Genomic DNA, 144,179 nt, shown 5'->3' with positions numbered 1-144,179 from the left:
TAGTCGTGTTGGTCGGTGGCACGGACGACGGCGTTGATCGTCGGCAGCACGTGGATACAGCTTCGACTGCTTTACCCGTAGCAACATACGGACGTGGCACGGACGACGGTTTCTTGTCGCGGCAGCACGTGTCGCGGCACGGACGACTGTTTTACCCGCGGCAACACGTGGACACGGCAAGCACGGCGGTTTTACCCGTGGCAACACGTGGACACGGCAAGCACGGCCGTTTTACCCGTGGCAACACGTGGACACGGCAAGCACGGCCGTTTTACCCGTGGCAACACGTGGACACGGCAAGCACGGCCGTTTTACCCGTGGCAACACGTGGACACGGCAAGCACGGCCGTTTTACCCGTGGCAACACGTGGACACGGCAAGCACGGCGGTTTTACCCGTGGCAACACGTGGACACGGCAAGCACGGCGGTTTTACCCGTGGCAACACGTGGACACGGCAAGCACGGCGGTTTTACCCGTGGCAACACGTGGACACGGCAAGCACGGCGGTTTTACCCGTGGCAACACGTGGACACGGCAAGCACGGCGGTTTTACCCGTGGCAACACGTGGACACGGCAAGCACGGCGGTTTTACCCGTGGCAACACGTGGACACGGCAAGCACGGCGGTTTTACCCGTGGCAACACGTGGACACGGCAAGCACGGCCGTTTTACCCGTGGCAACACGTGGACACGGCAAGCACGGCGGTTTTACCCGTGGCAACACGTGGACACGGCAAGCACGGCGGTTTTACCCGTGGCAACACGTGGACACGGCAAGCACGGCGGTTTTACCCGTGGCAACACGTGGACACGGCAAGCACGGCGGTTTTACCCGTGGCAACACGTGGACACGGCAAGCACGGCGGTTTTACCCGTGGCAACACGTGGACACGGCAAGCACGGCGGTTTTACCCGTGGCAACACGTGGACACGGCAAGCACGGCGGTTTTACCCGTGGCAACACGTGGACACGGCAAGCACGGCGGTTTTACCCGTGGCAACACGTGGACACGGCAAGCACGGCCGTTTTACCCGTGGCAACACGTGGACACGGCAAGCACGGCGGTTTTAACCGTGGCAACACGTGGACACGGCAAGCACGGCGGTTTTACCCGTGGCAACACGTGGACACGGCAAGCACGGCGGTTTTACCCGTGGCAACACGTGGACACGGCAAGCACGGCGGTTTTACCCGTGGCAACACGTGGACACGGCAAGCACGGCGGTTTTACCCGTGGCAACACGTGGACACGGCAAGCACGGCGGTTTTTACCCGTGGCAACACGTGGACACGGCAAGCACGGCGGTTTTACCCGTGGCAACACGTGGACACGGCAAGCACGGCGGTTTTACCCGTGGCAACACGTGGACACGGCAAGCACGGCGGTTTTACCCGTGGCAACACGTGGACACGGCAAGCACGGCGGTTTTACCCGTGGCAACACGTGGACACGGCAAGCACGGCGGTTTTACCCGTGGCAACACGTGGACACGGCAAGCACGGCGGTTTTACCCGTGGCAACACGTGGACACGGCAAGCACGGCGGTTTTTACCCGTGGCAACACGTGGACACGGCAAGCACGGCGGTTTTACCCGTGGCAACACGTGGACACGGCAAGCACGGCGGTTTTACCCGTGGCAACACGTGGACACGGCAAGCACGGCGGTTTTACCCGTGGCAACACGTGGACACGGCAAGCACGGCGGTTTTACCCGTGGCAACACGTGGACACGGCAAGCACGGCGGTTTTACCCGTGGCAACACGTGGACACGGCAAGCACGGCCGTTTTACCCGTGGCAACACGTGGACACGGCAAGCACGGCCGTTTTACCCGTGGCAACACGTGGACACGGCAAGCACGGCCGTTTTACCCGTGGCAACACGTGGACACGGCAAGCACGGCGGTTTTACCCGTGGCAACACGTGGACACGGCAAGCACGGCGGTTTTACCCGTGGCAACACGTGGACACGGCAAGCACGGCGGTTTTACCCGTGGCAACACGTGGACACGGCAAGCACGGCGGTTTTACCCGTGGCAACACGTGGACACGGCAAGCACGGCGGTTTTACCCGTGGCAACACGTGGACACGGCAAGCACGGCGGTTTTACCCGTGGCAACACGTGGACACGGCAAGCACGGCGGTTTTACCCGTGGCAACACGTGGACACGGCAAGCACGGCGGTTTTACCCATGGCAACACGTGGACACGGCAAGCACGGCGGTTTTACCCGTGGCAACACGTGGACACGGCAAGCACGGCGGTTTTACCCGTGGCAACACGTGGACACGGCAAGCACGGCGGTTTTACCCGTGGCAACACGTGGACACGGCAAGCACGGCCGTTTTACCCGTGGCAACACGTGGACACGGCAAGCACGGCCGTTTTACCCGTGGCAACACGTGGACACGGCAAGCACGGCGGTTTTACCCGTGGCAACACGTGGACACGGCAAGCACGGCGGTTTTACCCGTGGCAACACGTGGACACGGCAAGCACGGCGGTTTTACCCGTGGCAACACGTGGACACGGCAAGCACGGCGGTTTCACCCGTGGCAACACGTGGACACGGCAAGCACGGCGGTTTCACCCGTGGCAACACGTGGACACGGCAAGCACGGCCGTTTTACCCGTGGCAACACGTGGACACGGCAAGCACGGCCGTTTTACCCGTGGCAACACGTGGACACGGCAAGCACGGCGGTTTTACCCGTGGCAACACGTGGACACGGCAAGCACGGCGGTTTTACCCGTGGCAACACGTGGACACGGCAAGCACGGCCGTTTTACCCGTGGCAACACGTGGACACGGCAAGCACGGCGGTTTCACCCGTGGCAACACGTGGACACGGCAAGCACGGCGGTTTCACCCGTGGCAACACGTGGACACGGCAAGCACGGCCGTTTTACCCGTGGCAACACGTGGACACGGCAAGCACGGCCGTTTTACCCGTGGCAACACGTGGACACGGCAAGCACGGCGGTTTTACCCGTGGCAACACGTGGACACGGCAAGCACGGCGGTTTTACCCGTGGCAACACGTGGACACGGCAAGCACGGCCGTTTTACCCGTGGCAACACGTGGACACGGCAAGCACGGCCGTTTTACCCGTGGCAACACGTGGACACGGCAAGCACGGCGGTTTTACCCGTGGCAACACGTGGACACGGCAAGCACGGCCGTTTTACCCGTGGCAACACGTGGACACACGGCCGTTTTACCCGTGGCAACACGTGGACACGGCAAGCACGGCGGTTTTACCCGTGGCAACACGTGGACACGGCAAGCACGGCGGTTTTACCCGTGGCAACACGTCTACACGGCAAGCACGGCGGTTTTACCCGTGGCAACACGTGGACACGGCAAGCACGGCGGTTTTACCCGTGGCAACACGTGGACACGGCAAGCACGGCGGTTTTACCCGTGGCAACACGTGGACACGGCAAGCACGGCGGTTTTACCCGTGGCATCACGTGGATACGGCAAGCACGGCGGTTTTACCCGTGGCAACACGTGGACACGGCAAGCACGGCCGTTTTACCCGTGGCAACACGTGGACACGGCAAGCACGGCGGTTTTACCCGTGGCAACACGTGGACACGGCAAGCACGGCGGTTTTACCCGTGGCAACACGTGGACACGGCAAGCACGGCGGTTTTACCCGTGGCAACACGTGGACACGGCAAGCACGGCGGTTTTACCCGTGGCAACACGTGGACACGGCAAGCACGGCGGTTTTACCCGTGGCAACACGTGGACACGGCAAGCACGGCGGTTTTACCCGTGGCAACACGTGGACACGGCAAGCACGGCGGTTTTACCCGTGGCAACACGTGGTCGACTCATCAGACTGTGTAACTGACTGCTTCACAATCGTGGTGGCCTTATATCGGCGTAACCACGGGGCAGCGCGTATCTTGTCCAGCACAAACACTCTGGTACTGCGAATGCACCGATTTAGCTCAGAGGCCCCTCACTGACTGTTCAAAAGCCTAACATCAGACGGACATCCGATTCCGAAATACTATAGAATATGGAAGAAAGTCCTATCCCGGACGAGCCCCCAATTGCAACTAAAAAATGGCTCTGAGCACTATGGGACTCAACTGCTGTGGTCATAAGTCCCCTAGAACTTAGAACTACTTAAACCTAACTAACCTAAGGACAGCACACAACACCCAGCCATCACGAGGTAGAGAAAATCCCTGACCCCGCCGGGAATCGAACCCGGGAACCCGGGCGTGGGAAGCGAGAACGCTACCGCACGACCACGAGATGCGGGCCCAATTGCAACTGAACTCGGGCTCGTTTACTACCTATTTTTCACGTGGCTCATCTGTAAACGGGGTTGGTAGTAAACGGTTGCATTGGCGCCCCTATTATTGAGTCTGATATTGGCTGGCTTTTGAAGAGCAGTGAATTGAACTATACTCGTTCAGATTGAAACTTATTTATTCAAAAGAAACACTTTAACGTTGTGGCCATGCATTTTTAAGTTCACAAATAATAATCGGTGCAATTCGTACACTGTTTGTCTCACACCCACACACTTTCACTTTGTTCCTTCGCATACCCTGGCGTCCATGCTTGCACTCGCGGCACTTTGCCGCTCCCAACTCGCCACCACAACGGCCAACGACTAAAGACCACGATTTTCCCGCTCATATCCACAGTCCTGAGTCGGGTCACATGACACCACAGTAGTCAAAATAATCGCTAAACATGGCCACAATTCGTTTACAATATTTTATAATATTTAAATACTTAAATCTAAATACATTACGTAATTTTACAAATTATCACCACACTTATATAATTCGTTGCAATTAAAAGAAAACCAAAACACTATCCAACGGAACTACAACGTCCATCAAAACACAAAACAACTATTTTCCGGTCTATTTTGCCCAGCATATTATCTCTGCTGCTGTGCTTTAAATTTTAAATTACTTGAAAGGGTGCCATATTATCCCCTGTTACCTTACATACTTGAAAGAGTTCCATATTATCCCCTGTTACCTTACAACCGCTGGTAAATATTCTCAGCTTGCTCAATAATTTGAAACACGACAATCTTGGACTTCATCTACTTATGACTCCGATCATTGTACTAAGCAATGAAAATATTTTGAGCAAGAGAGAAACTCCCCCAGAAGATAATTGCGTGTGACAGTGAGTACCCAGAAGCCAAAAAAGCAGCCTTTGTGACTGTTTCGTATGTAATACGAAAGGGCATTCTGGATCCGAAAGCTGCTGAGCCAAATCTGTTTCCAGACTGGGACGTTCCCAGTGTAGTTTTCAGTCTGTGAATGCCTAGGAATATCGTGCTCGTTATTGTCACTGAGAATTTTTTTGGCTCTGTGACGTGACCTAAATTGCGTTACATTACTTTCTTAAGCGCGCAGGGTGGGAGGTACCAGCAAACCAATTAATAACCTTTCGATAAAATGTTGTTACTGACTGTTAACGGGTGACACCAGTATTACAACAGAACATCTGTCAGACAAGGCAAATTTTCACTCTGCCCCCTTTCACTACTGCTGGTAGATAGGCATAAATCAAAGACGTTGAAAGATACAGCACAGAAAGTACATAAATATTACTACAATATTAACTCGGTACACGACATGCATTTTTCCTGTATAATGGCTTCTAGGAGCAACAAAATTTTAGACTCACTTTCAAGAAAATACTAATTTTGGAAACCATATGACTCATAATCTGCTCATTAAGAGGGAGAATCTTAGTATATGGTCTACAATACTTGTTTTACTGTATGAAACCTGCGACCCATGTGTGTTTCTCCAGGATGCATAGCTCACGACGCGCAAATTAGCCAGACATACTCAGTGTTACGTAGTGAGGATATTCAATGTTGGGCGTCGCTAAGCATGATTACAAAAACGCTTTAAAACTGTTTTACTTGCTTATATTCCTAAAGTCAGATATTTAACACACTGGAACAGCAAAAACTTCAAATTGCTTTAGAAATGAGTTCAAAACATGGGAGTTTGATTGCATAAAGGATCAGAGGTTAACTATTAGATTTCTCGTTGAAATCAATGCTTCTGATGACTGAGGTTTTTCATGTTCTATATTTGGTCTCATATATTATTTTCAACATATGCTTGATGCGAGACTTCTTCTCGCATGAGAACTACATTAAGTGAAACAAAACAGTATACGGTATTTGTTCACATCGTTATCCCGCGTAGAGCAACGACACTTACTCATTACGGTTCTACTGATTGTCACGAACAGGTTTGTATTCAGTTTTGTTGTGCTAATGTGACGGCGCTACTAAATATGTACATCTTTGTTACTACTTACGCCATTCAGTGTTTCTAGCTACTTTAGCGCTTATGTACCCTGCTTCACTTTTAACAGGCAGAGAACTTTGCTGTTAGTTGTACCAATAGGTCGGCAGTTCATATTCATTCATTCAGTGCTGCAGTAGCTTCATGCACTGCTTGGCGCAAATAGGAAGTTATTTACCACTTTCAGTTTTAAACAGGCAGTGTACTATACCGTTTCCTTTCGTGCTAACAATTCAAAACTAAATATTTAATTCCTTGCAACCACTTAGGCTGAAGAATGCATTTAGCTATTACAGCGCCAATATACGCAATTCGTAATTAAGAACTGGTAGACTGTTTCATTGTACATATGTCGGCACAAAGTGTGTAACGTCGAACTACGTTTTGCGCTTTAATTTCAAAACCAAGCTTATTTTAATCGTGACCGCTGTCAGCTTGCTTCATGCCATATTAGCACAATCCATCAATTAAAACTGTCGCTGTGTAGCGTCATACTTGCATGTGCAACGTCATCTGGCGTCAAACACTTGTACAGTCAACAATATTAATAATACTGTGTTTTACTAATTTTTAACACTTTAGTTGTATAAACATTTATTACTATTCTTGCACATTGCGTTGTATTTCCCTTGGTTTAATGCTTTTTCTAAGTCGTACGTAATTTCATACTATGGTGCTGCAGGCGCAACACCCACTCTTATAACGCAATCTGGTATTAAAAATTTGTATCATCTAATGATCAGCAATTTTATGTCTTCTTATGTCCGTTACCTTGAAAACATGTAAATATTACGTCCAGTTGTGCTTGTAACTGCTATGTCTACTAGTTGCATGCAGTAACCTGGCATATGTCCTCTTCAGCTTTGTAATGCGTTAATTGTATGCCGATATTGGTTCTGTAACTCATTGTTATGTCATGAGTAATAGATTTAAACAGATGTCGGATGACGAACGCCTCATTGGGTTCAGTCAGTGACTTTCCTTCTGTGAGCGACTCAGCAATGAGTAGATATTAGCAGCACTCTTTCCTACCATATCGCTCGTCTTTCAGTTCTATCATAGGGATATGAAATTATAAGGGGCAACTCAACAAATTTACTATAACCATGCTTCATCGTTTTTATGCCCTTCAATTATCTGTCGATTTTATTGTGTACTGTATAAATCTTGTGTTTTAAGCAATCCTCTCATCTCAGAACTGTCATAGTGTGTAATTGTTTTAAAGTACATCAGGTAGAGTGAGCAGTTCGCTATTAATAACGGCAATTATGTTCTAGGTGTAATCTGAACTCCATGTGTAGATAAACAAGCACGTTACTAGTCATGTGCATTTGAACTCTCCCCATTTCTCACTCTGTTTCAGAATTTTAATCAAAAATTTATTGGCTTTGTATACGCTGAAGCGCCAAAGAAAGTTGTACGTATTCAAATAGAGATGTGAACAGGCAGAATACGGCACTCCGGTCGGCAACGCCTACATAACAAAGTTTCTGGCGCGGCTGTTAGATCGGTCAGTGCTGCTACAATTGAAGGTTATCAAGATTTGAGTTTGAACGTGGTGTTACAGTCGCCACACGAGCGATGGGACACAGCATCTCTGAGGTAGCGATGAAGTACGGATATTCATGTATGACTATTTCAAGAGTGTACCTTGAACACCAGCAATCCGGTAAAACATAAAATCTTTGACATAATGCGGCCGGAAAAAGATCTTAAAGGAACGGGACCAATGGCAAGAGAAAGGTTCAACGTGACAGAAATGCAACCCTTCAGCAAACTGCTGCAGATATCAATGCTGGGCCATATAGTGTCAGCGTGTGAACCAGTCAACGCACTAACAGACACTGGACGGTTGACTGGAAACACGTTGTCTGGTCGGACGAGTCTCGTTTCAAATTGCATCGAGCGGATAGACGTGTGGAGACAACCTCATGAATCCATGGACCCTGCACGACAGCAGGGGACTTACTGTTCAAGCTGCTTGCAGGTTCCGTGATGGAATGGGGCATGTGCAGCTGTAGTGATATGGGACCTCTGATACGTCTAGATACGATTGAAAAGTGGCACATTTGTAGCCATCCTGATCAATCGCCTGCATCCATTCACGTCCTTCTCCATTCCGACGGACTTCAGCAATTCCACCAGGAAAATACAACGACCCACACGCCCAGAATGGCAACAGTGGCTCCAGGGAGACTTCAGAGTTCATACTCCCGCTGGCCGCCAGACTTCCCAGACATGAACATTATTGAGAATATCTGGGATGCATTGCAACGTGCTTTTCAGAAGAGATCCCCGCCCTTTCGTACTAACACGGATTCATGGACAGCCCTGCAGGGCTCATGGTGTCAGTTCCCTCCAGCACGTGGAGTCCACGCCACGCCCTGCTGCCGCACTTCGTCGTGCTGGCAGGGGCCTTATTCGATAGTAGGAAAGTGTACCAGTTTCTTTGGCCTTCAGTGTATGTCGTTCTGTTTTGGTTAAATTGCGGATAGGTTCGTTTAGTCACTGTGCATAAGGAATAATCACATGCGGTCCCAGCATTACCTTGAGTGCTGGTTGCCTACTGCTATTGACCTCCCATCCCTCCCTCCCTCCCCCCTATTTTCTAAAGTGGAATAGTACTCTCATAGGTCTAAGATTACATCTGGAAGCTCTCACGTTACTTTAATCAGTTGTTTTGCATTTAGTTCTCGTACATATACTTAAGATTCTTCAGTTTCTTGATAATCGTTTATTGAAATACCTTAGCAATATTAGATACTTCAGAATATTGGATACATAATATATTACTATATTCCTCAACATGACTTCATTGTATTGTCTTTTAGCATGTTCAGTTTAATGATCAAGCCCATTACAACATTCGATTTTCGTGCCTTTATTTACCTCTGTGTTTTGGGCATGTTATCATTTTCAATTTAAGTTTTTTATCTCAATTGTTCTTTTTCTGCTCTTTTAGTAATATTAGGTTTAAATGAGAAAAAGTTTATTTGATTAAATAGGATTAATGTAGCTGAAAATATAATGAATAGGGAGAATCATATGAGAGGAGATATTTGAGGGATTTAGATTTAATTTCCCCATCAGAAGTAGTCGTTAATTTACTATTGTTTGGTTTAAGAGACCATTACTTACTTTCAGTCATCTGATGTTTCAAATTGTACTAATTGTTTAGTTATTTTAGATTGACACTCTAATGTTATTTATTTAACTAACTCCTTAGATTATCTTAGATAATCACTTGATAAATAAATTTACTGAAGTTCTTTCAATTACAATTGGTATAAATCTGTTCATAAAGAATGTGCACTCTATACACACAGTTCACTTTGGGAGTAAAGTGAAATTTAATTTCATAATCCATTTATTGAACGTAATCAATTTACTTTCATACATTAATACGATCTTACTACATAATACTTGGCAGCAATTGTTCCATATTGCTATCCACATGTATACTCTCCGTTTGACCTGACAGTCAATGTATAACTTAAGAACTGCAAACTTATGTTCACTTTTATATACATTTTTATCGTGACAGTATATGTAGAAATGTAAGATATCTGAAGATATGTGAAGATGAAAATGTAATCCCATTGGATCTTTAATTCTTTCTACTGTTACATTGGGTTTCCTTCTCTTACGGTGTTTGTATAGTGAATCAAACTAATCGTAATAAATGATTAGAAGACAGCGTTGTAATGGACTTTTCGAAGCCAATAATTGATTTCGTACTGATAGCCAGTATATGCAAATGTCGGTGTTTGAAGATAAAACGTTACTGCTTATAGGTGGCTATAAAAGTAATTTTGTCTAACCTTTGATCTTTATGTAACCTCACCAGTACCACATGGGGCTCCACTTGATGTAGTCTCTCACTTCCTCTTCCTTTATAACCTCTTCCTTTTTAACCTCTTCCAGCCTACCTCTTCTACTAGAGGAACGAACTGCTAGTTACAGAATGCATGGTTTTCTTAATTGTAATTAATGGTACCTATGTTACCATTATCTTTATACGAATTTTTGTGTGTTCGTGTTGTCGTGTGTCAAGATATATATTAAACAGTTAGTGTAACACTCGGTAATTTTTCATGTTCACATTTTAATAGCCTGCAAAAGGGTTGATTTAGATTTTCCAGAGCAGTTCTTAAAAACTGAGTTTGTGGTGTGCTTGAAGCATTGCACTTCATCTGGGAAAAAATTGTTCCTCAGTACAGAGAACTCTCTGAAGTAGTTGCAGTCAACGAGTTCATCGTAACTGAAATTTGTATTACAAATAGAAGATTGAAATCACTGTCTCTGAAAGGAAACTGTAATATTACGTGAAAAGTTGCTGAGATTTTTAAATTAGTGTTATTTCTCACTAGCACTGTAATCAAGCCTGTTACAAAAATTCTCCACTTACTAGAATTGGTAAATGGTAGACACAGAAACTGTTTTACAATTGAACTGTTCCGAATACTTAACTTTGTATGACCAGATCAAACAACTTGCATAGTTATTTCAACAATAACTGAGATTAAGAAAAAATTTTAACTCTAGAATTTACTTTTAAGTAAGGTGTAACCTGAATTTAGCTCTCGTTGTGTAACAATCACAAACTTTCAATGTCAAATAGTTCAGCAGCATTGTTAAATAAGTAACTTCTACAACATACAGTGTCAGATACATCTTTTAAGTTATCTTCTATTAATCACCATTCCTTTGTAAGCAGTATTACAGATGCGCAGTTAGACTAGAATTACTACTTTAAAAAGATTGACAACCTTAGTACAGCAACGGTACTTTTATGCACAGTCTTGCTAATAACTGTTAACGAAGTCTGACTTTACTTCCACTTACTTCCACTTGTAACGTGCGCATGAGGCACACAATACTCATTAAAGCCTGTACTATGGTAAGTGAGCGGGGTTCACCTTACGAGACAGGATTTTCGTATAGTTATTGACCGCGTGTACCAGAATGGTGGCAAATCAGACTTACACCCATTCTGCAATAACAATGATACGTCAAGTAAGTTCAAAATGCAGTTACACGTCTGTATGCACCAAAAGCAACACTTAAGATGCTACCAATTTGATAATAATACGGTCGCCAGCCTAATTAGGCATTAACTGAGTTTCTTCCCTGTACAAGTTGATGTATATTCATGCAAAACAACACGTAGTAACACTGCATAATATAGTAAAATTTTAGAACCAGAAAATCTATTGAACTGATAGTTTCACGTTCTGTACTGATATGGAAAAACCATGAATACATAACACTACACTATAATATATACTACAAAGCTCCGTACTGTCTATTGATCTGATTAAAATCGGGCATAGGTTACCCTAGAAATAGCACTTTCGAGCCACACACAAATTGTCAATTCTGATAAAGATAAAATACTGATAAATTTTGACTTATATATTGAATTTAACCTTTGCTGGTCAAACCAATGTGGAACACTTCAGAATTCAAATGAATAAAAGGGGGTGGGGGGACCCTGAAACTGTTATTATCACTATATTAAAAAACTTGATTACTGAAACTATCATGCATTCAAGATTTCCAGTATATCAGTTACTACTCTTTTTATATTATTTACTTCTCATATAAATACCTTTATATCTGTCTCGAAATAATTAAACTTCATTATTATATCGATATTAAAGTTATCTTTCAACTTCGTTAGACCTTCGTTATTCATTTACTGGTTCATTAACAAAACAGTTCTTTAAACACCATTATAACATAGCTAGGTCTGCAAGTAATTATTATTAACACAAAATCTAATTTTTCATTTCGGGACATTCGGATTACACAACATTTGAAAAGGATCCTTTCTAGGTTAGTTGTGAGGATAATTAAATGAGGGGAAAGTTCTGGTAAAATTTACGTTATTATTGAACAGTTCACTCTAAGGTCCATACGAATACAGTAGTAAAAGTTTCAACCTGCTTTTATCGATGCAGCGGTTGGCGGGCGGCGAGATGGCAAGGCACAGAGCACACATACAACCACAGCTATGGCTCTTGACGTATCGGCACTTTAATTCTTCTTAGCGTCGCAATACTTTTCCATTTAGTGCCTATGGAATATTGCCATGCTGTGTGGGCGTTGGAACAGCATACCCGAGGCTCAGTGAAACTACGTCTTCCAGGAGAGCCTCCTCACTGCAGAAGGTGTTGCTCAGACCAATGCCAAACTCCAACTACAACTGCTGAGCCCGTTGTGCCGTGCAGTGCCCGCGTGCATTTTCCCGCGCTCACCTGCCATCCACCTTTTACCGCTCCCTGACAGGCCGGGTATTCATCCGAGGTTTTGCATTCTACATATCCTAACACATTGCCTACGTATGGACCAGAGGCACAATTACAATTTTCAACATCTTACAATAGTTTCAACATGTGTTACATTTCAATTCTATCACAATATTACTTGACATTTGACATAAACATTAATCTTCACATTGAAACTTGTTTACAGTTTTCTTAACACAATGACATGAAACAAAAACAAACGAAATCAGGACATCAATTACACTATTTTATCGAAAAATCTGATGGAAAAAAAAATTTACTTATATGTTGTTCTTGTTACACACTTACTTCATGATCTTCTCTTCCCTTTTCTATCGGCCTTCCTTTGTCAACTCTTGTTCTTTTCGACCCCAATGGTATTAGGTTTCGAGGCCAGAGGGTGTCTTTCGTTCTCATTTTCGCCTTCGATTGGTGAAAGGGGGGGAGGGGGGGGGGCGGCGGCCTCAGACACGGTGAGAGGGAAGCCAACGTTCCTGGGGAGCAAACCCATCACAGAAAGCCTGGCCCGCCGGGCTGGGTGTTAAGCGATCAAGTTGGTAAACGATCCATGTAAAAGTCTTCAGTCCCACGCCTGAAAATCTTCGGATATCAAGACCAAGCAAGAGATAGAACAAGCCATACCAGATGTGTAAACAGCAGTGTCGGCATGATCACTCACAATATCCCTAGTTCGTGAACAAAATGTGAATCGCAGTTGGAGACTTTGCTCTGCATCAGTAGTGAAGTAAATGGGATCGAAAAAGAAGCCTTACACATCTCGAAGGATGCTTCTCACGATGTAAACCATGTCAAATGTTAACTGTTGCTGGTCATGGAGGTGTGATCACCAGTAGAAATATTGGAGCATTTTGGAATCATATAATCCCAAGTTCCTGCAATTACTACAGGGACAATCCTGGAAAGGTCCACAGCGCTGAAGTGACCTTGATGGCTGGTGAACAGATGAAAGTGAGACAGAGAAGGCTGATGTTTCAAAACTCCAATGATCTTATGTACCATGCTGTAGACTGCTCACAAGCAAAGTAATTTTGTGGTTGCCAGTTGCGAAGAGAAGACAATGCGAAGACAGGGATAGAACGCTGTGGTAAAGCATTGCTGTATCATATACTGGTGTACTTCCACCCGTAACAGTATGTCTGCAGTACACAGCCTGCCAGATGATACCATATTCCAAGTTCTGTGTCTCAGACCTCACGGATGTCTGCACTGTTTCTCATCATTTGTATGTTGGTGACTATAACTGGAAGAATTGCGATCATTTGTCATTGAAGAAGCTCGTTCCGCGTATCAGTCAGCGAGAATACGAGAAGAGGTCCAGCCAGAACTTCACCTGCTGCCTTTCACTTCGCGAAGAAGATCGTGGCGTCCGCTGAATGCAGTCCTTACAGCCATTTCACTATCACTACTGCCTGACCTGAAAGCACCCAGCTTACAAGACGCACAGTGGAAGATGCAAGTTGTTGGCCAGCACCTCAAGTGGAAATCCGTTCCCGACGATTTACAAGCCTTTCAGCGAGACATTCCAGAGTTGGCTGTGGAAGGAGACTGACAGTTTAAAGGCCAGTGGCTCCGAAGTTGGGGACATCCACCCCCCCCCCCCCTCTCCACCTTCCCTATCATACGTACTTCATACTGTTGTTTACTGCTTCTGTATGTAAATTAATTATATAAAATAGCAAGTAAAATTTCATGTTGAAAATATATGTAAACTGAAATTAGCTGTCTGATCTCCTAGTAATCACATGACTATAATATGGTTAAATATGCAAATTATGAGTAATATAATACTGTCATTAACACGTCAAATAGTTTCAATTCATAAGTGCAAATGTTTCTCACCATTGCAGAAGACGAAAGTTGCCTTCAGACGCAGGTAATAAGTTAAAATGGTAGAAAGAGGACAGAAGTGGTGTACTGTAAGGATCCCGTTAGAGGATGTAGTTTATAGAGAAATGTGTCGTTAGGCTAAAAAAAACTGAAGCAGATGCAACGCCCGTTGTATCCATACAGTCGTTGAGATGGAGTTATAGCACATTGGGCAGATAGTAGAAAATAAAACTTGAGTGACTAAGGATTTTTCCCATCATTACTGCAAGGTGAGATCCACTAATGTTATGTGATTTCCATGAAACTGTCTTGACAACAATAAAGAAGTTCGTTGTAAATTAATATTATGCATGCATTGTTATCACGTCGATATTTTGAATAGTCATGTTAGTGCATTGGTATTTCCGTATATCTCTAATTTATTTGAGAAAATGCTGTGCCTGAACATGGAAGCGTTCTAAATGTACCAGTAAACCCCTGAGCCTTGAAGACTCGAACTATCATGTATAAAACAGCTTCAGTCGTCTGATTACTTATAAATTAGCTACTGCGTTAAAACTTGCATGTCAAATTTAAATTCAAATCTTTCATAAACTTTCCAAAAGGAACTGCATGTACATAAGCGAGAAAACCACTCGATGTTCGCATCCTCATACACTGGATGAATTCTCAAGATAGTTCCGTGTTGTGAGTTACGCTACCTAAGTTCACACAATTTGTAACTGTAATACTTACTTAGTTTTGTTGTTAAACTTCAAACATGAGATTATGCCTCGTAATGTGCAGATCATGACAGCATTGTATACAGGGTGTTACAAAAAGGTACGGCCGAGCTTTCAGGGAACATTCCTCACACACAAATAAAGAGAAGCTGTTATGCGGACATGTGTCTGGAAACGCTTAATCTCCATGTTAGAGCTCATTTTAGTTTCTTCCACCTACGCTCAATGGAGCACGTTATCGTGATTTCATACGGGATACTCTACCTGTGCTGCTAGAACATGTGCCTTTACAAGTACGACACATGTGATTCATACACGATGGACCTCCTGCACATTTCAGTCGAAGTGTTCGTACGCTTCTCAACAACAGATTCGGTGACCGATGGATTGGTAGAGGCGGACCAATTCCATGGCCTCCACGCTCTCCTGACCTCAACCCTCTTGACTTTCATATATGGGGGCATTTGAAAGCTCTTGTCTACGCAACCCCGGCACCAAATGTAGAGACTCTTGGTGCTCGTATTGTGGACGGCTGTGATACAATACGCCATTCTCCAGGGCTGCATCAGCGCATCAGGGATTCCATGCGACGGAGGGTGGATGCATGTATCCTCGCTAACGGAGGACATTTTGAACATTTCCTGTAACAAAGTGTTTGAAGTCACGCTGGTACGTTCTGTTGCTGTGATTCCATTCCATGATTAATGTGATTTGAAGAGAAGTAATAAAACGAGCTCTAACATGGAAAGTAAACGTTTCCGGACACATGTCCGCATAACATATTTTCTTTCTTTGTGTGTGAGGAATGTTTCCTGATAGTTTGTTCGTACCTTTTTGTAACACCATGTATATTAAGTCAATAACTACGTGAAGTAATGGAACTCAAATTTGTTGCTCCTGGAAGCAGCTTGATTGTTTATACACAATCGACCAGGTCATCGGACTGTAGTAATATTTATATTGAATGGAAAGTCTGTCAGTAGTTGAATAATCCTCTCATTTACCACTCTCCACTAGTAAACAACTCCAGCTGTGTAGTTGAGCACAAATGTTATTAACGTAGCTAAGCAGCAACCTCTTGTAGCAAGAGGAGATTGTAAAACCACTTTCTACAGTGGGGTGTATCCGACTACAAGACCACAGTGCCATCTTGTTTAATCAACACACGTCAAATAATGTTCTTAAACTTCCTGCTGTGGGTTCGTCATGTGAGCACCCCATCTCAGATGTTTTCCGATTTCCAGTATTTCCTTACTTTCAATGTTTCTCCATATTTAGCTTCCAAATCATTCTGTACGAAAGGTCAAATTCTCCTTTCCCTGATGTGTATCATCACTAAAATACGCGGAAGTCTACCTGAGGTCAATGATAAATCAGCTTTTGTGCAAAGTTCGTAATGTTGATCAAACTGACATTTCCTTAGTGCAAGAAACTCACCGTTACCATTATCAGTAAATAATAAATGTGCATCATCCTTAGCAGTTGATGAGGCTGTGGCAATGTAGTGAGCATTCCATCGAAATTATTGGTAATCGGTTTGAGGTCTAGTTCAGGGTTGGTCCGTAACTTTAGTTCTGCCTGCACATCTTGCAGCTCCTGATTAACTGAATTCCGAGCTTCTGTGCTGGTGTCCCATTCTAGCTGCTGTATCGAGCTCGGAGGGATGTTGTTACTGTACAAAGTTGTTGGGCGTTGTGATGTATAACTTTGCTACTCGTGGTCTGTTACGGGGACTATGAAAGTACAGTGATGTAGCTGGAAAGCGATTACCCTGCGCATTTAGGGTTAAAGATTTTTAAACCCATTCATTCGTGAGGTCACTTTTGTCCTATAGCTTACGGACACATTTTGAAAATCCGTAAACTCAATTTCTTACAACTTCTAATCGAAACGCAAAGGGATTAAAACGTGGTACAATGTATCAGAAACATGTCGCACACGTTAACGATTACTTCGTGAAGGACCAGGCCGTTAGTAACTGTCGATGTAACAATACACAGTCCAGCAGAACGCACTAGCCGCTGTCCAGGAAAGACGTGGGCAGGCCACACTCCACGTCCAAAGCTTAGCTGCGGCGATACGGCCCTCTTAGAACACCACTCCGGCTCTCGTTGTTATACAGTGCAGACTTCGTAGTAGGGAAGAGATATCGGTGGCGGTGGTGATCGATCAGTCTCTTGAATGGGTTGATGCAGCCCGCCACGATTTCTAGTCTTGTGCTAACCTATTCATCTAGAGTAGCACTTGCAACCCACGTCCTCTATTGTTTGCTGGCTGTAGTACAATCTCTGTCTTCCTCTACAGTTTTTGCCATCTACAGCTCCCTCTAGTACCACGGAAGTCATTGCATCTTAACAGATGTCCTATCATCCTGTCCCTTCTCCTTATCATTGTTTTCCACATATTCCTTTCCTCTCCGATTCTGCGTAGAGCCTCCTCATACCTTACCTTATCAGTCCACCTAATTTTCAACATTCGTCTGTAGCACATCTCAAATGCTTCTATTCTATTCTGTTTCGGTTTCCCCACAGTCCATGTTTCACTACCATACAATGCTGTACTCCAGACGTACATTCTCAGAAATTTTTTCCTCAAATTAAGGTCGATATTTAATATTAGTAGATTTATCTTGGCCAGGAATGCCCTTTTTGCCAGTGCTAGTCTGCTTTTGATGTCCTCCTTGCTCCGTCCGTCAGTTGTCATTGTGCTGCCTAGGTAGCATAATTCCTTAACTTCATCTACTTCGTGACCATCGATCCTGATATTAAGTTTTTCGCTATTCTCGTTACTATTACTTCTGATTACCTTCGTCTTCTTCGATTTACGCTCAATCCATACTCTTCTCTTAGCAGCACAGCAGTCGCACCCGAATGAGTTGCGTTGGTCTGCACAATGAAAGATTTCTGGAAATCACACTGCAAGAAATGGGGTTAGCCAAAGCGGTCTTCACAGCATCATAGGCAGACAGCTGCGGATCTCCCCACCTGAACTCCGCATCTGTCTTACGTAGGTGATTCAAGGGAACAGCTGATTGAGCAAAATGGGGCACGAACTTCCTCAAGAAAAATTGGGCCTGCCTATAAACCAAGCAATTACCTTCTTGTTCTGAGACGAAGAAAACCCATACAAATATCTAGACTGTCCTTGATCGAATCTGCACTTTCCAGCTGACAGTAAATGCCCTAGGAAAGAGATTACATTATGTGCTAGACTTACTTTAGATAGCTTATTTATGAGGCCGCCAGCACGAAAACGAAGTAAGACCTGCTCCAGATATTGGTGTTCGGAGAGGCCGCTGTAGACGCCATCGTCCAGATAATCGTAAATAGACTTAATTTCAGATCCCGCGAGGTATTATTCAATGATCGGGAAGCGACGGCTCCACTTGTGTGCAGTCCAAATAGAACTCTATTGAACCTAAAAAAGTTCGTCAGTGCAAGTGACCATCACTGGCTTGGATTTTTCACTGAGATGAATCTGATAAAGTGCCTGGTTCAGATTGAAGAGCGTAAAAATCTTTCTCCATAAACCTGTTAATTCAGTGGCGTAAGTCGCTAACGGAACAGGTTGCAAAATAACCTTCATTCAACCGCATATAAAAAACGAGCAGGCGGTACCCAGACCACCCTTTCTGGACCAGAAAAATTGACGAGGCAGAAAGAGATGCAGATGGCCTAAGCACTCATTCCTCAAACACATTCTCCACTCTGTCGTGAGGCTTGTCTAGCACAGTGAAAGCAGATACGGGGATTGCCAAACTGGAACATCATTAGTCAGCCGTTTCTTGTAAAGGATCCTATTGGTGACGCACGATTTATTGGCAAAAGAGTCAGGAAACTGAGTGAGAACTTTAAACAGGCCCTCACACTCCCCTCTGGATAAATGGCTCATGCCGAACTCTGACCTCTCCACAGCTACATTCTAAGTTCGTCACAACTTGACATGAACATGATCTGAATTTCAGTACAAAACCTAAAGAAAAATGCTTTATCAGCTTTATCTACAACTAAGCGCGCTTGCTGGATCCAGAGACAGCCAATTACAAACTGCCTGAAAGATATTGCCCATCTAATACTTGAACTAGCAACCAAAAATCTTGCGTACACACATCACTTTCCAGTAACCCATCAGGGATAACACCTGTCCGTTGACAGCAGGATGTCCTTGTAACGTGAGCTCCAAGGGAGAACACGTATGTGAAAGATGACTACAATACGACTGGTAGTTCTAATCTCATCCTCCCGCACATCGCCATTAAATTTTTCGTTCTTTGCACAAATTTTGGAAAACTGAGTAAGATTACAGAAGAGTAATTTTTTACTTACCTTGATTATCTCGTTGTAGATGGCTCAGTCTTGTCTAAAACTACTTACTTGCAGCTGAAAATTTAAATTTGTTAGGTTCGTGAAAAGGAAATAACGGTTGAACAGTTTCCTTTTGCTATGAACATCCTTCTATTTACTCCCATTCTTCTAAATCACACATACTTCCACGTTCAAAAAACCAGTAATTACATTGTTGTTGACAAGGTCAACAAAATGCATGCGTTTCCGTCAGACATGCCCACCACTCCTTACGTTCTCTGCTGTACTCAAAATATTACAAAGACATTACATAGTAGAAGAGTTGGCAAAACAAAAGATGAATCATCGCTAAAATATCATTACTTCATAAATTAATCCAGACATAAATAATTGGTGTTCGATTGTGCCATAAATGCGAAATTTAAGTATGCCACAAATTATGTAATTTCAAATAGTTTCCAAAAGAGCAATTTTAACTGTTACTACCAATCGATTGTCACACAATATCTTTTTTATACATTTTAGCCTGACATACGTCATATACAAAATAATATGAATTCTTGTAATGAAACAACTGATACAATTTTAACCTATGTGAGATCAGAGATCATACATGGTATCGGTTATGTCTATATAAAAAAAAGGTAATCTCAGAGGAGGAAGAAGATTAATTATATGAGGTATTACTGCCGGATTCGAGTAAGATGTAGACTCTACAACCAACCAAAACACTTCAATAACATGTGGCAACTCATCCAAGGTTAGCACATCCAATCCCTGCACCAAGGTAAATATAGGATGGGGAGCTTAGCAAAAAGTCATCAAATAGTGATTACTACAGCTCCAGTAGTTACTGCGTTGCCGTACATATCACCTTGATTTTCTACATTAGTCAAAAAACGTATGGAAGAATCTGCAGAAGGCTTCCTTACCAACATTGACCATCTGTAGATATAGCTACTGGGTAGCTGTAGATATTGCCTTGATTTTCTACCCTAGGCGAAAAACTTAAGAAAGAAACCACCAGAGCTTCCTTTCCAACATTTTGGAAGCCCTTCTTTCCACACAGACGTAGACAGCAGCCAGCCTGCATCCCAAATTTGAAAATACACTACTGGCCATTAAAATTGCTACGCCAAGAAGAAATGCAGATGATAAACGGGTATTCATTGGACTAATATATTATACTAGAACTGACATGTGATTACATTTTCACGCATTTTGGGTGCATAGATCCTGAGAAATCAGTACCCAGAACAACCACCTCTGGCCGTAATAACGGCCTTGATACGCCTGGGCGTTGAGTCAAACAGAGCTTGGATAGCGTGCACAGGTACAGCTGCCCATGCAGCTTCAACACGATACCACAGTTCATCAAGAGTAGTGACTGGCGTATTGTGACGCGCCAGCTGCTCGGCCACCATTGACCAGACGTTTTCAATTGGTGAGAGATCTGGAGAACGTGCTGGCCAGGTCAGCAGTCGAACATTTTCTGTATCCAGAAAGACCCGTACAGGACCTACAACATGCGGTCGTGCATTATCCTGTAGGGATCGAATGAAGGGTAGAGCCACGGGTCGTAACACATCTGAAATGTAACGTACACTGTTCAAAGCGCCGCCAATGCGAACAAGAGGTGACAGAGAAGTGTAACCAATGGCACCCCGTACCATCACGCCAGGTGATACGCCAGTATGGCGATGTCGAATACACGCTTCCAATGTGCGTTCACGGCGATGTCACCATCGCAGGTGCTCCTGTCTGTGATGCAGCGTCAAGGGTAACCGCAGCCATGGCCTCAGAGCTGATAGTCCATGCTGCTGCAAACGTCGTCGAACTGTTCATGCAGGTGGTTGTTGTCTTGCAAACGTCCCCATCTGCTGACTCAGGGATCGAGACGTGGCTGCACGATCCGTTACAGCCATGCGGATAAGATGCCTGTCACCTCGGCTGCTAGTGACACGAGGCCGTTAGGATCCAGCACGGCTTTCCGTATTCCTCTCCTGAACCCACCGATTCCATATTCTGCTAACAGTCATTGGATCTCGACCAACGCGAGCATCGATGTCGCGATAATATAAAACGCAATCGCGATAGGCTACAATCCGACTTTGATAAAAGTCGGAAACGTGATGGTACGCATTTCTCCCCCTTACACGAGGCATAACAACAACGTTTCACCAGGCAACGCCGGTCAACTGCTCTTTGTGTAAGAGAAATCGCTTGGAAACTTTCCTCGTGTCAGCACGTTGTAGGCGTCACCACCGGCGCCAACCTTGTGTGAATGCTCTGAAAAGCTAATCATTTGCGATTCTCACCATCTTCTTCCTGTTGGTTAAATTTCTCGTCTGTAGCACGTCATCATGGTGTAGCAATTTCAATGGGCAGTAGTCTATCATAATAGTTGTACCAACCCCACAGTCGCAGCAGTAGCAAACGTTGTTTCGGGTGCAGAAGAACTGTCGCAACATCATTAGGGTATCGATGAAAGGCCACTCTTGGATACCCGGAATTAAATAAGTAGACGGCCGTGCAAAGCAAGTATCTGCACATGCAGCTAATGGAGCTAGTATATATATGATAAGCTCCCTCTAATATGTGATACCAACGCTCACGAAGCGGTTGTCTTTGGACTAGTAAGAGGAATAGTCGCAGACATCCAAAATCAAAGGCGTTCACTAAACGTTAGTTCATCCAACAGTTTGGAGAGTTCCAGGGTATCATAAGAAACAAACATCAGTGAGCTTCACAACAATTATAGTACGGCTGAAAATTAACCATTGAAAGTTCAACAAACACTTGTGTCGAGTCGAGAGAAGTGTCATCCAACGGATTTCTACGATGTCCTCGGGGCACGTATCACATCAACGTCCTTACAGGTAATCTTCGGACTCATTGTCATGTATCCCCAAGCATCCTCCGAAGTTTAACATCGAACGCTGTAGCGACGTACAACCTTCCGTACGAATTCGACAACAGTGCCAACATCAGGATACAGCTCCCAGTTGCTAATTAATGTTTAATGTACTTACAATGCCAGAGGAAGACCAAAGCTCAGTTGACTACTATTCTGCAGGATACGGAATGCTGAGTCTCCAAATTTATGTCGCTGTGTACTTTCTATGCTTTTGAAACAATTGTCAGAGAAAATACAAGGAACATTTCATTGTTAATTTAGATATAATCATTAATGTGGACTCACCTGGCAATACCCCAAATGTGTACCAACGGCGAGTTATTTCTTGTTCTGTTACCAGTAGAATTTTTATAGCATACTAGCACTGAGTATCTTGCGTTCTATTTTCGTCCTGTTCACTCGTTTTCGTGTACTCTGATTGTAGATCTTGTTTTATGTCTAATCCGATATTTGTTAATCCTGTGTTACATCGTACCAGGACACGAATTCAAATAATGTCTTGCATGTACTTTCGAAACCAACTGTAATACCATTTTCTGTGTTTGGTTGGCTGTATGTGCACGTTCCAAGAGTCAACAAATTAAAAAAGAAATGAAGTGATGCCTCTTATACTTCGTGCTCTATTCACACACTTGCTGCATCGACATGCACGGACCAGGCAATGTGCTATCGTTTGGCAGTACACTTTCACACGCCTAACACTTCCACTACTCTGCTGGTCATTCCTGAACGAAGGGCAGCTCATGCCAAATCCAACTTTAGGAATTCTATCGGACTCCTAAGGATATCATTTGTCAGCTGCGTACAACATGAACTTTACAAAAGATATTGGGCAAATTTATGGTGTAATGCAGGTACAAGGTTGTCATACAATGCGAGAGTAGCCTGACCACAGTGTGTCAGGAAACCCAAGAGCGACCAGCTGAGACCCACCTATCAATCTCTATCCAGTTACGTCAAACGCACTACCGGCTGATACACATTCTTTTAAATGAAGACTGTACCTTCCAGAAAACAGTCACTGAGGACCCCTTTCAGATTTGACGAAACGACTGTAGAACACGAATGTTGTACTTCAGGAACAGGAAAGGGGTTTCAAATTACGACACTTGAATATAGCGTAAAAGCAGCTGGTACAAGGACTGGCGATACCAGTACTAAGACATGACTGTACCAGCTTACAACTGGGTTACTGATCATCCGTAGAGTCTTGGCTACAGACGATTCATACAGGCGTTGGACACACCTCCAGTCAACGATAAATTATACCTCTAGGTGCGTAATGTTTGCAACACTTGTGCATGGGCTCGTGCAATTCATTAATATAATTTGAAATACCAATTAAATCTTCATGTAAGTACTTAATTGCGGTTCACAAGTACAGTGAGCGAACTATAACTTCATAAATTCGATTCGTCTACAAGATTTGTGGGACATGGAATGTAATTTATCAAAACCCTGGAATAAGAGAACAATTGGAAAGCTGGTGCATATGAAAAAGGAAACATGTGAAGAAGCTTCAGGAAATTTGAGAAATCTAAAGAACCTATGCAAAATACATTTATGACTCACTGCTGTAAATCAGCAGCAATTGTATAAGCGGGACTGCTCTTTCTTTAGGCATAATACTTTATGTATCTGGCTGCAGATGTACCTGTCGCTGCAAAATTCTCAAACTTCGCTTACAACTTTCGATAGCTTATTTTTGTACACTTACGGTTCAAAGTCCGCCCACAGTGTTGCCTTTGCTTTCGTCGTCAGGGCTGTTAAGTTTCACTACTGGCTTCTCGACCAGTGCACAATTTTTACAGCAGAGATTTTTGTCCTCTATCAGGCTGTTCACTACGTCTGTAGGACCTTCCGAGTCTGGATGATCCAAATCCAGTCCATCCCATCGTTCGACGGATGCAGGAATGCATCCATTTGTTCCCGGATGGGAGAGCCCAAGTGATGTTTGTGTGGGTTCCTGGCCATGTTGGTGTGCAATGTTGGTGTGCCTGGGAATGACGCTGCTGATGCTGCAGCCAAGGCCACAGTCCATCTCGCTCGGCCCGCCTCTTACTCTGTTCCCTTGCAAGATATTCGTACTTTTCTCTATTGGCTTTTCTCTTCCTGGCCGTCTCGCCGTGAAGAAGTAATGTTAGCTCGGTTGCCAATAGGGCACTGCCGCTTCAGTCACCGCCACTTAGTGAGTGGCGACCCTGCACCCGGCTGTCATATCTGTAGCCAGCCATTAACAGCCAGATGGTTCCTGATCATCTGCCCCTATTTTGACCACTTACATCTCAGGGTCGGGCTGCCGCCCACTTTGCCGGGCATTTTAGCGGATGACACGCGAGCTGTGGCTCCCGTTTTAAGATTTATAAAAAGCAGTAATATGACGAAAGAGATCTCGTTTTCACCTGGTGACTCCGGTGTCTTGTCGACGTCTTTCAGATACTCTTCTGTAACGTCTTCAAGTTTTAGATTTTTTCTTCCTTCCTGTATTGGACCTCGCACTGGTTTTTTTACACTCTCGGACCCAGCATTCTATGGTCCTCTACTGGGCGCTTATGACTTTGTGTTTTGCGTCCTAAACCCCCCAAAAATATATTCATCACATTTATGAAATTCGTCGGAGAGTTTGCCCTCTTCTACGTTCCTGTACGTAAACAAATAGAGTGGGTCTAGAACACGAGCCATTTTTTCTACCTGACGCGAAATAATACTTGTGTCAGCGCGCCAATTACCTGGCTTGGCATAGCAGGGCTGTCTCCGTGTGTCCGGCCACAACACGTATTCTCCACCGTTGTTGGGTGACAGCGGTAACACCTTGGAAACGGCCTTCTTCATCGCTCTCAGGCATCAATGTTGCGGAGCCATAGCGCAAAACTGCCGCCCGTTGAATCCACACTGCTGCATTCTTTAAGGAAACTCGATTTCTGACACACTGCCGTGAAATATGGCCCATGTAAACGTCCTTTGAATACCACACGCTGCCCAGGGACTATCCTGATACAACGTATCACGACAGTCACACGTACGCAACTTCGCGCTCATTCGCAGAAATAGGCAAATATTACAAGAAACTGGATGTAAGTGGGATTAAACGGCAAGTATAAAATGAACAACGACGCTACGAAAGTGTTATATGCGCACAAGAGAAATACACACATCAGAGAAAGTTCTGCATCACGTCGGTTCCGTGAGTTCCGGAACCTGTACAGAAAATTTGAATAGAGATAAGCATAAACATCTTTTCCGCCCTCTTTTGCTCATGAAAACCACAAATTGCATATTTTACCACCATACAGCGAGACCTTAAAAGATGGTGGTCCAAATTTCTGTACACACCGGTACCTCTAACACCCAGTTGCACGACCTCTTGCATTGATGGATGCTTGTATTCATCGTGGCATACTAGCCACTAGTTCACAAAGGCACTGTTGGTCCAGATGGTTCTCAACGGCGATTCGGCGTAGATCCCTCAGTGGTTGGTGGGCCACGTGGTCCATAAACAGCCCTTTTCAATGTATCCCAGGCATGTTCGATAGGGTTCATGTCTGGAGAACATGGTGGCTACTCCAGATGTTATCCTAAAGGAAGCCATGGGGGCGCGAATAGTCTTCCATGCTGCCGATATGGTTGCACTATCGGTCGGAGAATGGTGATCACTTATCGTACACCCGTTACGGCGAATTCCTTTACCACCAGCGGTATACTTCTGCCCCCACATAATGCAACCTCAAACCAGCAGGGAACCTCCACCTTGCTGCACTCCCTGGACAGTGTGTCTAAGGCGTTCAGCCTGAGCGGGTTGCCTCCAAACACGTCTCCAACGATTGTCTGGTTAAAGGCAATTACGACACTCATCGGTGAAGAGAACGTGATACCAATCCTGAGCGGTCCATTCGGCATCATGTTGGGCCCATCTGCACCGCGCTGCTAACTCCTGTGGCAGCACGAAAAGCATTATTCAACATAGTGGCGTTGCTGTCAGGGTTCCTTCGAGCCATAATCCGTAGGTAGCGGTCATCCACTGCAGTAGTAGCCCTTGGGGTGCGTGAGCGAGGCATGCCATCGGCAGTTCCTGTCTCTCGTGCCCCCTGCGGGTCCGGGGGCTAGAATAGGCCCGAGGTAGTCCTGCCTGTCCCCCTCAAGGGAGTAGTTTGCGCCTGCGTCCGGAGATGGACGGTTCCACGACTTGTATTTGTGGTCATTTCGGTTTTTCTCTTATTCTGGTTTCTTCCTTCCTTTGTTTGGTTCCTTTCTTTGTCCTTCTCCCTCTGTCTTCGTTACTTTTTACCTTGCCTCCTTCTCCTTGCCTCCTTCTCCTTGCCTCCTTCTCCTAGCCTCCTTCTCCTTGCCTCCTTCTCCTTGCCTCCTTCTCCTTGCCTCTGTCTCCTTGCCTCCGTCTTCTTGCCTCCTTCTCCTTGCCTCCTTCTCCTTGCCTCCGTCTCCTTGCCTCCATCTCCTTGCCTCCATCTCCTTGCCTCCATCTTCTTGCCTCCGTCTCCTTGCCTCCGTCTCCTTGCCTCCATCTCCTTGCCTCCATCTCCTTGCCTCCGTCTCCTTGCCTCCGTCTCCTTGCCTCCGTCTCCTTGCCTCCGTCTCCTTGCCTTCTTGTCTCTGCCTCAGCGTTTGAGACAGTCTGTCCTTTCTCTCCCTCTCTCCCTTTATTTCCTCCTCCTCCTCCCCTTCTTCTTCTTCTTCTTCTCTCCTCCTCTTCTTCTTTCCTCCTTGTGTGTGCCTCAAGGCCGACCCACGCGTTCCCACACGTAGGCGGTGACGGGGTAAACCAGTAAGGCATGCACGTACCCCCTGGTAAAGGCCAGGCCCAGTGAGGGGTGACAGCTTGAGCTGACACCTTCCGACCATGCCGATTGGTCCCTCCGTCCGTTTCTCGGGAGGTGTGACTTGAAGTGTGTACATTCACCTAAGGCGGGAGTGCCCTCTGAGAGGGTCCCCACAAGGAAGGAGCGCGCCATCGGAGACGCTGGCAATCATGGGGAATTACTCCGCAATGTATTTCTCTTCTTCTCTCTCGACTTCTGCCCAAAAACGGAAACTTGACCAGCCACCAGTGGCAAAAGTACTATCGCCTGCCCCACAGTTCCTCGTAGTTTCTCGATCTGAGGACGGAAAGGATTTTTCCTCTATCAACCCTTTCGTTATTCAGAAGGGCGTAAATGCCATAGCCGGATCTGTCAAGTCTTGTACCAGGATGCGTAACGGTACCTTGTTGTTAGAAACTGAGAGCGCCTTTCAGGCACAAAAACTGCTTCGGGCCACACTCCTGTACATGTTCCCTTTCCAGGTGTAGGCTCACCACACTTTGAATTCGTTGCGTGGTGTGGTATATACTAGATGACTCGACGGATTGACTGACGAGGAGATTCAGTCTTTCCTCGCTGAGCAGGGCGTGATGGCTGTCGATATGGTCATGAAAAAGGTCAACAATGACCTTGTACCGACCCAGAAACTTTTCTTCACCTTTGATAGTGTTCAGCTGCCGTCTCGCATCAAAGCGGGCTATGAGGCTATTTCTGTTTGCCCCTGTGTCCCGACACCTACGCGCTGCTACCAGTGTCAGCGTTTTAATCACACTCGCCAGTCTTGTTCCAATGCTGCTAAATGTGTCACTTGTGGCAGGAATGCCCATGAGGGTGACTGTCCACCTCCGTCTCCTCGTTGTGAGAACTGTCAGGGTGACCATGCAGCGTCCTCCCGCGACTGTCCCATCTACAATGAAGAACGCTGTATACAGGAAATTCGGGTCAAAGAGAAAGGGTCCACCTCGGCTGCTTGCAAGCTCTTTGCTAGTAGGAAACCCACGCTGCTCCCAGCGGGTAGATACAGTACTGTCCTCGCCTCTCCTCGGACTACCAGGGAGGTGTCGACACAGACATGTGATCTGACCTTTAGCACTACGGTCGTCCGTTCGGCCAGTGCTAAGATCGCCAGGCCGACGTCTCCTCTTCCTCCCGTCACCCCTCAGACACAAACACCTTCATCAGCTTCTGCCAAGACGAAGACCCAGAAGTCAGATGCACGGGCCTTCAAGGAGGAACCATCCCGTGCAGACTTCCTACGTACCTCGCACTCCCAGCCTTCAACAAGTATTTCCACTAAAAGACCTTCCAAGAAGGCTCATAGGCAGCAAAGTTCTCCTTCTCCTCCAGGGCGCGTTTCTTCTCCTGCGCCACCCAGCGGTTGCCGCCCAAGGCCGTCATCCGTTTCGCCTGGCCGCACCGCTGATAGTCGAACATCTGGCCTTTCAGCGGCGGAGGAAGCTCCCCCTCCCGGCCATCTTAACAAGATGGCCGACGAACCTAATGAACCAATGGACGAAGACTCTACGCCTATTGATAGCGGCGGCAGTGCTTGCTCGAAGCCAGGCCCTCAGCGGCCTTCGAGGAGACCCCATCTTGCTTCTTTTTTCTTTTTCTTCTCACGATGGTACTTCATTGGAATATTCGCGGCATTCGCTCCAACCGAGAGGACTTAACGTTGCCGGTACGCTTGCACTGTCCGCTCGTTGTAGCTCTCCAGGACACGAAGCTACGCACATGCGATCAAATTGACGTGGCACACTATGTCTCTCTGTGTTTTGACCTACCCCCTGTGGCTGATATTCCGGCTCATGGAGGGGTTATGTTGATGGTCCGGGATGATATTTACTACGATCCCATCACATTGCACACCGACCTGCAGGCGGTTGCCGTCAGAATTACTCTCCCCACTTTTCCATTTCCGAGAGTCTCGCTGTTAGCAGACCTTTCCAACCACCTCAATCTTGTCTGCCTCAATACTGGCGCCCCCTACTTTTCTTTCGGACACAACTCACACCTATTCCCATTTAGACCTCTCTATATGTACTACACAACTTGCACGCCGGTTTGAGTGGTACGCACTTTCTGATACGTATTCGAGCGACCACTTCCATTGTGTTATCCATCTCCCGCATCATACACCCTCTCCGTGCTCAACTAGTAGGAACATCTCCAAAGCAGACGGGGAGCTCTTCTCTTCCAGGGCGACATTTCAGGATCAATACTTCGCAATCTGCGATAGTCAGTTCGCACACCTCATGGAAGTCATTCTCACTGCTGCTGAATATTCCATCCCTCACACTACTCCTTCTCCACGTCGAGTACCGGTCCCCTGGTGGACCGCAGCATGTAGAGACGCTTTGCGTGCTTGTCGACGTGCTTTACGCATCCTTAACGGCCACCCTACGATGGCGAATTGTATCAATTATAATCGATTACGTGCGCAGTGTCGTCGTCTTACTAAAGAAAGGAAGAACTTAAGCTGGGCTGCTTTCACAAGCACCTTCAACAGTTTTACTCCTTCTGTTGTCTGGGGTAGCCTGCTCTGGCTATCTGGCACTAAGGTCCACTCACCAGTTTCTGGCTTGACGGTCGCGAATGACGTCCTTGTGGCCCCTGAGGATGTCTCCAATGCCTTCGACCGCTTTTTCGCAGAGGTTTCGAGATCCGCTCATTACCACCCTGCCTTCTTCCCCCGAAAACAGGCGGAGGAGGCAAGGCCACCTAACTTCCGCTCTTCGAATCGTGAAAGTTATAATGTCCCATTCACCATGCAGGAACTCGAAAATGCACTTGCCCGGTCACGGTCCTCCGCTCCAGGGCCTGATTCTATTTATATTCAGATGCTGAAGAGCCTTTCTCCTGCGGGTAAGGGTTTTCTTATTCGTACTTATAATCGCATCTGGATTGAGGGTCATGTTCCCACAAGCTGGCGCGAGCCTATTGTTGTCCAGATTCCTAAGCTGGGGAAGGACAAGCACTTGCCTTCCAGCTATCGACCAATCTCCCTTAGCAACTGTCTGTAAGGTGATGGAGCGAATGGTTAACTCTCGTTTGGTTTGGCTGCTCGAATCTCGATGCCTACTTCCCAATGTACAATGTGGATTTCGTAGGCGCCGCTCTGCTGTTGACCATCTGGTTACCTTGCCGACCTTCATTATGAATAACTTCTAACGGAAGCGCCCGACTGTGGCTGCCTTCTTTGATTTGGAGAAGGCTTACGACACCTGTTGAAGGGTGGGCATTCTCCGCACCATGCATACTTGGGGCCTTCGCGCTCGCCTCCCTCTTTTTATTCGTGCCTTTTTAATAGATCGACAGTTCAGGGTACGTGTGGGTTCTGTCCTGTCCAACGCCTTTCGCCAGGAGGATGGGGTGCCACAGGGCTCAGTTTTGCGCGTCGCTCTCTTCGCCATAGCGATCGATCCAATAATGGATTGCCTCTCAGCTGATGTATCAGGCTCCCTTTTCGTGGACGATTTTACCATCTATTGCAGCGCGCAGCGTACATGTTTCCTGGAGTGCTGTCTTCAGGGTTGTCTTGACCGTCTTTACTCCTGGAGTGTCGCCAATGGCTTCCGTTTTTATGCCGAGAAGACGGTCTCTATTACCTTCTGGCGCTACAACGAGTTTCTCCCACCGTCCTTACGACTCGGTCCCGTTGCTCTCCCATTCGTGGAGACAACAAAATTTTTAGGTCTTACATTTGACAGGAAACTTACCTGGTCTCCACATGTCATATTTGGCTGCCCGTTGTACCCATTCTATAAATATCCTCCGTGTTCTCTGCGGTATGTCGTGGGGAGCAGATCGCATTGTCCTACTTCGCCTATATTGGTCGATCGTTCGCTCAAAAATGGATTATCTTACGCCGCCTCAACTCCATACGACATCGGGGTTTACGTCTTGCGATCGGAGCGTTCTATACTAGTCCCGTCGGGGGTCTTCATACTGAAGCCGCTGAATAGCCACTAACCTACCAGCGTGATATACTGCATTGTCGGTATGCCTGTCGGCTACTGTCAATGCCTGACCACCCATCTTATCGTTCCTTTTTTGACGACTCTCTCGATCGTCAATACGGGTTGTATGTCTCTGCCCTGCTACCCCCTGGAGTTTGCTTTCGTCGCCTCCTTCAGCACCTTAATTTTTCGCTCCCTACAACCTTTCGAGTGGGCGAGAGCCACACGCCACCTTGGCTCCAGGCTCAGGTTCACATTCACTTTGACCTCAGCTCGCTCCCAAAGGCGGTTACCACCGGTTCGGTATACCCTTCCTGTTTTGTCGAACTTCGTTCAAAGTTCATTAATATGACCTTCATTTATACAGATGGCTCTAAGACCAATGACGGTGTCGGGTGTTCTTTTATTGTCGGGCCACAAAGTTTCAAATACCGGCTCCATAGGCATTGTTCGGTCTTCACAGCTGAGCTCTTTGCCCTCTACCAGGCTGTTCTTCACATCTGCCGCCACCGGCATTCTGCTTATGTCATCTGCTCCGATTCCCTGAGCACCATCCGGAGCCTCAGTGATCCATATCCGGTTCACCCTTTCGTGCACCGGATCCAACGCTCTCTTCATCAGCTGGTGGACGACGGTTCTCCGGTTAGCTTTATGTTGGTTCCTGGCCATGTCAGTATCCCTGGGAACAAAGCTGCAGATGCCGCAGCCAAGGCTGCGGTTCTCCAGCCTCGCACAGCTTCTTGTTGTGTCCTTTCATCTGATTGTAGCATGGCCATTTGTCAGCGCATTTTATCGCTGTGGCATGCCGATTGGGCTACACTTACGGACAACAAGCGTTGGGCCTTGAAACCTCTTCCCATGGCTTGGACTACCTCTTCACGGCCTTGTTGGCGGGAGGAGGTCGTTTTGGTCTGGTTACGGATTGGACACTGCCGGCTCAGCCACCGCCATATGCTGATGGTTGCGCCGGCGCCGTTCTGCCCATGTGAGCAATTGCTGACGGTACACCACATTTTAACGACCTGTCTGAATTTTAATACACTGTGCGTTGATCTTGGCGTGCCATGTACTTTGGGTGCCACTTTAGCGGATGACCCAGGAGCAGCTGCTCACGTTCTTCGCTTTATCCACTTGACAAACCTGTCTAAGGACATTTGATTATGTTGTCTTTTTAATCCTATGCCAGTTAATGTCTTCTATAGTGTTATCCCTTTTGGTTCCTGTTTTAACCTTGTGCCTCACAGTGCATTCCTAACTTAATCTGGGCGCTGATAACCATTGTAGTTGGGCACCCTAAAACCACATAAAAAAAACTGGGGAAATGTTGTTCAATAAGGTCGCCAGGGGGGAGTAAAGCCTCCAGGTGACCTTAGTACAATGGGATTTGGGTGTGCACGCGCATGCGGTAAGAGTCGGGAAGTGATTAGCACACATGAAACAGGCACTCCAGTATGTACCTGAGAGAACAGACCACTTCAGATGACTGGTAAGCTGGGCAGTGCAGAATCATAGGTCGAAATGCGAATAGGTGTGTGATGAGTCTGAAAAGCATGTGGCTGATCCTGTGTTAAGTCAGAGGAGGTTATATTGATTGAGGAGGACAGCCAAGAGGACTCGTCTTTGACAGGTTCTGGGAGATCCGCAAAGAGGATGGTGTGTATTAAAGGCACTAAGCAGCAGAAAGGGATGAGTTAGCTGCTCAATAAGCTGGAGGAAGTCTGCCAGGGGAATATAGACGGTACAAAGGCAAAAGGTCAAGTGAGAAAGGAAAAGGAGAAATGCAACAGCTTGAAGGTGGGTAATCAGGGAGGTGGATTGCCTAGGAACATCATCCTATATAAGCAGCAAGACTCTCCCATGGGATGAATGACGACGTCTGGAGGGGGGTCGAAACAGACTGGGGAGCAATGCAAGAGCTCAAAGCAGTCATGAGGATGCAATTTTGTTTCCTGAAGGCGGAGAACAAGTGGACACTGATTCTAGGAGCAGCAATAAATCCTCAAGAAATTGAAGCCTTCAAGCGTTCTGTTGGAGGAGAGTCAGGACAAGGAAGGGTGTCACCTCGTCGGGTGCCAAGTGCCTGACTTTGATGACTCGCAGCTACAGGGCACAAGGATCCTCCTCCCTGAGATCTACAGATGTGTTGGCAGTTTCCTGTTGTCAGCCTGTGGAGTCGAGGGTGGGGAAGCCATTGGTGTTGCATTCTGGTGGCAGAGAGATCACCCAGGCAAGGGTATCACGTAGTGACACACTCTAAGACGATATTCAAACTGGAAAAGGAAAAAGACGTTTTGCCTCTGTTTGACTTCTTTGGGCTTTATGGTTGTAATAGTACTGCCTCCCAAAATTTGACATCAGCATTATGATACTGTCTGTATAGTTAAGTCTGTATCATATACACTCCTGGAAATAAAATAAGAAAACCGTGAATTCATTGTCCCAGGAAGGGGAAACTTTATTGGCACATTCCTGGGGTCAGATACATCACATGATCACACTGACAGAACCACAGGCATATAGACACAGGCAACAGACCATGCACAATGTAGGCACTAGTACAGTGTATATCCACCTTTCGCAGCAATGCAGGCTGCTATTCTCCCATGGAGACGATCGTAGAGATGCTGGATGTAGTCCTGTGGAACGGCTTGCCATGCAATTTCCACCTGGCGCCTCAGTTGGACCAGTGTTCGTGCTGGACGTGCAGACCGCGTGAGACGACGCTTCATCCAGTCCCAAACATGCTCAATGGGGGACAGATCCGGAGATCTTGCTGGCCAGGGTAGTTGACTTACACCTTCTAGAGCACGTTGGGTGGCACGGGATACATGCGGACGTGCATTGTCCTGTTGGACCAGCAAGTTCCCTTGCCGGTCTAGGAATGGTAGAACGATGGGTTCGATGACGGTTTGGATGTACCGTGCACTATTCAGTGTCCCCTCGACGATCACCAGTGGTGTACGGCCAGTGTAGGAGATTGCTCCCCACACCATGATGCCGGGTGTTGGCCCTGTGTGCCTCGGTCGTATGCAGTCCTGACTGCGGCGCTCACCTGCACGGCGCCAAACTCGCATACGACCATCATTGGCACCAAGGCAGAAGCGACTCTCATCGCTGAAGACGACACGTCTCCATTCGTCCCTCCATTCACGCCTGTCGCGACACCACTGGAGGCGGGCTGCACGATGTTGGGGCGTGAGCGGAAGACGGCCTAACGGTGTGCGGGACCGTAGCCCAGCTTCATGGAGACGGTTGCGAATGGTCCTCGCCGATACCCCAGGAGCAACAGTGTCCCTAATTTGCTGGGAAGTGGCGGTGCGGTCCCCTACGGCACTGCGTAGGATCCTACGGTCTTGGCGTGCATCCGTGCGTCGCTGCGGTGCGGTCCCAGGTCGACGGGCACGTGCACCTTCCGCCGACCACTGGCGACAATATCGATGTACTGTGGAGACCTCACGCCCCACGTGTTGAGCAATTCGGCGGTACGTCCACCCGGCCTCCCGCATGCCCACTATACGCCCTCGCTCAAAGTCCGTCAACTGCACATACGGTTCACGTCCACGCTGTCGCGGCATGCTACCAGTGTTAAAGACTGCGATGGAGCTCCGTATGCCACGGCAAACTGGCTGACACTGACGGCGGCGGTGCACAAATGCTGCGCAGCTAGCGCCATTCGACGGCCAACACCGCGGTTCCTGGTGTGTCCGCTGTGCCGCGCGTGTGATCATTGCTTGTACAGCCCTCTCGCAGTGTCCGGAGCAAGTATGGTGGGTCTGACACACCGGTGTCAATGTGTTCTATTTTCCATTTCCAGGAGTGTAGTTCTACATGTCCTAAAGTCTAAACTACAACAAAATTGGAAGTACTCCTGAACCTTTCATTTACATACTTTCCACATGCAAATCCAGATACAGGCATATTTCGAAAGAAGAATTCGACAAGGGGAAGCAGCAACAAAAACTACAGGTTATGTATTAATTCAGTGCTGCTGCCACTCACCTCCTGTATCATTTTGACGCTTGGATATTTATTATTGTAGAGAAGGTGGTAGAGTTACATGTGGTGGAGGACAGTAGGGCAGTAGGGATCGAGTTTTGTGTGTGTGTGTGTGTGTGTGTGTGTGTGTGTGTGTGTGTGTGTAACTATGTTTAAGAGGTACAAGTGACTGTTTCAGGTGAATGTAATATGACTGCCAAACATAATTTGTTTGGAAAATTTATACTATGAACACACAGAACAAATGGATGTTTCCACATGGAGTTGATAAACTGTAGACTATAATCTGGTGTGGTTAAAAAGGACCAAATTCTCAGACAGCACTGTTGACAATCAGATGAGTACCAGTTTATTTGTTTAGTGTCTTGTGACAGTGACAGAACATCTGTGTGGAAGTTTTTCTATTTTGCAGTTTACCATGGTTGATAACGAGAATGTAAAAACGAGTGAGCAAAACCTTTTAGGCAGTGAGCAAATAGAAAGTGCTGCAAACCTTGGATATAGTATCAGTGAACAATCTTCAAAGGTAAGCACTACCAGTAATCCAGAAGTAGGTCAAGGCTTCAGTGGGAGGACTCCCAGTGAAAATGTTGTTACTAGTACCCCAGTTGCACAGGAAAAAGTGGAGATAACTTATTAATTTTATTGGTTCAGCATAGGAAAGAAGCAAAACTGCAGTTGGGACAAATAAGGAAGGATATTGGTCAGCAAAATCAGCAGTTAACTCGGGTGAAAAATTATATTGGTCAGCAGAGTCAGCAATTAACTCAGGTGAAAAATTATATTGCTCAGCAAATTTCAGAATTGAGAGCAACAGTTACCAAAAATACTGAGCAATTCAGAGTAGTTCAAGGGAGACTGGCAGCAGTAAAAATTACTGGCAAGACAGGGCAGAGTGAACTCAATACTCTTGCGGGAGCAGTACAAGAAAGAGTAGAAACTTTTGAAGCTAATTTCACACAAGAGTTGTCCGAAAACAGTGAGGTGCAGAAAATTACAGAAATATGTGGATGTAGAAAACTCTAAACTTAGGGTACAAATTGTTGAAACTAGAAGATTTGTGGCAGAAAAGGTAGAGTTTTACAAAAGTAATTCTGAATCAGAAATTCCTGAAACTGACAGTAAAATGATTAATGTAGAATTGAAATGTAAGAACACAGCTTTGTGTAAAAACAATGTTGTAGATTTAAGTCAGAAATTTGTAGAAGTTCAAGAGGGTGTGGCATACCTTTGAAATGCTTTCCAGGAGATGGGAAATTGCATCCTACAGACTTTTTGCAGTACTGCAAGGATAATTTTAGTAATGTCATTACAAGTTCTGTAAAATTAAATTTGTTAAGCAATTTTTGGACAGAAAAGCAGTTTTGTGGGCCAATCTTAAAATGACTTTCAATGACTGAAAGGCAGTATCTAAATAAGTTCTGGTGAAAATCTGAGAAAGCTAGGATGAAGAGTGATTTTTTAAATGGATGAATTTATACAGAAAGTGATGGCACCATGAATTTTTTTGTGGGAAACAATTAAGGAACTTCTTTCATTTAGACAAACTGTTCAATAAATTAACACAGATGGATGCCTTGAAAAGAAAGTAACTGAAGAGAGTACAGTGGGAAGTGATATGCAGACCAGACGAATCTGTAGATCAGTTTTTGAGATACATAAACAAGTTACATAGAGAATCTGAAAGAACTGAGAGACATGTTGGCAACAAGGCAGCTGGGATGAGGAGGTATTCAGGCAGTTATACTTTGCATATATGCAATCTGATGAACTGTCAGATTTGAGCAGAGAGGAGCCTCCTGTAGCTGTAGATGTAGGGAAAATGCAGCAGTCCACAGCAGTTAGGCAGCGTAGGTTAGTTGCAAAGTCTAACAGAAAGAAGAATGTTCTGCTGCTAGGCAGTTTACATGGTAGAGGTGTGGGCAGGCAGTTGCAGGAAGTGCTGGGGAGTGAGTGCCACGTCACCAGCATTGTGAAGTCCAGTGCCGGGTTGGCTCAGGTGACTGACAGAATAGGGGAGTTATGTAGGAATTTTACAGAGGAGGATCAGGTAGTGATAGTGGGTGAAGAAGGGAACGGTCTTGACAGGGATGGGGGATATGGTGTAGATGGTGACCGGGTTAAGATGGCTAATTAAACTGGTGGCACCAATGTGCATTTCATTAAACTGTTTCAGCATCATGATTGACCTCATCTTAATGCAACTGCTAGGTGCATTAACAAGGGGCTGGTGAAGGTTCTGATGGCGAAAGGCATGGGTTGCATTCCAATGATGTCAGTTGGGTATATCAGGAGGTCAGGTTTAGCTAGGCATGGCCTACACCTCAATAGGCATGGGATGGGGAGGCTGCCAAACCTTATAGATGACAGTGTAGTGGGTGATGGTGGTGGGATCACTCATGGCGAAATGGTGTTAGAGCCGCACCTTTTTTAGACTGAAGTCAGCTGACACGCCTACCTGCTTGAAGCAAGTCCCTCGAAGGGCGCACCTTCAGAGGATGTCATGTTTCCAAGTAGAGAAGGAATTAGCATATTTCATCAGGATATGAGGTATTAGAGGTAGTTAGTTCTTATAGATGTTAAGCAGTTCCTTGTGGGATGGGGGAGTGGCTATGTACATAAAAAAACAGTATTCAATTTGAGTCCATAGACTTGTCACAGCAGTACGCTGAACAAACATTTGAATGTTGTGCAGTGGCAGCTGAAGTTAGTGAAACTAAACTTCTAATTGTTCTTGTTTATAGGTCCCCGAACTCTGACTTCCGAGCATTTCTGCTGAAGCTAGAGAGGGCTCTTGATTCACTTTGTAGGAAGTACCAGAAATTAGTTATATGTGGTGACATCAACAAAAATTTTGTATATGATGGCGCAAGAGAAAGTATGTTGGTAGATATCCTAAATTCATATGTGCATTTTGTATTTTTTCCAACTAGGGTGGAGGAGAATAGTAGCAATGTCATAGACAATATTTTTATTCATTCTTCATTACTAGATGGGCATTCTGTTAGTAAAAGAACGAATGGCCTTCCAGGTCATGATGCATAAATTTTAACACTAAAAGGCTTTTGCACTCAAACAAATGTCACATGTAATTACAAACTATGTACTAAAGTTAATCCAACAGCCATAGAGAGTGTTTTAAACTTTCTCAAGTAGCAAGAGTGGCAGGATGTTTAGTGCTGATAAAATAAATGATAAATACAATGCTTTCCTTAACACATTTCTCATGCTCTTTGAGAGTTGCTTTCCATTATAATGTTCAAAGCAGGGTACTAGCAGTAATAGTCAACCCAGGTGGCTGACTAGTGGAATAAGGATATCATGTAGAACAAAGCGAGAATTATATCAATATGTTAGAAGTAGTCACAATCAAACTGCATCAGCCCATGTTATTAGGAAGGCAAAGAGTATGTGGTATGCAAACAGAATAGCTAATTCACAGGATAATATTAAAAGCATATGGTCAGTTGTGAAGGAAGTGCGTGTTCAGCAGCACAAGATCGGCGATATGAAGTCAGTTCGTAGTAAAAATATTTCTCTTACTGATAAATCAGATATATGTAAAGCATTTAACTATCATTTTCTGAGCATTGCTGGTGAACTAAATTAAAATTTAGTTTCTACGAAGAATCAAATAACTTTCCTGGCAAATGCCTTTCTGAGATTAATGTTTGATGTACTCCTCTGTGATACAGACAAGGGGGAGATAGTCAGTACTTAAATCACTGCAGACTAAGGACTCATGGTTATGATGGAGTGCCGAGGGGGATATTAAAGTACTGTGCTGCATATGTTATATTTGTATTTAGCCATTTTGTAATTTTTCCTTTCAGAATTGTCAGTTTCCTGAATGATTAAAGTACTTAGTAGTAAAGCTAAGCTGTAAAAATTAGAAAGGGGTAATGTAGATAATTTTAGATCTGTTTGTATGCCATCAGTGTGTGCTGAAGTTATTGAAAAGGCTGCATATGTAAGGATAATTGATCATTTTATATCACACGATTTGCTATCAAATGTACAGTTCAGCTTTGGAAGTCTCTTGACAACTGAAAATGCTATATTCTCTTCTCTCTGTGAGGTACTGGATGGGATAAACAAAAGTTTTTCAATGCTAAGCATATTTTTTGATTTAACTAAGATATTTCTCCAGAAGTTGGGCCATTAAGGAATATGGGGAGTAGCTCACAATTGGTTCACCTCTTACTTCGGCAACAGACAGCAAAAGGTCATTATTCACAACGTTAAGAATGGCTGTGATGTGGGGTCCTAGTGGCTCACAGTCAAGTAGCGGGTGCCCTGGGGATCAGTGCTGGGGCCACTCCCATTCCTTATTTATATAAATACATGCCCTGTAGTATTATGGGTTAACTCTACAATATTGCTGTTTGCTGATGACACTAGCTTCGTAGTAAAGCATGTTGTGTGCAACATTGGCTTGGTTTCAAATAGTGCAGTTCATGACCTAAGTTCATGGCTTGCAGAAACTTTTTATGTTTATCTTTTATTACTTTTATGTACTAATTTCATGTACTGACACGTTTCATGACATTGGAGATTTGCTCCTCAGTTTTGTCTGTGGAGAATTTATGAAAGAAGGTAGCCCATACTGCATTTTTCATTTCCTCAAGGTCATTTTAATTTTGCCTTATGGCGTGTCCATAATAATACTGCAACCATATATTTCTTTGCCTGTAAGCCAACCACTTCCACTAATGGCCTTATCATCAGCTAATTTCTTTCCCATCACATTCCTCAGTCTTGTACCTAATCTTTCCTGAACATATCCAGCACATTCCATTTTTTTCTATCTGTGTGTCAGCATAACTTTGTGGTACCCTTTTGAGTCTCAATCTCCTATGTAAGATGTATACATCACACCATATTTCTTCACTGTCCTCTGAAATATTTGCATAGCACATTCAGATTCCATCCCTCCACTACAAACACTAAAATTAATCAAACTTTTATTATTTTCAGTCCCACAAGCACAGCCATGACAGTACTTGATAATACATTCCACATCAATGACTTTCCCGATGTCCAAGGAGGTAGCTGTTACTACACCATTTAGGGAACTATGGCCTCACCATTGCCAGGATGCATCCAGGGCTGTAGACAAACAAGTACTGCAGTCATTCACATCTACACTTACCTGAACAGCATTTTTCATACTATCACTTGCTACGTCTTCTACAGCCTGTAGAAAAACTTTATTGTACTTGTCAAACCCTGTAGGGGTAGGTAAGTCCATAAGAACACAGAACATTTGTGCACTTCTGTACTCTTTGTCTATATACTTCATGCATAAGCAAGTTTAATATTTGTGTTATGCACACTGTGTTTAGTCAGCCAAAAGTGTAACCACATTCACTTAAATTACAAATATTACCAACAATTCTTAATCTTTATGCACAAGCTCTTCTAACACATCAACTACCTTCACACCACCATTACCACATTCCTTATACTGCAAAGCTTTATTAGTTCAGATAGAGCAGAGTGTTCAACAATGACGCTATCTGAATCAATAGTTGACATATCTATATTACCAGCATTAATATTGTAAAGTCCATTGTCCAAATATTTCAGTTTTAGCTTTGAAGCACTTTGAGAAGTTGAAGTTGATTCAAATGTTTAATCACTTTGTATTTCAGTATTAGCAGAGTAAATATGTTTGGTGAACCACTTTCTATAAAATTTACATTGTTCAACACCGAATTTCTTAATTCTTCCCACTGCTTTCAAGTGGAATAGGAAATTCATGCACACATTTATTCACTGTAAACAAAATAATCACGCCAAAAACAGGTAACAATGACTAAACTGTCTGTATAAACAAAAGATAAGCAACTGTAAAGCTCTCTTAGGTTAGCAAACTTCAGTGACTAAAAAGTCATCAAAACGAAACAAATGAGAGCAAAAGTTTTTTTTAATGGAGCTGACTGTGTGCAATTAGGATGTCATGGTGTTTGCAGCCACTTCTAAATTCCTCCAAGTTTGGTACTTTTTGTGGTCCACTTTCCTGGATGTTAACTTTTCCTTGTTCAGAAAACTACAGAGAGTTTTTCAAGACAATAACTAAAAAAATCAATTTTTTGACTGTTATTCTGATACAAATCCCCTTTGACTGCATACAGCATGATATATGACAATTTAAAGAGAATGCTGCATGACAGTATAGAAATGTATGAATTTTGTCACTTGATACAAAAAATGAGTTAGAAAAAGGGTTCAGAAAAAACTTTGTCAACTTACAGGAAATTTTTGTGCATTTCTATAGTACAGTATTTTTTTATTTTGTCTTGAAAGGTTGTTATATCAAATCTGAAGCTGTAAATGGATATCCAGGAATTGCCTGAGGATTGAAAGGAAAAATCCCTGGCCCTTAGAAACCAGGAGTCCAGTTAGTTGACGACATTGCTCCCAGCTCCACGTAATAGTGTGTTCCTGCTCTAACTTTTCCAGCAGTTATGTCAGCAACATCACAAAGAATTCAAACAATTTGGCAACACCCCAGGTGGCTGAAGTTAGTGCTTACAGTTTCTCCACAGGCAGAACAGTATTTCTCCATTTTATTTGGCAGCAACAAAATTAGCCTCCAGATGTGATTTAACTGTGGTGATCATGAGGAGGGTTTTTCCACAGCTGTCACAGCAGGTAGTCCCAACTGATTAAGTTTTGTGCAGGAAATCCAAATAACCACACCTAGTGCAGTGCTAGAGTTGTCGAGTGGCTGTATCTGCTACAGTACATAATAACCCAACCATCCACCCTCCAAATACCAACAGAATGTGTTATACAAAGTGATAGGTGGCTGGCACTAATGTTAATGCAGCCCTAAGCCAATGGAGTAAGTTCTAACTGCTAAAAATGTCCCACGAACACAGCTTTCATTTCTATAAAACTTGGAGAATGGTCGAGATTGGTTATTTGAAGAAATTAACAGGTAGTGTGACCAGAAGTAACATTTCTGCAGAGGGACATTGAGTTCTACAAAAATCAGTTGCCAGACATAGGGATAGTGGCACATGAGTACTACAAAGGCTGGTGACCTGTGTGCACATAACATGGGGTATGGGGGAGGGTGGGGAGAAAACATTGTTCAAATAATAAAACTTTTCGGATGGCACAAAATAATAAATCTGTGGCTACTGCTTCACTGCCATAACCACCAAGTAAACTTACTTGAGGAGAATCACTCTGCCTCCTGCCGCTGAATGTGGGGCTCCTGCCGCTGAACGTGGGGCTCCTGCCGCTGAACGTGGGGCTCCTGCCGCTGAACGTGGGGCTCCTGCCACTGAACGTGGGGCTCCTGCCGCTGAACGTGGGGCTCCTGCCGCGGAACGTGGGGCTCCTGCCGCTGGAAGTGGGGCTCCTGCTGCTGAACGTGGTATTCGCTCAAAGAACAAGTCGATATGTTTCTCATTTGTGGAGAATGGCAGCGACATTCAGTGAGAGCTAGAGACTTGGACACTGAAAGATATCCTCAACATACTCACCCTACACATCATACATTTAAATGTACATATGATACATTGAGAACAACTGAATCTTTAATGTACTAGAAACATATCCGGCAAAGGAAAGTTACTAACGTGGAAACAGAAAGTGGCACTCTTGCCACTGTCGTTCGGTGTCCTTGTGTTAGTTTGTGTCAAATTTCAAGGGAATCTGGCATGAGCCAGAGTAGTGTTGGTCATGTTCTGTATCATCATAAATATAATTCTTACCATATCAGTCTCCACCAAGAATTAACTGGTACAGATTGTATGCATAACATTGGATTCTGCTGATGGGCTCAACTTTACATTCAGAGGGACGGCACATTTATTAATTTGACTTTATTTACTGATGAGGCTACATTTATTATCCATGGAAGTGTTAATCTTAATAACATGTATTATTGGGCAGCTGCAGCAAGTTGCACGCCAAAAAGTGTGTTTGGTGAATGTATGGTGTGGGATTCTGGAGGACAGGATTATACGCCCTTATTCTATCAAACGTAATCTTAATGGTAGGATGTAAACCGCATTTCTGCAAGAAACATTAGGTCTGTTATAGGAAGAAATCTCTACATGAACTAGGAACAGAATGTGTTATCAACACGATGGGTGTCCAGCACATTTTTCGCTGATGGCTATAAATTAGTTGCAGAGACAATTTCCAAATCATTGGATTGGACACAGAGGAGATGTGTCATGGCGGGCTCATTTGCCAGATTTAATGTTTCTTGAGAATCCCCACAAGAAAAAATCCAGAGGTGTTATTTATAAACATGTTCCAACTACTCCTGAAGATATGCAAGAGAGAATTGTCAGAGCATGTGCTTTGATGAGTGCAGATGTGATAAGGAATACAACTCAATCTATGATAAGATCGCAGTGCTGCATTGACACCAATGTTCATCACTTCGAACACCTTCTGTAAATGGACGTTTGTGCCATATTTGTGACCTTCATTGACCTTCAAAGACCGTACTATTACACATTAGTGGATTTGTCTCTATAGCCGCTATCAGAAAATAAGTACCAAACTACAGCAATCCATTAAAAAAAAAAAAAGTTGACCTTCATATCTCTGACGCGACCCCAAAAACCAACATCATATTATGGCCCCCTTTGTCCCATGCAACTTTTGTCCCACAAACTTCTCAGCTCCTGTCATACTTTAAGAGTTATTTTTGGTGGCAATAGTTAGTGACTCACCCTGTATATATAGAAAGTAATGTAGAAAAGGGAAATGTGTCCACTGACCACAACCCACTAACACTGAAACAATATACTGCAAGCTGCCACAACACGTTGTACTCTACACCACTGTACCAACAAAGCAAAGCCCACTTTTCTAGCACCATTTACAGTACTGTAGGATTCAAATAGTATGCAAACTAGGCAACGGGTTACAGTGCCTCCACATAAATGGGACCATTCTGGTAGCTGTGGGGACTCAAATATGTTTTTGAAATCTGTACATCTGGATGGTCAGAAAACCGTTAAGTGAGCCTTTGCCAAAGTAAGTGTTTGTTTCTAAAGTTTTACAAATTTGAATTTGTCAGTAACTGGTAATTATATAGATGCTCTCATATGAATATTTCTCTTCAGTTGCTTCCTTAATGTGTTGCAGCTGAATGCTGAATTTTGCAGTTAAGATCTTTCTGAATACTAACATCATCAGAAATTAGAGTTCCACTGCTGGGTGAAGTTTCCATCCAGACTTCTCCAGCCATTACAGTCACAAGCTACTAACATCCCTACATCTGCTGCCCATCTGCTGAAGTCACCTCTCCACCTCCCATTGTCAGCCTCAGTGCTTCCCTGTTTCACCTCTCTGTAGAGACTCCAGCAGAGAACTCCCTCAGCCCATCTTACACACATTCTCTGGGTCTCATGACCCACCCACACACCTCCACTTAATTTCCATTTATCTCCCACTCCAGTTTCCTCACTGAGTCGTTTACATATTTCCCTATCTCTCTTGGCAATTTCCAGTACACATTTGTGATACTACTGAAGTGTCCCTCAGCCTTTTTAACGGCTTATGCATTGAAAATTTGTATCTATCTGCCACGAGACTAAATTCATATTATGAGAGAATATATAATAAAATATATTACAATTTGTGGGTCCCAGTTTGTTTGAGTCGGGCAGAATGAATATGGGATCACAGTAATTGTATAAGCACAAATTGTAAATATCTTAGAAAAGAGTCTGGACACCCCTAAGTAAGATGGAATTGACCACAAGACTTCCAGAGAGGTGGGCCCACCAGCATACCTACATAGAAGGAAATGGGTTGTATTGTGTTGTCAGGAAAGAAGCAATAACAGCAGAATGGGTCAATCAGTGGACCCCATGACAGTGAGTGTGTAATAGTCATTAATTTGGAAGGAGTGGAGGCTACTCAAGTCACATCCAATAACGTAAGTTTAGACCAGGTGCAAAAGTCAGAGAAATAGTATTGACATCAAAGATTTATACCAAATAAATTAATAGGAGATGCCACAGACCCTCCATTGTACACAAAACAGGTCAGAACACTGTTGCAGAAGCTGTGAGAAGACACTAAAAAATTTAAAGGAGCACCATATCCAAAATAATGGTGAAGTTTTACAGAATCTCAAAATTTAGCACAGATTTCAGTCAGAGATGCTTTTAATATTTTCCACAATAAAACTGTCTGCAAATCTGGCAGAGAATCATGAAACTTAAATTACACATTTGCGATGCTACTTCAGTGACCCCCAGCCTTTTCAAAGGTTAACACATTAAAGCACCAGCCATAAACAATATTATCACAGGAAGTTCTTCGACATAGTCAGCTACTGTAAAATTTCTAAACTGAGAAGTGTTTAAGATCTCACGGTAGCCTCTGTTTAAGTACCTACTAAGTGATGTACTCAACTGGAATGAACTGCATGTCCCAACAAGTAAGAAATAAGTATACTGTGATTACTATTGTTTGTGAATACGGAAGGAGACGGAAACACAAAGCACTAAAGGTAGTCATAGTCGTAGCGTGTGGCTAGTAATGTTTGTGAAGAACCATAAGACACTGTACAGTTCGAAAGTGCGAATGAAGAAGACTGTGTTGAGGTATTCAGCACGTATCAGCCAGTAGGAGACGGGCGAACATCTGCCTGCAATCCAAAATGTCGTGGCGCAGGCCGATTCACACTTATATTGGACAGGTGAAAGCAGCTCGTTACACGAGACCTAACCACCCGCCGGAGCGTCCAGCAGGCCAGTTGCGAATACGGCGTGAGCTGTGTAGCTGACCTAGGCTTACGGCAAGAGGCGGCTGTGGCTGCGGTGTTGGTGCGGCCAGCGCCTGCCATCATCCGGGACGGTGCTGCACCTCACGGCAGCTGTGGTGGTTAAATAAATTCCCTAGTGAGTGCCTGTCCTGTTGCTTTCCCTCCACTACACACTACAGCGGCGTGTGTTTGGCAACCATATAGACCCAATGAGTGCGTTATTCACGGCTCCGACATCCGCTGGAGTTCCGTCAAGTACTGCTCCATAATAATCCGAGAGCTTCCCATGTCTCTGAACTTAGAACGAGAAGATTCTGATTTTCATGTCTCCTTTAAACCTGCGTTAAGAGAATTTTGTGAATTTTGAAACTGAAGGTTGCTAGTGAGCGGAGTGTTGAATCGTTTAACCTGTAATGTCATTGTGGGGAGCCAGAAGGGTGGGTTCTTTGAAGTTTAATGACAGAGGGGTATTGACTACACATAAGCCACTGGTACGCTGTAACAACGTTGGAACTTCTCGTAGGTGATTGAGGCTGAGAGTGTCGGTTGAGTTTACAATTTTTCCTGCACATGGCGCCACACAGCGTCGGTTTGCAAGGCTTTCCTGGGTTGTCGTATTGGTTATTGCAAAATCATATTTGGTTGTGTCTTCTGTGAATAGTGAATATGTAGTACAGTCGAAACCCCTACAACGATTACCGATACCCTGACGAACCCGGGTGCAGCGATAATTGTGTAGAGTCCCAGCTGCTTCCCTATATGTACTATTCTGTATACAGCTCATTATAAGGACGGGGTAGTTTTAGCAATACCCTGTAATAACGAAGACAAACTTTCGTGGACGTATCTATTTTCAGCTTCTAAGAATTTACCATAAGGGTACGTATGGTTTCTAAAACCTCAGGACGTTCAGCGTTATATTTTCGGAAGCTTCGCTTCGTACAGCGGTAAGCAAGTACCGAAATCCTTATAGCCGCGGGCGACCCCTTCTCAGCGTCAGTTACAGAGTCATAGACCTCCTGCCTTTGAACCATTGTTATGTGTTTGAATATGTACATTGTCGAAGTTGAGTTGCATTCTTCAATGTTGTGTGGGGCTCAAACGAAGTTTATTTCCGTGACTTAAGCGATTTTTGAATGTTTCTATCTTGTTGCAAATACGGCATGGCCTTGACTAATAATATTTGGACAATGGCTGCAACTCGGAAACAGATAAGGCTAGAGATTGAAAAGGAGATTTTCAAAGAGATCGATAACGGAACGAAACAGCTAGATGTCGCGACGAAGTATAGACCTGCTCAGTCAACGTTATCTGCATTCCTCGATAATCAAAAAGAAATTGAAGAAAGTTCTCTATGTGGCAAGTTTAACATTTCAAGAAAAAGAATGAAAGCGAAACGGTGGACGATGTGGACAGTGCTTCACTGCTATTTAATAATGAATTGCGAGCACAAAAGCAATAAATGGCCCATTGAAACGTCAAAAATGCTTAGATTCCTATGATTTGCTTGGCGATTACAATTTTAAGGCTGTTTACGGATGATTGCAGAGATTTGGAGAAAGACATGAGATCATTTTTAAAGTGATTTCAGGAGAAGAAAAATTAGCTGCTTTATGTGATGCAGAATGTTGGCACGTGTAGACTGGTGGAATAATACAGTCCCAAAAAGAAATACAGTGCATATGAGAGCGGGCTGTTCTACCAGCTGATGCCAGAGAAATCGATGGTCTTTAAAGGAGAAAGGTGTAGAAGAGGGAAGCAATTTAAAGTACTCCTTAGGGTCCTTCTCTGGAAACAACGAGTCGCTGAGACGGAAGTTGACACCTCTCGCGATCGGACGATCAATTAATACCTGATGATTAAAAAATATTAGAAACCCAGCACGCAGGACTACATATATTTTATCTTATTTTCCTTTAATTTTAAAATTGATTCGGGACCTTCATCTGTGATGTTACGCGTGTGCATGAAGACTACATATAGTACAGTACTATACTAGAGTAATTTTATGTATTTCCCTTATTATAAATGTCATTTATTTTAATCCATTCAATTACAAGGCATATTGAAAAGCATGGAAGACGTCTGCTTTCTTTAGTGGGTGACTGCTTTTTCTTGACAAAGAGATAAAAGGAGAAATAAGTATGCTGCATTTCTGGTGGATAATTGTAGTGCACGTAACAAAGTGCCAGCGTTGAAAAATGTAGAATAATGCTACTTCTCCCCGAAATGTACTCCGATCCTTCAGTCACTAGACATGGGAATAATTAAGAGCTTCATGACGAAATACCGTTCACCTCTAGTTCAAGACGTGATTTCAGATATTGAAAGAAAGGTGGACAGTCCCTAGTGTAGCAAATGCAAAGCAAGCTTGTGACATGATTCTAAAATCTGTCATCTAAGAGTTAAAGGGTAATTTTACCTGCTGAATATACTGATGATGACAGTGATGTAACAAGTGAGAATCCTTTTCGTCTGATGTAACTAATAGGTCAATTGGAAAATGTTCAGCAAGTATGATATTCAGTCGCCAGTGTTTCAGCTGAACAATTGATTCCGGGAGAGGAGATAAAGACAATATTTACAACAAAATCTTTAAGGAAAAAGGAGCAAAGAAAAATAAGGGAATTCTTCTGTACACGAGCGTAAGGTACTCTAATGATAAGTGGAGTGAACAAATTGTGTTTTGTTATTTGTTTTTAATGTTATTTCTCTTCGAAAAAGTGCTACAGTTACTGCATATGCCGCCTTTTAAGTTGCAGTACTGTAGCAGTCATTATTAAGAAATCATCATCTCAAAAATGACACTCCTCTAACAATATCATTTTCTTGGTGCCATGAATATTGTTCTATAAAAGTTTCACCATATACGATATACTGAACTTACCATGTTTGAAGTCTTCCCTAAAACTGCAGTCACCTTTAAACGTAGGTATGCAATAGAGAAAGCATATATTTGAAAATACTGTCGTAGTGTTTCCAATCGTACTACAGTGATGTAGTGTTGATACTATTGAATATTTGTCGTGTATAAATGTCTGACATACACTCATTATTCGTTACATATGCCTTACTGCTGTGATCGTTCTGTAAGGAAGAAAGCGGAAAAACGAATGTAATAAGTTACCACGTATTTCTGGTTGATAATGATCTAATAAATAGGCGGTTACGAGAGACTTTTCTACAAAACTTCACGACAAATACGTTAGCTAATTCATTAGTAAATTGTTGTTAACATTTTACCGAGCCAGACAATAATCGTGGCTCGAAAAGGAACAATCTGAGAAAAGGTATCACTCCCAGCTAAATTATCCTCTCCACAAAAAGCAGTAGTAGCAATATCTGGTGCGTTTCAGACATAAGTGCGTGCCCTCTAAAAGAAAGCTGCATACTGAAAAGAATTATCAAAAGTGGTTAACTTTCGGTCCTTCAGGTATCAATACAGATACGGGCAAAAGAGCAGTTTCAGTATAGAAAATTTCGTTTACGTAACCATCACCACTTCACATTGACGGGGAAAACAATGAGAAAGTGCTACTCAACAACGATATAATTGCACTTGGCCGTTATCGAAAACACGCGGTGATGTTAAACAAATACAGTGTCTACAGAGCAAAATGCATCACATTTTCAGGTCGGTTGTGCATATACTATCAACCCCCTACACCGTAGCGTCGTCAACACAAAGTGCAACAATATTGTGGTCGACCAATACAGCTATCTGCTCACATTGTCAACATCCTAACTGCCATGCGCGAAATGCAATATAATAATTGACTTATGCTCCTACCAGTATTAAAATAATTTAATACTACTGTCTCATAAAAGTAGATTAATATAATTTTCTCCAAATTATTCACTTTTAATAACAACTGAGAACAAACAACTCTACCTAAGCCGCCCCAAGTCCCGTTGAAAAAAGAGGAGTGAGAAGAGTAACGCCTCGTTAAAAAACCTTGGTTCACTTGACCTGGGTGATAGTACCTTGTAAGGGTTCCTTGCCAGGATAACGGCGAACACCTCAACAGCAGTTCAAGCGGAGCAGCAGATCATCGAAACAGTGGAAATGGCAGAAGAGGCAAGTTTTGTAAAGAAGATAAAGCATATCTAAAAGTCCAGACACGTCTGTGTGGCAAACACCGATACCCTGGCCAGCGTCTGTTCACCATGTGAGGTGCGGCTCAACACTGAGCCTCAGGAACTAACAGTTCCTGGTTCCGTCCAACCAGCATTAGCTGGAACCCGACTACAAGCACAATAATTCGTACAAGTAACACTGAAGTTACTCCTGTGGCGACAATCAAGCTATCGGATTGTGGGTAGCTTGGGCTAGTACGCGGAAGAAAGTCGGAGTTCTCTGGTAAACTTCCACGAAAGTCTTACGCATATATTGATACTTTAACTTCGGAACATTTATTCAGACGAGCAAACTACAGACTCTTACTACAGAACTCAACAGAGAGAAAATCCAAGTCCTTGCACTTCAAGAGACTAGATTCACTGATTCGAAACGAGACTATAACGACAACCGTATCTTTAAAAGCAAAACAGACATAATTTGTTATGGCCTTTATTGTGAATAAGGACAACCTTGAACCTAGTACATAAATAAATCCAATTAGCAACAGACTAATGATCATGCGAATTAAGCGCACAAGCAAGACATATACAATTATTAATGTTCTTCGCGCCGACTAGCATTGACAGCAAAAAATAACGAGGCAAGACAGAACATTTTTGGGACGAAGTTGAAACTCAGATGACCAAAATTGGAAAGGAGTACATAATAATTCTTCTCCGTGATTTCAACGCACAAAATGGTAAAGAGAGGAAGTATAAAAAAAATAGTTGCAATTACGCAGCACACAAATTCACGAACAAGAATGGCGTCAGGCTCATAGAGTTGTGCCAACAAAACAATCTAAAAATAATGTCAACATCACTTCGAAAGTACTCTAAGAAGCAAAAAACTTGGCGATCCCTTATCTTTAAGCAAGGTGAATTTGATGTAGACCATGTTGCGGTCTACTAGGGTTTCCGAAAAGAAATGCACGACATTGAAATCCGAAGAGAAGCAAATATAGATTCTAACCACTATCTTACCAGAATCAAAATTAAATTCAAATCCAAAAGGAAATACCAAAGGAAAACACCACTAACTCCTAAATTTGATTAAAAAAAAAAAAAAAAAAGAAATCAAAAGTTACAGAGGAATGGAAAAACAACCTACAAACAACTGAAAAGATTTCCAAACAAAAATTATAGAGGAAGCAAGAGAACTGATCCCATTAACGAGAAAGTCCAAGCACCCATGGTGGAATTCAGATTTTGATAATGCAATGGAAGGGAGATAACGAGCCTCCTAAACTATAACTGTGCGAAATAGGAAATCACACAAGAAAATTTTTTTGAAGTGAGAAAACAAACAGCTAAAATACTTAGACGAGCTAGAAGAAATCTTTTAATGAACAACTAAACTCAATTGAAGAAGACTTTAGGAACCACAAACCAGACGACTTTTACAGAACGCTTGCAAATCAGATCAAAAGATACACTCCACTAAACTTCTGTTTCAAGAAACAAAACGGAAAATTGGCTCTAGCTAACAAAGAAAATTGTCAATAATTAGCCAAATATTTCTCACGACTTCAAAACTGCTCACAACGATGTACGAGATTCCCCAGATTACAAGCAGCACATACGAAAGAAGCTTCAGTACCGCCAACTGAAAAAGCAATTTGTAGTCACATTAAAAAGCTCAATAATAATAAGTCATTGAGAGAAGGTGGAACTGTAGATGAACTACTGAAGAACAGTGGTCCAAATTCCTGAAAAAGGGATTAATCAAGTCATCCAAGAAATTTGGCAGACAGAAAAAATTCCAGAGAATTGTAAATGTGCTTTAATTCATCTATTGCACAAAAAGGGTGACTGATCAGATGCAAACCAGCACAGAGACATTTTACTTCTGCGGTCACTCACAAAATTTTATCCTCGTGTCTTCTAAAGTGAGCACAAAAACAGCTAGAACATACAGATTAAATTTAATTAGGCTTTAGACCTAATAGGTCGTTCCCGGAACAGATCTTTAATCTTAAAACTATTTTAAAAATTAAATCAATAAATACGAAACCATTGCTCTGCACATTTGTTGATGTTTTAAAAAAAGCTTACGATTCTATAGACAGACCATCTCTATGCAATATTCTAGAAAAACGCGGACTAGATACGAAAACTCGAAAACTGTTCGAACAAACACTGTGAGAAACCAAATCAAAAATTAAATTGATATATGAAATGTCGTAACCAGTCTTAGATAAAACAGGGGTAAGACAAGGAGATGGGATCCCGCCACTATTATTCAACATAGTTTTAGACAAAGTAATGAGAGAATGGGAAATGGAACTAAGAAAACAAAACTTTTGGAATCCAATCGAACTAGGAAGAGGGCAAGGAAAACTGAACTTCCCATGCTTCGCGATTGCAGAAGACTTGGCGATTGTAACCAACAAAACAGCAATAAAACAAATCGAGACCCTCGAAGAATGTGCAGAGAAGGTTGGCTTGGAAACCTACTTTTACAAGACTGAATTCATGTGTTCCAAGTTAGATATTCCGAAACTTTAAAAAAATGAGGTGAGATCAACAGAGTCAAACACTTTAACTACCTCGGTGGAATTATTAAACCAATAGGGTTTTAAAAATAGCAGAAAAATCAGATTGCAGGAAATCAAGTAAGTGGCCAGACACTACAACACAGTAATCAAACCGACAGTCGCATATGCAAGTGAAACACACTCATTGAATCGAAAACTAGATTTACAAGAAATTCAGATAGTAGAGAGAAAGTTTATTAGAAAAATTTTGACACCATGATACACACAAGATGGATACAGACTGCAAACCATCGAGACAACAGAAAAAGTTTCAAACATCGAAATTGACGTCAGAAAGAGACGAATAAGGTTCTATGGACACCTACACAGTTTACCTGGAAACAGACTAACCACAAGTCTATTGAACTATGTGACATCCCTTAAAGGATCAACTAAAGTTAAGAAGGATTTGATAAAAGCAAAAATAGAGGTAACAAACACATCAACCAGGGATACATTCAGAAGCAAAATTGACTAGTGGAAGTTTATTCCAGAAATGGAACCAAGACGATACCGAGCAAAGTGGGCTGAAGAACGAAAGAAAGTCTTCAGGGAGAAAATGAAGAAATATTGGGAAAATAAGAACCCTAAGAAATATCGAAAATCACCCGATTATCGTTCTCCAATTGGAACATTCGCTAATAACAATCGTAATATTGACAAGAAACTCGAAATTTTAAAATTGTGAAGTAAGTATGCTCATAAACATTTTTGCACTTTTTTCCCTTAAACACATCTCATTGCTGCCAATCTCTCATCATTGACCAATGAAAGGTCTAAGCGAAATACCCCTTTCAGTTGTCAAGTTATCATTTCAATAGTGCACTTAAATATTCATTAATGGACTTGACGTTCTCCTGTAACAGTACTGGAGGCAGCGGGTACTATCCATCAGTGTCATTCGTGAAGTTCCTAAATGCAGTGTCGGACTTTATGGGAAGGTTTCTTTCGTACTTGTAAGCCTTTGGTGTGAGAGTTGGAAATGTATATAGTGTCAGAAATAGAAATCCGGCACATTTTTGTTATAACAGTGGGGAAAACAATTCAACACTGATAATTGAACTTAGGCATGAATATTTATCCCCAGCTGTGCTTAAGCATATAGCTTCCTATGCTCCATAAGCATAAGAAAAACAGAAGATTTTCAAGTCCGCTGAATCAGAAGATGCTGCTTGTTTAACATGAGGCTCTCCACTCAGTAGCAGTTCGAAACAATCGGCTGTCAGCGCCTCGCCGCAACAGGTTGAACTTCACAACCTGACAAGCTCCTGTAAGAAGTGTCGAGGCTAGCAGAGCTTACTAGCGGGCTGTGGCTGAATTTTCGCGGGTGATGTGGAATTCCACCCTTAGAACAATTGGCCAGCCGCGTTAGCTCCCTCTGTCCTAGCATCGTGGATTCTGACGCCATAGAGATTGCAGATAGAAAAGACAGGCCGCGGCGCGTACGTCACGATTGTAGGTCTGAACTCTATCGATCGTTCAACTCAGCAGACAAAATGCGTTTCCAAATCCGTTAATTCATAACTAGGGGTGTATGTACTAGGGAGAATTGCATCTTCTACTGGAATCTGCTGTTATGAAGTCTGACTGATTACTAGCCCTGAAATAAAATTTACGATCAATTCTTGACATAAATGGTATAACGGCTTTTTTATAGCAGTTAGTCTTTTCTGCGTAACAGTCCTCATTTCATACAAGATGTGGTACCTTATGCAACTGGTAGTCATTTGGCATGATTTTTATTTCATTGTACCCCAGTACAGCGGTAGCAAATTATTAATAGGTCTATGGACTTATCGTTATAAGACTACTAAACAATAAAACTACGTGATAGTGGATTCCAGTAGAAGGTGCAATTCTCGTTTGTAGATGCACACCCAGTTACGAGTTAACAGGTGTAGAAACGTAGTTTGTTCCTGAGCTGAGCGAGTTGGCAAGCGAGCTCGGCCTCCCTTCGTGGCGTATGTGCAGCGGCCTGTCTTTCTCGCAGGTCTCGATTACATCAGTCTTCTAGAGGATTATCTACTTAGGACGAAAGCCCTTATTCCGCAGTGACATGAGGGGAAAACAAAGTGGCATCGTGAATTCTGTATTTAGTTAAAGTGGCCTATTTCTGTCACTATGACAAAGTGACATGCCAGATTTTTGAATTTCCTGCCACTTCATGCTTGGATGACTTCTCTGCTTCCACCATGACGTCAGCGGGGTGAGGCAGTTCATCCATTTTCCTGATTTTCTTCCTAATTTCAGCTTTTTTATAAAAATTTATCTGTAAATAAACTCTCTTCCCTTGTGGGATGTGCAAGCACATATTGTATTCAACTACTGAGGAATACTGACTGTTGATTGGCCCTGCGATGCGCATGTGAAAAGTGTTATGTAACAAAACTTTAGAATCTCTGGAATACTGAATCTGAAATAATTAAAACTAATCTAATTAAATGCCAAACGTAACATACTGTGCTTTCAGAGCGTAATATTTAACTGAAACTCAATACTGAACTACATTATGATAGTTGCATGACATCAGGTGCAATTTCTGATTTGAAATACCCAAAAAAATAAAATGTTGTTCTACTCAGAAAAAAAATTCTGAAAATTAATCTCCTTGCTTGGCTCAACACTTGAGAAATCTGACTATGAACTGTGCGAAGTGAGATCTGTCCTGAAAAAAATTAACCTACCTCTTGCTCACCATGCTTTTGTATGTCTGATGTAATGGCGTTCTGGAAAGCAAACTGAAATCAGCAGAAGCAACAGCTAAAGAAAAAATAAGCCAATAATTACAAAATTGATTTTTGCTCGTCAAAAATAATCTGTATCTTCATGTGGAGTAAGGTGCAATGCACACTGGACACAACATTCAAAACTTCACTAAGAATAATGGACATGACTTATACTTTAAAGAAAATCGTTCTTCAAAAATTAACCATTGATTATTGACAAAAAGGGACTATATAACATAAGATGACTAAAAATTACGAAATCCTCCAATTACAAAAATTACAGACATACAGTTAATAGTGTTATTTGAGGTACAATAAAAACAAAAAGATCAAATTAACGGTACTCATGAATCTTATTCGTCGTTTAAGTGACAAAAATATCCTCAGTTAACAGTTCTGCCAAACAAACATTTCCTTCCTACAGTGCACTGACAGTCTTGAAATATTCCACCAAAGATCTTCTTTATGAGCAGGGTCAATGACATGTTTACAAACAACTTTTATCTTCATAAAAAATATTTCAGATAATTGCTTTCAGATTCACAATTACCAAATAACCTTCTCTACAAAACTCAACTGCTCACTATTATACTTCAAGTAAGAACGCCCTAGCGCTGCTCAACTGACAGGCGAGCAAGCGAACCACAGATAAACACAGTCAAGGATATTATTCACTGCTCATGCAGTGCGCTTATTCAGCGTCATCACAGAATAACAAAGGTGAATTATTTTCAATGGCACAAAACATACGAAAACCTTACAATTCTAGAATATCCAGCCATTTTATACAAAAGGCAGCTAGACTTTGTCACATGGGTGGGTGGAGGGAGAGGGGGGAGGATATCCGATGGTGCCATCGGTGACGCTACGACTGAGGTACTTCGTTCAAGTATATTGACGTTGATGATTTCAGGCTGAAATGAAGTCATTTGAAAAGAGATTCAAAGACAATTATCTGTAGCCTATGATTGTGGCAGCGTGTGTTTCCTTGTTTCTCCTAAGTAAAACATTGTTTAATGCCAAAACGGTATGAGTGACAAGGTAGGTTTACCACTTTGACATGTTCTATAAGTCAACTCAAGTGTCGCTGACAACGTCGACAGTCAGTGCCTGAGAACACTGCACATCTCCGCAATTTACAAAACGTGTGTCACTGTTGTCTAATGTAGCCCCAAGCTCATTTAACTTCGCACAACAGATTTCCTGTTTCCAGTCAAAAAGGAGTTACACTTTATGAGAGGACTGCATCTAAGACACCTTGAGGTCAGACTAGACTAACTTGATATGCGCAGTTACGATAATTTCATGCAAAATGAGTTTTTAATTGTTGTATTTATGTGTAAGTTTGGTTATTATATTCCTTCTGCAGCGCATAAAAGTCGTTGTTTAAGCATTACGAATAATTAGGCGAACAGCATTGATAAGCATCCAACTCTGAACTGGATTGATAGCAACAGTCCTGTGCAAGAAACATACAGAAACAATTTTGAGAATATTTCTGTATTTCTCAGGGTAATAACAGATCAGTAACTCTAACTGTATTGCTCGTAGTAGTTGGGATAGTTAGTTTATGAGCTTGTGATACTTCTGTAAGTGTGTTACGATATTTATAACTAGGTCCTGGCAAAGAAGAGCTGCATTGAGGCAACTCGCTGCCAATTTTGATTTAGGAAGGGCAGTGAAATGTTTGTGGAGTGGAACAATGAAAAACGGAGGTATTTTTCGATAGCTCCGGCAACCTGAAGAACAATATTTTCGGCCACACTCTTCTTGTTGTCAGGGATAAAAACTTTAAATGAAACTTAAGCGTGTATAAATTTTTTATTCCCCATCTGATCTCTTAAACAGCTTCCACCACGTATTTGTAAATACACTAATATTAATGTTTTACCTACATTGATAAAATACGCAGGATAACGGATGCAACTATAGGTTTGTTAGATATTACTTATTCCTTCCATACTGGTAAGTTACATTTAGTTTGAACATGAACCATCACATGAAAGGTTTTCTTCTTTCTTTGCAAGGAAGTGTCAAAATTTAATTCATGAAAAAGTCCCTCGGTATCGACTTCTGCTTGGACCTGCCGTGGTCTTTCCTCTTTTGAAAACAGTGACAGTTTCCCATTCTGCTGTGTCAGAGTAAAAATTTTTAATAGCTGTTTGATATGTGTGAGGATCATACACCTTGAAGAGAGGGCATTTGGAGATCTTACCGCCTGCACTGACAATGTTTCAGCAGCGTCTTTAAGTTCACAGTAGTCAGTTGTATGCATCTGATTCGCTGGACGAGTTCATAATTTCAGCTGATGGAACTGCTGAGATATGCACTGCTTCTCACAAAGACCATGTAGCTTCTGGTAATGATGTTGCAAAGATTTATTCCGTGATTTGACATTGGAACAAGTCCAATGCCATGAAACGAAGTACTAAAATCACAAGAGCTCTGAAAACGCATTTTGAAAACAAAATATGTTTAGAACGTTGACATTTTCCCCTCTTCATATATTTCTTGTCATGATTTCTCTAGTCTTGAATACCTCTGAAATTGGGAATCACATCCATTTATGTGACTTGTTTCGTAAGTAATCAGTCACTCACATTTGATGGCACTGACGTTTCATACATATTTTAATGTTTAATCTTCCACTGTAACAGAAGAACCTTACGATCATAGACACATACCAAAAGACTGATGTTAATGAAGTTTGTTAATATACGAGTTATTAACCCATGATCTTCAGAAAATTGACAGGGCTGCTTCACATGCATAGATTGATTCAGTTTGTCTCTGTTGTAGCGTGTGTCACGTTTATTTTCCACTGTGTATTTTTTTACTGTATTACTGATGATGCCACAGATGTAATCTTCCGGTCGGAGGCTCTCTGAGCTGTTTCCAATTTGAACATCGCTATTCATGAAAGCTGAAGGTTTAACAGCAAGCTATATTCTGAAGAATTTCGTTGCCAAATACTGTACAGAGAAACTGTTTCCTTGGTTGTTTACACTTATATTATGCATTCAGAGTTTCTATTGCATTTTGCGTCGTATACTCGAGTACTGCTGCTGTAATAGGATACGCAGCGTCTTTGGCGAATTTTATGAAGCACTTTAATATTTCGTCAGCAATATAAATCTCCTGTTGGACGAATGATAATATCGTAGACCTGCAACAGAAAAAGGAAAATTATTCTCTGTTATACAAGCACACAGAAGAGAAGATACACACGTAAACAATTGAGAAATCTAAATGCACCAAAGCAAAGACATAACACATTTTGTTAAAGTCATTTTACAGTATGATATTCACCAACTATAGTAGCAGTGTGTATATTAGACTCATTGAGTCCAGTTGCAAAGATATACATCTAAATTCGTGACAGGTATTTTATTAAGTCGCATTGCGTTTCGGATACGGTGAGTCCATCATCAGTAGATAATGTTGCTTCGTCTTTAGCCTATGATTCAGTATTTCGTCACTCTACCTTGTTGTCTGTCAGTTACGGGTTTTGTATATTTTGTGTTTGGGAAAGTTAAACTCTTAGAATGAGATTACTCCTAATAAGGCCTTGGCCTGAATCAGTTATAACATGGCAGGTCATGTCATGTCACGCCCGATGTTAATATCGATGACGTTAATATCGTTGTAGCAGTATATTATGTAATAATTTTTTTAATATATGAGAGTAATAAAATCTGTTTCTGGCGTTGATTGCTACAACTGTACACAGCACGAAAAATCTGCAGACAGTATTAGAAAGATTACTGTCATTTATAAATTTTAATTCTGTGGAAGTCTGTGGAGTGTACACATATTAAGCAAGTTAGTAAATACATAAATATAGTATATACTGTAATTGTCAAATATGTCTGTCACAGGCAGTAAGAAAACAAGAAACAGAGCTTTAAAATGCTGCATTAGTAGCAAATATGTATTATCGTACGAACACAAATTCCCAAAAGCACTTCCAGTTTTGCGAACAACTGCTTTAAGGTGCTATCTGTTATGTCAACTGACAAACAATTTTTCAGGCTTCCGAGCACTCATAGTCGTTGATTGTCATTAGATGACTAAACCCGATGCGTTCGCAGGGGAAGGTCGCAGAAACCTTGGCTGAAACATCAGTTTTGCCTTCCAGCGGCAGTTATAACACATTGGACAAGAAAATAATTGGACGCCCCCAGAAGACATGGTGAAGTTTATACCGAGTAACGCTTCCTACGGCCTCAATAACAGCCTCACTTTCCTAGACATGGATGCATGCGCAGATTAGGTTAGGAAGTGTGCCATAAGGACGTTGTGTCCTCTCCTGAGGCATGCTGGCCCTCAGTAGCGGCTCCTTGATACCCTGGAAACTCTTACTGAACGGAGTTTACGACCGAGCTGCGCATGCGCATTCTTTTACCAGGAGAGATCTAGTGGATTTTCTGGCCACAGGAGTAACTCAACATACCCCAGACATTTCACAGAATCGCCGGCCCTAGTGGCCGAGCGGTTCTAGGCGCTTCATTCTGGAACCGCGCGACCGCTACGGTCGCAGGTGCGAATCCTGCCTCGGGCATGGATGTGTGTGATGTCCTTAGGTTAGTTAGGTTTATGTAGTTCTAAGTTCTAGGGGACTGTTGACCTCAGATTTTAATTCCCATAGTGCTCAGAGCCACTTTTTAGTTCACAGAATCACTACCATGTGTGGAAGTACAGTGTCCCGTTAAAAAAATGACAACAAGATTTTGTTGCATAAGTGATAACACTTGAGGACCCACGATGTCTGCTCTGTACCGCTCTGCTGTTAGAGTTTCTCCAACTCCCAGCCTTGACTGAACTCACAGCTGATGGATCCTCACACGAAGACTTAGCAGTAAAACCACTATATATGCCTCTTCGAAACACTGGAGGAAAGGGACCTCTTCCCAGTTCGCCGCCATATTCACCGGCGATTATCATCAGGGCGCGTCCAGAACTGTTTTCTAGTCACGGCACCACTCCAAACGCATCCACCTGTGTGGTGTTGGTAACTTTACTCTACGCAGGGGACGGTAATTCCCTAGTCTGCCTGCTGCTGGTCTCTGACCACGGTGCGAGATTAGACGGAATGTTCAGTACCCTCTCTCGGATGACAGGTGCGGATGTGTGCACGAATCGGCGATTCTCCCATTCCGTGGTCTGTTGTAGAGGCCCGGAACCTTGATAACAAGAATGCGTGGCCTCATTTCCCACGCCGTCCAATGAAAGGCAACATCGCAAATCTGGACGCTGCACTATTCGCTCTAGCGGCCTAATGGAGGCATTTCGTATTTTTGTCATGCGCTGATACCGCTGTGTCATTCGAGTACGTGGTATCTATGTGGCTTTCACAGTGATCACTGAACACTTGGCGTTCTTCACGCCCCTCGTAAATCCTATGAGGACTGGTAACAGCGCTCGACATGAACGACACTGACGCACCGCGGTCCCCGTTCTACCAGTCACAAATTTGGAAGTCGGATCATTTACATACCCACCGATTGCGAAGTTATAGTGATATCCGGTCATGTGTTCTGAGTGCTTCACATACTTTCTCAGGAAGTACAAATGATTATAAAAAAAGGAAGAAACTAAAAATGCTCGCGAAATAGCGATCGGTAGAGTTGAGTGGTTTGGTCGTGAAACTGATTCCTGTTTATGTTCTCCAATAGCATGTGAACAGTGCAGGTCTGTGAAGAAACGGCTTTCAGAATAGAGATCATATTACCAGAACTGTGTCACCGTAACTGACGTAGTAGTAACCAATCTAAAAATGGCTCTGAGCATTATAGGACTTAACTTCTGAGGTCATCAGTCCCCTAGAACTTAGAACTACTTAAACCTAACTAACCTAAGGACATCACACACATCCATGCCCGCGGCAGGAATCGAACCTGCGACCGTAGCGGTCGTGCGGTTCCAGACTGTAGCGGCTAGAACCGCTCGGCCACTCTGGCCGGCCAGTAACCAATCTCTCTGTGTCCAATGTTTGCATTGTTATGAGGCATTCTAGCATTTCTGCAAACGACAATGCCACGGAGTAAGCAACAGATCTTACTGAAGCTTCAGGTAGGTGAAATAGGTTGCGGTCGTTAAAAAACTTGTCTGAGGGCTATCAAAGCTGTATTGACAGTCGAGTAGGGAACAGACTATGAAATAGTACCAGCAGCAAAGGTGTTTGCTTTCATTATTCCAGCCATGGACGCTTGCAAAGTTAGCCTTACCTCCTCTCTACTCGAAGTGAGAAGACTTCACAGGAAGAACAACTCTCAAAAGAATAAAGACTGTTGTAACATGAACGTGTGAAAGATATTCGTTCTACAAGACTTTGCTTTTCCATAGTACAGCTGTGAGGAAGTTATTTACTGTTCATTCAACAGAACTGACTTGACGTAGGAAGCATTTTAACTGAAAGAACAATAGTAACCACCACCTGCCGGTCCACATTCGGGAATATCATTTAACGTTGTTACTATCACTTTCCTTCAAGATTGTTTATTTAGCAACAAGAGTCCACCAGCGTGTATATGAAAAGATATTTTAGACAGCCATCCTCCTAGGCTGCGTACCTTTGATATTATTTTACAGTATTAGTTAGTGTTAAAATCCTGTTTTCTTATTTCAGTCAGCCCCATACTCAAGCTACAATTTCTCATTTTAATTAAAATTGTTGCTGTCTGACTAAGTGTCCGTGCTGATTTTCTGGGGCAGTATATGGCCCACACTCGCGGTTAGTCATCTAGAGAGCAACGCTGGGTGTCCCTGCTGCTCACTGATGCCCATTCGCTCCCACATTCTGGCCACCCGCCCGGCAGCTGCTGAGAATATGTGCGATGTCTTTGATGTGAAACAAGTACGGCTCGGACGTAACTTCAACCCTGCCTTGCTCAGAGTCAACTCAATGTCCAGAATCCAAATCACAATAACTTTATTTTTAGCAAATATAACAGTTGTAATAAAGCTGGGGCAAGTAATGCATTTCAATGTCACAGCACTTTCCTTTATTGAGAGTGAGACAGAACTGTATCTCCATCTGTTCTCTTCACGCTCTTCTAAGTCTTGGCAGGTGAGATGAAAGGAGAACGGGGATAATCGAGCGTGGACTGAGAACGGCTCAATCATTTATGTAATTCCCGTAAATCCCCAACAGCGTTCATAGAAACACCTACACTGATGAGACGTAATATTAGGACCAGCTGCTTAGCTGCGTATTGGTCCACCTTTGAAGCGCAATGCAGAAGCCATTCAGCGTTCCATGGAATTTTGAAGTTCTTGGTAGGTTTCTGCAGGTATGTGGCGCTAGATAGCAACGCACAGGTCAGGCAATTGCCACAAATTACAAACCTACTGTTTCTGGGAACGAATCTTGGCCCAATGTCCTATATGTTTCAGATCAGTTGAAACTGATGATCAAGACAGGAGAGTCATGTGAATGCACTGTAACACCCCTCAGACAACTTTAGCACGGTTCTGGATTTGTGACACGGACAGCTATCCTACTGCCCTGCCAGATGTCACCGCCGTCGAGGAGGGATGTAGGTGATCCACAAAAACGTTCACGCAGTTCACAGCTGTGAAGGTGCCTTCAATAACTTCCACAGTCCCATGGAAGCCGAGATAAATGTCCCTCACAGAACAATACTACCCCAACCGGCCTCTATCCATAGCGAAGAGGTCGTCACGACCAATAACCTGGTGACGCAAAAAATTTTGATTCATCCGACTAGGCTACACTTCTCCATTGATCCAAGGTCCAGTCACGACGATCCAGTGCCCGCTGCAATCGTGATTGCTTCGGTTAATGAGGGAACGCCTGGGAGTTGCCTGCTGTTGAGGCTCTTGTTGAGGGATGCAAACAATTGTGGGTGCACCAGCATTGTGCTCTGTCGTCGCATCTGCCACAAATCGCGCCTAGCCTGCTTCACGAAGTGGGCAAGCCTCGGGCTTCACCATTCTGTGATGAGGCGTGAGGTCCACCACGTTGCGGCCCATTCGTGGTTCACCGTCGTTCTACCACATTCTGCATGTATGTATGTTCTCAGAAAACTACCGTAATATACATTTCCTATCCTACTCATTTCCTCTCTCCTTCCACTCGCATAAAGGGTGAGGGAACAACAACTGCCTATAAGCCTCGTTACGGCCCCGCATTTCTCTCATTTTATCTTCGTGGCCCTTAAGCAAAATGTACGTTGGTGACAGTAGACTTGATCTGCAGTAGACGAAAACAGGGTCGTCGTCCCTCCAGGTATTCCCATTTCAGTTCCGTAATAGCTGCGTGCTGATCGAACCTAAGGGTCCCAAATCTAGCAGCACGCTCCGAACAGATACCATGTCTTATTTTAATCCGGCCTGTCGGGCATCCCAAACACTTGAGCAGTAGTCAAGAATGGATCACACTAGCATTCTGTACGCCGTCTGCTTTACAGATGAACAACTTTTCTCAGAATTCTCCAAATGAAATGAAGTCGATTATTCGTCTTTCCTACTACCTGTCTGAGCTACTGAATCCATTTCAGCTCCAACTGCACTGTTACGCCAAGATATTTTATTGATGTGACTGTGTTAAGCAACACATTACTAATGCCGTATTCGCATTTACAGGATTATCCCTGCTATGCATCAGCATTCTCCGTATAGTATTGTTTCTTCTCAATAGCTGGGTTGCTTAAGTAGTTTATATATGCACCCTGTTTTTCTTTGACAGCTTTAATTATATCCTCATTCCAAATTGTTAGGCCTTTTCTTACTACAGGCTTTCTCCTGTTTGGGTCTGGGATGTCTTCAAAATCATGAATGAAAAAGTTCTACATTGATTCACACTGTCGGTTAAGGATTCATTGAGGTGATTTTAGCTTGTGAATGTAAATCCCTCCTGTAACCCTTTGTTTATAATATGTGGGCCACAAATTGTTATTGATATTACCAAAAGAGTATTCATGATGAGCAATATACGATGCAAATATGGTCTTGTTTAAGTTTTTGCGTCCTGTACAGAAGCAAGAAGAGGACATGTTAATTTGCATCTGCCAGGCTTTCAATGCCACTCTTCACTGGATTAATGTGAAAAAATTTTATTCTGTAGTTTAATGTCTATGTGGAACGGTATTTCATATAGTTCAACAGTTGTCACCATGTATTATATCCCGACTAACTGTCAACTAAGCAGAGTGAGTGTGGCTACAAGTACATCGGGCAAAAGAAAGACTGTATCAAGTGGGATACATAGTCAGTTTACGCTTTGATCGGATGGACAAGTCGACAGCGAAAACATCAGAGGCGGGCACATGTTCTCCTTTAATCAATGAGTTTTCGATTTTTTTTGGATATAAATATGCAGTCAGTTGCTTTTTTGGAGTTTTGATACGACTTATTGTACTATCAACTAGTTTTCGAGCCACTGCAGGTTCATAACGTAATGTACATATTACATCAACATTATGTCGTACACCAAGTGTATATAGACGACGTGGTGATAGTGCTGGCAGAGATAAGGAAAATTTTGTAATTAGTAACAAAACGGAAAGGTTGTTATTTTATGGGTACTTACAGGGCACTGCATGGTGATATCCAGAGTAAACACGTTCCCACAATGCTCATTATCGATTATACACAATAGTTAACTACGGCTGGTTTGATACTTATTCACAGAAGGGAAACACTGGATGTAATTACAAACAATATGAAATCGGTAGATGTCTGTCTTTCCTACTCATGATCTTCGGCGCAAAGGGCTCTTCATGAGAGAATACAAGCACAGATAGCATATTTAAGGCAGTTTTCCTAGCTGCAGGTATGTTCTTATATTGGCAATGTACATCTAATATGGATTAAAAAGTCACACAAGAGACAAACAAACAAAGTGAAATATTAAGTATGTAATTAAAGGGCAAATGGGTTACAGTACGCCATATTTGTTATGTGACTATGAGAATATAATTTATGCAAGAGGATGAATATTTCTTATCACCTTCATTTCTCTTTCTGTATTAGGCAGGAATTGCCTGTTATGGCACCCATCTCTGTCGAGGTATTCTTTGCTCTCTTCTCCCATGGCACTTATAATTTCTTGTCTTTTAGGGAAGTCTCTCACTCTCCATTCTTTGTTGATGTTCGTTAAATTTTCTTCTGTAACCTCGAATTTTAGCATTGAGTCTAAAGATTTGCAGTTCTTCTCTAATAACTTAATTTCTTAGCCTGCCTTCTCTTGTTCAAACTTTAACACCTCTAAGGAATTTCATTTCTTGTGCCTCAACCCGGCTTTCTTGCTTCTTGGTAATCATCCAGGTCTCACTTCTATAGAGCAGTGTGGAAACTGCAACAGTTTTGTAAAATTTAATTTGAGTGTCTTTCCTGGTTTTGTTTTTTAGGTACCTCTTAACTGTTCCACATACCCAATTGAATTTATTTAGCTTCATTTCAATATCTCTGCTGTAGCCATGTGTCATTTTACATCCAAGGCAACAGAAATGGTTCACTTGTGGTAAAATCTTCTGATCTATCAGTATTTTGGTCCCGATTGGTTCTTTCCCCATGAAGGCCATTGTCTTAGTTTTTTTTTTTTTAAAGTTCCATGGTAAATTTTTCACTTATTTGTTTTAGCGAGTAGATTCCTTTCTGACGGTCATCTTCCTTATCTTCTAGGATCACTGCCTCATCAGCACATAGTAAATTATTTAAAAGAATGTTTCTGTCTAGGTAGAATCCTTTATGAAATATTGATTTCCATATATGTATTATTTCATTAATGTTGGTGTTGGACAAAGTTTGAAAGATGCAGAACTTTGTTGTACCCCTTTGTTAGTTGGTATCTCCTTAGTTGTTTCACCATTGAGATCTAGGCTGATATTTGTGTCTTGATATAAACTTTTTATCACATTTACAAGATGCTTTGGATATCTGCGATTCATCATTATTTCCCAAAGTTTCTGTCGATTGATATTGACAAAAAATTTTTTAAAGTCAATAAAAGCAATGTATTTTGACTTATTACACTCTCTTCGTTTTTCTGTTATTTGTTGTAGAATAAAAGCCGCATCTATTGAGGAGTGTCCTTTTCTAAAACCCATTTGTTCCTCATGCAGTCAGTACTGATTCTGCTATGTTTTTACATCTTGTATTTAAAATCTTAGCATACATCTTGTATGCTGAGTCCTGTAAACGTATTCGTCTGTAATTATCACATAGGCTTTTATCTCCTTTTTTAAAAATTGATATCACTGTAGCTGTTGTCCAGTCGTTGGGAATACTCTTCTTCTTCCAACATTGGTTGAAGAGATGTAGCAGTCGTTGGTAGCATCATTCCTCCATATTGTAATAATTCAGCTTTAATGCCGTCCTTTCCTGTTGCTTTTCTGTTCTTAAGTGATGTTAGTGCAGATGTTAATTCGTCAGACTGATTTCATCTAATCCTTTCTATTCTAGTTGTTCAATTTCTGTTTCTTGTGCTTTATGATCAAACCACAATTCGCTGTACAGATTTATCCACTCTTCTTCTTCAACACAATTTATTTGTATTTTATTTCTTTCTGGTGTGTTTCATGCTTTTAAAACCTTATTTGGCATTTGTGGTCTTCCATGGATATCATGTTCGATATTAGAAATAAAGCTATCCCACTGTTCCTGATGTACTTTCTTTACTACACGTTTAGCATTATTTCGTTTCTCCGTATAGTATTATTTCTTCTCAATAGTGGGGTTGCTTAAGTATTTTATATATGCATCCTGTTTTTCTTTGACAGCTTTCATTATATCCTCATTCCAAATTTTAAGCCTTTTCTCATTCTAGTCCTTTTCTGTTTTGGTCTGGGATGTCTTCAAAATACTGAAAGAAAAAGTTCTACATTAATTCACATTGTTCGTTAAGGATTCTTTGAGATGATTTTAGCTTGTGAATGTAAATCTCTCCTATAACCCTTTGTTTATAATATGTGGGGCACAAATTGTTATTGATACTACCAACAGAGTGTTCATGATGAGCAATATGCGATGCAAATCGGGGCTTACTTAAGTTTTTGCATCCAAAGGCCTCTTTATATTCTTTGTAGCACGTTGCAAAAATTTTCCCGTTTGTCCTGTACAGAAGCAAGAACAGGAGCATGTCACGCTTTCGATGCCACTCTCCATTGTATTAATGTGAACAACTCTTATTCTGTAGTTTAATGACTGTGTGGAACGGTATTTGTTATAATATGTGGTCTGAAAAGATTTGTAAGTTTGTATGACACTTTGTCAAGAAATGTAAGGCGGGCAAATTTTGGCGTTTATTTCTTGGCTTCTGATGGTGGTGGTAGTTGCCTAAGTTAACTTTCGATTTTTCAACTAGGTTGTTTATGAGGGAACTGTTATATATTTTTGGCTATAGATTTAAGTATGTTCATTGATTTACATTCATCTGCTTCACTGATGGTGTTGCATAGCGTGCACTTACAAGATGACCCGAATAGATTTTGTGTTGGTCAGGATGGTATACGTTATTGGTAATTGTAACATCAGCAGTGGTGGATTTTCTATATGTTTGGGAGGTATGCTTGTTCTTGTGACTACAAAGACTGAAAATAGTCATATGAATCGAATTAATTCCTTCATGTCCCTGATCTTCAACTATGATACTGATATTTAAGTACATTTCATTCATGTCATCAACTAAATTATTTACTTCTTCTTTTGGACCAGTGAAATGTGCCATTGTGTAACTCACGTATCTTTTATACCACATAATTTTGGCGGGATATTGTGGATGAGTTAATAGTTTTTGTTGTAGGTTATGTACAAATAAGCCTGCAAGCAAACACACCAGGTTACTATACATTGCCAGACTAGTATCTCGTGTATAATACTTACCATTGAATAAAAATATATGTTACAACATTAATTCAAGCGATATCCTGAGTTCAGAAATTTCTCCATTGATTAGCTTTTCTGTACCTGATAAAAATCTTTTGTATTACTGACAGGTTGTATTTGAAGAATATATTTCTCTAGACGTTTACTATGCCAATGGAGGCAAATACTGCAGTGTCTAGCGTTATTAGATACTTAATGTTGCTAATTAACACAAAAATATTTTTAATTGAAAAGATGTTTTCGATAGTTTAATATTTCTTCAGTGTATTATTAAGATTTGTGGTATTTTGTGTCATAGCTTGTTTATAACATTTACAATTGGACATATAGGATAACCACTTTTGTGAATCCTAGGTTGAGACCTTAGCCTCATGGACTGTTTATTCATTACAACACGGTACTGGGCTTCATTAATGGTTAGTAAAAAACTTAAAATTTAATAATTTTTTCAGCTGACCGTTATAATTTAGGGGTGTGGTCTCTTTTTAGTTCAGTGATAATGTTAGATACAAAAAATTCGATTGGGTTGGAATTGTAGTCACTTCGATACACAATAACTGCTGTGTTGCTGTTATCCGCTTTTTTTAGAATGGCACCATACCCAGAAAAGTTTCTGTTGATGTCTGTATTATCTCTTTAATTTGGATTGATGTTGAAAATTTGTTTACCTTAAGATTTCCTTTTATGATTATTTGCTTTATGATCTATGGTTAAATTTAGCTATGGCACAGGCTATTTTGTTGATAATAATTAAAATGTTCACATTATTGAGTAAATTGTATGGTTCTTTAGAATCAGGTGTAGTCTAGTGTGGAATTTATTACTTTAGTCTTTGTTCAATGGCTGTACTTGGGAAAACCCCTAAACACTGTGTTTTTGGGCACCAAAAGTATGCTACTAGTTGTGCTGCTGGCCGCTTCTGTAATGGTAAATCGCTGAAAATTTTACCGTATGTCCTTAACATGATGTTCTCTGGGAATTTCTAAACCTTTCTTCGATTTTAACATGTCTTACAGGGATCCAGAGGTTTAAATTCACCGTACATAAGTAAAACATCTGAACTGAGGCGTAAATGTAGTTTTAACTGACGTAGAGACCGCATGGCAAGGGTTCTGACGTCACTATCTTGAGCTGGAAAGTATTCGTTGGTGCTTCTTAACTCCGTAAGCACCTTACAAAAAATTGTATGAATTTTTTTGTACTTTCAAACACCGCATGATTTGGTATACTGTAGGCGTAGCCTAAAAATATTGAGCTCTTCTGTGTAAAGGACTGTAAAGTGAACGTATATTGGACGGAAAACGATTCTGTTTTAACGTTACAATATATGTATTTATTTTTCGTTTATATGTGTGGTAGTATGTAAATACGTCGAAGTATATAAGTAAAATGTCAAGACTTTACTGAGATACAGACTTCATCTTATACAAGCAGCACACCCTGCTGTAACAGGGCAAAGAAGGGAATTAGTTGAACAATTCTTCTGTCGGAGCACAGAAAAGACAAATACGCTTACTCTGTAAAAGGTTCAGAGAGAAGTGGGGAACCAGCTGCCTCAGTCCATTTTCCGCCTTCGCCACCAAAAGTTTTCGGCATGAGAACATATTCATCCTTTCTTGTGCTGCAAGACAGTAGCAGAGAGACACTGACATTAGAAAAGAGATAGAGAGAGGGAGAGGATTTGGGGGATGTGGCAGCGAAAGAGGAAGAGATGGATGAATGTTATAATAGTGGGAACTAAAGAGAAAGGAGACAATGGAAAACAGAAAGAGAGATAAGTGGAACCACACATAGGCTTAGAGGTCTGGAACGTTCCCATCCTCCCTCCCAATCAATAAAGTTAACAAAAAAAGACTGCCCACTTTCTCCCACATCACCCATGCTTTTAAGTTTCCTAGTCTAGAGACCAAAGCCTCAGGGAAACCTCCCCCAAGGACACAAGTGGAGAGGAGACAATAGAGGCTGAAAAAAAGATAACAATGGCAGTGTGACACAGAGAGACAATGAAAGTGAAAGGAGGAGACAGTCGTAAGGAAGAGCGAGAGAAGAGTATGATGACAATGACAATCGGAGAGAGACAGACAGGAGAATGTCCAATGAGAGAAGAAGTAGACATGGGAAGGGGACGTAGCAGTGAGAGGGAGATGATGAATACAATGACATCGGTACTAAGAGGGACTCAGCGCGACTGCTACGGTCGCAGGTTCGAATCCTGCCTCGGGCATGGATGTGTGTGATGTCCTTAGGTTAGTTAGGTTTAAGTAGTTCTAAGTTCTAGGGGACTGATGACCACAGTAGTTAAGTCCCATAGTGCTCAGAGCCATTTGAACCATAAGAGGGACTGGGTAAAAGGAAATAGAATGTTGTGTATTAAAACAGTGCGAATATTTCACATGCCAAAATCATTGGTGAGGTCGTCGAAATGAGGACTGACACAGTTGGTTACCCACTTTTCAGTTAAAGTCTTTTATAGAGCAGTCCATTTGCATTCTTTGTGCTCAAATTGTGGTATTTTACTGCTGGTATATACTGCTACATTTAACAATAACTCGCAGGGTTCCCTAAGTGATCGTAGTAATGTTGCCGACCAAAGTTTCTTTTCATTTTGACTGGTAAACAGAAGAAAATTCTGTCCTATTGTTCTCATCCTTTTCATACACTCCTTTATTTCCTTTTGAATCAGCAGAACTAAATATGCTACTTTGTTTCTTACCCAATAACTTGTTTCCACTTACGTCAGTTTCATCTGTGTCACATAAATTCCTCATAAGCGCTATTACACTGTCAACATTCTACATCCTGTTATCGTATCTCGAGGTGGATCTTCAATTATTATTATTATTATTATTTTTATTATTATTATTATTGGCCCTTGATGTAAATTTAATATTTATCTGTAATGGGCTGTGTGCGTTTGTAGCAACCAATGTTTTACACTCCTGGAAATGGAAAAAAGAACACATTGACACCGGTGTGTCAGACCCACCATACTTGCTCCGGACACTGCGAGAGGGCTGTACAAGCAATGATCACACGCACGGCACAGCGGACACACCAGGAACCGCGGTGTTGGCCGTCGAATGGCGCTAGCTGCGCAGCATTTGTGCACCGCCGCCGTCAGTGTCAGCCAGTTTGCCGTGGCATACGGAGCTCCATCGCAGTCTTTAACACTGGTAGCATGCCGCGACAGCGTGGACGTGAACCGTATGTGCAGTTGACGGACTTTGAGCGAGGGCGTATAGTGGGCATGCGGGAGGCCGGGTGGATGTACCGCCGAATTGCTCAACACGTGGGGCGTGAGGTCTCCACAGTACATCGATGTTGTCGCCAGTGGTCGGCGGAAGGTGCACGTGCCCGTCGACCTGGGACCGGACCGCAGCGACGCACGGATGCACGCCAAGACCGTAGGATCCTACGCAGTGCAGTAGGGGACCGCACCGCCACTTCCCAGCAAATTAGGGACACTGTTGCTCCTGGGGTATCGGCGAGGACCATTCGCAACCATCTCCATGAAGCTGGGCTGCGGTCCCGCACACCGTTAGGCCGTCTTCCGCTCACGCCCCAACATCGCGCAGCCCGCCTCCAGTGGTGTCGCGACAGGCGTGAATGGAGGGACGAATGGAGACGTGTCGTCTTCAGCGATGAGAGTCGCTTCTGCCTTGGTGCCAATGATGGTCGTATGCGTGTTTGGCGCCGTGCAGGTGAGCGCCACAATCAGGACTGCATACGACCGAGGCACACAGGGCCAACACCCGGCATCATGGTGTGGGGAGCGATCTCCTACACTGGCCGTACACCACTGGTGATCGTCGAGGGGACACTGAATAGTGCACGGTACATCCAAACTGTCGTCGAACCCATCGTTCTACCATTCCTAGACCGGCAAGGGAACTTGCTGTTCCAACAGGACAATGCACGTCCGCATGTATCCCGTGCCACCCAACGTGCTCTAGAAGGTGTAAGTCAACTACCCTGGCCAGCAATATCTCCGGATCTGTCCCCCATTGAGCATGTTTGGGACTGGATGAAGCGTCGTCTCACGCGGTCTGCACGTCCAGCACGAACGCTGGTCCAACTGAGGCGCCAGGTGGAAATGGCATGGCAAGCCGTTCCACAGGACTACATCCACCATCTCTACGATCGTCTCCATGGGAGAATAGCAGCCTGCATTGCTGCGAAAGGTGGATATACACTGTACTAGTGCCGACATTGTGCATGCTCTGTTGCCTGTGTCTATGTGCCTGTGGTTCTGTCAGTGTGATCATGTGATCTGACCCCAGGAATGTGTCAATAAAGTTTCCCCTTCCTGGGACAATGAATTCACGGTGTTCTTATTTCAATTTCCAGGAGTGTATTTATTAACATTATAAAACTTAATGTAACTTTTATCAAACTTCGAATACCTATCTTTTTAGTGTAAGAAACCTGTGCAAGATGTTGGATTACCTATGATAGTCTGTAATTTTCGTAGGAAGAAGAAATGCCTAATTAAATAAATATTTTATACACAGAAAAGGTTATCTGCATCTTTTATGACCATTGTCAGTACGTACTTGAACGTGTGGAGGTTGCGATAACATATAGATAACTGCATCCGCTATGTCTTCAGGTTCCATCATAGGCGTATGCATATTTTCTAGTGCTTCAAGCGAATACTTTTTTAAGTTATTATATATAGCTGTTTTCACAATTCCTGGCGATATTTCCTAAAACAAATATCAAAGGTTAACAAACAGAAGACATTACTTAGTTTTAAAAAACTGTTTTATTTGCCCTTGAAATTTATTATTTATTTAAGGATCATTTATATATTTCTCAAACTTATTATCCTAGTTCAAGTATATTAAACGTACGACGGTTATTGGGCAAGTAAGAAACAATCGGTCACAAAGTGGAAACCGCAGTGAAAATCAAAAATGTTTGTTTTGGAACAGTTAGTTACAACTTCCACCTCCTTCTGTACATAGTCGCCGCTCCGACTTAGACGTCCGTTCTAGCATTGTACCAACTTTAGAATACACTCATCAAGAAGGCAGCTTACTGTGTTTTCCGACAATTTTCTACTCCGGTCTGCAGCTCGTTGTCTGTGTCAAAATGTTGTCTTCATAGCCGGCAGTTCATCTGAGCAGGGACGAAAATCTTTGGGAGCAAATTGCGGGCTGTATGGTGGGTGATCAAACACTTCCCATGGAAAACGCTGCAGGAGCGTCCTCACTGTCCTTGAAGTGAAGTGTGCGGTCGGAAACTTTCATAAACAAGATAATGCATGACAGTTACGTCACGTGGAGTTGCATGAAACGAAGCCAAAAACTCCCGGCACGCCTCATATTTTGTGGAAGTCACCATTCTCTGGGCATCGTTATGCACTCATTGTGCGCTCAGAACTAGAAAGAGCAACTTTACACTATCTACCGGCATACTAGAGACACTGTCCAACATATTTGTGGGAAGTCTGATCGGATTTTCACTGTGGTTTCCATTTCGCGACCAATCATTCCTTACTGTCCAAATTAGCCCTCATACATTGTGAAATAAAGGTTTTACAACAGGTTTCACCAATAAATTACATGACTTGTTCAGTCTAGAAAACGTAAAGAAGGGTTGTTAGGTCAGATTCACTTTTCACGACGTGTTAAACTCATAAACAGAGAATAATTTCAATTACATAATTTAATTAGTGTGATGCGTATGTTTGGCTTATGTACACTAAAGTTCAAGCCTGATCTTACTCAGTCTGATTAACGAGCTACTATTTTTCCAATCGTATATAAGTATTGTGAGACAGATGCTTTCGAGTAAGTGTTTAGTGCATCCACAGAATGGTGTGTGTTCTTAGCTAATGAAAGAACTTATACATGCATTACTCGGTCAAATGTCTTGAGAAATCCATGGCTGTTAGTAAGTTATGTTACGTAAGTAAAATTGTATAAAGACTCGTTGCACTACTTTTAGGCACTCTTTCTGAAACATGGGTAAAATTATTTTTATGTGCGTCTTTAGGTAGCTGATCTGGCGAGAGAGTGAAACGGAAGTATAGGGCCAGAGCTTTATGCTCGTGGGTACACACACACACACACACACACACACACACACACACACACACAGTATCCCAGGAATACTGCAACCAACTTTCGTGGGCGGGGGTTGTTGAATGTGTCTGGAGGAACAATTCTAGAATAGCAACCCGCGCTCAGAAAGATCAATAGTAGAAGAATGCGGTAGTTTAGACACTAAGTCAGTATTTTCCAAAATCCTAATGTGGAATACAAGAGGCAGGACAAACTCAAATGTCTCCATCCATTAACAAATTAAAAGTTACTTCTATCTCTTCTTTCGTTGCTCCACGAAATTGTACTGGATAGGCATTGAAAAATGTGTATGAAATTCTGTTTAGCAGGAATGAATCAAATTTGGAAGTCCATCTAGTTGGGCACAGTTTCATCAGAGCCTAACACGTCTGTTAGTTCATCAGTTTCTTTTATTTGTCATCTCTGAAACACGTAATCACTGAAGAACACATACATTCATGGCCCTTTGTCGTAAAACTGTTGCAGTTCCTACATATTCATGACGGAATCATTTCGTAGCAAATTTTGTTGCGTAATGAACAACATGTAAACTCAGTATCTAGGTAAAATGCTTTACTTCCTGATTGCAAACCTGTGTATTTGCCATTCATAGATACAGCATAATTATATTATTGACCACTGTATTTATCCAGCTGTATTTTCATCTCGTCTAAATAATTTTATTATTTACTTTTCAAAATTCTCAGTATCATAGCCACTTACACCACTGCTTTCCTCATTTCAATCTCATTTCCATTTGAGTTAGTAAAATTTAAGTGCAAATATCTTATAACACAAAGTTGGTCCATTCTAGAAGTAGTAGGGCAAGGAGAGAAAGAGACAACCTTGAGCCCAACCTAGAAGTCATTCTGGGAAATATCACGCAGTTGAGCTTTTCATATTTTACTGATGTCAACATCAGTATTTCCTTATCTCCAGTCACTCGAGGAAGCATCTCACGCTGCTCGTCCCAAGGTCAAGGAGGAGAGGGCCTGTGCACACCTACTGCCACTGTGGAAATTTTGCATTAAGCACCCCCCGTCCCCGCATACACACACACACACACACACACACACACACACACACACACACACGCGTTGAGCACCCCCTGCATTCGTGGGAGCGAGATTCGACTGCTGTTCACATGCATTACTAACTTCCAAAAATTCGTTTAAGGACTGCCTATGCCTGTCCTCACGTTGGTACCTAAGTATCATTCGCTGTGGAATACTGGAACGAGTAAATTGCATTCTTCTTAATTCACAAATAAAAACCGACATTTGATCTAAAATATAAGTAATAAATTAGGAATTCTTATTCATTGAAAATGAGATTTTTACCTTAAATACTATCCCACAACGTCTGAAAACATAAATAAGAGCAAGTCCATTTTCACATCTTGCTCCTGTTACTTACCAGATGGTTGCATGAAAAATCGATATTTCTCTGTAAATAATTAAAAATCAGCATTTGCTTCGAAAATGTAAATAAAAAATTAAAAATTCGTATTTGTTGAAAGTGATCTGTAGCTTAAATGCGACTCCACAAACCCAGAAAACGCGAAATAATTGCAAATCCCAATTCCTCCTATCACCAGCAGAATACTGCACTGTAACGTCGAGTCCATAGTTAGATCTTTGTACCACGACAATAGATGGCTCCAGTGTCAATTAAAAAACAGCAGCAGCACGAAAAATGCATAATTTACATTTCTATTAGAGGTTAAAACGCTGTCTGATGTTGCAACATTGCAACACTGCAGTGTAAAAGAAAGTGTGAGTTAATTTCCACATATATACAGACGTTAAATTAGTGACCAAAGTCTGAAATATGCACCCCAAGGCAAAGGTCAACAGTCGTCATTTTAGAAATTAGGCCTGAAAATTCTATGTCGTAAAACTACCCTATCCAGGCCTATAGCTGCAGAAAAATATGTCTACGTTGGCATTCAAATAGAGACACTGGATCTAATTATTCACAACACACCTTCAAAGTATGTATTTCAAAGTGTTTAAATAGTGTGAAGCACCAATTTAGGAGGGACATCGATGATACGTCGTGTTGTTCAATATAAAAAACATAAACGAAGCTTTCCAGTGGCAATTATTACTATTATTACAAATAGCACAGCACGTAAATAACTGCAGCTTGCAGTCAGAAGGCCCTGTAAAAGCTTTATAGACTGTATTTGACCGATATTAACCCTCTCAATACCAAAGGGTTGGGGGGATACGTTACTTTATGCCTTCCTTTTGGAAATATTGAAATCTAGTCAGGTGTTTTATTTCTTAAAATTTTGTAAAAAAATATTTATTGTCTTTAATGAAGTCTTCCCCCAGATTCTATGAATCTTCCACATTTCTCGTTTAAGTTTAATCGGAAAATTTAAGTTTAAGTGAGATGTTCATAAAGTCTTCCGCTCTTGATAGTAATGCGACTTCCCACGACAGTCGTCTTACTCCACAAATAATAACATGGTGTGACCTTAGAACGCGGGGAAAGTATGTGTCTCTGGGTTGACAACAACAATGGTCTCAACAATGATTCATTTCCGTTTGGGTCTTTATTGTTTCCTGTTCAAGGGCACTTAGTTCAGTGTTAGATACAACTGTGATTGAAAATGTAGCGACAGTCACTTAGTGACAGAGGAATACCATAGATCCTGGAAGAATCTACAGATTCTCAAGTTGAATTTGATGAAACTGACGACTAGTTAGTGAACCTGAAGAAGTATGTGTTGTGCTCGAGGATATGGACAGTGACAGAGAACCTAAGACTGGGAACCTAAAACTGATGAGGAGGCAGCTGCCAGTTAATGACAAGTACATTACAAGCACTGGAAAATTTTTTAGCACCAAACCTCCTCACATTAGAAGACTAGTGGCACAAAACATAGTCAGAATGAGAAGGCATAAAGGCGAAGGTAAAGTAGGAACAACAAGAGAATCATTCGAAATTTTTTATCTCCAGAAATTGTCAACATCATAATAAAGCGTACCACTGAAGAGGCACTGAGGCAGAAAATACCCAAGACAGACAGTATTGAACTCATGGCGTATATAGGACTTATTTTTATTATGGGGAAGGAGAATGAGAGTAAGTCATCTGTTATGGATTAATGGTCCTACACTTCAGGAAGGTTTGTTTATACTGTTACCATGAGCCGAATCACTTTCCAGCAGCTGATAGTAGAGAGTCGAGAAGCGATCGCAGGAAACCTGATAACTTTGCTGCAATAGGAGTAATTTTTCATAAAATAAATTAATGACTGCGAAAATATTATTTTGTTGGGATGCACATTGTTACTGATGAAATTTTTTCATTGTTCCACGGCAAGCGTCCCTTCAAGACCTTCATGAAGGGAAAACCTGGTAAATACGGTTTACTTATACGCATGCTCACAGACGCTAAAACCAGATATGTTCTCAGCATGGAGCCTTAGGCTGGGAAAAGAAATGATGGTGCAAAACAACAAAATTCCGCTGCAGCTGCGGTCAAACGCCTGGTGGTTCCTCTACATAAATCAGGGTGGCATGTCACCACAGACAGATATTACGATTCAATTGATTTGGCCGAAGATCTATGGAGGAATCACAAGCAAACTCTCTTGGGAACATTACAAGCTAATAAGAAGCATATACCTCAAGAACTGAAAGATATCTCATGACGAGAATTACATTCTAGTGAATTTGCTTTCAGTGATACTAGTACTGGAAATATTCCTATTGTTTCTTATATTCGCCATGAAAGATCTTAAAGAAATTTGCTGTTTCTATCATCTCAACGTTATGACGCCGCAGTTGGTTCACCTACTGACACTAAGAAGAAAACAATTACAAATTTACATTACGGATTCCTCCAAATTGCTTAACCTCTAAGGATTATTACGGAGGAGTACGAGACCAGCTGACGAACCCTTTGGTTAATAGTTATTAATAGTGAAGCCTCAGTATTATGTGATTGATAGAAGATCAGCACCGTCATGCCTTTCACTGTTGCATGGACAGCGAATCCTGTATTTTAAAAAAAGGAAAAACAGTTTAATTAGCAAAAATCAGTCTGACAAGTAAAATGAACAGGCAAACTGCTGCGCAGTGATTTATTTCACCCCATCATTTTTGCAGTGCAGTCCGAGCAAAGCCGAGTTACCCGTTGCCAAATAAGGAACAACTGTAGGGCATAAACGAACACGACTCCATGTTGTCTTGTGCACTACGACCAGGTAACAGGTATACTTGAAAAAAGAGACAGCATTGGTCGTATATTTTTTACTATTGCAAAATCGATTTTCTGTCACTGAGTGACCATCTTCAGTGCTGTATTGTATTTAAGTTATACAATATAGCACTGAAGATGGTCACTCAGTGACAGAAAATCGATTTTGCAATAGTAAAAAATATACGACCAATGCTGTCTCTTTTTTCAAGTATACCTATTTTGAGAGAAATTAAGATCAGTTTTGATTTACAGAGTTTCACATAAATTAAGAAGCTGCATTTTTCTGATAGGGGCACATTTACATTACGTAACGGTTAACCATTGTGTAAGACAGATTGTTCATGATAAAGCCACCCTGAGTATTCCTGTGAACCATTATTGACATAGATTCTAATTTACAGACGGTCAGGTGTGTTGTAGATTAATCGGAATCTCATACATAAGAAAAGTTATTTGCAAGGATCTATTTGCGTTCAGGAGTAGGGAAGCAATAGACGATTCCATATCAGAGATGGTAACCAGAATATTAGAACCTTTCTTTCAGATAGTTAGCGAGAGATTCACTCACACACACATACAGAGCAGTTTGCCAATTACGAAACAAAAGCATTTAAAACACCAATTGTAGAGAATAGACGGGAGCAGAGAGGGAAAAGGGCCTTGAAACACAGCGAAGTGGGATGTAAAATACGCGAATCTATGCTGTTTACAATTAGACACAACGTGATGTGGAATAGAAAGAACGCAACATACCAGACTTCATTTACTAAAAGTGTTCAATGATTATCATCCGACGAAGCATATAATTTTGAAGATAAGTTGATAAAATATTGACAACAATGTGGTTCCTTTTATTCCATGTAAGATATTACGGATGTGATTACAGAGAAGTACATTTGAATAGCGATGAAGTGACGACCTCTTGTGTGTACTAAAAAGTGTACAACGCTCTGAGCAATAGGGTTCCCGTTAAGCCACACTTTATTATTAGGACTATCCCGGCAGCCTCTGAAAATTGGTGACTGTGTTTCACTTCACTCTGAAATGAGAGTCCCATTAAAAGGCTGAGACAGCTAATGGACGACACCGAGTTTCCAAGTACCTGATATACCTGAGTAGGAACCTCAAAGGCCTTCCCAGTAGAAACTAACGGACCTTCTGTTGAGCTGGTGCCATCTTGGCGACTCTGCAATGCACAGAACAGAAACCAGAACCCATTCACGAAAAGCTGGCGTGTGAGTATGTAGGGAACTTGATGCAGACAGTGACTGGTGCATCGAGTCTTGTGAGACTGCCGTAGGAACATCTTGTCTCAATACTGGTCGCCGTGGAGTGATTCTCTGGAGTGGGATCGAAGTGGTTGGCAGCCTGTAACGTCGAATGATAGGGTGGAGCTACCTAATTTCTGCCCTTTATTGTGCTACAGTGGAAACTGAGACCACCATTAACATGGTGACACTATGGGAAATTCAGCGCCATCAAAAACAGGATTAGGGGGGAAGAAGAAGAAAACTCTTGAGCACGGTCCTTCGAGGGGATGGAATTGGTTGATTTGAGCGCACTCTATGTGAAGAGGTGACAGCGTTTCGGAGTGGGCACTCTGACTTGCCATTCATGCGACATTTCAACATGCCTCGTATTCAGTTTCCAGACTGATTGAGCCTTGCATTCATCCAAAGATCTACTGTCATTTTGTGACATCCACAGCTTCCGTTCGTTGTCGGACGGTTCTTCTTTCAGTCCACTTTTCCGATTGTGTTCTTGTTACCTGACCTACAACTGCAAAAATATAGCTTGGATGTCACCCTTGCAGGTAAATTACTGCAGATAAAATTCATCACGTGTACTCTGGGAGACAGCAAACAATCGATTTGCAAGGGACAGCAGCTCTGTGCCAATGTCGAGTGACCGTTTCTCCTGCGGAACGATTACTGAGAAAACATCGCACATGATGCGTATTGAACTGTTCTCAGTGTCGCTTGTAAAGCCGCGGCCGGCTACAGAGAAATGCGAAGATAAAAGCCACCGGCTGTCTGTCAACAGCCACGCGGCACCACGCAGCCTCAACTGCAAACTGACAAGTCATGCGGGCCCACCTTCGCCTTCTTCCACCACTGATTTCAGCATGGCAGATAAAATGGTCAACTCCTTGCTGCAAGTCTAATTGCTGAGCAGTGTCTTCTTCGTACTAGGCCTGAGAATTCCGATTATTTGTTGAATCCAAGCACGGAATAAACAATTACTGTTACATGACTTTAATATTTGATAGCCGTATTTACTAGATGAGTGCGACAACAGGGGATTACTTCATTGCATTTGTTCCCTTATTCATTCTTTCAGCAAGGCCAGTGGACCAAGGTGCCCATGGAGAGCTTCTATGATGGTTGGAGCGCAGGAGGGAGTGGAGGAAGGCAGTGGGACTGCGGAAGTAAGGAGACGGATTCTGTGTGGGTAAGTCAGCCAGTAGGAGTCTTGCTACCGAAGGTTGGAGTCAAAAACTCGGAGCATTGGATCAGACAGACAGCAAGTTTTAGATTGGCACACAGTCTGCTCCATAGTGGCAGATTCGTCTGTGAGATTGTGTTAGCAATGGTTTATTTAATTAACTTCCTATGTCTATAACGAAGCCTGGATGCTTATAATGAGCTTTTTAAGTTTCTGTTTACTCCATTTCCTTTCCTGCAATTTATGTACACTTGTTTCAACTGTCTATTTACCAGACTGGAAAATTCTGTATGATTGAAAAGTGTATTTACGTAACCACAAAATTAAGAAACACCAGTCCCGCTCGGAGGCTTCGAAACGAAACAACATAATGCATTTGAAACTCACCCCACACCGTATGTTGCTCTTCCTGGCAACCAGATCCTTCTTCAGTCCTTCAATCAGAGCCTTGACAGCATGCTTGCTGGCGTAGTACATCGAGTACAATGGATCGAATGGCATGATATGACCAGCTATACTGAAAACAAGAAAAAGAAACAAACTTGTACTGCCTGTACTATGTGGATAAAGCTTATATACTGTGTAACTTGGCAGGATTTAACCACCAAACATGAATAATTTTGACAATTCGTATTTCATTTACTTAGTAGGGGATCGCAGTTTTTAGGGGGGCGGGAGCTATCGAATTATTAATCGTTCCTTGGTTGGTGCTGGGTAGCCTTATACTAACATTTCTGTGGAGATGCAAACTGAGAATGTAATTTTCTGACAGAAAGGCGAAAGTGGGACTTCACGGTACCTGTGATCGACATGGATGCTGCTGGGAAGCCAGTTTCATGGATCTAAAAGGAGAATGCTGATAGTTTACAGCCCAAGACAGTCGCCTCATCGTGAGGCCGGTGGAAAGGACTTCTCTTGATTGACCTGTGGTCGCTACGGAGGCTTAGGCGAGATGACGCAGAAAGCATGAGATTGTAGACATAGAATCTTACAAGTGCCACGAACAGCGTTTTTCAGCATAAGGAATGTACGTGGGATGCCTGCCGCAAATGCGTGTTAACGGCCGAAAGAAGTACTTACGCGAAGTGCCATCCCGCATTTCTGCCAAAAGACACAGAAACGTATTCGGTTAGTTCAATTGCAGATGGAGGAGAGGTCATAATTTGTTCTAGAAACTTCTATTGGGCTGAACATGAGCTGTAAGAAGTTGACTGATAGCTTCTTGATGTGTAGAGTGGAAGGTACTCAATTTGTAGTCGGGGCTGTGATTGGCTGTAAGGAGAATACACACTAACGACGGGAGGTTTACTAACTGGACGCTTCTGCCGGGGGGCGTCTCTTGGTGGTGTCGGTAGGATATATTTGACTACAAAGCGATTTTGAGAGCTCTCTAGTGAGTGTCGGTGAGTGAAAAACTTAGGTGGATACCGTTTCGAGACATGGCTGGCGAGGTGTCAGAGAACTGTCTCAGCATTAGATTCGAATGTGCTGATGTTGCCACTAGGAACTGCATCATTCGTCTCTCTATGAACAGAGGTATGTACCTGTGCTTCTTCGGGGAGACGAAGTCATTACAGAGAGCTACTTTACGACGTTACATTTATGAAATGTCTCTGCTCCTGGCTTATAAGGAAGTAGAATTCTTAATTCGTCATTTCACGGAAGTGGCCTCGACCCCAGGAGGTTGCAGACGCCGTTTGACGTCCTCTGTGTAGTCAGAATTTTCAGCTACGCAAAGCACTTTGTCTCTACGACTACTGGCAGCAGTTTACAGATAATCGCTCCAGAATTGTTCTTCACAGAATTCAATTCGGCGATATACGCACCACGGCTCGGCAGATAGGCACTTTTTCAGAATACGAGCGTTCCATTTATTTGATCTCAGTGCCTTTTACTGCCAGTGCCAGTAAGTGTAGGGGCTTTCTTAACTTAGATGTTAAACAGTGTCAACCACTTAAATGTTTCTGTCGAATAAAATCTCAAATTAATATCAATGAGTAGCAGCTAACGTCCTATGCCAATGAATGATCATTTCACATTGTTTCTTCGAGAGTTGTTTTTATAATAAAAGTATTGTCAGTACCCGGATGATCTACTCTTGCTAGAATTAGACTCCAAACACCGATCTTGATCAAGTCAGAGTGGAGATTTGTCACAACTTGGGGACTAACCCAGACGGTACTCCCAGTTGGAGACTGTCAGTGGTAAGGTTAATTTAATTCACTTATTAAGCGTGATCATGCCACTGCCATCACATCATTTACTGCCATACACATAATCACACGCAATTAGAAGGGGTAGTATTGGCACTGAAGTGACAGCACTCTTATGAATACGTCTGTATTTCTCATTGTTTTCTTTCCTTAAAATACATAAACTTCAGTGTGATACTGAAGAAGTTGCAGATTCCTCCCTACCAACCATAGGAGCGAAACAGAGGATTAGGTGTGAGGAGTGTGTTTGATAGATTCGACAGGTGCAGGAACTGATACACCAGATGTGCTGTACATTTAGTTCCTCCGAGGAATTTTTCGTTGATGAGTATTACTAATGTTAGTATCAACTCTGCAGCATGTTGTTGGTCGTAACAGTGAGCAAGTGACAGTATTTAGCACTACTGGGCAGTGGTTTAGGCACATGATGAGTTAGTACACAGATATAGCAAAATGCCTGCAGCTCTACAGAGAGTAGGTTATGAAGATCTGTAGGTTACAATAATTGTATGCCTTTGTTTCTATAGTTCAAGTGAACACAAAGAAAGCACACTGCACGTCGTCAGGTCTACGCGAAGAAGTTTTAATGTCCCGTCGACATCGGGGTTACTAGGGACAAACACTAGTCCTGTTTAAAATGATCACATTAAGAAATCAATGGTGGCCTTGAAAGAATTATTCTGGCTTAGGCCTTAAAATGAACAAGGAAACCACAGGAAATTTTCATGGGGATCGCTGGACGGGGGTCAAAAATCCACACCTCCACCTTTTTTATGTACCATACCGTCTCGCGCAATTCTAATTTTCCTGTTTCCTTAGATGCATGAGAATTCTAGATGGTAGCAGAATGCTACATTACTTTCACAGACGCTGTCTTCTAAGGGGAAGCGAAAGTAGATCCGTTGTAACGACTCCTTCATTCGAGAAAACCGTGTATAATGCAAATATTTTTTTCTGACAATCAAACGTCTTATCTACTCTGGTGTCAAAAATCCAAGCAACAAACAGAAATCATGCAAGGTTGCGTTAATTTTGCAGCAGAACAATATAAACAGATGACAGTAAAGTAGAAACAATGTAAAAAATACAGAACGTAAACAACTGCACCATTTTTTCTTCGTTTTTTTTTTCAGCTTAACGCATTTTCACACACATTCCGACGACTGGTTAATGTGACTGTCCCGCTTCCATTCTCTTCACTGCAGAGAGTCTGATAGGCGACTCCTCTGTGCCACACGGCACCGTCTGTGACTGTGTACACCACGACCGCGGTTGTCGGACTACTCGACAAATACTGCCTCGTTTGATGGGTGCTCTGACGTCATCGTTGGCGTTACCGGAATGTCATCGTTCATGCAGATCACGATTGTATGGACGTCTGTTGACATTTGCTATGATTATATCGTGAATTATACAGACAACGGGGGAATAGTGGTTTAATTTTGGACACCAGTGCAGACTGTGGAGATAAGAATCAGTTTTCATGTTCGTTAATAAACACGCAAAAATACAAAAACTTCTAGCCATTCTCGAAACGTGAGACGTTGATTGGAAATTCGGCAACGAAAACGCCCAACAACAACAAAACATAATCGTAATGGATATTTTGCAACTTGCGCAGTTGTTAAATTTTTCATCGAGTGCAGATAAAACTAAAGTTCAGACGAGGTCGGCTGTCATAGACAGGACATTACCGACTGTCACTCACGCAGACACACACACACACACACACACACACACACACACACACACACATATATATATATATATATATATATATATATATATATATATATATATACCACCGCCCGAGCCACCACCACCACTACCATCACCACCACCACCACCATCACCATCGTCACATCAACACTACCACCAACAGTAACAGCACCAGATTAACAGTAATGATTCACAGTGGTGTCAACAGTTAAGTGAAAACGAAGACCATAAACTCTAAAAATAAAAAAACCAACTGCAAATCTTCAAGTGTTATCTTAAACTGGGTAAACACTACACAGTTTGTAACAAGTGAGGTAGTGTTTGTTCTTTTGGCAGCTATAAATATGAACCAATACCTCGAGAAAAGAGTATTCGGAAAACGGAAATCATTTTATTATTTTTCAACGACAGTACACGATATCATCACCTGTAATTCTACTGTCCGAATTGTAAAGAAAGTATCTAGTCTTCTAATAATGAAAGGTAAATGAGGTGTAAAGCTAAACCTAACAGGAAAAGTATCACGCACGCTTATAACGCTGCACGAAAATTTGCAAGAGTGTACTTACGAGATGACATTGCTTGTGGTTTTTCAAAGCAATATTCAATTTTTATACCACGAAAAATCATTTCTAGTTATATAGCTGGGTAGATAATCTACATATCCTGAAAAAAGTATATTTAAAGATGTACATTTTTCTGCTCTGGGAATTTGGTGAGCGTAAAAAACCGAAATAGTTATGATAGGTCTCAAAGAAAAAAAAAAAAAAAAAAAAAAACAGAGTACAAGTTTACAAAAATCTGCAACCTAACAGCTAGCGTCAAATGAGGCGTAATGCAACAATTTATTTTAAGCTGTGTGGTGCCGGCCGGAGTGGCCGCGCGGTTAAAGGCGCTACAGTCTGGAACCGCACGACCGCTACGGTCGCAGGTTCGAATCCTGCCTCGGGCATGGATGTGTGTGATGTCCTTAGGTTAGTTAGGTTTAAGTAGTTCTAAGTTCTAGGGGACTTATGACCACAGCAGTTGAGTCCCATAGTGCTCAGAGCCATTTGAACCATTTAAGCTGTGTGGTAATACGAAGTTGGTTTACTAAGTGTAGTGAAAAATCAAGGGAAAAAGTTGCTCGATAAACAACTCACCTTACTTCTGGACGTTGTCTCCCATGAGGGAAACACACGTGGTCCAGCGATCTTCCAGCATTTTCATCCCATCAATAGAAATAGGTTCTGTCATACTCTTCGAAATACTCGTTGACTGCGGCTGTAACGTTTTCATTTGTTGAAAATTCCTCCCCAGCAAACTAAAATTTCTGGTTAGGGTACCGAAAAAAGTAACTTGGAGCTGAGCTTCGTGTGCAAAGCGAATGAGGAAGCAGTTCAAAGCCCAGTTACACCATTATCACTGATGTGTGGGATGGAGAATTATACTGGTGAAAGAGCACTTTTTTGTGTGCCAGCCTAGGTTTTCCTTCAGCCAACACAGTGTAAAATGATCCAGCAATGAAGCATAATAAGGTTCAGGTTCGGTTCTACATTTTCCCAGCTAATCAATGAGGAATATTCCTTGAGACTCGCAATAAACAGCACGGCACTGGAGAATTCTGAACCAATCTCATTGTACATTGGTACATACATTTGCTACATGATGAAGAGGAGTACTGTAATCCAAGAACTGTCAAGAAACTTATTACCTCCTCCCTAAGGTATCTCATGAAATGATCTTCATGTCAGAGCTATCGCAGGCGTCAGTGCAGAATTCGAGCATAGGGCGTTTTTGAGGTACCCGAGACAATGTTTCTCACACGATAGCTGATGTTGACGTTTATTGGAAGCTAAGAAGCCCAATAAAGCATCTTCCCTGACAGTCACATGCTGAATGGCTGTATTTTTAAGAATACCTCTATACAGACTCACAAGACGAAAAAGTATCACTATAGACGCTTTGAGGTCTACCTGCATATGTGGATGACGAAGCCGTCGTCGACTCCCCTGTCCAGCATGCTCTGGACGGCCTCCCTCGTGCAGACGGACAGCCCCAGGACGTTGACGTCCAGTGTGTGCTGCCACTCGGCTGTCTGTCCAGCTGGGAACACAGCATGCCACCATCATCAGTCAGCAATAAAGCGAAGGACGAGGCCTGCAGTGAAATCGTGTGTACCGTCACATCATTCGAAAAAAAAAAAAGCATCATTCGAATTGCTTACGCTATTAAAGTTACTGACCCTGTATACAATGAAGCTACTCAGAACAATTTTATGTGTAGTGACAGGGCATCGTCGTTTAAGCCGATTCCGTAATCCTCGTAACAAGAAGTCGAGTGCATACTGTTGTATCTACGTCTTCACAGCCACTTTATGTCACAAGTACTATCAATTTGAGACTGTTAAGACTGTCTTCCACAGGGTCCAACCTGTAAAAGTCGGAGGGTGTCACTTCTGAACTGTGCAATGGGTAAGGGATGTTGGTCCAGTGTAAGAAGGTGCCAGATTAGCTGCCAAAGATTCGTGCGGTTTGGCATTACTATTGTGAATTTGGTTCGCTTTCTTATTCTTGTGTAATGTCTTCCGGGTAATGACGCCTTTATGCATGCGAAAGGTGAACGAGTCTCTCGCTATTTATGAACAGCGGCATTACAGAAAAATCAAGAACCGCGTCCTTATTATTCCAAAAATAGAAATAATGAATTTTTTTGCTGCTGGTTGCCTCTTACATTTGTTTAGCATTCGGAAGAAGATACGTCGCTTGTACCTCGACCTTTATTATTCTGGATTATATACAGTGTGGTCGGAAACAATCTGAAAAGCTTTTGAGGCTGTTGGAGAGTAGGCTGAGTTGAGAAATAGTTGTTAAGAAAAGAACTCGATACGTTGCTCCGTTTCCGAAATAGTAAGCACTGAATGTGCTTGAGTGCGCAAATTCAAGCGGCCCCCCAGATTCAATTAGTATCAGTTGTTATAACATGGATGCCAACTTTCGAGACTGTTCAGCCTTCGGCTCTGTTTCGATCCTTACTACCGTCCCATGATTATTTATTCTGGCGATCTCTTGCTCGGTATTCGGGAAACAAACGAACATGTTTGGCGACACTGTCTCTGGCGGTCCTCTTGAATTTGCGCGCTCAAGTTGCAACGGCCTGACTTCCATTGCCTTTTATTCGGACACGGCGCAAAGTACTGAATTATTTCTCAGCGCAACTTACCCTGCAACAGCATTAAGTGCTATTCAGACTGTTTCTGGCAACTCTGTACATTCACGTTTCATCACCGGCCAGTAGACGGGATGCAACGATATCTTTGTTGGCTTCCAATACTTGCAAACTTCTCTTTATCAGTCGCAATCCAATAGATTCACACATTCTGATAGTACAAATTTTCTTCCATTCTGCGTAATGCTTTTGGAACGCAAACAATGTTCTTTGAAAGCTCTCAGTTTTTTAAACAATTCTCTGCATAAATAGACTTTCGCCTCGCTGAGGATTTGTGTCCATGATTTTAGTTTAAAGTGTCCCACTTTTGACACCATGAAACAGTACGTAACACTGTAATTCCTTTACTAACAAAAAAATTTATTTCATTATATTTCATGAATCTCATATTTTATTTTTCAATTTCAGTATTGCTTAAATGTTTTGAAGGAATCATCATAAATCATTTGTAACTGATGTTTTATCAGAAAGGTGCCTCAAAACCAACATGCATTAAATTTATGAATTTAAACTACAAAGAACACAGGTAAAACAAAACAAGTCGCCTGTAGTGAGAAGTTCGTAAAATAAATCAATCGTACTGTGCAGATGGAATCTGTTGCCTAATTGAAAAACGACTCAACTTAAACAAAAATCATTGAAACGAGTTCTGTAGGTTAGAAATATCTATAATACCAAAGATATGCGTAACTTTGTGTTACAAAATCAAAGTGGTTGTGCCAAACTTACACTAATGATGCGGCAGGGAATCATTCCATCGTGTAACACTGGTTAAAAATGGATAAAGGTAAGAGGGTAGATGGACAAGCGTTAGCTCGCCCTCTCGGATAAATCCAACGAGTAAAACGATGTTAACCTGGTATGTAGTCTCTCTCTCTCTCTCTCTCTCACTTACTCACTCACTCACTCACTCTCTCTATTTGTTTAGTCGATTCCCACTAACCATGACCCCATAAACTAAGGCACGCTAATTTCTTCTGTGCTGCATTTTCTCCTGCAGGCGTTCCAGTTTCGAATCCATTACTGCGATGACCCCGTCGATCCATCTCATCCTTGGCCGCCCATTTCTTCTGCCTCCGATCTTGCCCAGTATTACCGCCTTTTCCATCGAATGGTGTCTTCTAGTAATGACCCCAAAGTAGGACTGTTTTTTTTTTTTTTTTTTTTTTTTTGTTTGTTTGTTTGTTTGAGAATTATACCGTCGAAGCAACAGTCTGGTATTATCTTCTGTATTCGTACTCTTTGCAGTCCATGAAACTCTTAAGAATTTTCTTCCAATGCCACAATTCAGAGGTATATATTCCACGCCGTCCAGCCTTCTTGCGACTCAGGTCTTACGTCCGTATATCACAATTTACTATAAGGTTTTTTGTTTTAAAGTTACGTCTCTACTCCTTAAAACACTGTCGACGCTGTACCTCCCCCATCCTCAAAGCAACAACGGTTTCTTGTTTTGGTGGCTGCATTCACCAACACAGAAAATACCTCCGTTTTTTCTCCTCCTGTATGCCATGCAGTGATATATGCAGTTGCACAATTTTCGTTTCCTTGACGTTCTCCCTCGGACCAGCAGGATGTTTAACTCTCTTTCACCTTCTGCAACCAGTATGGTGTCATCTACATATGTAAGATTACTTATATCAATCTCAGCTAATTGAGTTCCAGTTTATTCTTCATCATGCCCAGCATTCCTCACAGTGTCCACTGTTGAGCCAACTGACTTTCATCCTTTCCTGTCGCAAGGTTGAACTCCCCTTGGTAGCGTTGCAGGCATGTGTCATTGTAGGGGGGGGGGGGGGGGAGAGGGTGTAGAGGTGGAGCAGGGAACAATGGAAGAGAATCATTCTACGGTTGGGGGGGGGGGGGGTTACCAACGAAGATGGGACCAAGATTTATACTGACCCACTCCTGACGAAGGTGCGTCTTAACAAGATAACATTAAAGGCCGGCAGTATGAATAAGCACCATCCACCCTGTACACAAGCAATTGACCAAAATAACTAAAATCTTACATGACATTTTAATTATTCTTCAAAAAAAGTGTTCAGATGTGTATGAAATCTTATGGGACTTAACTGCTAATGTCATCAGTCCCTAAGCTTGTACACTACATGTTGTTGTTGTTGTTGTTGTCTTTAGTCCTGAGACTGGTTTGATGCAGCTCTCCACGCTACTCTATCTTGTGCAAACTTCTTCATCTCCCAGTACTTACTCCAACCTAAATCCTTCTGAATCTACTTGGTGTATTCATCTCTTGGTCTCCCTCTACGATTTTTACCCTCCACGCTGACCTCCAACGTTAAATTTGTGATCCCTTGATGCCTCAGTACATGTCCTACCAACCAGACCCTTCTTATAATCAAGTTGTGCCACGAACTCCACCCCAATTCTATTCAATACCTCCTCATTAGTAATGTGATCTATCCATCTAATCTACAGCATTCTTCTGTAGCAACACATTTCGAAAGTAGCTATTCTCTTCTTGTCCAAACTATTTATCGTCCATGTTTCACTTCCATGCAAGGCTACACTCCATACAAATACTTTCAGAAACGACTTCCTGACACTTAAATTTATACTCGCTGTTAACAAATTTCTCTCCTTCAGAAACGCTTTCCTTGCCATTGCCAATCTACATTTTATATCCTCCCTACTTCGACCATCATCAGTTATATTGCTCCCAAATAGCAAAAATCCTTTAATACTTTAAGTGTCTCATTTCCTAATCTAATTCCCTCAGCATCATCCGACTTAATTCGACTACATTCCATTATCCTCGTTTTGCTTTTGTTGATGTTCATCTTATATCTTCCTTTCAAGACGCTGTCCATTTCGTTCAGCTGCTATTCCGAGTCTTTTGCGGTCTCTGACAGAAATACAATGTCATCAGCGAACCTCAAAGTTTTTATTTCTTCTTCATGGATTTTAATACCTACTCCGAATTTTTCTTTTGTTTCCTTTACTGCTTGCTCAATACACAGATTGAATAACATCAGGGAGAGGCTGCACCCCTGTGCCACTCCTTTCCCAACAGCTTCTTCGCTTTCATGCCCCTCGACTCTTATAACTGCCATCTGGTTTCTGTACAAATTGTAAATAGCCTTTCGCTCCCTGTATTTTACCCCTGCCACCTTCAGAATTTGAAAGGGAATACTCCAGTCAACATTGTCAAAAGCCCTCTCTAAGTCTGCAAATGCTAGAAACGTAGGTTTGCCTCTCGTTAATTTATTTTCTAAGATAAGTCGTAGCGTCAGTATTCCCTCACGTGTTCCAACATTTCTACGGAATCCGAACTGATCTTCCCCGAGGTCGGCTTCTACCAGTTTTTCCATTCGTCTGTAAAGAATTCGCGTTAGTATTTTGCAGCTGTGACTTATTAAACTGATAGTTCGGTAATTTTCTCATCTGTCAACACCTGCCTTCTTTGGGATTGGAATTATTATATTCTTCTTGAGGTCTGAGGGTATTTCGCCTGTCTCATACGTCTTGCTCACTAGATGGTAGAGTTTTGTCAGGACTGGCTCTCGCAAGGCCGTCAGTAGTTCTAATGGAATGTTGTCTAATCCCGGGGCCTTATTTCTACTCAGGTGTTTCAGTGCTCTGTCAAATTCTTCACGCAGTATCGTATCTCCCATTTCATCTTCATCTACATCTTCTTCCATTTCCATAATATTGTCCTCAAGTACATCACCTTTGTATAGACCTTATATATACTCCTACCACATCTCTGCTTTCCCTTCTTTGCTTAGAACTGGGTTTCCATCTGAGCTCTTGATATTCATACAAGTAGTTCTCTTTTCTCCAAAGGTCTCTTTAATTTTCCTGTAGGCAGTATATATCTTACCCCCAGTGAGATAAGCCTCTACAGCCTTACATTTGTCCTCTAGCCATCCGTGCTTAGCCATTTTGCACTTCGTGTCGATCTCATTTTTGAGACGTTTGTATTCCTTCTTGCGTGGTTCATTTACTGCATTTTTATATTTTCTCTTCATCAATTAAATTCAATATGTCTTCTGTTACCCAAGGATTTCTACTAGCCCTCGTCTTTTTACCTACTTGATCCTCTTCTGCCTTCACTATTTCATCCCTCAGAGCTACCCATTCTTCGTCTACTGTATTTCTTTCCCCCATTCGTGACAATCGTTCCCTTATGCTCTCCCTGAAACTCTGTACAACCTGTGGTTTAGTCAGTTTATCCAGGTCCCATCTCCTTAAATTCCCACCTTTTTGCAGTTTCTTCAGTTTTAATCTACAGTTCATAACCAACAGATTGTGGTCAGAGTCCACATCTGCCCCTGGTAATGTCTTACAATTTAAAACCTGGTTCCTAAATCTCTGTCTTACCGTTATATAATCTATATGATACCTTCTAGTATCTCCAGGATTCTTCCATGTGCACAACTTTCTTTTATGATTCTTGAACCAAGTGTTAGTATGATTAAGTTATGCTCTGTGCAACATTCTACCAGACGGCTTCCTCTTTCATTTCTTACCCCCAATCCATACTCACCTACTATGTTTCCTTCTCTCCCTTTTCCTACTCTCGAATTCCAATCACCCATGACTATTAAATTTTTCGTCTCCCTTCACTACCTGAATAATTTCTTTTATCTCATCACACATTTCATCAATTTCTTCTTCATCTGCAGAGCTAGTTGGCATATAAACTTGTACTACTGTAGTAGGCGTGGGCTTCGTGTCTATCTTGGCCACAATAATGCGTTCACTATGCTGTTTGTAGTAGCTTACCCGCAATCCTATTTTTTTATTCAGTATTAAACCTACCCCTATTTGATTTTGTGTTTATAACCGTGTAGTCACCTGACCAGAAGTCTTGTTCCTCCTGCCACCGAACTTCACTAATTTCCACTATATCTAACTTTAACCTATCCATTTCCCTTGTTAAATTTTCTAACCTACCTGCCCGATTAAGGGATCTGACATTCCACGCTCCGATCCGTAGAACGCCAGTTTTCTTTCTCCTGATAACGACGTCCTCTTGAGTAGTCCCCGCCCGGAGATCCGAATGGGGGACTATTCTACCTCCTGAATATTTTACCCAAGAGGACGCCATCATCATTTAACCATACAGTAAAGCTGCGTGCCCTACACGCTGCGTAACCTAAATTATCCCAAGTACAAACCCACACACCCATGCCCGAGGGAGGACTCGAACCTCCGCCGGGAACAGCCGCACAGTCTATGACTCCAGCGCCTGAGGCCGCCCGGGATTAACCGAAGCTGAATGTATAAAACATTTGATGAGCCCAGGAAGATCATAAACGCTTATGCAAACGTTTGTGGAGGATGCAGTGTCTGTCGAACGTTCGCCAAAAGAAGTCCATTCGTAAACGGTCGGCGGAATTGGGAGTTCTAAACTCTACATTACAAAATCATATCAGGAATGATTATAAGCTAAAGGCATTTAAACCTTCGTTTGCAAACGAACTGCATGGTAACAACATCCGGACAGTCATTAGGCTTGTGTGGGTGAATTCTTGATGTCTTAGCAACTCTTCCTTCAAGTGACAGATTGTTTTTCTTTGACAAGTGTGCAATATGTCGCAGTGCAAGAGACAGAAAGGTTTCTGGAGTAAAGAAAACCCATATTTTTATGACGAACTAGAACACAACCCAACACATGTCCTGACGTTGGCTGCAATGTCTGCAACCCACTTGGTAGCTCTATATTTCTTCACCTCTTCTGTGAACCACACTGCTTATGTCACCATGCAACGCGATTGGTTTATTCCGCATCTGCAAGATCGGGAACTGCTCGGGCGTATGTGGTTTCAGCAGGATAGGGCACCAGTCCATTCTGTTATCGCTGTTAGAGAATGCTTCAATGAGATATTTTATTATAAACGGACTGGATGTTGTTCTGTCCACTCGCTTGTACCTTTGGAGTGGCCGCTTCGAAGTTGTGATCTGTCATCCTGTGAGCAATGCATTTTAAGGGGTTCATAAAATGGAAAGTTTCTGTCACACGTTGCGAGACAGATGTACTTAAGAATTTTGTTCGGCGAACGTTTACTGCCTTCATGCCAGAAATTTGGAGGAGAATTTCGCATCTTACATGTAAGAGAATCACACTGTGTTGTGAAAACGGTGGCGTACCCAGACACTCCGGAATAAATAATTAAGAACAGTCACACAACCTCAAAGATGTCCTCTGTCATGTTGCCATATGAACACAGTGTCAACATCTAAGTATATACGGACACACCATAGGGGGTAATGCGACTTTGTGATCACTCGTTGGTCTTCTGAGTAATCCACGTTCCAAAATTCGAATCTCAATGACGGCTCGGAAGTTCTTAATTGCCGAGAACATAAAACCAATTTTTCCACAAATTATTAGTAAAAAGGATTTTTCTTCACTTGTGAAGATTTCCAATCACACATTAACCATTTGGAATTAACATCGTCCCTCACGTATGCTTAAAAATAATATTTGACCGGGGAAAACATCTGAAAACCTATCACGAGCTTCTAGAATCCATTGCACGCAGAGTCGCCGCTGTATTGCTTTCCAAATGTGGACCAACAGGCTTTTAAGCAATTGATCATTATGTTTTTTCTCATAAGTGTGTAAAAGATTTTACCAATTGTTGAATGGCAGTTTATTCTGGCTATAGTAACGCATTATTAATCTGTGTCGCCTACCAGGATAACTGTCTAGGCCTGTACAGCACACGTCTTGGAGACTCATTCAAACCCCAGACAGGTGAGCCCAATGTTGCGCCGCTACTGCCGCTGTTAATCAACGGACGACCGCCTTCAGTAACATGAAATGTATTCGCAGTAGCGATTATGGGCAACCATCAGCTGTATAATGGAATGATTGTAATTGTCGTTGTACGGAAATTACTACAGATCAGAACAAAGCAGACTAGCAGGTGGGCATTATCTGAAGCTAATTCCACAGGTTCGAATACTGTAATGCGCTGGTGTCCCCCTCATACCGCAGCACTGCAGTTACTGCAACTGTCAGCCTGTGTCCCAGCTCGAGGTAGTTCCTGCTTATACGTATATAGGACGAAATTAGGCCTCCCTCGTGTGTGTGTGTGTGTGTGTGTGTGTGTGTGCTAAGAGATTCCTCCTGCTTATTTTTCGTTCAAATTCCATGAGCCGTGAACAACAGCTACGTCTCCTATCCCTAGTCTCAACAACTGGTTTATCTCGCAGTGTGTTTGCCGTTTCAACATGACATTGCCTTATCTGCCCGCCTATGAACGCCTAATGCTATTAGTTTTCTTTGGCTACGTGGTCTATAGCTGGGCTCGTGATATGGCTTACCGCCACACACTGCCTTTGCTATTTCATCATGGAACTGCTTCATCTGCCATCTTGGAACGTCGTAGACGGCTGGTTTGCTTTCGGCATTTTCCCAGAGTAGCTTATGATTCTTTTCTTTGTTGTTCCTGCTGCCTCTTTTCCTCTTTCATTGACTAAGCGTATCAAACTTAGTGAACTGAACGATGCTTTATCGAAAATTGTATCAATAATATGTGACAACTTTGCTTCTTATGCTACACGCAGTTTGTACAACAGAAATGAGTAGTGGTTGCTTCTGTGAGGGCGCGCTCGCACGCGATCGTACTGGCGCCACTTCTGCGCGCGTTCCATCGATTCTAGCCCTCGTCGTATCATCTTTGCTTGGTTGAGTGTTACCTTTGGGGCTGTGTAGTAAGGAGTGGTGTATGGAAGACGGATCTGGACGGGTGTGCCTGATTACCCTGCGTAATGACCGATGCAGAGAGTTGAAACCGTTGACCGTTAGTCTGTAGGTGCCCTCCTTTACCTGCAGCGTTTACCGTTGCTTCGGGTGAGCTGAGAGGGCAAAAAGCGGCTCTCGTCGCATGTATCGTGGTTACGAAATACATCAGTTAATTGTGGTGGCCTAAATACGCCGAGGTGTACTGAACCTCTTGTTAGCAGCTACCAGCAGGAGGGCAGTATTATCCAGTCCATACTTGGAGTCCTGAAGCTATTGTCCTCCTTCGCATTTATGTGAAATCATGTACGAAGACTATTCAGTAACTGCTCTACTTAAAGACTGTTAATTCTCGTGCGGTGCTAGCTGGCCAGGTATCCGGTTCTTTTATGCCTTTCAGTAACACCTTTTGGACCTGTGTGTGTCAGTCTGGAGGTTTCTGTAAGTGCCAAGCTAGTATTTTGCAATGGTAATCTGGTTCCTGAAATCACTGTTATCATTATTCGATACTACTGAGTGTGATTTTTCTTTGTTGTAGACGTTATGGCCTTCTTTCAAATGACTTTGTACATTTTTCCTTGTTATTTCTAGGAAGGTTAACTTGCAATGTTTATGAGCGGGGCGCTCCTGTGCTAAAGTTTTAATAGTTGGTATACTTGCGAATAATTTTAATTGTCCGTTTAAATACTACTGTGCATATTAATTTCTGTCAAACGTGTCTGCTGTTTGTCGTTTGGTACATGTCGACAGCTTTGTATAGGCAGCTGTTGTGCTGGTCCGATGCAGGAACGCGTCTTCCATCTGCTTCGGCGGCTTTCCCGTCAACGCACGAGGCCTAGGTGTTGGCAGGTCACACACGCTTCTGCGGATTTCTCATTTCCACCTCAAGCTGAGCAGTTTATTGCCATTCTTTTGGTATCATGACTTTGGTCATTTTGAAAAAGTAATTTGGTCAGTGTTTCTGTTGTTGTAAGATCATTGTAATTCACATGGTTCAAATGGCTCTGAGCACTATGCGACTTAACCAACATTATAGGTACTTGTGTCCAACGTTTGCCTCGCAGCAGGTCTTGAGCATACTGTTGCAGTGGAGAAATGGTTCAAATAGCTCTGAGCATTATAGGACTTAACTGCTGAGGTCATCAGTTCCCTAGAACTTAGAACTACTTAAACCTAACTATGTACATTACACACATCCATGCCCGAGACAGAATTCGAACCTGCTACCGTAGCTGTCGCGCGGCTCCTGACTGTAGCGCCTACAGCCGCTCTGCCACCCCGGCCGGCTGCAGTGGAGATGTACGCATTTTAACGCCCTTTATTTGATGTTTGTTGAACTTAAATTCAAGTCCTGCTGTGGGGTTAGTCCAAAGTTGTGCTGTTAGACGCGCAGACGCAGCCCTGCCGCCCGTTTATTTCATCGATTGTTCGTAATCGGTGCGTGTGAATTCCTAAGGAACCAAACTGCTTAGGTCATCGGCCCCTAGACTTAAACTCTACTTAAACTAACTTACGCTAAGAACAACACACACACCCATGCCCGAGGGAGGACTCGAACCTCCGGCGGGAGGGGCCGCGCACTGCGTGACATGACGCCTCAAACCGCGCGGCCACTCCACGCGCCTTTGTAATCGGGCCATCACTGTGTTGCACCGTTCACATGTTCTTAAACTACCACTTGTAATTATAAGTATAGTGCAAATGTCATTATGCACTGCGATATTACTTTAAAAACCTCAATTATCTGTGTTAATTTAACGAGATTCTTGGTAACTGTTGGTTGGCTTATGAGAGAATTGCTATTAATTTTTTATTTTTATTTATTTATTTATTTTTTTCTTGAGGTGAATGATAAATGACGCACGGAGTTGGCCCACCCTTGCACATGTTTTCCTTAAGTTAGTCCCGATCCTTGCTCTGAGTCTCAAAAATATCACACGACATGAACAAGACATCCAGCCGTGGGCCAGAGAGAAACAAGAGAAACAGTAAGCGTACAAGAATCCTTTTCAGCACCGGTTCTGTGCGTAATTTACCACCTGTCCATATAAACCGTAAATCTCTTTCCAGATTCTTTGCAGCATCATGACGTCTCAAGATTCTTACTTGAATGGAGACGAACTGTGGCTCACTTACTTGTGGGAAGGTTTTCTCTGCAAACGCCGGCGCTGTTGATAAGAACATCGACCCCTCCTAAATTCTCTTTGATCCATTTGAAGGCGCATAGAACATTCTCCTCGCAGGTGACGTCACATTGCAACGGATAGAGCGTACCCGGAGCGTCCTTCAGTTCTCGAGCCTGCAAGAAATAAACGACAGATTTGTCGAATCTGCACGAGACAGAAGAAAAAAAATCATTAGGAGATAGATCAAGTGTATCATTTAACAAAATTCCAATCTACACAAGTGAGTGTCGTAACTACATGAACAAAGGAGCTGTTGCCAAGAAGGATGATAATATTTTTGTTTCTCTCCCCAGACCCTCGGAATTCGCGAAGACAGGTAGCCTCACTTAACTTGATCATATGTGTAAAGAAACTTACCATAGTCATTCAATGTTAAGCTTTTACCACTGACTAATCGAATTAAAGCACCAAACAGGTAACAACCAAAAACTTACATTTTCATAATTCTTCAAAGAACTTAAAGCAAATCAGTATGAGAAATAAACAATTTTTAGGACTTCAGTTGGTTATGTGTTCACTGTTGTACTTAGTGCACCAGAGACTTAAAGACCAGCTCTTCACCTGAACAGTAACCACAATTCAGATAGGATATCTCGCCGGCAGCTGTGACCGAACGGTTCTAGGCGCTTCATTCATTATCCGCGTGACCGCTATGGTCGCAGGTTCGAATCCTGCATCGGCCATGGATGTGTGTGATGTCCTTAGGTTAGTTAGGTTTAAGCAGTTCTAAGTTCTAGGGGCCTGATGAACTCAAATGTTAAGTGCCATAGTCATCAGAGCCATTTGAACCATTTTTCAAATAGGATATCGACTATGTCAGGTGTGCCGCTCTACTGGAAGCCACATGCCCTGCTCTTAATCTATTGATGGTGGAAATCTTCCGCTTTAGACTAGAATTGTGGGGAAACAAGGGTGATGTGGTATGTGCTGTTAGATACTTCGGCCCCAGGTAGTCTGAAGTTGATGGCGCAACATAACGACTCTCTTTCAGGAATCTATTCATAACCTTCCATAAAAGGAAGACGTATGGACAACTTATTACAAAATATAACAACGTAGCAACATATCAGTATCACGTGCTGTTCCTGATTTTGTTCTGTTCATTGTGAATGCATTATAAAAGAAAGACAGACACAGCCATAACACAAAAACAGACATAAAGCGAAGTAGCAACGGAAGTAATAGTGGGTTCTTCACTGAGGGACACCGCTAATAAATATGGACTAAATTTCATGACACTATCACTTTCTCTGTCGAACAATGAAAACTGGTTACCCCAATCTAGCTACATCTACTGTTTACAACTACACTGATGGGAAAAATCGCAATATCAAAAAGTGATTAATGTAGAGTAATGAAATTTACGGAATACATTTGTCTAGTTAACATATTTAATTGATTAACATTAAGAGGTCATAGGTTAATGTAAGCGCGAGATAAACCATTCTAAATGTGAAATTTTTGTACACTGATAACCCGTGTAGCCACCAGACTGTCAAATGCAAGCATGCAAACGCGCATCCATTGTGTTACACAGGTGCTGGACGTCAGTTTGTGGGAAGGAGTTCCATGCCTATTGCAGTTGGTCGGTCAATAAGGGGCGGTTAATGCTGTTGGTGGATGACTCTGGAGTTTTTGTTCGATGACGTCCCATATGTGCTCGATTGGAGACAGATTCGCTGCTCCAATTGGACAAGGCAACATGTCGAGTCTTTGCAGAGCACGTAAGAGTAAAACAGCGGTATGTGGGCGAATATTATCCTGTTGGAAAACAACCCTGGTCTGTTATTCACGAATGGCGGCACAACAAGTCGAATCACCAGACTGACGAACAAATTTGCACCCAGGATGCGTGGGCTGTTCACGAGAGAGCTCTTGCTGTCGTACGAAATATCACCCCACACCATAATTCCAAGTATAGGTCCATGTGTCAAGCATGCAGACAGGATGGTTGCAGGCCTTCAGCTGGATTCCTTCTTACCAACACACTAAGGCAGAACCAACATTCATCAGAAAACACAACAGACCTCCACTCAGCCCTCCAACGAGCTCTCGCTTGATACCACTGAATTCGCAAACGGCAGTAGTTTAGGGTCAGTGGAGTTCACGCTATAAAATGTCTGGCTCGGAGCTGTCCTTGGGGTAATCCATTTGTAACGGTCTGTTGTGTCACCGTGGTTCAAAATGCTGCTCAAATGACTGCTGAAGATGCAGTGCGATGTGTCGGAGCCATACTCCCAAACAGATGGTGTTCCCTCTCGGTAGTGCCCCGTGATCGTCCAGAGCCCGGTCTTCTTGCGACCGTACATTCCCGTAACCACCGCTCCCAGCAGTCATGTGCTGTGGTTATATCCCTGCAAGTCCTTCTGCAGTATTGCAGAAAGAACCTCCAGCTCCTCGTAGCCCTATTACAGGACCTCGTTCAAACCCAGTGAGGTGTTGATAATGGCGTCTTTGTCCCTGTAAGGGCAACGTTGACTAACATCAACTCACCGCGTATAATCTCAAAGATAACTAACCATTACGACCGCACGTATTTGAAGCCAACCCATTTTGGCTTCTCATAATTGTACTACTAGCGAAAATATTAAGTGACAAGGGCGAATTGTGAATCGACATCATCTTTAATATGAAGACACACGCTTACCATCTTTCGTTTACGTCGCAAAACTCCTTGGTGTTGAGATTTCCGTCAGTGTATAGGACCACCTCTTCATCTGAGTAATAATCGCAATTTGAATAGGATTTTAATTATATCCGTTTTATTGGAATCTAAGTGGGTGCTCTTAACCCATTAATGGTGAGAATTTTCTTCCCCTTCAGACTAGAATCTTGGGGAAGCAGGGCTGTTGTGATACGTGCTAATAGATGGTTCTGTACCCAGATTCGTTGAAGCTGATGTAGCAACATAACGTTCACCATTCTGCCGTTGTCTCAGCTAACTGCAGTTGGTATTTGTCATAGTGAAGATGAAATATTAAAGTCTGTAGCAGTTGTTGCTCCTGTCGGGCAACCAGAGCAGCGCGATATTCACTGAGTCTTCGATTTATGGAGTTCTTGCGATGTAGCAAGATATCTTAGGAGGTCCTGCGCTAAATAGTTCGCAGTTTTTTCTCCAAACAGACCTGGCAACGGGCAAGAGAGTAATTATGGAATCGGTACGTATCAAGAGTCTGCCGACTTGTTTCATATTGCATGATCTGTCAGAAAGGAGGTAACATAGGTGTTAGCCCGGATTTTTCTGTGGGTCCCAGACAGAAGCGGCACATATTTATCTTTGCAAAGTACACAGCTTCTACAAGGATGCCTCATGTCGTCGAGCCCCCTGTGAACAACTATTTGCCAGGCTTTCCAAAATCAGTATCATTTGGACATGGTTGAGTCTCAAGTCGCTTGTATATATCGCCGCTTTGCTAACTTCATTATCTTGTACTGAATAACGAACGCGAACTGGGATATCTATTGCTTGACATCAAATTACCCCAGTTCAGGGTATATTCATATTGGATATATGTATACCACGAACGTACAGGAAAAGACTATGTACAGCCCGAGCATTTTGCTATGAACTGGAGCCAAGCGGACTGTCTAAAGCAGAATCTTCGCCAGTTCGGTGCAGGGCTTACCTGAAGAATCCACGAGCTACGGAGACTCGTACAGTTATCCCAGTGTCCACCAAAGACCAGAAGCGGCCAAGAGGGAAGAGAGGGCATGTGGAACACATTTTGTTGAGTGTGACTCGAAATTCCCCAAGATCTCCAGATAAAAATTCGTAATCTGAAAACCCAATAACTGAAACCGATGTAATATCAAATATGGGACGTGAGGTTCCTGAAGTGTTAGTTGTCATCTGCCGGAGCGAGAGCTTCAAATAACTTTCACATAACACTAGAATCTCCGTTCAACAGTAAAGGGAATGTATATGGCAAAGTTGGGACAGAAACTCTCCTCGTTGTTGGGTGCGCAAAATTATTAGGTTAGGTGAAATGCAAATAAAACGTAACTGCTAGTACACACAGACGAAAGTAACTAACGGTGGTCCAGTTAGCCTGATAACTGCATGCTTGCACAAGGTGTCAGCATTAGACGCGCCGTTCTTAAAGTCATTCAGCATAGCCTAAATAGAATTACACGGATGCAGCTCAACTATACCTTAGCAGAAAGGGGCTACTTTCATACAGCTAGTACAAACCAGGAAATGTTCACTTACATTATCGACTGTGAGAACAAGCATTCTTGTAAAGTAATGTTAAACCGCTCATCAGATAACTGCTCCGAAAAATTAGTTTCGCAACAATCACGTGAGAGATACAGTTTAGCGCTGCTGACAACAAGTAAAGTAGATCATCCTGAGTCCGCCGACAAAGAGACAGTGATTGGCGAACATGGTTAGCGATGTTGGTCACCAAGAGAAAACATTCCAGAATCATAGACGAGTTGTGGCTGATGTTCAAACTCACTATAGATCTCTACGTAGCTAATAAAAATATGATGATGCCCTGTTTTGGTTAAATAGTAAGCCTACATTCTGAAATTGCTGCAAATTGAATTTTGTTACACCCTTGCTAAGGAACAAATACAGTATCACTTAATACAGTCTCTGACTTATTGGCTCTCCATGCTCTTGCACTGTTTTGCATGATACAGTCGTAGGTCTTCTCATTCGTTGTCAGTTCCCGTCAAAGTTTACAGTATACTGATCACGTAGACTCTACCGACAAGATGTTTCGGTTTGGAGGGAAATGATCGATTCAGTAATTCAGTTTGCAGTAACTGCACAGCTCACTCTTGTTTTCACATCATGCAGGGGCTCTTGACGTAATTGCTGAAAATTTAACAGAACTCCAAGGTCGGTTATTCTTAGAGTTCATGTTTCCAACCTATTAGTCACGTGGAATGTACCGCTGTTAATATTCCAAGTAAGAAATGTTATTTCCAGCGCATGACATACATTGTCCCTCCAAATTTCTCTCCGATAAACTACCGTAGTTAAACTGTAAGGTCATAAAACAAAACATCGGTTCTTTGTAATACAAATATTACATAGCTTACCAGGGATGTATGACGCGTGCTTTTTACGAAGTTCAAGCCCGATTACGGTTTGGAAATTGTAGTATATTCCTAACAGTCCTATAAAATGATCGTCGGCAGCTGAAAATGCATACGAAGAAACAGCGACATCTCACGAAGAAATAAACACCACTATCAGTAGCCAGAGGAGGTGTAACAGTCTTATCGCAGGTTATCACTGCTCCTTGTAACGTTCTTCTTGCAAACTGAAGTCATGGTCCAATCAATGTTAGGTTGTACTGCTCATGTGCAGGATGCTATGACCGTTTCACCTTGAGACCACCTCTTTCCACCATTAAGGTGTTCATATGTAGCATCAGTCTACTTCCCTCCAGAACACACAGTTTCATTGATTTCGGTCTGTGCACGTTTCATGGTATTCATTCGTAATATTTCGTAATATTTCTAGATTTCGCAATTTTACATATTCCATATAGGTAAGAAAAGGGGGTCGCTACACTTTCACCTCCGTAATTACAACTACTTTTCAAGATCATCCAACCACCCGCTTCCCCCATCCGAAATACAAACACATGGATCATTGTATATAGGAAATGTCTTAGGATTTTTGGTAGGTTAGCGATTACTAAATGTTTTTGTACTAAATCTGAAGTACCTTTTGCATATACGTTCACACCAAGAAAATAACTCATTCCTTATTTTTTATAGGTGTACTTTTAATAATTCCCAATTTAATTTTTAGCTTATAACATAGACCTGCATCTTCATCATCTATTTCTTTCTCCAGCATGTAACTTGACAAATACAGAGAAATACTTTCTGGAATTCTAATACATACAAAATTTTCTTCCTGTAAAATACTAATTTTGTGGTTTCAACTATTAGCTCCGTTTCTTTCTGCAGTTCCTCTAGGCGAGAAGATTCGAAGATTTTAATTATTCCTCTTATTTTTTCCATTATACTTTTGGTAATGCATACTACATCTTCCAGTGTGTGTGCCGGCATCTCCTCGGCTCCACATTCTTGGGGGAATTCAGTATAGAACTTCAGTGGTAGGACAACCTTCGTTCTGGAGCACATTAACTGATATCAAATTGATATGCAAATTAAGTCGTGACAGTTCACTTATTTATGACATAAGCCTATTGTTCTGCTAGGTGGTTTTTCATGTAATCTCTCCCCCTTCCCCACCCTCTCCCTATTGTTCTGTTAATTGCTTTATGGGGGCTGATTTATGACTCCCTGAGGGTAATTCATCCTTCTGAGAAATCTCTCACACCTCCCCCTCCTCGTCCTCCACCCCTCCAGGAAATCCCCTCAGGATACAAACACTTTCGATATCTAACTAAGGGATTAATAAATTAAATTGAACAATTAATTAACCTCTCCTCCTCTGGGAAAACTACCAGCTGCCTTTCCCTCCCCCAGATCCCTTCGCCTCCCCCATCTGGAATTAGGAGAAATAGACTTAATTGATTGTCCACTTGACAGGAATCGATTGGGGCGTATCGAATATTTTTAAATAATTTATGGCAGGCAAGGGAGTATGTGTGACATAGTTATTTATTCCTTTAAAGAATCTGTCGGGAAATTTACTGTAGTGTATGTAATACTGGTTCTTTAAACAGTTTCTGGATGACAAGACAGTATGGAATTTTTAAACATTTATGGCGCTATTTTATTGTGGTCATACATTGAATACTGTCATGAAACACTCATCACACATAGGGGCAGATTGTCCTGAAGATTTATGGCGAAAAAGCTCTCGAACACGTCACTGAATGTGGGACCAATCTCACTGCACAGTGCGTGCCACAAGTCAGGAACCGTCGCAACTGTGAGACCGCACTAATCCTCTGCAAACAAAGGATCAGGCAGTGGCATCCCTTTCAAAATTGATACCAGACTCATTTCTTGCCTCTCTCTCCCTCCTCCCCCCCCCCCCTCTCTCCCACAGCGTTTGTTTCAAGTATTACTTTCTGTTTATGTGAACTAAAATATGCAAGCACACGCAGACCAAGATGTCCTCCCCCGACCCCATTTCATCCATCCCTCGATGGCCCCCACACCTACCTGGCGCTGGTGGTCGCTATATCTACTTGTCCTGACACTTCCATAGCTAGGGAAACCGGTAACAGATGGAACAAAAGCATTTGAGACGGAGTTGTTAGTGTGTGTTGTGTGCCGCACTAATCCCTTCTTTCTCCTGAAAAGACTAGTGGATACCCGGAAAACACCCAGCTGTGGATTTCTTGGAAGTATTCCCTTACTCTACTGGATTGATTTACTAATTAATTAAATCAATAGTATTCATGTGCTGCCAGTTTTACCTTGTACCCGATTGGTGGATACTAGGAATGCTACATTTGGTGCGATTCGACCACATAAGTGCCCGGTTTCCAAACTCTCCTGAAGTTTTCTTCCCTTACCTCCTGTTGGTGGATACTGGGACAGTTGGGTCATTTGGTAGGAAATCCACTACTCTGGAGGTAGCTGAAAATTTCAAATTTCTGCTGAATTGCGTGCTACGACCTTAAACAATGTGTGGAGGAGTTCAATCGGTATGTATGCGCATAATACCACTATCAGGAACAATAAATTTTTCAGTCGGGAATTTGATAATGTGGTTGGGTTTTTGGTGCACTATATAATCCCTAAGTTGGTTTTCTCAGCCCACAGCGAAATGAAGAAGGAGAAGGAATGGTCTACCATGTGGCAGGACAGTAACAACAACGAATATCATCTTTCCACTGCAAGACAGAGTCCACTGGACGCTACTGAGGAGCAGTATATATATCACATAGTTAAACCGTGTTCCTATCTGCAGTAGCAGTTACCACAGTTAGGTCTCGGAGATCGCTGGAACAGTAGCAAATCCGACGCTCTCACGTCGGGAAGTCCACACGCAGCGCCCCAGGCCAGAAACCGCGCAGCACTTGTTGCCGCTGTGTACGTACATCTCAGCTACCGCGCCATGTCAGCAGCCTGACTCGGCCCACCAGACAGGAATGCCCAGCTGTGGAGGCGTCTGGCGAGGATTGGAAAGGCAGTAATTTGGAATTTATCAATACCTCCAGCGCCACTTGTTAGTGATTGATATTGAATCTTCTCAAATATGAACATAAAAATGGGATAATAGAATGAATACGATCATGAAGGCTGCCCAACACATACTGAGTACTAGTTGGTTATCCACCCACCTAGAGGGTGACACGGTTTACCCCAGATGACTGGTTTATGAGGCTTAGCGATGATTTGCACCTGAATCCAGAAATGTCAATTCATTTTGACCACCGGCTACCTCTGCCAAACACCCAGAATTCAGGCAGAGTCGTCCTAAGAGACCAGTCACATATTTATCAGTGTAATTACAATTAAATATTACAATGACATTTGACAATGAACAAAGTATTGGAAATGGCTCCTGTTGTCGGCTTTGGCTCTGGAAATATCAGTGTCTATACAATTCTTATGAGTCGAAATGATTTTCCACATAAAACGTTTCATCCCCTTATGGCAATCAAAGCCTTTAAATTGAAATTTTCCGAATCAGTTCTATACCTCCCTTAAAACCAGACTTAGTTTCTTTCGTTGGACATGTCGGAACACTGACCACAGTAATCTTACACCCTAAAACATACACATCTGTGATTGTAGTTTACATGTAGTTTACATGTGTACATGTGTGGTGCGAATGTGGACAGCAGAAAAAATTATTTGATGTACACACTCGCACCAGTCGGCTGTCATTTCGCACTGCAGAGAAGCAAGCGCCCCCCCTTCCCCACCTCTTCCCCCCCTCCCCGTCCCTTCGCCACATCATCGTTATCACATACCTTTTGTGGAATAAAGGGTCTAGTTACAATTAAATAAGTCCTCGTACCTTTTTTATAAAGGGCATTCAAATGAAACCTGGTTACTTGTGTAAAGAAACGGTAACGATTTTAATAACTCAAAAATGTAGTTATACACAGCAAACACACTCAAAAATAGTCGCCAAACTATTGGCACATTTATCCCATTCGGTTACATCCTTGAAGAAGCTGTCGGATCCAGGCCTGGACCCAGTCACGTATTTCGTCGTCCGTTGCGAATCGATGTCCGCGAATAGCTTGTTTTAGAGGTCCAGACACATGAAAGCCACACCGTGAAAGGTCGGGACTGTAAGGAGGAGGATCCAGCGTTTCCCACCGAAACTGCTGCAATGGCGTCTTCACCGCATTGGCCGTGTGTGGGCGGGCATTATCATACTGGAGGATAAACGCCATTGGAAAACATGCCTCGGCATTTCGACTAAATGTTTCGTCTAAGATTCTATAACGTGGCTTGATAATGCTGGGCATTGATGGTGATTCGCTGTTCCAGGAACTAGACTAGCAGTAAGCCCTTGTGGTCACATAAGGACATCATGACCTTACCAGAACTGTTGTTCACGGCCTTTGATTTCCTTGGAGGTGCTTGCTCTGACGCTTTCCGGTTCAAAATGGTGACACCATGTTTCGTCACCTGTGACAACACGCGAAAGAAAGCCGTATTTCGTATATTGATAACGTTACAGATGACTCAAAGACAGCGCCATTCCAGTACTGCGCTGTTCGGCGGTCTCTTGGTGGGGAACCCATTGCGCACAGATTTTTGGAAAGTTCAAGTGTTGATGCATTATGCTGTGGGCGGTGCCCACGCTAATACCCAGTGACCGATAGAGCTCGTCCACGGTGATTCTGCAGTTGTCCAACAACAAAGCATTCACTTCCGTAACCGTTTCCGGTGTGATGACACGGTGAGCCTGTCCAAGACGACCGTCGTCTTCCAGTGACTCGCGCCACTCAACGAATCGTTTGTGCCGTTCCACGACACTTGAACGACTCATCTTACACAACCTCCATTTGTCGATACATTTCGGTAGTGGACGATAATGTTTGTGACCACCTTCTCTTTGGCGAGCACCCAGGCTGGCACTATGCAACATCAAACGGTGACCACGCGTCAGTCTCTCTACCAATAGATGGCGCCACCATACCCGCAATTATACGGTGCCACATCACGTGTAAGGGAAAGGCAGACGCACTGACCAGGTTTCATTTGAATAAACCTCATATTTCCTCGTCTTCGCCACTTCCATGAAACCGTTTCGTACTTTTGTTACTTGTAAATCAAACCAACACAGTGGCGTGTTATGTATTCGGACCGCCATGCTGAAGTTCGTGTTAGTGCATTTGAACCTTATATCATGTTTAAACGCATAACAATCGTAGACCCAACACCCAGATCATACAAATTTCTCGACTAAGACATCATTGCAAGTGCTGTATACTACAGTGCGTCCAATCGGGGTTAATTTTCAAGGGCCAAGTAAACCGGTAGAAAAATGTTTGCATACAATAATGTTATCGCAAAAGTGTTTGGTATCGGCTCTAAGCACACTTTCCCTTGCGAAACACTGCACCTGTTTAACACTTTGGAGGAGATACACGCCGAGACAGATCTGATGCAGCTGGCAAAAATTAGTTTGTTATGAAAAAAAAAAAAAAAAAGAACCCAGCGTACAGTATGCTTCGTATAATTTCAATATTGATCGAAGTAATTGTATTCTCGCACATGTAACAAACAAAATCTTTATATGACGCTGTAACAGGTTCTTCTTTTTCCGAAACAAAACTTATTGCTGCCCGTGGTGGCCGAGCGGTTCTAGGCGCTTCAGTCCGGATCCGCGCGACTGCTGCGGTCGCAGGTTCGAATCCTGCCTCGGGCATGGATGTGTGTGATGTCCTTAAGTTAGTTAGGTTTAAGTAGTTCTAAATTCTAGGCGACTGATGACCTAAGATTTTAAGTCCCGTAGTTCTCAGAGCCATTTGAACCAAAACTTATTTTTGCCAGCAAAATCAGTTCCGTCTCGAGGTGTTCCGCCTCGAAAGTGTTAAACTGGTGCAGTTTTTTGCAATAGAAAATTAAATATCGAACAGTTTCACGATAACATTATGGTGTGCAAACGTGTCTCTACCCGTTTACTCGGCTCTTGGAAATTAACGCCGAATAGAGGTACTATAGTATATTGGACTCACAATGATGTCTTGGGCAAGAAATTTGTATGATCTGGGTGTTAGGTGTACGATAGTTATGCGTGTAAACATGATATAATGCTGAAATCTGCTAACACAAACTCCAACATGGGGGTCCGAACGTGTAAGACGCCACTGTGATAGCTGGATATACAAGTACAAAAAATACGAAAGGGTTTCGTGGAAGTGGCGAAATCTAGAAAATAAAAAAGTTGCGGAAGCTTTTTAATTGTAATTACATCCTTTATTCCTCGACAAAGATGTGATAATGACAATGTGGCGTGGGATGGGGGGAGGGGAGAGGGAGTCTGCTATTTGGCACAACGACGCCCAACTGGTGCGAGCGTGGACATATAATTTTTTCTGTCGCTATACAACTATAAATGATAGTGCTGCTTGAACGTAGAGTTACTGTGGCTTATATTTCAACATGTCACCAGACTTTAGTGGGAAGTGCTCAGACTACTATGCACGTAAGAAAATTACATATGTGCAATTGTAAAGGCATGATAGATTTGACATCGGTAATTGTAATTTCAATTCACGGAAGAGAGTATAGCCGACATAGGGAGGTGATAGACTCAACTCGTAAACAGTTACATAATACAGCAAATGCAGGGGTTCAACTGGATCTGATATAGTGTACAAACAGGGCGGGCAATATGGCTGCAACAAAATGGATCACAGAACGTCCTCTCATTGGCTCCCCTAAGCAGATTCTGGCATGTTCTTTGTGGCACTATCGACAGCGTCGTATATTACAGTACACCAACACATATCGGTGATGACTTTCTAATCATTTCATCACTGGGAGCACTGTTGATCATCACATATTGCCGGAGGCCTGTGTTTTACAACACCTGTTTGAGAGAGTCTTGGAGAGGATGCAGCACTTCCCAGAAACGCTGACTCAAAATACCTACAGTCTATTCCAGAATCTGACTGGCTAGGAGACTTCAAATCAAATAATTTTTTAGAAATGAGGAGAATCGGGACACCTAGTCTGTGTGTGTGTGTGGACAAAATGTTTCATTTCACCGATTGCTGTAAGGGACAGGAAAGGTTTTATGAGGAAAATTATGTCCACTCATAACAGTGGTATATTTTGTGGACTGGCAAGACAGCCAATCCACTAGGACGGGAGGCCGAAGGGCACGCGTTTAAACTCACGCAGGCTGGCGTGAGGTCTGAGAAATGATAAGGAATTGAGACTAGCAAAAACGGTACGTAGCTTCTGGAATACTTAACTTTAATCCATAATTGGTGAACATCGGTCTGACGGTACATGCATCACAAGATAAATAGCAATTGATAATGGCGCCTTGCTAGGTCGTAGCAAATGACGTAGCTGAAGGCTATGCTAACTATCGTCTCGGCAAATGAGAGCGTAATTTGTCAGTGAACCATCGCTAGCAAAGTCGGCTGTACAACTGGGGCGAGTGCTAGGAAGTCTCTCTAGACCTGCCGTGTGGCGGCGCTCGGTCTGCAATCACTTATAGTGGCGACACGCGGGTCCGATGTATACTAACGGACCGGGGCCGATTTAAAGGCTACCACCTAGCAAGTGTGGTGTCTGGCGGTGACACCACCGTATAGATATTGAAATTTCCAGAGCCGAAGCCGTCAACAGGAGCCATTCCCAATACTTTGTTCATTGGCAAATATTATCAGACTGGTACGATGATCGTAATATTTAATTGTAATTACACTGATAAATATGTGGCTAGGACGAGTCTGCTAGCTGTCCAGTTGTTTGGCAGAGGTAGCCAGTGACAGGAACTAACTGACATTTCTGGTTTAAGGCGCAAGCCGTCGCTAAGCCTCACAAGCCAGTCCGGCGAGATAAAATCATGCCGCACTCTCGGAGGGTGAACAGCGAACTAATACTCAGTATGTGCTGGGCAGCCTTCGTGATCATATTTGAGAAAATTCAGTATCAATCAAAGACAAGTGTGGCCACTAGAGACATTGATAAAGTCCAAATTCCTACCATTTCAGTCGTCCCTAGGCGCCTCCACACCTGGACATTCCTGTCTGGTATGCCAAGTCTGGCTGCAGACCTGGAGCGATCGCTGAGACGCGCGTACACGGCGGTATCAAGTGCTGCGTGAGTCTCTGGCCTGCTGGGGCACTGCGTGTGGACATCCGAACATGAGGGCGCGCCGGCTTAACGCTTGTTTCAGCGATCTCCGACATCTAACCGTGACAACTGCCACTATGAAGTGGAACGTGGTTCAACTATGTGATATATACTGCTCCTCAGTAACGTCCAGTGGTAGACCGTGTCTCCTACTTCTTCGTGCCGGTGTAGCTGAGAGAACCAACTTAGGGATTGGAATGCAGTATTTGGTGTTACGGAGAGTACTCTTTGTCACTGGTCCGTTACCTAGCTTGCATAATCTGTCGCCCAGAGCGAAGTCTCAACTGAGAGGAAAAAAGTGCAGGTGACCCCTGTGTATAAGAAGAGTGAAAGAACGGATCCGTAACGCTATCGAGCGAAATAATAAATCTCCTTTGGACAGAAAAGTTCCTGTCCGCAAATCAGCGCATATGTAGAATGCACCGCTCGTGAAAAATTCAACTTGTCCTTTTCTTGTATGATAACCTGCGAACCATTGATGAAAGGCAACAGGCAAATTCAATTTTTTTATATTTCCAGAATGCATTCCAAACATTGCCACACAGCGCTGTGTTGTGATTTAATGAAGGTCCGACGGTATGGACCAGTACCTAGTACGTTGTTCCAGAGGGCAAATGAGACGAGGTTATTATATGGAGTATGCCAGGGACGAGTGATGGAACCTGTCTTATTCTATATATATGGCTAAACGATGTGATGGATAAGGCAACTGTTTGCTGACTACACTGCAGTGTAAGGGACAGTGTTATCGTAGAGTGTGTTAGAGGCTACAGGATGAGTCGGAGATCATTTCAATTTGGTATGATGAATGACAGCTTCCTACAAATGTCGAAAAGTGTCTGTTAATGCGGATGAGTACGAAAAACACTCCTGTATTGATGGGTACATTAGTAGTGTTGTGCTGAAGGACAAAGGCATGGCGATTATCCAGGCTGTAACATCTGTAAGTGCGGACATTCTTATACATGAGACCTTTATGTGTACACACATCAGCGTGCTGGTTGTTGTTTGCCTGCGTGGAACAGTCTTCCTACAAACACATCAGAAACTTTAGGAGCTGAGGCTTTCTGCATGATCATACTGCACCACTAGGAGGATTATGCCTGTCAGTATACACTAAGCGTTTTGCGACCACACGTCCGCACTTCACACCCGACTTATTGCCCAGGAGGAAGACGGTCATTCACTGTTTTCTCTTGCAACATCTACTTAGAGATACTAACCAACTAAAAGATATGACTTGTAATGACTACGACTTTTAGACTGCAGTGACATAAATAAAGATGTAACATTCTTCCGTACGCTGTCCTCAGCCACCAGTAGAAATACCTGCACTTACAAAAAGCAAGTCCCTCTAACTAAGGGCTTACGTTCAAAGGACGTCATTTTTCCAAGTAGAGAAGGAATTAGAATATTTCTTCAAAATATAAGAGGTATTAGAGACAAAATTAGAGAACTGCTTGTAGATTATTGGTATATCGGAGCACCACTTAAATAATTTAACACTTCAGAGGCTTCATTTACCAGGACACAGATTGGCTGGATGTTTTTCAAGGAGTTCCCTGCGGGGTGGAGGAGTGGCTATGTATGTAAAAAACAGTATTCCATGTGAGTCCATAGACGTATCACAGCACTACACTGAACACATATTTGAATGTTGTGCAGGGGCAGTTGAATTTAGTGACACTATACTGCAAATTGTGGTTGTTTTTAGGTCCCCTAACTCTGGCTTCAGATTATTTCTGCTCAAGCTAGACAGGGTTTTTGGTTAACTTTGTAGGAAGTACCAGAAATTAATTACATGTGGTGACTTCAATATAAATTTTGTGTATGATGGTGCAAGAAAAAGGATGTTGATAGTCTCCTGAATTCGTATATTCTGATGCAGGCGGTGTTTTTTTTTTTCAACTACGTTGCAGGGGAACAGTAGCACAGCCATAGGCAATATTTTTATTCATTCTTCATAACTAGATGGGCATTCTGTTAGTAAAAGGGTGAATGGCCTTTCAGACGATGATGCACAAATTTTAACACTAAAGGGCTTTTGTACTCAAACAAAAGTCACGTATACTTACAAACAATGTGGGAAAGATAATCCAACAGCAATAGACAGTTTCTTAAACCTCGTTAAGGAACAAGAGAGGCAGGATGTTTATTGTGCCGATAAAATAGATCACAAATGTGATGCTTTCCTTAACAGATTTCTCATGCTCTTTGAGAGCTGTTTTCCATTGGAACGTCCTAAACGTGGTACTATCAGTAAAAGGCTGCCCGGGTGGCTGACTGGTATGATAAGGATATCATGTAGAACAAAGCGGGATTCGTATCAAAATGCTAGAAGCAGTCACTATCAAGCTGCAGTAGCCCATTACAAACAGTAGTGTAAGGTGGTTAAAAATGTCATTAGGAAGGCAAAAACTATGTGGTATGCAAATAGAATAGCTAATTCACAGGATAAAATTAAAACCATATGGTCGGTTATGACGCAAGTGCCTGGTCAGCAGCACAAGGTCGACGATGTAAAGTCAGTTCGTAGTAAAAATATTTCTGTTACTGATAAATCAGATATATGTACAGCATTTAACAATCATTTTCTGAGAATTGCTGATGAATTAAATAAAAATCATGTAATTTTCTTGACAAATGTCTTTCCGAGATTGGTGTCTGAAACACTCCTCTGTGATATAGACAAGAGGGATATTGAGTCAATAATTAAATCGCTGAAGACTAAGGTCTTTCATGGTTATGATGGAGTGTCTAGCAGAATATTACAGAACCGTGCTGCACATGTTAGCCCTGTATTTAGCCATATTTGTAATTTTTCCTTTAGGAATGGATAGTTTCCTGAGCCACAAAAGCACTGAGTAGTAAAGCCACTTTAGATAAAGGGAGGAAGGGATAATGTAGATAATTTTAGACTTATTTCTATGCCATCAGTGTTTGTAAAAGTTATTGATTTGCTATCAAATGTACAGTTAGGCTTTAGAAGTCGTTTAACAACTGAAAATGCTAATTCTCATTTCTCTGTGACGTACTGGATGGGTTCAACACAAGCTTTCGAACGCTAGGCACATTATTTTATTTAACTAAGGCGTTTGATTGTGTTGATCACAAAATATTGCTGCAGAATTTGGACCATTACGGAATATGGGGAGAAGCTCACACTTGGTTCACCTCTTTCTTTAGCAACAAACAGGAAAAGGTTATTATTCGCAATGTTGAGAATGGCTGTGATGTGGGGTTTTAGCGGAGTACGCTCAGGTGGGGGGTGCCCCACTTATGAGTGTTGGGGCAACTCCTGTTCCTTATTTATATAAATGACATGCCATCTAGTAAAACGGGTAGCTCAAAACATTTCTGTTTGCTGATGACTCTAGCTTGGTAGTAAAGGATGTTGTGTGCAACACTGGAACGGTTTCACATAGTGCAGTTTATGACCTAAGTTCATGGTTTGTAGAAAATAAACTAACGCTAAATCACAGGAAGACCCAGTTTTTAATGTTTCTGACACACAATTCAACAAAACCCGACGTTTTAATTTTACAAAATGGGCATATGATTACTGAAACGGAGCACTTCAAATTGCTAGGTGTTCAGATAGTTAGTAAACTGTGATGGAAACCCCACGTTCAAGATCTTGTTCAGAGACTTAAAGCTGCCATTTTTACTATTCGAACGGTATCTGAAGTGAGTGATCGTTCGACACGAAAATTAGTGTACTTTGCTTATATTCATTCGCTTATGTCGTATGGTATTACATTTTGGTGTAATTCTTCCCATCTTAAAAGGATATTTTTGGCTCTGAAACGAGTGGTTCGGGCAGTAAGTGGTGTAAGTTCACGAACTTCTTGTCGACCCCTGTTCACGAGTCTGGGTATTTTAACATTGGCCTCTCTCTCTCTCTCTCTCTCTCTGTCTCTCTCTCTCTCTGTTATGTTAATCGAGGACCTAGAAACGACGGAGAGGCTCCGTCCCCACCGCAGCCGCAGTGGTCCACAACCCCACGACGACTACCGCAGTCCACATCACCCCTCCGCCGCCCCACACCGAACCCAGGGTTATTGTGCGGGTCGGACCCTGGTGGACCCCCCATGGAACGTCTCACACCAGACGAGTGTAGCCCTTACGTTTGCGTGGTAGAGTAATGGTGGTGTACACGTACGTAGAGAACTTGTTTGAGCAGCAGTCGCCGACGGTGTAGCTGAGGCGGAATAAGGGGAACCAGAACGCATTTGCCGAGGCAGATGGAAAACTGCCTAAAAACCATCCACAGACTGGCCGGCTCACCGGACCTCGAGACAAATCCGCTGGGCGGATTCGTGCCGGGGACCGGAGCTCCACCGCGCCTGATTAGCCGAGCGGTCTCAGGCGCTGCAGTCATGGACTGTGCGGCTGGTCCTGGCGGAGGTTCGAGTCCTCCCTCCGGCATGGATGTGTGTGTTTGTCCTAAGGATAATTTAGGTTAAGTAGTGTGTAAGCTTAGGGACTGATGACCTTAGCAGTTATGTCTCATAAGATTTCACACACACACACACACACACACACACCGGCGCTCCTTCCCACCCGGAAAGCCATGCGTTAGACCGCACGGCCAACCGGTCGGGCTTATATATTCCTTACTGTCATTTCTTGTTAACAGTATTAGCTTATTCCAAGGAATAAGCAGCATTCACTCAGTTAATACTCGGCAGAAATCAAACCTGCGTTTGGATCGGACTTCCCTGACTCTTGTGCAGAAAGGTGTGCAGTATACTGCTGCATCCATTTTCAATAAGCTACCACTCGAATTAAAACATCTTAGCAGTAATACACGCGCATTCAAATCGAAACTGAAGAGTTTCCTCATGGGTCCCTCCTTCTATTCTGTCGAGGAATTCCTTGAAAAATTTAGGTGATTCTTGTTGTTTTGTTGATCGCGTTTACTTAAACTTATGGACCGACTTTTCTGATTCATAAACGTTTGATTTTTGTCTGTTATTACCCTTATGTTGTAATTTCATATACTGACATATTCCATGACCTTGGACATTAGCTCCTCAGTTTGGTCCTACGGAACTTGATGTGTAAATAAAAATAAAATAAATTACACCCGTTACGCTCTGTAAGTCTACGTGTAACATTGCAAAGCTATATGAAATGAAACGAGCAAGTAGTGTCGGCAGTAGCGAAGGCGATTTATCGATTTAAATTTATTGGAAGAATTCTGATGAAAAGTTTGCTCAGATATGAAGGAGACCGCGAATAGACTAATTGTGCGACCCATTCTTGAGTAGTACTCCGGTACTTTGGATCTCCAGAAGTGCGGATTAAAGGAAGATATCGAAGCAACTCAGAGACGGTCTGTTTGACTTGTTACTATACACTCGAGAAACACTCAAATATAGCAAAGATGCTTCGTGAAAATAAATGGGAATCCGCGGAGGGATGACTCTTTCATTTCCGTAAACACTACTGAGAAAACCTGGACTTACCTTAATGTTGCGTTTGGCTTCAATATTCACATTAGTGAAATCCTTCAGTAAAGTCTTATTCTGTTTGCTTGCCGACATTAGATAACGTGTTTTGAATCTCTGTGAACATGACAAGTTCAGACAATAGCGTTTACAGTATTACAGTCCTACAGTCGGAGTCACTTGTTAGCAGCAAGAACTGTTAATACATTTTGCAAAAAACAACGTACCGTTTGTGGAAACGGTGATGAGCACTTGTTCATCAAATACCGCTCATAGGTATGAAACCAACATTACTAAGCTCACAAGTAAACCAAGTGAAAATATAGCACTTGTTTCAGGTTTTACTATAACCGTTAGTATTGCCCATAGCAGCACTGGTGATGCACAAGTGGTCGAGGGGTATCGTCTTTGATTCGAACTTGGGACCGAAGACGTTTTCGTTACTAAACACGAAACTGTTTAAATATTGATTAATAACCAGCATTGGCGGCCGAGGACTTCCGGCATAAGAATCACCCTCATTCTGGCAACGATATTGTCAAAGAGGGCGGTGCAGCGGACAGAGCTTCAGGGCACTCTCTTGACCTCGCGTTAGGAAACTGCTCCTAAGGGCGAAAGAATCAACAATATCAAATATCCAAGGTCATGGAACGTGCCAGTAGATGAAACTACAACAGAAAAGTAATAACAGATAAAGATCAAATGTTTATGAACCAGAAAAAAGTCAGTCCTTAAGCTTACGTAAACGCAATCAACAATGCAGAAGGCAAAGGAAATCACTGCAATAAACACACATAACGTGTATCCACAAGATATATGGCCTGTAACTGAAAAAGTTTCATGATGATCTCTCCATTGGAAAAAGATTCCGGAATAGTCCACCATTCGGATCTCTGGGAGGGGACGGCCAAAGGGGAGGTGACCATGAGAAGGCGGTTAGATAACCAACGAAAGGATAACGTTCTACGAGTCGGGACATGGGTCTGTCAGGAGCTTGAACGTGGTCGGCGAACTAGAAAATCTAAAAAGATAAATTCTAAGGCTCGTTATAGACATAGTAGAGGCCAGTGAAGTGAAATGGATAGAAGAAACGGATTTATTGTCAGATGAGTATAGGGTAATATCGCACGGCATCAAATGGCTTAGCGGGAGTAGGATTCATTACGAATAGAAGGTAGGACGGAGAATGTGTTACTGTGAACAGCTCTCTGACAGGGTTGTTTCTATCCGAATCGGCAGCAAACCAACACCAACGATAGTTCATGTGTAAACGCCGACTTCGCAAACTGAGTATTATGAGATGGAGGAAGTAAATGAGGATATTGAGCGGGTAATACAGTACGAATAGAGAGATAAACATGTAATAGTAATCAGGGACTAGAATACAGTTTTAAGGGAAGGAGAATATGGGCTTGAGAAAAGGAATGAGGGAGGGGACAGACTGATTCAGTTCTGTAACAAATTTAAGCTAGTAATAGTGAATATTCTGTACAAGAATCGCAAGAGGACGAGGTATACTTGCAAAAGTCTGTGTGATAAGGGAATATTTCAGTTAGATAACGTCATACACATACAGAGATTCCGAAATCAGATACTCGTTTGTGAGGCGTACCCAGGAGCAGATATAAAGTCAGATCAGAATGTAGTAGTGATGAAGAGTAGGCTGAAGTGTAAGATTTTAGTCACGAAGAACCAATACGCAAAGAAGTGGGATACGCAAGTACTAAGGAACGACAAGATACGCTCGAAGTTCTCTAAGGCTGTAGATATAGCAATAAGGAATAGCTCAGTAGGCAGTACAGTTGAAGAGGTATGGACATTTCCAAAAAGGGGCATCAGAGAAGTTGGAAAGGAAACATTGGTACAAAGAAAATAGCTCCGAAGAAACCATACTTCTGTTGATCGGTGAAAGAAGGAAGTATAGAAGTGTTCAGGGAAATTCAGGAATACAGAAATACAAGTTGCTGAGGAATGAAATAAATAGGAAGCGCAGGGAAGCTAAGACAAAATGGCCGGATGAAAAATGTGAAGAAATCGAAAAAAATGAAGGTCGGTAGGACTGACTCAACATATAGGAAAATCGTAACAGCCTACGGTGAAATAAATAGCAAGGGTGGTAACATTAAGAGTGCAACAGGAGTTCCACTGCCAAATGCAGAGGAGAGAGCAGATAGTTGGAAAGAGTACATTGAAGGCCACTATGAAGGGGAAGATGTATCTGTTGTGATAGAAAAAGGAACAGTAGTGGATTTAGAAGAGATAGGAAATCCAGTATTAAAGTCAGAATTCAAGACAGCTTTGGAGGAACGGATAGATAACATTCCAGGAGAATTTCCAAAATCCTTGGCGGAAGTGGGAACAAAACGACTATTCAGGTTGGTGTGTAGGATTTATGAGTAGTCTGGTGATATACCATTTTACTTTCGGAAGAATATCGTCCACATGGTTCCGAAGACTGCAAGAGCTGACAAGCGCTAGAATTATCGCACATTCAGCTTAACAGCTCATGGCTTAAGAAAAGATAAAGTCACCAGAGAGGCAATGCTGACATGTTGCTTGAAAATGGAACCAAGACTAAAGAAAAATCAAGCTACATTCATAGGAATTGTAGACCTGGAAGAAGCTTTAGAGAATGTAAAATGGTGCAAGATGTTCGAAATTCTGAGAAAAATAGGGGTAAGCTATAGGGAGGGATGGTTAATATACAATGCGTACAAGACCCAGGAGGGAATAATAAGACTGGACGACCAAGAACGGAGTGCTCGGATTAAAAAGAGTGTAAGTCAGGGATGCAGCCTTTCGCCTCTACTGTACCATCGAAGAAGCAATGATGGAAATAAAAGAAATGTTCAGGAGATGGATTAAAATTCAAGGTGAAGGGATATCAATGATAAGATTTGCTGATGACATTGCTATCTTGAGTGGAAGTGAAGAAGAACTACTTGATCTGCTGAACTGAATTAATAGTCTAATGAGTACAGAATATGGATTGAGAGTAAATCTAAGAAAGACGAAAGTAATGAGAAGAAGCAGAAATGAGAACAGCGAGCAACCTAAAATCAGGACCGATGGTCATGAAGTAGATGAAGTTAATGGATTCTGCTTCCTGGGCAACAATATATCCAGTGTCGGACGGGGCAAGATGGACATCAAAAGCAGACTATCACTGGCAATAAGGGCCTCAGCTCAATTTGTGGAAGGAATTTCTGAGAGGGTACATTTCGTGCGCAACATCGTGTGGTTGTGAAGCATGGGCTGTGGGAAAAACGGAAACGAAGAGAATCGAAACATTTGAGATGTGGAGCTACGGACGAATGTTGAAAATTAAGTTAAATGATAAGGCAATGAAGACGAATTTCTGCACAGAATCGGAGAGGAAATGGATATGTGGAAAACATTCACATGGTGAAGGGACAGGACGATAGGACATCTAAAACATCAGGGAATGACTTCCATAATACTAGATGGAGATGTAGAGGAGACAAACTGCAGAGGAGGACAGAGATTTGAATACATTCAGGAAATAACTGAGGACGTCGGTTGCAAGTGCTACTCTGAGATGATGAGTTTGGCACAGGAGAGGAATTCGTGGCACTCGGCATCAAACCAGTCAGAAGACTGATGACTCATAAAAAGTAGCGTTTGAGGATGACCTATGAAGGCTGAAAACCAGTTACGATTGTGTCATAAAAAAGTGATGGAGTTAAAAATAGAAAAAAGTAATACCTTACTCTTAATACATCACATTCATTTCTATATGGCACTGAAACCAACGCTATTTCTGTTTCAGAATTTCTGGGACAGATTTTGAACCTGTCCAGTTTTGAGATGCTGTACCGAGGCTGCTGGTTAATTAATTACCTGGACCCTGTCGATCCTCTTGTCGAGGCCGACGACCTTGAGCCCTCTCCTGAGCAGCGATAGTGCGGTGGCGGCGCCGATGCCGGAGTTGGCGCCCGTCACCAGGGCGACGCGACCTGCGTACCGCTCCATCCTGACAGCAAGTGGCGCGCCTCAGCGGCTGTTCGCCTCCAGAGGACAGGCGGCCCGCGTAGGTCCGGCAGGGCAGCTCGTTATCGCCCGATCGCAGTCCATATCCCTCTCTGCCGGCGCGCAAACAGATCTGTCTGTCCGATGGACGACTTCAGTGGAACGCTTCAACGAGTAGCTTCTAGAACCTGTAACAGGTAGAAGAGCAGTTTTTGCCTTATTCAAATCGACATTCGGTTTGACCGCAACTGTATGTAAATAAATAAATACGTAGCAGCATTTGTTCCAAACAATTTCTTTGCTGACGACCGGTCTGTAAAGCTACACAACGTCGACGGAGTAAAGTACACATTCGAAATGAAGGCAACGTTCTACGAGGGGCGTTCAACAAGTAATGTAACATAGTTTTTTCTCTGTCCCTTTCTGTTGAAAACATCAAGAATCTGGAATATCACGCTTCAGCTTCTGTAGTTATAAAAAGTTTCGATATGTGCCGGCGCTAAATGTCGCCTTCCAAATGACATCTGTAATGCAGGTGCGTTCAAAGCACAGCGCTGTCATTAAGTTTCATTTGGTGGAAATCCAGAGTATCGCAGATATTCATAAGTGCTTGCAGGATGTCTACCGAGGGCTGGGATGGCGTGTGTCATCACTGCAACAGAGTCGCGCTAACCTGACCGATCTCCCTCGTGCCGGTTCGTTGCACAGGGCTGTGAATCTTGCAGTGTTGGAACGTGTGAACACTTTCATTCGAGGTGACTGACGGATCACAAACAGACACCTCACTCCAGAGCTGGACATCTCTGTTCGTAGTGTGGACACTCTGAAGTTCTCCCTGCTGCCATCATGAAACTGAATGATCGACTTCAGCGTGTTCGTTGCCACGAAAATGTGAACGACTGTCTCCTTCTCCATAACAACACAACACCCCACACATGTCTGCGTATCCAAGAGGATCTCACAACACTTCACTGGAATGGGCTTCCTCATTCACCCTACAGCCTGGATCTCGCCCTTTCCGAGTTCCATGTCTCTGGTCGAAAGAAGAATAGACTCCGCAGGAATCAGTACGTGGATGATGCTACAAGACGTTGGCTCCGACGTGGACCAGCAGGTGGTACCATGCGGGCATACAAGTCAGCGTGGTAGGGAGGCGTAAGGCCCTCTCATCGGACGGAGATTATGCTGAAAAATAGAGTTTCGTATCCAAAAGAGAGGGAAACAATATCCTGCACTGGAATGGCAAATCAAACCAAACTGCCTTCAGAAATATCTGTTGCATTACACACTGAACGTCCCTCATATTATTATTTCTTCAAATAACTTCAGGCATTGGTCCACACAACCAAGTACTAAATGTGTAAACACGAAAAAAATTAAACTGCAAACCCCTTGGGTACAGGTTTTCTCGGCAGGTATGTTGACTTTTCAGGGATATCAGAAGAACGATCATTTGAAGGCGAAATATTCATATGGACATATTCTCGAATAGTTTCCGAGATAGTATAGTTTCATATTCAGCTTCAGTGCTGTTCAGTAAAATATCGGGTTTACACATGTACAGATATATAACAGGTAGTAAATGTTACAACATATTTTAAAAAGTGTCAATTGAAAAATATCATTTTTTGTAACAGATTCACTTTAAGCCCTCTTATGCATGTCACATTACAAGTGTTTTATAGTTGCCAATAAATTCTAGAGTATCCCACCGCAGCTTCATTGCGTATGCGGAATCTTTGGAGGACATGTACTGTTGGTTGTGCGAGTGCTTCTGTACGTTCCCTAATGAGAGCAGCAGCTTCAGTGATTACACCAAGCAGTTCATCTGTCGTATTCACGTTTCGTTTCTACACCCCACATTTCATCTAACACCATAAACAAAGACAATTCCCAATATACTTGAATCTTTACCATTTCCTATGGGACACTAAAAAGTGGTTCTTGTAAAACTAATCTGTACGTACTTTACTTCTTCTGTTTCGTCTTCTACTTCTTCTTCATCTTAGTCGTTTCCTATTTCTCTGTAATGCAGGTTTAGGCAACGTTGCTTTTTGTTCGTCATTCCTGTCACGTACTCGTGACAGTTGTTTTAAATAGTAAATATTATAGTTCTTACGCTAGGAACATCGCGTCAGGGAGGCATTTTCAAACCTTTCGTTTTCCTTAAATGCGCACTTGATTTGCCGTCTTAAATATAACTTTCCCTTTGTTTCTTCATTTAAGATTACGTAGAGTAGATGCTGATTTAGGTTTTCCGTGATTTCCCTAAATCGCTCCAGGCAAATGCCGGGATGGTTCCTTTGAAAGGGAACGGCCGACTTCCTTCCCCGCCTTCCCTAATCCGATGAGACCAATGACCTTGCTGTTTGGTCTCTTCTCCCAAACAAATCAACTCCAACCCAAGAATAGATGCCTATGATATAAAAATATGCTTTTGTAAGCTAATTAAATCCTCCTTTACTGTATTTGCGTCGATAGCTGATGAAGCTAGAACCTCTGCTACTGATTCTTACTCGGCACATTTTCAACTTTCAAATCATATGCACACTGTTTTTAGTGTTCACGTTTGCAGAAAACTTACCCACGTCTCCTTCGTTAGCCTATAAACGTGTGTCTCCTCAACGGCCGTTCAGCGGATGTCGCTGCTCTATGCGCCTCCGCAGCAGGCGCCTCCTTCCTGCACCCATGCTGACTGCCGTTCATAGGCGACGGAGGATGGGATTCGCACGCCAGAATCGCAACTGAACGTCCACTGAGCGCCGACAGGTGGCCTTCCCAGGTGAATCACGTTTTCTGCTTCATCGTACAGATTGCCGTTGACGCGTACGGCCCTGCAACGTTCGCCGGCAGCTTCGAAGCTGGATGTGCGAGCGTCATGGTCTGGGCATCGTTTTCGTGGCATTCCGTGGATGACATTATTCGCGATCGTAAAATGGATCAACACAAGTATGCATCTATCGCTGAGCCCATGACCACTCCTACATGCAGTCTGGATTTTACTCGGCACGACTGCATCTACCAGCAAGACAATGCAAAGCATCACACAGCTCGGAGTGTACACGTGAAATTCGAAGAGCACCTGCATGAGGTTTTCTTTCTCCCATGGTCTCTTCCTATTTGAGATCAGTCAAGTTCTGTGGGGCCACCTCGATCGGGCTGTTCGCGCCGTTGATCCTCATGGAAAGTACACAGGACAGCTGGCCACGCCACTGGACTACACACGGCTCCACGTCCTTGTCCGTAACTTCCAGAGCTCACTGACTGGCTACCTGCAAGTCTGCGTTACAGATGGTGGTTGTTGAGCCTTCTGACACGTGTTCACATAAATGTGACTGGATCGTATATAGTGAACAGTATGATATTTGTGTCATTCAGAGTTAGGCTTTACAATAAAGTTATAAAATGAAAGAAAAAGGTGATAAGTATAAACATATATTATCGTGAAAGATACCTTTGGCGATAACTAACTTACAGATTCGATGATTCAGAGAAATTAGAACTTAATGGAGTGAGAAGTAATACATTCCATCGAGATTTAGGTTTCAGTGATTTCCCGAAATCGCTCCAGAGAAATGTCGGGGTAGTTCCTTCGAAAGGGCACGGCCGATTTCGTTCCCCACCCTTAACAGAATACGAGCTTTTGCTCCATCTCTAATGACCTCGATATGGACGGGGCGTTAAATCCAATCTTCCTTTTTTCATTTCGTTTTCTCTTTTTTATGTTTTACACACTCCAGTAAAATGGAGACTGTCATCTTCAAGTGCAATTTGCATTTGCCTTAACTGCAAGTCTTTGAAACCTATCTCAATACGGGAGGGATATTAGTGTGAGTGTGTGCTGTTGTATGGGAGTTGAGTAAAAACAAGGAAACACCGCAAAAAATGCAGGCGTGAACATAAATTCAGATCCTAGCGAAGGCGGCAGTGTGCGCCGTTCTATTTCGCCACGAACGCCATCTGTGCAACGATCACATTACGTTGAAAATGTCAGTTGTAGACAAAACAGTTTTCTGCTTGGTTGTGACAGCATTATGTCGGACTTAAGCGTTTTCCGCGGCTGTTGCGCGTAATAGTATATCTAACAGACTGTGTGTGTCAGTTGTTCACATTTCTTTTGGTTATACTCGTCGAATACTCACTGGTGATTGTAGCAGTTACGCGGACCGATCAATTCCACAACATTGTATCCAGTCGCTGCAGACGTCCTTCAAGATACTTCTACATTAATTATGTCTTCTGTGTACAGTTCGAAGAAATCGACTTGCGTTCCAGCATGCAAGCTGCTGGCTCATTACTGACTGAAAACATGTGGCAGCACATCTCTGCAGGGGAGCACGCAGAAACGAACTTTTATTGCAAAGTTCAAGCGTTATTGGCCATTGTCGATTACTGCATTTGCTATGATATCGCCCCATGATAGCAGAACAGTACTCATCTTCTATAGCAGCGGAATAAAGATGCCCTTCAGTTTCACAATCAGCTTCATCCCATTAAGCTATAAGTATGTTTAATAACCTCTATCGTGTGCCTGAATATCGTGTGATAATACAGGCCAAGAGTTTCACCAAACAGAATGTGATGCTCTCCTGATCACAGAAAATGTTTCGGAACAGCTCATATATGCCTGTTTCTCCACTTTAAAGTTGGGTTGCTTCACAAAAATTCAGCTAACAAACCCAGTAATAACCCAGAATATTTTAACAAGTGTGATGTTTTCGGCTATGGAAGCCACATCCACAAACTGACCAAAAAGACAGAAACTCGTTAAAAAACCATCGAGAGTATTCGTATTTGTCCAAAATAGAAAACAGTCACTGTCATCCTGTCTCAAGAAAGACCTGCGAAGTTACATCCTCACAACATAACACAATCTATGGAGAAAGATGAAAACTATCACATTTCATGTATCGGTGACGAAAATAATACAACATCTTTCAATTAGAGAACATATCGAAAGATATGCCAAGAAATTTTAGGTCGTACAGATCAGATGAGGTTGAGATCCACATTCGTGGATGGTCTTGCATTGAAATTCAGTGCAACAGGAAGTAAACCAAAATATCAAATTGGGTGTGACGGTTATCAAAAAATTTGTATCAAGTACTGAGGACAACAGAGAAAACAAAGAACTCAGCATTTGTTTTGCTAGATTTTGCGAAGAATACTTTTCTCAATTATCTGCTTTCCTAGCTGAGTACCATCTGTAAATAATTTAGCGTTACACATGTGTGTGTCGTTGTGGAGATCAGTCGAAGACTGCTTCGTGCAGTCCTCTGCACTAGTCTGTTCTGTGTAAAGCTCTTCAGCTCTACGTAACTACCGAAATTTACATAAATTTGAACCTGATTACTGTACTCTAGCCCTGGTCTTCTACTGTACTTTTAACTCTCCACACTTCCTCCATTTCGAAACTGTCATTCCTCGATTCCTTTTGGCGTGTCTTATCAAAATGAAATTTGCTTGTTATATTTGCACATTGCCAACCTTCAGTTACTTACGTGTCGCTTATTCGCGACGAACTTTTGTTGTTATCACAGAACCCACTGACAAACTTTCACTGCAGCGTCTGTTACGGTAGTTTCTCTGCTTGAGTTATTTAGGACGTGAATAACCTAAGCCAACCAAGGGAAAGAGAGCTGAGACGTTAGGCATTCTTTTACAAATTCCGAAGGAAAACAGAGCCTGCGCTTTCCTTCTTTTCTGTTCGAGGCTGTGACAGAGAAAGGTGTCCTTTCTTACGGTGTAAAATGGTGTACCGTTGAGACCGACAACTGTGCGGCTGGTCCCGGCCGAGGGTCGAGTCCTCCCTCGGGCATGGGTGTGTGTGTGTTTGTCCTTAAGATAATTTAGGTTAAGTAGTGTGTAAGCTTTGGATTGGATTGGATTGTTTGGGGTAAGAGACCAAACAGCGAGGTCATCGGTCTCATCGGATTAGGGGAGGAAGTCGGCCGTGCCCTTTCAAAGGAACCATCCCAGCATTTGCCTGGAGCGATTTAGGGAAATCACGGAAAACCTAAATCAGGATGGCCGGACGCGGGATCGAACCGTCGTCCTCCCGAATGCGAGTCCAGTGTGCTACCACTGCGCCACCTCGCTCGGTTGTAAGCTTTGGAACTGATGACCTTAGCAGTTAAGTCCCATAAGATTACACACACATTTGAACATTTGAGGCCGACTGTATATACGTGAAGGGCGTTCAGTATGTAAAGCAACCATTTTTTTTTCCTGAGAGCGTATTATGGATTCAAATACGCCATACTATTCCCCACAGCCATTGCCTAAAATATCCTATTTTTCAACATTACCTCCGTTCAGTGTGACAGCCTTATGCCACCCTACTGGGAGGGCCTGTAGTCTCGCATGGTACCATTCTACTGGCCAACGTCTGAGCCACCGTCTAGCTGTAACAGTAAGCTCACCATCACCCACGTACAGCTTCCCGGAGACTGCATCCTTTACTGGACAAACAGATGGAATGCTGAAGGTGCGAAATGTTAGCACTTGACTTTGAGTAAGTCAGCACTACCAAAAGAGACACACAGCTGTGCAGCCTGGCGTCTGATTGTGACTTATCGGTCACTTAGAAACAGAGTGTCCACACATTGCAACACTGCAGGAGTGACAACTGTGTGCGGCCGGCCGGCAGGCTGGCTGTCAGGCAGATTTACGCGACCTCGTTGCGACGATGACAGACACATCGCCCAGTGACCCACCGTGATTTTGTTCACTGCCAGATCTCCGTAGACATTCTGCAAGCGGCCTGAATATCTGTGATACTCCAGTTTTCCGCCAGAAGAAACTCAGTGACAGCTCTCTGCTTGTAATGCACATCCGTTACAGGCGCCATTTCGAAGGTTACGTATAGCGCCGCCGCCTGTCGGAATTCCATGAAACTGGAGGGCGTGAAGCAGGAATATATCACGATGCCTCACAATAAAATATGCATCTTTTAACAAAAATGGTGGAGCAAAAAAAAAAACAAAAAAAATGCTTTTCATTACTTATTGACTGCCCCTCGTATATGACGAGAAGACTGTGAGAGTTGTAATATCCACGCCTATATTTTATGCAGAATAACATTCACGACAACACTGTGTGTAGAAAGTGAATGAACATGCTCGTGATATTAATAAAAAGGACTTCGTCGTTAATAAAATAATAAATAATTATTGTCAATAGCATAATTTAATATTTTGTAAAAAACTTTATCTTAGACAATACTTATAGAAAAACATAAAGGAAAACTCTTTGTTATCTATGACTCTTCTAGAATAATCCTTCTTCTTGTCCGAAGTGTTGTACTGATAGGATGTGACTGATGTCTGGTAACACAGAGGTCAGTAAAAAACCGTATTATGTTGCTAATTCAATATTTGGTAAAAACAGTTTATGTGTCACTGAAATAAATCTTCTGTGATTGGAGTTTTACTTCAGTTTGATTCTCGTCATATGCAAATGTTAAGTTTTCTGATCAGCTACAAAGCAGCGCAACCATTGGAGCTATTGATCTACTGCGTGGTTTATTGGTAAACGCTGAATAACAAGCGATTAACACTAACAAGGGAACCTCCCCATCGCACCCCCCCCCCTCTCAGATTTCGTTATAAGTTGGCACTGTGGATAGGCCTTGAAAAACTGAACACAGATCAATCGAGAAAACAGGAAGAAGTTGTGTGGAACTATGAAAAAATAAGCAAAATATACAAACTGAGTAGTCCAAGCGAAGATAGCCAACAACAAGCACAGTTCTGACCTCAGGAGCGCCGTGGTCCCGTGGTTAGCGTGAGCAACAGCGGAACGAGAGGTTCTTGGTTCAAATCTCCCTAGAGCGAAAAATTTTTCTTTATTTTCGCAAAGTTATGATCTATCCATTTGTTCATTGACGTCTCTGTTCACTGTAATAAGTTTAGTGTTTGTGTTTTTCGACCGCACCGCAAAACCGTGCGATTAGTAGACGAAAGGACGTGACTCTTCAATGAGAACCGAAAACATTTGATCGCAAGGTCATAGGTCAACCGATTCCTCCACAGGAAAACACGTCTGATATATTCTATACGACACAGGTCACGGTATGTGCGTCACATGACAGGAATATTTTGTCCACCCACATAACTTGTACACTTGGCGAATGGGTAAAAACATTCTCTTACGTTGCCCGATTTAGGTTTTCTTGTGGATATGATAATTACTCCCAAAATAGTGATGAAAACATAAGAGTTTGTCACATAAACTGCAACAAATGAATCCAACAGTTTCACAGTCGCTCACTTTTCCTTGTGCTCTGTCAAAACATATGTTTTTAACGTTTTCAAATTTTTCCGCGTGTAGACTGACAAATACTGCATATGTCCAAGCAAATCTGAACATGTCCTGGAATTTTGGAGAGCGAAGTTGATTATGTGTGAGTGCCTGAACTTTGATAATTGTCTGAAAATAAAAAATTAAAATTTTCGCTCGAAGGAAGACTTGAACCAAGGATCTCTAGCTCGGCAGCTGCTCACGCTAACCACGGGACCATGGCGCTCCTGACTTCAGTTTGTCCCAGATGTTGCATATCATTCGCATGGATTACTCAGTTTGTATATTTTGTTTAATTTTTCAGAGTTCTACACAACTTCTTCCTGTTTTCTCGATTGATCTGTGCTCAGTTTTTCAAGGCCTATCCACTGTGCCAACTTATAACTAAATCTGAGGGGGGTGCGATGGGGAGGTTCCCTTGTAAGAAATATTTTCAAATGTTAATACATATAGTGAAGGTACAAAAAGGTTTAATATATATTATTTTTTAGTATTAAAACAGGGGTTGGAGCAGAATTGATAACTCATTGCCTTACATTAGCCGCCATACTGCAGCGATAGTTTTTAATTGACTTTATATACAGACATAAATGTTGTTGCTCATAATAGCGATAATATATCTGTATTGGTGGCCCAGAACCTAATCTGAGGTAATAAATTCCAATTAGACTGTGAATAATCTCTAAATATAGTGAACTTCCATGAAAGGAAATAGCATCTTATGTGATACAAATTCTTATAAGCTGATGTATGAAGATTGATTATTTCTTAAAAACTTTAATGAAATATTTTTACACGAAAAAACACATTAGTGTTGTGTGCGTGAAGTTTTGTGCGACAAAACTGATCATTTTGCTTAGGGAAAAGTGTTGCCGCCTCGAATAACAGTAGCGTTAAATTCGATAAACGATCTGTAACTAGTAAAAAGAGTATTATGCAATAGCACTCAAAATTACTAAAAATCATTACTCTTGTTTAGTTCAGATTACACATCATACATTTGGCTTGTTTGCTGGAATGTATATGATTACTTTTGTGCGTGAACTTAGTGCCATTTACAATGCTTGGCAGACAACATTGCTACACATTCCCAGGTGGAGATTTGTTTAACAAAATAACCATCACTAACCGAGAAAAGCTGTTATTGAATAAAACCTCATGTTACATTAATAATAAGTAACTAGTTTTATTGCAATCTTGCTGAAATTGTACAACACGTAGTCAAATCACAGAGTAAGCAATATATGAAAGCAGCAGTGGGTTTGTGTGTGTGAAGCCCTTGTGTGATATTAGAGATCCTCTTATACGACTATTCTGCATCAGAGATGACCATTGTTTTCTTTACTAACTATTTGGCGAGAAATGTTGGGCTGTCGACGTGATAAATAGAGTTTAAGTGTCACCTGAATAAATCTTCTTTGGTTGGAATTTTATTCTCATCATATATAAATGTTAAGTTTTCTGATCAGGTACAAAGGAGCGCATTCTACAGAATGCCATGGGAGAGTGCCTTTCTGCGGTTATAGTTCACTTTTCCAGTTTTCGTTTATAAACTGCGTTTAATTAGCCATCAGGATAAGCAAGTCGGTATTTCATCCACCACATACGTTCTGCATCGTCTATTCCTTTCAAAACTTTGTGAAATAACTGGTCTTTCTATGCTGTGCTGAGACGAGGAATTGTTTCAACTAACCTTAATTAGAATCTTATAGGTTAAAACGTGCCCATTGCTGAAAAAAAAATACTGATATTGTCTAAATTTTCGTAACTGAGTATTCTGCGGGCCGAGCTTTCGGCATGTAACGTGAACATTTTCGAAGTTCCATGTTTCCTTCTGCACAATGTTGTTCTGGCGTAACCACAAGCGCCAGAACGGAGCTGAAGAACGCAAGAGAAGAGAAGGCGGTGAAACAACGTCAGCCAGTGGTGCGCTGATTAGGACCGCACCACGACAGCAGCGGCCTCTACAGGAGGAGACCATAAGCGCCGTTCCTGCCAACCTTGGCCGCTCAGTATTCGGACAGCATGAGCACGTCCCAGCAGAGACTGTTATGATACCAGTGAAGTGTGATCCATGTCAACTGCTCGCATTAACACTGTATATAGCAAAGGTCACTTATTTGCATATCGCCCCTCGCTTGCGACCACTTATTGTAAATACAAGTTAAGTTTTGTCATTCTTCTTATTTGTAATAATAACTATTAATATAATTTTGCTTGAATTGTTGTACAACATTCCGAGAACGCACCATCCTTTAGGCATTCTATGCGAGACGAATGGGCAGGACCCCACAAATGTCTATCATTCTCGGACACCCACTGCGCCGAACTGACTGAAGTCACACGATATCTTAATTTAATTTGGTCGTAATTTCTTTTTTGTGTGCAAAGGAAATTCTAACGCAAACTTGAGAATGGCCGATGAGGGATAAATTTTAAATATATGTCTTCTCATAAATTTTAATTACAGGGTAGTTGGGGTTAATGAGCGCAGGAATATTGGATGGTGTGCTGGAATGCACGTTAGGGAGAAGTTTAGCTTAGTAGTTGACTCCAGGCTACATTTATTCATGAAACAGAATGAAATACTCTACTCCTGTAAACACTTGTAATGTAGAAAGTCCTTTCACTATCGATCAGTGAGGGGTGTCTGCTTTAACTATTTTAGTCAACAGTATTCCAGAAGGATTAGGTCAAGTGAAAAATTCAAACTGGACACTCAAATGAAACAAAAATCCAGACACTTAAAGAGAGCAGACGACAAGTTCACCATCTCTAGGGCAGACGATCTGCGAAAACTGGCTTGAAGCCGACAATGGAAAGACATCTAGAAACTTAATAAGGATCGCGATGCAAGAAGTAAATCATGACTGGATGAGGAACAAGGCCTTCCCTTACTGAATCTAGTTAAAGGACCAGATATTTATCACTCACGAAGTGTCCAAAAAGTGCTTCCGACAAATGAATTAAAAATCTCAGATACTTCCTAACGTGGAAATACTTACTATCTCACAAGTAAAATCACATTTCTAGTGAGCACAGCAGTGGCAGTCACATTAAACAGACCCCGAACAGCGTCTGCTGACTCTGAACAACTTTCAGCCTGTAGCAACTCCGAGGATAGAGACAGATAAAACCTGGGAGGTGGCGAACTGACCAGTCGACAAAGCGACTCTGCAGTGGTGCCGAGCGTCTCCTCCAATCAGGAGACAGCAGACACAGCACCTGGTTTCTCATTTCAGTATTTCCTAAGCATAAAAAATTGAAGCAATCGTTTTTCTTGCGCAGCGATCTTTAAGAAACCAACCGTGAAGCCACTCGTTAAGAATGAACAAGCAGACCGAGCTTCCCCCCTCTGCTCGCACCCGCTAGACTGCCGACACAACGTAGCCTCCGGGAAAAGATCCTACGGCCATTCCAAGGTCCAAGACGGGACCGAAGAGGACAATCTAAATTTATCGATGTGCGTACGTTCGTATTTACACAGACATTCTCACAACCAAGCAATCATCCATGTTTAGGAAAGGTGGGTAAGGGTACGAAATATGTTGAATTTCGAGCGTAATAAAACAGAGAATAAAAGTCATATCCGTCCCCAGTGTGAATTCTTCTCCTGGTATGATAAAAAAGTCTAAGAAAATGCAAGCAGAAAAGAGACAGTCTGCAGAACATAACAAAGTTACTGCACCCTTCTTACGTAAAACATTTGTCTTCCCGAGATACAACAATAATTATAAAGGTCAAGGGAAATCTAAAATGGTTATCTCTGATACGCACCTTTCATCAATTAAATTAAGTACAAATTTTGTAGTTAAGCAGAAGTGAACACTCCTGATAGTAATGAAACAAAATATTGTCATTGTAGTATATACTTTTTTCGTATACTTGATGCACCAAAGATAACGATTAGCGTCCTGTCTTTGAGCACGCGTCATACATCTACATCATATTCCTCAAGCCACAAAACGGCATGGAAGGTAATTCCGGTGCCACTAAAAGATCAGCCATTCCTTGTTACACGAACGAATAAAGTGTGTGTCGGCTTCTTCTAGTTTATAAATACAAGCTCATTTCTTATCATTCTATGTTTCACAGATGGCGAAATGTTATGTGTTGCATGACACTTGTAACTTCATCTACGTTAATTAAACAGGACAACGACCAATTCTCTATCATTGTGGACCATCTTGATTCATTAATGCTGTCACGTACTGAGCCTTGGTAATTGCAACATTAGCTAAGTAACTGCACATGCCACCTGGGGAAAATTTTTGTGGATCACTAGGCTATACTGGAAACCACTTCATAATCCTTTGCAATAATATCGTTGGTGTGATAAATAATCGGATCTCGAGTATTAAGATTTGTTTGATCTTGTCTATATAGATTATCTCCATCGACTTAGTGATTTTACACGTTTAATGCGTCCTTCATGCGACCATGATGAAGTTGCCAAAAGAATAATCTTCTGTTTTTTGGTATATACAATTCTACCCCAAAGAAGAGCATGAGATGGGTGCTCAGATTTATAAAATAGTTAAGATAGTACACGTAAAGTACATACCTGTAAGTTAGCTATTGAGAGTATCCTTAAGCTTCACCTTCTTAGAGTAATTCTATTGAAATGTTAGCTGTGTGTGTTTCATTTACATCGCATCCACACACCATTTAATATCACGTTTTTGTATTTTGTATTACTTTCACATATTAGCTGTTGACGTTCACTTACATCACGACAACAGTGAGGCCATAGCTTTGACTAAGTCATGTGCATTTTCATCCTTGTGAGGATTTACATTTGCCTATTATGCAAGAGCTTTTTCAGTCTAAGTATTTTCCACAACTTCTGCTGTTAATTGTACATAATTTAAATCATATTACAATCATGACTTCGAATGGGTAACATCTTTCAAGTATCATTCCTGGGAACATCTTACATTTTACTAGATCAGTGTTAAACGTATTACTAATGTTGTTAATCAATACCATAGAATACAATTACCCTCACAGACACTGATAATTTCAGGAGGAACATGTTGAAATTTATCAAGACTATTTATTAAAGAAATTTTCTGCTATTTAGTGGATAGCGAAATATTTTATTTCTGATTTTACTTGCGAATAAGTACGACTTCCTAGCAGTAGAGGTTGCGAAAAGCGATCAGCTTGGAATGTGATCTTCTGTTTAGTTCATAAAAAAGTTTGAAGCCTGCTCTCCCTTTTTAAGAGTGTCTGATGAAAGTTGTCCATTATACTTGGATATTTGCCAAATTCTATAGATTAGGTTTGTTTCATCTCAGTTATCTGCAAGGGATTATTTCTCTCACCTTTGGACCCACTGATTGTCTTTCGTTATGTGATCTGCTGTAATAGTGTCCATGATAAGGTTAATAAGAACAAGAAAGCAACAGCCAACGAGGTAATCAGGTCCAAAGTCATTGGACATATAAAAGCAGAACATCAATGAAGTCTTCTTATTCATCTTCCCATGACTATGGTAGGGATAGGATGTTCTGTCTTATAGCGTGAAATAATGTGTTGTTGAAAGTGCCTGCATTTACACATGCTGAGAATATATATGACACATTGAAACTATTGCTGCTTTCACATCCACACACAAACAGGTGTGTGTCTTTACACACACACACACACACCCCCTATGATAATCGGGTATTCATTGGACAAATATATTATACTAGAACTGACATGTGATTACATTTACACGCAATGTGGGTGCATAGATCCTGAGAAAGCAGTACCCAGAATAGCCACCTCTGCCCGTAATAACAGCCTTGATACGACTTGGCATTGAGTCAAACAGAGCTTGGATGGCGTGTAGAGGTACAGCTGCCCATGCAGCTTCAACACGATACCACAATTCATCAAGAGTAGTGACTGGCGTATTGTGACGGGCCAGCTGCTCGGCCACCATTGACCAGACGTTTCCAATTGGTAAGAGATCTGGAGAATGGGCTGGCCAGGGCAGCAGTCGAACATTCTCTGTATACAGAAAGGCCCGTACAGGACCTGCAACATGCGGTCGTGTATTATCCTGCTGAAATGTAGGGTATCACAGGGATCGAATGAAGAGTAGAGCCACGGGTCGTAACACATCTGAAATGTAACGTCCACTGTTCAAAGTGCCGTCAATGCGAACAAGAGGTGACAGAGACGTGTAACCAATGGCACCCCATATCATCACGCCGGGTGATCCGCCAGTATGGCGATGACGAATACACGCTTCCAATGTGCGTTCACCGCGATGTCGCCAAGCACTGATGAGACCATCATGATGCTGTAAACAGAACGTGGATTAATCCGAAAAAAATGACGTTTTGCCATTCGTCGTTGAGTACACCATCGCCGGCGCTCTTGTCTGTGATGCAGCGTCAAGGGTAACCGCAGCCATGGTCTCTGAGCTGATAGTCCATGCTGCTGCAAACGTCGTCGAACTGTTCGTGCAGATGGTTGTTGTTTTTCAAACGTCCCCATCTGTTGACTCATGGATCGAGACGTGCCTGCCCAATCCGGTACAGCCATGTGGATAAGATGCCTGTCATCTCGACTGCTAATGATTTGAGGCCGTAGGGATCCAGCACGGCGTTCCGTATTACCCCCCTGAACCCACCGATTCCATATTCTGCTAACAGACATTGGATCTCGACCAACGCGAGCAGCAATGTCGCGATACCATAAACCGCAATCGCGATATACTACAATCCGACCTTTATCAAAGTCGGAAACATGATGGTACGCATTCTTCGTCCTAACACGAGGCATCACAACAACGTTTCACCAGGCAACGACTGTCAACTGCTGTTTGTGTATGAGAAATCGGTTGGAAACTTTCCTCATGTCAGCACGTTGTAGGTATCGCCACCGGCGCCACTCTTGTGAGAATGCTCTGAAAAGCTAGTCATTTGCATATCACAGCATCTTCTTCCTGTCGGCTAAATTTCACGTCTGTAGCACGTCATCTTTGTGGTGTAGAAATTTTAATGGTCAATAGTATATATATTTGTGTGTGTGTGTGTGTGTGTGTGTGTGTGTGTGTGTGTGTGTGAATCAGCAATAGTTGGTAGGTGTCAGACATTTTATTAAGAACAAATCTCTCCTGGGCATATCTAACCATTATGCACTACAAAATGCTGGCAGTGTGCAGGCCATGTTGGTTGGTGCAAATTTGTCTGCCTCAGGGCAGAGTGACTCTCAATGAATACGATTCTTTGAAATAGCTTGCGTTCTGTTTATGAAATGGCTTTATCTTGCGGTTGGCTTCAGCAAGTCGGTATTTCATTCACCGTATAAGCTGTACCTGACATCACTTCAAATATCCGTCGAAAATCTGATTTTTGTAGGGGTGTGCTAAGGACAACATGTGATACATGTTACTTTAGGTGACGTCACTATGGGGAATTTTGTGTATATGATGCACGATAATATTCAAAGTAATAAATCTTATACGTTTTATTTCAAATCCATACCAATGTTAAATAAAGCACAGTTTTTGTGAGTCAACATGTGTTGCTAAACAAGCTTTCTTCGAAGCCTTGAGTGGAAGTAACAAGTTAAATACTCTCGTGGTCAATTCAATGTATATTTCATTCAGAACTAGTTGCCCATAATGAATATTCAGAAATACAATACTTTTTGTTTTATTAAGCTACTTTATTGAGAGGGCAGCTGCGTCAATCTCATTACACGTTTTGTGGTATTACAAGCTCGCCACAGTTAGACAATCATATTATCTATTAACGCACAACTACTACTCATATCTTACTAATCAGAGGAAAGCTAGATCCTAGAAACACTCAATCTGTTTCAGTAAAAGGAAAAGTTAACCAGCAGTAAATATTTTAAATCGCTCCCTTTGTCAGAAAAATTCTAGGACAAGGTTTTTTGTTTCTGAGTTTGCAATACTAAAAAGGACAAATGTTGTTTTTATGTTACCTGGCATGTGTCCATTCCTGAAATGATCTCGGCCATGTTACCGTACAAACTAACGATGTGACAGTGGTGTGCTTAGCAACACACTGTTTGGGTTTTTGGCGCATTATTTACGCTAACACAATGGATACTGATCATGAGCAAAGAGTGAGTGTAAAGTTCTGCATCAAGCTCTGGAAAACCTCTAGTGAAACTGGGCAATAAATGCAGGCGAGGCACTTTCAAGAACATAAAGGGTTTCGTGAAGACAGAGATTCGAATCAAGACGAACACGATCTGGTCGCCCGTCTACAGCACATAGCGATGCAAACGAGGAGCGTGTAAGGCTTTTATTCCAAGCGACTTGCAGCTGTGCGTGGGCCATCAGGATAACTCAATTTGAATCTTGATGTGTCTTGAGATTTTATGCGAAGATTTAGGCAAACGGAAAATTACTGCAAACTCGTATCTCAAACACTAACAGACGAACAGAAAGAGGGAAGACGAAGAGATTCTGCTGAAGTACTGGATGGAGTCATTCCACATTTCTGTCAAAAATTATTGTTAGTGATTAAGTTTGGTGATACCGGTAGCAAACAACAATCTTCGAGAACAAAGACAATGTTGAACACATTCTTTGATACTAAAGGATTAGTTCGCCTCTAGTATGTTCCTCCAGGTCAAGCAGTGAACAAAACTGGTTACATCGAAGTCTTGAAAGGTTTGCGACAAGCAATTCGACATCGCTGCCGTAATTTGCGGCATTCACAAGATTACTTCTTACTGCATGACAACGCAAGACACCTCACTGCTTCATCTGTTATCGAGTATATGTTCTGTCATTCTATTATTGACATCCCACATCCACCATATTCGCCCGATCTCTCGCCTTCAAATTTTTTCCTTGTTTCCGCGAATGAAGAGGTGACTGAATGGAAAGTTGCATCAAGATATCGCAGACATCCTATAAGCTTTGAGAAATGAACTTAGAAGCACCACAACTGAAAATTTCCCTGCTTGCTTCCAAGACCTCCAGCAACGTTAGTAACCGCTGGTAGGTAGCCACGGGGACTACTTAGTTCGGAGCTAGGATCATGACTTGCCAAGCGCAGTTTTCTATTCTTTAAAAACCCTGTCCTGAAGCTTTTCTGACAAACTGACTATTTCAAACATCAAATATGAAATACACTGTTCGTTTTTAGTGTCGGGGTCTGAGAATCGCCACTGAGAGTAGCCCGACCTCAGTATAATAATTGAGAAATATTCATTTTCGCATGAGGGCAAAATTTATGCAGGACTTAACCAACACCAACTGTTGCAATTTAAAGTACAAGAGAAATATTGACTATACAGAAATCATACAGTCTCTAATAAAATGAAAACATTTAATTGCAAGACAGATCTTTGTTTCAGTGAATATAAAAATATATCAGCTCAACAATTGTTCTTTTGGATAACATTCCCTAAGCTTCAAAGTCTTTTAAATGTCTCTAACTATAATTAACGTCTGCACAAAATTTGTGTTGAGGAACACTTTTCAAATAATGTTTGCTTTGGTCCTCATTACAGGTAATTTTTTAATAGACAGTCAATTCTCAGACCAAATTCTATAAACATGGTACCCTGCTAAACATTCACTTTTCACAACATCATCCACATTACTATTGACGTTCATAGTTTTCCCTCAATCAAAATAAAGCTGATAACTATTCAGTGTACTCAGCCTCAGCAAATTCACTGTACGCTAGCATTCTGTGATGACTGCTAGTTCTTCTCATACTTCTGATGGCTTGATTTTTCATTTCTCATGCATTTATTCACTGTCAAATTTTACAGTCTTGAATCGCCTATTTTGATATTTTTTCTTTCTATCTTTTTGCTTGAAATCTTCTTGTCTTGCATATCCTCTTCTTCGTTTATAACGTTAACATCGGTGTCTATTCTTAAAACTCTGTTCGTCTCTGCATGGTCAAACAGCATTCTTCTACTCGTTACGATAATTCTATGCTCTACATAAAATCTTGTGACTTTCGTCACAAAGAAACTCCCTCACTTTCCTCGAAACTATCACTCTTTCTCACTGGTTGAATTTCTTGTCCTGTCTGTTCGTCATTAGGTTACCGAGCCCCATCAGCGACTGACCCCAACCATTTTTCGGTTCCTCCTTATCAAAATTTTGCACAGATAATTTTCCTGCTAGGCGAAGGCGATCTCTATACTTGTAAACTGCATACAGTCCAAAGGGCTTGTAACATTAGAATATCTAAAATACTTCAATTTAATTTACACTTAAATACAGAATAACAAAAGAACTAGTGGTATAACTTATATCACATTTTCGTTACATATTTAATGAACCACTGAAAATGCACTTCGTTTGTTGGCGGAGAAAATGTCCATTACAGTATCACCATGGAATGAGGAAAGAAGCGATCAGCAGGCATTTGTACTTAACAGAGGAGATATAAAGCAAACAGAAGAAACTGACTCGCAAATATTTCTTTACGCACTGCCTTGCTTCTTGAATGCCTTTTACACAAGAAGAATCTATTTGATGATTTCTGTAAGGGATGTCTGACACGATAACTGTTTGCTACCTCACTATACTCACATTCACTGCCAGAGTTTCAAATGTCTGTTTCAGTTTGTTCCTGTAAACATCATACGCATCACCAAGTATTGGAATCTATTGATTTTTTGATGCATTGCGTTTCATTAAAATTTCGCACATACAGCAACCATGATTTGCTTGTAATGTATGTCATTCTCTTTGCGTGGTTGTCTGAACATAGGCTGTTTTATTATGATCCATAACAGAAGCCTTTATTTCGGTTCCAATATATTGGCTAATTGCAGGCACTTTTTCTTTAGTTGGTTGCTGAAGCACATTTCACTGTAAGACATATAGTCAGTCTCATGACATAATTGGAGCTATTGGTTTTTTTTCTGAAGTAGGGGATTAATATTTACTGTGAGATAGAGACTGATTTCTTGTGATATTTCTTCTTTTATTTATTTACTGCGGTTATTTATACATTGCGAAGTGTCAGAAGCGCTTGTTATTCGTTGAGTCACTCGAGAATGGCATTCAAATTGAATCGACGAATAGTTTAAGAAAGCATTTAACTACCGTACTTTTTCTTGTGCTTTCAAACACTTGCGGACCGACGAAACGGACGACTCGTTACAATTTTATCTTATGTAGCGTATTTGTTTCTGTCTTCTATTCCACCAGGAAAATTATTCTTACACCACATAGCTATGTAGTCTGTGTTTTGATAGCTTAGTAGTTTGTCTGCTGGATTAGTTTCGCATCAGGAATATGTTGGTACCGAAATAGTTTTTACATTCACTGTATGCATTCCGTGTATTTCGAGTAGCAAAAGTGAGACGTGTGTATCAACAAACCAATAGTTCAAAGAACGTTCATCGCAGTCTTCCTCCAAATTTTTTCTATTTTTATTTCAGCGACAGAGACACTTTTGTGAACTTTACGCCGTGCTATGGTCCATTCATACGTTCCACCGCTGTTCGGACGCAACATATCGGCTCAAGAGGCGTTGGCCTTTTCATCTCTCTATTAGGTTGCCAGTTCGGAAGTCATATATGAAAAGCTACATTACCTCTCCTCCGAAGGTTCTGATCGCATGCAGTTGATGCTGTATCTGTAGGGTGAGGATAGCAGAACAGGTTTACGAAAATGACCTCACTCAAAGTTATGAATATGGTGAGATCAGTGCAGCTGGCGTACACAACGAATAACAAAGATCAAGCAGAGCCAGGATTAACAGAGCTAAAATCATTTTGTGCCGACCTATGACCCAGTTCTGCACTAGGGGATATTCATGGCTGCATACACAGGATAAAATCGCAATTTTGGTATGATCTTGGCAAGATGCAGTACAATTAATTAAACTGACGTTAAAGAGCCAACACTTTCCATGTCTATAGGGAATAAAATTTGTACTCTTACATTAACGCGTACGTATTATGCACACTGAACCATACAGCAATCCATACCTGAAAATAATGGGAGACAAACCTATTCCCTGAGAGCTTGCCATTTACTGACAGTTTAAAGTGTTATAACTGCCTTTCTTGAAGTGGCTACCCCGTGTATCAACGGAAGATGGAAGTGAGAAATTCGTATAGAGCACGTATACAATATTCCTAAAGAAACTACGAGTAGAAAGGTAGGGTACTCTTGGAAGGCGTAAGGAGAATCACAGAGAATATATTACAAATCTCCCAATCATCAGACTGAAGGCGCAGATTTATATCGGTACGAACGCGAAATCTTCAGATATGTACTCATCTGCTACATGGAAGTAAGCTTCGTATGAGAAAGTGGATTATGAGAGTTCTTCGCAAACTTCCATCAATGTTTTATCCAATGGAGTCCCAAACATCTTATGGCTGATATATACCCCCATATAAGTTGTTCACAAGTGTGGACAAATTTCCAGCCCATGATTTTACCCATAGTCATTGGAGATATGGTGTTACACCTCATTACACACATTTATCGAACACACTCTAAAAAATATAAAATTAAATTGAGCTTCTCAGCATCTTATGAAGTCTGTCATTGTGAAGCGAACGTGGTATAGTAAACTAAGCTAAAATATGCGCCACTGTCGGAGGTACGTGTTTATCCTATTTATGGCACTGTACTGAGTTTTTCAAGTGCCTTAGAGTATCTTGAACGAACATCGTAGTGGTTGGTGGTAATACAGCTGCATATGGTGATCAATTACAAATAATGTATCCTGTGGCAGCAAGGATACACACACACACACACACACACACACACACACACACACACATATATATATATATATATATATATATATATATATATATATATATATATATATACACCTTTCCATGATCGATTTTTGGGGTACTAGTCCCATCTTCACAATCGCCTGAAGTACAAATCGAATCGATGTTGTATATTCTTTCTCTGAATAAAATTTCACTGAGGCTGTCTACGAAATGAGAAGTGTACTATACCCACGTCTATAAGACTACATAAAATGGCCCAGCCGTGAGGTGACAATGTATTTGGTGCTGTGGACGAGGTGCTTACGTGTTTGGCATTCGGTTGACAGCAGGCTGTGTTGTTTTATTTTAAATAGCTATCTTTGATTAGTTTCCACAATGCAAAGCGTATATTATTGATTGCTATTAAATACAGGAAAATGAACTTCTTAGAAAGTGTGTTCGTGAACTATCATTTTACAATAACACACTTAAAGAACTAGACAACAGTTGACGAAAAACAAAAGATTTATTTTTTGTATATAAATGAGAAAAAGATTGGTAATGAAAGTTCAAAACTGAACAAAAATAAACTCGAACACAAGAACAAAGAACAAAACTGTGCAAATAACTCGAAGAGAAGAAAAAACTCGAAACAAACAAGAACTATTGGAACAAATAAATCTTTTCCTCAGTTTCTGGATGCAGCAACCGAAGCATGGCTGCTGAGATCCTCGGTTGCCCCCTCCTCCACTTCTTTACGAGCTTTTTCATTATCAGCAGCGTCTACCTAGGCAAACAGCATAGCTACAGTTGTGACAAAATCAGTCTTCACCTAGGACTTACATAATAAAATAATAGTAGCATAGTATATCCAGACATTGTGACGAACAAACAGTTAATACGGAATACCATTCTTGTTATTACGCGTGTAGTGCAAAGAAGAGATGAGACAATAAGAAGATTTAACGATATCCATAACAGCTGATAGCAAATAAATGATACACTTTTACATGTCGTCTCCGGTCTGTCACAATTTATAAACTAGTAAGCTGGGGTATTTAGCAAACGATGTTGTGGCAGAGTGAATGGAGCCATAGGCAACCTTTAGAGGCAATCTAACTGTCACAGAGCACCGGACAAAATATAACATGGTGCGTCTAAGTGCTGATAAGAAACGCTTAGTCCTGTTCTCCACAAGAAGACCAGACCTGAGGGACAGACAACAAATCAGTAACAGACAGATACAGGGGACCAACCACGTCAAATACCTAGGTGTATTATTAGACAATAAATTTATATTCAACTTACACACACAAGTTAAGAAAGAGAAGACGATCAGACTAATTGATGCCCTACATCCCTTACTAGACAGCGAAAACCTGAAAGTCAAATAAAAAATAAGACGTTATAAGGCACTCACGATTAAGGCCAAGACATACAGAAGTTCGTTTTGGGGCACAGTACTCCTGACAAATATACTCAAGTCATATGAAAGAGATGCTTAAGACACATTTTCAAATAACTCCGATGGTCTAGAGCCAGAGACCTACATATTGAACTTAATGAAGTCATGATAGGTTAGTTGGTTGAACAAAACAGCATTAAACTGCTTGAGAAAATTGAAAATCTTAGACCAGCCTCACAACATTTGTAATATACGAGCACAGTCAATTGCCAAAGATGGCCTCATGTACGAGTTCCACGAGCAATGATAGAAGATTTGGAGTTGTAGCAGCACAGTATAATCAAATCCAGGACAGGAGCACAACGTCCTGTTAACGTCAGAGAAGTGCTAAAATGATACTAAGAAGTCCAGCCTTCAGAGAATACCGTACGGCTACTAACCGTCAAAAAATATAAAAGAGAAGTAAATTGTTTACAAACAAGAGTCTTCGTCTATCGCACAATGTTCAATGGGATACCGCTGAAGATCTCTCTATTAACAACGGGACTTTAACTAGATACACACTGATACGATTTCTGGCTGATTATTAATTAAGTTGCCCTTTCAATGTAATTTTTTGCTTGTAAGTCAGTCTGATGTGGGTGTTGTTACTGTTATCGAATTATCTGTTCTGAATTTATTCATGTTAATCTAAAACGGATAGTTCCACTGCTTGCGAGCAGTCTTGTAACTGGGAATTACCCAACTCGGTGGTTTACTTTCATTCAATGAAGAACTGTGTGTCAGTTATAAGCATCGTTTGATTTCAGCTGTTACGAGTCCTCCAAAATTACCCATTTCCTCTCCTTCCCTAGTGCACATTTGCTTATTCAGTGCATTTTGCGTTTTCTAGACACCCAACATAACTTAAAGTTAATACGGAAATATGTGATATTGCACTGTGCGTCAGGGTATGAGGCAATCTGTTGCAATGAACTGATGGAATAGCGAGCGAAAAGACAACTCACTGCCTGCCGGCGTATAGTGTAAAGTGCCACTGTATGCAGCTGCCTCACTGGTGAAGCCTGCTACCTGGCTGAGGCGTGCCTCATTCCAGCCAGCGGGACGAAGTAAGGTGCTCGTTGGCGTCCTGATTAGGCACTTCCCTCTGAAACACGTATTCCTGCTAAAGGGA

General features: G+C 42.3%; 1 protein-coding gene across 1 annotated transcript; it reads right to left on the bottom strand.

The window, feature by feature from the left end:
- Positions 1–58,432: 58,432 nt before the first annotated feature.
- Positions 58,433–120,609, bottom strand: LOC124585255 (dehydrogenase/reductase SDR family member 11-like). Its single transcript, XM_047131383.1, has 6 exons — positions 120,478–120,609; positions 118,575–118,580; positions 97,884–98,046; positions 86,779–86,908; positions 81,279–81,408; positions 58,433–58,477 (listed from the first exon to the last, which is right to left on the bottom strand). Exons 1-6 carry the CDS (start codon positions 120,607–120,609, stop codon positions 58,433–58,435), a joined length of 606 nt encoding a protein of 201 aa, XP_046987339.1.
- Positions 120,610–144,179: the final 23,570 nt, after the last annotated feature.

This window comes from Schistocerca americana, unplaced genomic scaffold (assembly GCF_021461395.2).
Source record: "Schistocerca americana isolate TAMUIC-IGC-003095 unplaced genomic scaffold, iqSchAmer2.1 HiC_scaffold_49, whole genome shotgun sequence".
Classification (NCBI taxonomy): domain Eukaryota; kingdom Metazoa; phylum Arthropoda; class Insecta; order Orthoptera; family Acrididae; genus Schistocerca; species Schistocerca americana.
This window is presented reverse-complemented; position numbering and strand designations above follow the sequence as displayed.

Excerpts from the sequence above, each read along its gene's own strand:
- LOC124585255 (XM_047131383.1), bottom strand. The coding sequence starts at position 120,609 with ATGGAGCGGTACGCAGGTCGCGTCGCCCTGGTGACGGGCGCCAACTCC. Across the intron at positions 81,409-86,778 it reads TTCGTCATCCACATATGCAG|TATAGCTGGTCATATCATGC; the intron begins GTAGACCTCAAA and ends TCTTGTTTTCAG. Across the intron at positions 58,478-81,278 it reads AGAGCAACATACGGTGTGGG|GTCTACGATATTATCATTCG; the intron begins GTGAGTTTCAAA and ends TTTCTGTTGCAG.